Consider the following 121,896-nt stretch of genomic DNA (forward strand, 5'->3'; position numbering starts at 1 on the left):
AGGCACGTATTTTGTATTTTGAAAAGTACATAGAGCACTACAAGATAGGAGTTACACGATGATTGTATATATTACCTTTGTGTATGTTTACTTTTATTTATTACAGTTTAGAAGTGAACTGAGTTTTAAAAGATTCCACATATGACCAAGTTCCTAAAGTCACTTAAGAATTTCAGAAGTCGGGCTGGAGAGATGGCTCAATGGTTAAGAGCACTGACTGCTCTTCCAGAGGTCCTGAGTTCAATTCCCAGCACCCACATGGTGGCTCACAACCGTCTGCAACACAATCTGATTCCCTCTTCTGGTGTGTCTGAAGAGAGTGACAGGCTACTCACTTATATAAAATAAAAATAAAATCTTTTTAAAAAAAAGGATTTCAGAAGTCATAACCTTATTTATTTTCAATATATGCATGCAGGGGTTACTAGAAAAATAGAATGGTAATAAATTTTAAGTGTAAGAATCTTATATTTTGATTTTATAGTATTTTTTTTTAAGATTTATTCATTTATTATATATAAGTACACTGTAGCTGTCTTCAGACACCAGAAGAGGGCATCAGATCTCATTACAGATGGTTGTGAGCCACCATGTGGTTGCTGGGCATAGAACTCAGGACCTCTGGAAGAGCAGTCAGTGCTCTTAACCGCTGAGCCATCTCTCCAGCCCTTGATTTTATAGTATTAAGTCACCAGTCCGGGTTTTGTTTGACAGTGTTTACAAAAGATACCATATATTTCAATAACTAAAAGGAAAAAAGTGGGGTTGGAGAGATGGCTCAGTGACTAAGAGTACAGATTGCTGTTGCAGAGGACCTGAGTTCAATTTCTAACACTGACATTGGGCAGCTCACAAACTCCAGTGGATCTGCTGCCCTCTTCTGACCTCTGCGGCATCTACACACACATACCTTCATACACTCAGGTACACACATGACACACCTTCATACACTCAGGCACACACATGTACATATAAAATAAAAATAAATCTTAAAAAAATTCTAAAGACCAATTTTTATGATTACTTTAAATTCATTTAAACTACTTATATAAGCAGTCTTTATAAAGATTTATTTGAACATATTTATTGGGTAGTTCGCATACGTTTTCAGTCTTTGTGCCTACAGGAGAGCCCTACACAAAGAGCCCTACAGGCTCTAAGAAGGTCAGGAAGAAACTGTAGAAAAACCTTTCTCCTCCTCCCTGCAGTGACAGCGGAGGAAGTAGGCGGTGGTCTACTTAAATCCTTTCAACTATCTCCACTACAGAACATGAAATTCAATGTACAAAGCACACTTGGCCGGAGGGCATGGATAAAATACTACTTTCGGGGTGGAAGGCTTAACGTAATCTAGCCAGAGGAAGGCCTCTCTGAGCTAAATTCCAGAGGTTTTACTCAATCAGGGGAAAGTCTTCAATGTCACACTGATCAAGGAGCTATGGGGTGACTTTCTAATCCCAGGAGATAGACACTAATGTAGCTAGGGGAGGAGGGTGGGCTCAGTGTGGGGAGGTGTTAGGGTCACTCTGAATCTAATGTCTTCTGTATAGCATATCTATACATCAATTTAAATAGTCACGGCTATCTTGGTTTTAGGGAACAAACCCAAAGTTTCATGTAGATAAAAATTTAGTATGTCTATATTTTATTTTCCTCGTACAATAATGATACTATCCCAGAGATGAAATATAGTTTTTTTAGTTTAAATGTAAAAAACTTAGTTTACCAATTTTTTCCCTTATTTCCATTGATAATGATTCCCAAATAAAAATTATAAAAGTTATCAACCTTAAAGACAAGCATCTTACTACTTAATATTAAATTGTCTTAATCTGTGGTTAAGATTCTCTTTTAGTTTAACAGAACTGACAGTTGTGTTAAAGACAGGAACGTCCTTCACGACCTTATTTTAGCCTATAAAGCAGGATCATATGATTATAACCTAACTCTGAAACAAACCATTTCCTTCCAGAGCCTGGGTTTCAGCTACGTTTCCTCTAGGAAGCAAGTGGCCTCTATAAAGTTACTCAGCACACCTTAGGCCGCAATTTACAGTTCTGCAGGGACATTACCTTGATTTCTTAACCTAGGGTTATATTTTAAAATATTAAAAATAATTAAAAAGTGAAAAAAAACAAGTAGTTTAAAACACCTTCACTTATGACATTTGCTATACCAAATAGACCCCATCTTGAAACTAAGTTTACAACCTTTTAACCCTCGCACACTACTTATGCTTGTTTATCTCTGTGTTACTTTATGTCCAGCCAGGGTTATATATAATTTATATTTATTTTTCTAAAAGACATTTCAAAAATTATTTCCTTTTTTAAAAATTAATTTTATTTTTTAAGTTTTGAGACAGGGTCTCTCTACCTACCCTTGGCTGTTCTGGAACTTACTATGTGGGCCAGTCTGGTCTCAAACTCACAGGGTTTGCCTGTCTCTGCCTTCTAACTTTGATCCCAGGACCAAAGGTGTGCACCACCACACTGGGCTTTCTTTTTCTTTTTTCTTTTCTTTCTTTCTTTTTTTTTAAGATTTATTTTATTTATATAAGTGCACTGTAGCTGTTTTCAGACACACCCAAAGAGGGCATCAGATCCCATTACAGATGGTTGTGAACCACCATGTGGTTGACTGAGATTTGAACTCAGGAACTCTGGAAGAGCAGTCAGTACTCTTAACCACTGAGCCATCTCTCCAGCCCCTCTTTTTTGTTTCTTTTTTTAAGATATATAACTTTTACAAAGCTGTAACACAGCGACAAAGACAGGGTTTTTTATTTGTTTGTTTTTGATATTATAATTTAGTTATAGCGTTTCCCCCTTCCTTTTCCTCCCTCCAAACCCTCCCACCTAACCGCCCTCCCCATTCTCTTTCAAATTCATGGCCTTTTTTCTCAAGTGTTATGGCATAGGTACATGTATTCGTATTTGCACTTACATTCCCAGTATAACCTGTTGAGCCCATATCGTGTTACTCGTGTGTTCGCAGGACTTCTTACTTGGCACTGAACAGCCACCTTGGTTTTTGTTTTCTTAAAGAAAAGACTAGGCCCCAGCTTCGAGAGTACTTGAATAGTGACCATCCCGTCCGCAAAGTACCATATATCACTACATACGGTCCCTGTGTGCTTTCCAGAGGAAGTCCGAGTCAGTATGCCACGAGGCACCTACAAGCGCGTGTCTATTCACAGTACATTGTGAACAGCGCTGTACACAATAGCCTGTGTCTTAGCTCAGGTGCTTGTCAGTGAGTGAGTGACAAAAGAAAACGTGGCACATGGTGGGAATCATTCAGCCATGAAGATTAAGGAGATGCCATTTCCAGGAAAATGGAAGCTACAAGAAATGTCACATTAAGCAAAATAGGCCAGCTTCTGAGAGCCAAGTTTTATGCTTTCTCTCATAGGTATGACCTAGATTTGGGAAAAGGATTAGAAGAGGAGGGAAGGTAGGAAAGAAAGGGTCAAAGTCTGTTATGCATTTGTAAACATCACGGGGAATCTGGTGTTTTGTATGATTAAAACATGCTAAAAGTTAAATAAAAACAAGACAATAGCCAAAGGTGCAGTTTTAGGCCCACTTCCTTACGCCGCCTAAGAATGTGACATTTAGAGCTCCATCTTGTGTTTTAGCAAGCCTTGGACCTGAGTCACCAAAGAATGAAGGGAAAGAGATGGCCAGAATCATTCATTTGAAATTAAAATTTCTGTTTTAGAAATAACAACACTGATGTAAGTTGTGTTAAAGGAGAGAAAGTTTTGCTTTACTTCCTTATTTTAGCCTGTAAAAAAGAATCATATAACATAACTAAGGTTGAAACAAAGAAAGACAAAATACTTTCTCACCTTATTTTGAGGCTGGTTCCTGAGAGGAAGAAGGGAGAGAGATGACAGGAGCCATCCATGTCGCTGGACCCATCCTCTTAGCATGTGCAGGCTTAACTTGTCTATCTGTGTCAGTGTCTATAAAATTATGTGCATCAGATAATTCAAACCAAAGGTTTATACACAAGCTGGAGAGGTGTATCAGCAGTTAAGAACACGTTATCTTTCAGAGGACCCGAATTCGATTTCCAGTACCTACCTGTTGGATCACAACCATTTCTAACTCAGTTCCAAGGGATCCAACACTCTCTTCCAACCACCACAGACACAAGACAAGCATATAGTTTACAGACACACGGACATGCAGGCAGAACACTCCTACACATAACAAAAAATAAATCTCGAAGTTTTAAAAAATGTTTACTTAGGGATTCTTTTGTCGTTATAGTATTTTGGTTTTGGGAGACAGGCTTTCTCTGTGTAGCCCTGGCTGTCCTGGAACTCATTCTGTAGACCAGGCTGTCCTCAAACTCAGAGATCCGCCCGCCTCTGCCTCCTCAGTGCTGGGATAAGGTGTGCACTGCCACATTGACTTAAGTGATTCTTTTTATGCCCTCTGATTTCTCCCTGAACTTCACAATAATCGTGTGTGTGTGTGTGTGTGTGTGTGTGTGTGTGTGTGTGTGTGTGTGTGGTATGTGTGTGGTGTGTGGTGTGTGTGCGTGTGTGTGTGTGTGTGTGTGTGTGTGCGCGCACGCGTGTACATGATTTACACCAAAGTCCTTTCAGGTAAGTGATTCATATCCCTTTTCTGTTTCTCCTTTAAGCTCTGTTTATTGCTTTAGATTTTACCTTTATTTTTGTGTGCATATGAGCGTCCTTGAGAGTATATGCTATGTGTGTGTCGGAAGAGGCCAGAAGAGGGTGTCTGGTCCCCGGGAGCTGGAGTCACAGGCAGAGAAACCATCTGATGTGAGTGCTGGGAGCCCCACCCAGTGCCCTGCAAGAGCAGTGCGCACATTTAGGTCCTCTCTCCAGTCGCTCCGTTCAGGTTTAAGTCTTTGCTTTTTGTGTTTTGTGCCTCTGTTAAGTATTGGGTGTTCGTAATGGTTTCACTTTCCAGATGTACTTTAGCATTATGTCCTCTGTCAGTATCTATTTTCTATTTTGTCTTATCTTCAGATAGACGAAATTCCAGCCCCTGACTCTCATTTTCATATTTGTGCAATTTAATCTACAATCTGTTTTTTTTTTTTGATGATACATAGTAGGATATACTTTCCACTCAGTCTGTCTTAATAAGCTTTGTGTTGTTGTTTTAAAAAAATACAAAAGGGCTGGAGAGATGGCTCAGCGGTTAAGAGCACTGCCTGCTCTTCCAGAGGTCCTGAGTTCAATTCCCAGCAACCACATGGTGGCTCACAACCATCTGTAATGGGATCTGATGCCCTCTTCTGGTGGGTCTGAGGACAGCGACAGTGTACTCATATAAAATAAATAAATAAAAATATTTTTTAAAAAATTACAAAAGCACAAACCCACCTAAAATAATAAAAGGGCTGTTCAGCTCGGAGCTGTGGAGACATCAGTGAACCTTTGGCCCTGTGGGATGTGTGTGTATGTATGCATTTGTGGGTATGTGCACACAAGTGCAGGTGCTCTTGGAGGCCAGGACACCGCAGCCAGTGTTTTAGGTAGGAAAAAATAATTCCCTGAGCCCATACGGCTTTCATTTTCTGTCTGTAAATCCGCATGAGTTACAACTGGTTTTCAGCCCTCAGCTCGGGCTTCCTCTGTAAGACTTCTTTTGAATCTCTAGCAGAGATTCAACGCAGAGCCAGCCAGTAACTTTCTGAATGGTCCACCTCTAGACACCACTGGGCCCACAGAGCTGCAGGGCCCCCTCCCTCAGGCCCAGCGAGGGTGCCACTTTGCCTGACAAGCCTGGGTTCTACCTCCCACTTTGGGTGTGAGTCAGCCTTCTCTGGGAGGGAAGCGGCTGGTTTCCACAGCCCGCCTTGTACTGGCAGAACTTCATTTTTGCCAAGATTGTGAGGTGGAGGTGGGAGAGGAAATAAAAAATATCCAGGAAAACAGGTCACAATTCTCATTGTCTTAACCAAAATTTTGGCAAACATTCAGAAATAAATGCTCTCTAACATGCCTTCTTTTGTCTGATTTTTAGGGTTCGGAAATCTGATAGTAGGAAACTTTGTCCTCTCTAGTTTTCTTTAAATATGTCCTTTAAATGTAAATACATACACTTAGGGCATGACAGAAAAAAAAGTATTTTTCCTTCATTCTTCAAGCAGAATTTAAGAAGTTCAAGAGGAAAAATAAAAGCCATCATTCTCCCTTGAATTTCTGGTTATGGTCCCTTTATCCTGATGCTTCTTCCCAAACCCTGAAGTTCCTTTTCTGCTTAGCAAGATCCCATAGCTGTGCTTCAGATCCAGCATTGATGACAGAGTCTGCCACCACTCCATTGGTGCTGTCTTCCTCTATAATTGTTTCTCACAGGGTTCCTCCCGGGTTTTGAGTTCTTGTCTTGAATAGTAGACCTCTGTTCTGAGAACAGATTGCTGTAATACTGCTTTCCTTTGCAGGAAGGATGTCGTTTTTCTACTTTTACACATTCTTTGTCTTTTTTTCTTTTCCTTTCTTTCTTTCTTCTTTCTTTCTTTCTTTCTTTCTTTCTTTTTTTTTTTTTTTTTTTTTTTTTTCTTTTTTTTTTTTTTTTTTTTTTTTTGTTGTTGTTGTTGGGTTTTGTTTTTGTTTTTGTGGCGTGGTCTCTCTACATAGCCCCGGTTGTCCTGGAACTCACTATGCAGATCAGGCTGGCCTCGAACAGAGATCTGCCAGCCTCTGCCACTTGAGTGGCAGATTATAGCTGTGTGCTACCACACCCAACTTGTCTTTAAATTTTAAAAGCATGACTTTCATGTGGTTTTCTTGAGACTGACCTCACTTAGTGTTCATTCAGTTGTTAGGTCCCTGTATTTACAATTAGAGGTGTCGTCCTATATCCTTTAGATATAGACAGTGTTTGATAGATCCTCACGGTGGGTGTCTAATTTACAAGCACCCCTAAGGTTCAGGTCTTGAGAAGTCTTCCCTCCCCCCAGGCTAAAGTTGGCACTGTAAGCACGGGGCTGGCCAGGCAGTGGCTCACTTGTACTTCCAGTCTACAACTTATGATCTAGGAGCTTCCCACAACATAAGAGCTCCTCCCTTCTCCTTTTTCTTCTCCCTCCCTCCCTCCCTCTCTCTCTTTTAAGATTATATTTTTACTTAATTTTGTGTATATATGTGTGGGTTTGTCCAAAGGAATGTTGCTGTTCGCAGAGGCATGAGTAGGTGTTGGATTCCCTAGAACTGGAATTCCAGGCAGCTCTGAGCTTGGCTGTCAAGAGCCAAACTCAGCTTCTCTTCAGGGTGTGTACGTTGAACCACCCTGCTCTTCTAAGCCCCCAAACTCTGAGGTTAACGAGCAGCGTTTCTGCAGTAAATTACACTCCAGCACCGGTTCAGAAATCAATAAAGATCCCATTAGTGCTACACGGTAATACATCTGAGCTCAGTGTGTTCCTAGGCAGTGTCTGAGACTTGTTTGCTAAGATACAGAGCTCTAACATTTGGAAATGGGCTCGCATGTGCTATTCATAGTGTTTCCTAACCTTCGGAGTTGAGCCATGTTTTGGGCATGTGGAGTTGTTCTGTTTATTTGAAGAAAAGGAGAGACTTGTTTAATCATGAGCAGGTCTGTCTTAACAATCCTGGATGATCAATAGAGCAGAGGGTTTCAATCCTAACTGCACTCAGGAAAATGTCTTCTCAGTGACTGAGAGGAGCAGGCAGATCTAGTCTGGAAATGACTCCATGTTCTTACTTGTACTTGAAAATCGGGTAAGAATTCCCTGCATAAAATTTCATAAAGAGTATTTGAATCAGTGCCCACTTTATTCATGGAAGGGATCTTCACCCACCCATCAACCTGTGCATTGCCAGAGTCAGAGTTTAGTGGGAGAGTGTGATTATGCTAACACCTATCTCCTGTTTATTGGCAAAGGCAAGTGCTTATAATCCTCACGATTATAAATATTTATGATTCCTTCAAGTATATGCCTTCTCTTATTTCAGCCCACAAGTATTATTACTACTAGGTGAAGGTTCCCTTCTGTTCTTTTCTTCTGGAGGAAAGAAGAGACACAGTTTACTTGGCAAGACAAGGGAAAGGAAAGCACTCCAGACACACACACACACACACACACACACACACACACACACAACGACACAAACACACACACATGCAAAGACACACACACACAGAGACACACACACACAAACACACACAGACACACACACACACACACACACACACACACACACACACACACACAGGACAGGGTGACCTGAGGAAGGGATGGTAACTCTTTCAGTTCTGCATTATGTATTTTCAAGGTTTTATAAATATTCTCGAGCTGGAGAAATGGCTCAGTGTGGTTAAGAGCACTGACTGTTCTTCCAGAGTTCCTGAGTTCAAATCTCAGTCAACCACTTGGTGGCTCACAACCATCTGTAATGGGATCTGATGCCCTCTTCTGGTGAGTCTGAAGACAGCTACATATACAATATACATATTACTCATATACGATAGATAGATAGATAGATAGATAGATAGATAGATAGATAGATAGATTGATTTTGTAAGTATTCTAGCGGTGGATGGCATATTCATGGTAGTAAGATGACCTTTTTTTGCCCTCAAATCATAGTGCATTGAGGAAATCACTTTTTCAGGTGTCCCCCCACCCCATCCTTGTGAACTGTCCACAGAAGAGGCTGAAAACCACAGCACAAACAGCACAGTAATGAAGCCTGGGGTGTAGCGGGTGCAAACTTTCTCGCTGTTCACGCACGGACATTGGGGCAGTTTGCCAGGGCTTTGCTGACTTAGGGAAGAATCCAGGGAAGAATCCAGCTGCAGCCTCAAGGATGATTAGCCATGGGGGCATCTGCTTATCCGAGGTACAGCTGCATTTTCCTCGGTTACCTCACGTCTAACCCCCTGCCTTCTGCTCTCAATATCTGTTGACATAACTTTTCTCATGGATAATTACAACCAAATGTGAAGCAAAGGCTTCCTCTACAGTTTAAAACAGTTTATTATTGGGCACAGTGGCACACACCTTTAATCCTAGCAGAGGCAGGTGGATCTCTGTTAGTTCAAGGCCAACCTGGTCTGTATAGCAAGTTTTATATGAGACTCTATCTCAAAAAACAAAGAGAGAGAGAGAGAGAGAGAGAGAGAGAGAGAGAGAGAGAGAGAGAGGAAGGAAGAAGAAACAAACAAACAAAAACTTTGCAGAAGATCAAAGTTTGAGTCCCTCCTCCCACTTCCTGCAGTACAATAACCATTCCAGCTTCAGGGGATCTGATGCCCTCTTCTGGACACCATGGGTATTTGCACGCACATGTGTACAGATGCACAGACATAATTAAAAGTGAAATCTTTTTAAAATGTAAGATGTAAACAGGTGAGTAGTAGTATCTTACTTAGGGTTTCATTGCTGCGAACAGTCACTGTGACGAAGGCAACTCTTACAAGGACAACATTTAACTGGGGCTGGCTTACAGGTTCAGAGGTTCAGTCCATTATCATCATAGCAGGAACATGGCAGCATCTAGGCAGGCATGGAACTAGAGGAACTGAGAGTTCTACATCTTGTTCCAAAATCAAACAGGAGAAGACTGACTCCTCAGGCAGCTAGGAGTGACACAGTCTCTCCAACAAGGCCACACCTCCTAATAGTGCCACTCTCTGGGCCAAGCATATTCCGATCACCACATTCCACTTCCTGGCCCCAAAGGCTTATTCAAACACATGAGTCTCTGAGGGCCATACCTAGTCATAGCATAATCCAAAATACATTTAGTTCAAGTTCCCATAGTCTATCATACGCTCAACAATGTTTAAAAGTCCAGAGTTCAAAGTCTCATCCAATTGCTTTACCGTAATAACTTATAAAATGAAAGTCAAAAAAGCAGATCATATACCTGCAAAATCACAGGATATACATTTCCATTCCAAAATGACATAGTGAGGAAAATCAGGACCGAACTTCATGTCTGATGTCAACATGCTCTTCAGATCTCCAACTCCTTTCTGCTTCGTTGACTGCAACATACTTCTTTTTCTTGGGCTGGTTCCACTCCCTGTAGCAGCTTTTCTCTGGAGGTCCATGGTCCTGGCATTTCTAACATCTTGGGGTACCTGAGGCAAGTTCAACTTTATATCTCTTATTCCAAGTCTGGGATCTACACATGATCTTCTGGCCCCTCCAAAGGTCTTGAGTCACATTTCCGGCTCTGCCCTCTGTAGCACTCTGGTTGACTCCAGTCCGCTGCTGCCACTCTCCCTGGTGGTCATCCCATGATACTAGCTAGCATGTCTAGCATGCAGGAGTTTCTTGTTGCAACTAGGCTTCAGCAATAGTCCCTCTATGGTGCCAAGCCTCAGCTTCTTTGCATGACCTCTTCAGTCCTAGGCCGTCAACTGCAGCTGAGGCTGCACCTTCACCAATGGCGTTCCCTGGCCTCTCACAGTGCCAAGCTTCAGCTGCTCTTCATGACCCCTTCATACCTTCAAAACCTGTACCATGTGACTCTTACACATCGCAAGTCCAGCTGTAGCATGAGGTACAACCTTGGCTTATCTCGGGGACACAGCTTCTATGTGCTCTCAGAAAACAACTCCCAGATTTCACCTCAGTGATGCTAATCTCTTTTTTTTTTTTTTTTTTTTATTAGCTTGAGTATTTCTTATGTACATTTGAGTGTTATTCCCTTTCCCAGTTTCGGGCAAACATCCCTTCCTCCCCCCTTCCTTATGGGTGTTCCCCTCCCCACCCCTCCCCCCATTGCCGCCCTCCCCCGACAGTCTAGTTCACTGGGGGTTCAGTCTTAGCAGGACCCAGGGCTTCCCCTTCCACTGGTGCTCTTACTAGGATATTCATTGCTACCTACGAGGTCAGAGTCCAGGGTCAGTCCATGTATAGTCTTTAGGTAGTGGCTTAGTCCCTGGAAGCTCTGGTTGCTTGGCATTGTTGTACATATGGGGTCTCAAGCCCCTTCAAGCTCTTCCAGTTCATTCTCTGATTCCTACAACGGGGGTCCCGTTCTCAGTTCAGTGGTTTGCTGCTGGCATTCGCCTCTGTATTTGCTGTATTCTGGCTGTGTCTCTCAGGATCGATCTACATCCGGCTCCTGTCGGTCTGCACTTCTTTGCTTCATCCATCTTGTCTAATTGGGTGGCTGTATATGTATGGGCCACATGTGGGGCAGGCTCTGAATGGGTGTTCCTTCAGTCTCTGTTTTAATCTTTGCCTCTCTCTTCCCTGCCAAGGGTATTCTTGTTCCCCTTTTAAAGAAGGAGTGTAGCCTTCACATTTTGATCATCCGTCTTGAGTTTCATTTGTTCTAGGCAACTAGGGTAATTCAAGCATTTGGGCTAATAGCCACTTATCAGTGAGTGCATACCATGTATGTCTTTCTGTGATTGGGTTAGCTCACTCGGATGATATTTTCCAGGTCCAACCATTTGCCTCGAATTTCATAAAAGTCGTTGTTTTTTGATAGCTGAGTAATATTCCATTGTGTAGATGTACCACATTTTCTGTATCCATTCCTCTGTTGAAGGGCATCTGGGTTCTTTCCAGCTTCTGGCTATTATAAATAAGGCTGCGATGAACATAGTGGAGCACGTGTCTTTTTTGTATGTTGGGGCATCTTTTGGGTATATGCCCAAGAGAGGTATAGCTGGATCCTCAGGCAGTTCAATGTCCAATTTTCTGAGAAACCTCCAGACTGATTTCCAGAATGGTTGTACCAGTCTGCAACCCCACCAACAATGGAGGAGTGTTCCTCTTTCTCCGCATCCTCGCCAGCATTTGCTGTCACCTGAGTTTTTGATCTTAGCCATTCTCACTGGTGTGAGGTGAAATCTCAGGGTTGTTTTGATTTGCATTTCCCTGATGACTAAAGATGTTGAACATTTCTTTAGGTGTTTCTCAGCCATTCGGCATTCCTCAGCTGTGAATTCTTTGTTTAGCTCTGAACCCCCATTTTTTTAATAGGGTTATTTGTCTCCCAAGGGGTCTAACTTTTGAGTTCTTTTGTATATTTTGGATATAAGGCCTCTATCTGTTTGTAGGATTGGTAAAGATCTTTTCCCAATCTGTTGGTTGCCATTTTGTCCTGACCACAGTATCCTTTGCTTTACAGAAGCTTTGTAGTTTTATGAGATCCCATTTGTCGATTCTTGATCTTAGAGCATAAGCCATTGGTGTTTTGTTCAGGAAATTTTTCCAGTGCCCATGTGTTCCAGATGCTTCCCTAGTTTTTCTTCTATTAGTTTGAGTGTGTCTGGTTTGATGTGGAGGTCCTTGATCCACTTGGACTTAAGCTTTGTACAGGGTGATAAGCATGGATCGATCTGCATTCTTCTACATGTTGACCTCCAGTTGAACCAGCACCATTTGCTGAAAATGCTATCTTTTTCCATTGGATGGTTTGGGCTCCTTTGTCAAAAATCAAGTGACCATAGGTGTGTGGGTTCATTTCTGGGTCTTCAATTCTATTCGCTAATCTCTTCTTAATCATCACTAATTTTGTAGCTCCAGCCGACCAGCATCATCAATTGTCCCAGTAGCCTAGTCTCCTACTCTTGATTCTAAAACTAGAGCCACATGGCAGAAGCTGCCCAGTTCTGCTGCTTGTTGGAGCTAGAACATGGTCTCCTCGTTCTATTATATTATCACTATCTTTCTGTTTTTCAACTCCTTTACTGCCTAAGCTTGGCTGTCCTGGAACTTGTTTTGTAGCTTGACCTTGAACTCTGCATGGCTCTGTCTCCTGAATGTTGGGATTAAAGGCTTGTATCACCATGTCTGGAACTAAGCTTTTCTCTACTTGAAACTGGCTCTGTTCTAGGCTGGCCTTGAACTCAGGGATAGGCTTGTCTCTGTCTCCTGGGATCATGGTGTATATCACCATGCCTAGGCCTAAGCTTTTCATGGCCACTATTCTCAAGATCCAGATCCAAAGCCGTCTCTTCCAGCCACAAGATCTAGAATACAGTTGTGCTCTCTATTTCTGGATTGTAGTTCGTTTCAGACTAAAAGTCCAATGAAAACAATAACCAAGTCCCTTGTTCAACTGCAAAAGCATGAACAATAACCTTAGCAGGGTGGGATCTTGCTTTGAGGTCACCACTCCCTTAATCTGTTTGTCTCCTTGAACACAGGATTTAGCGCCATTCTGTCACCTGCCGCTTTGTACTTTACCTTTTGAACTGTGTTCCTTTTCATGAAAATGCTCTTCATCTGAGTGGACTTTAGTAACCACACAGCAGAATTTATACCAGGCTGTTTTGAGACTTCCTTTGTCAAAGCAACTACTCAAAATTTCTTCGATTTAGCCTGAGGCAGACTCTTCGGACAATGGCAAAGGCAACCATGTTCTTCACCAAAATATCACAAAAACAGTCTAACATTCTTCTCCATTAAAACCTGTCAGGCCAAGTCTGCGCAGGTCAATCATCCTCGGCACCAATGTCTTCCATATTCCTAGTAGAATGTTTTCCATATTCCTACTAGAATGGTCCAGTAGGCCCCACTTAAACCAGTCTACTGCTTCTCAAAGGCAAGGTCCCAAAATCCACATTCCTCCAAACATGATCAAGGTTATCACAGCAATACCCCAATCCCTGGCACCAATGTCTACCTTAGGTTTTACTGCTGTGAACAGATGTTATGACCAAGGCAACTCTTATAAGGACGACATTTAATTGGGGCTGGCTTACAGTTTCAGAGACTCAGTCCATTATCCTCAAGGCAGGAACATGACAGCAGCCAGGCAGGCATGGTGCAGGAGGATTCTGCATCTTGATCTGAAGGCCTCTAGAAGACTGCTTCCTAGGCAACTAGATGGAGGGTCTCAAAGCCCACCCCCCAGAGTGACACACCTACTCCAACAAGGCCATACCCACTTCAACAAGGCCACACCTCTTAATAGTGCCACTCCCTGGGCCAACCATATTCAAACCACCACAGGTAGATTTTCTTAGCAACATTCTAAAAATGATGCTAATACTTATGTGGTTATTCCTAGCAGCCTGATGCTTAAACCATTGCCAAGCTGAAGCTTTCACATTTAAAATGGCAGTTACACAAACACCAGAATATTCAGCTAGACACTCTGTGCTGATTTAAGTTTCTTCAATCCCCTGCCTCCCAAATTAAATCCTTACGTTAGTTAATCTTAGTTTTATGTTTGTGATTTGGAGCAATCCAGTTTTAGAATATAAAACTAATAGTCTTGTAAGGCTTAGTACTGAATTTATCTCATATTACTTGAATTCTCAATCTTTCTCTCGCTTTTAAACATATATTGTAATTGTAGAAAAGATTGTGTTCCTGCTGGCAGTCTACAGAAAAACACACTGTGGATGATGACTTAGCACCTCCTAACTGGAGACGTTTTATAGTGTTTTCCTATACGAAGACCAATATCAATACTATACTATACTAATACCATACTAATATCAAGCAGGTTCAAACTCGTCTCCCTGCCTTACTCCCTCTAAGCTGTGAAGTTCTGCTCTTATTTATTTATTTATTTATTTATTTATTTACTTATTTATTTATTTGGTCTGGTTTTCAGCCAGGGTCTCGTGTGGTCGAGGCTGGCCTGGAACTCCCTAGGTAGCTGGTGACCTCGATGACACTCCTGCCTTCGGTTCCCACATTCTAAGATTACCCACACCTGGCTGGCCTGGAGCCTTTTTAAAAGTAGTTCAACCAGCAGTGTAACCTACCAACCGAATGAGTCTGTGCTTTGCTGGGCTGTCAGGCTGGGGCTGCGGCATCTGCTGGCAGAGTTCAGGAGGCCAGTGTCTGCTTCCTCAAGATGATGTGATAATGTGTCACAGCCTGAAGCAGATATCAGGTCCAGAGCAAAGCCCAGTAGACTTGCTTTACTGAAAAGGGCAGCCCCTTTCCTTCCCCGCATTCTAAGTCTTCCTGCTCCCCTCCCACAGCGGGAGACTTGAAACAATGGGGCCCGCGGTGAGACCGGCACCTTCGCATTCACTCCTAGGAGATTTGTGGTTTGTAACGACACTAACTTTCCACCTTCCTCTACTTTGTCTGGGATGAAAAGAATGGCAAGTGCTTGTTTACCCAAGAGGTGGTCCGTTCACAAGCACTCTCCTTTCCCCACAGCTACTTTCTGAAAAACAAAAAACAAAAACCTGGCAGGTCAGCCGGGCTCCTGACTCCACACTGGGTGTGAGCTAAGACTGCTTCCGGGCATAGTGTATCCTAGTTCTCCATTCATAGGAAAGCAGAACCACTGAAATCACCAGAGAGAAATAGTGGTAATTTTGCTAATTCACTGGCTTAGGTTGTTGAAGCACAGGTGATGTTCTGCGGAGTAGTTCTTACTGTCCTCTAGTGGTGACTCCACTGTGGCCATTAAAAGAGAAGTGAACAGAGGAAGGATCACGGTTAGAGGTGCTGACTATCACTGAACTGTCACTGTTTAGGCCTATGAGGAAGTGGTTGAAAAAACAAAGCTCCCTGCAAGAAATAGAAGGAAACAACGAGAAAAACAACCAATGGCTTTATTAGAAACGGGTCTGGGCAGCCGTGGCTGAGGCAAGCCACCATGTAAAACAGTAAAAGGAAAAAACAATGGGGGATTCTATTAGAAGGCTTTTGTTGTTGTTTTTCTGGTGTGCTCAGTAGAATGCAGGGCCTTGTGAGGGACAGGCAGGCAGGCGGGCAGTGCTTGTCTTAAATGATATTCCCTGCGTGCGGTATAAATAGAATATGGATTCTTTTTTACTGGGGAGGGAGAATTAGTGGAAATAAAGTAATTTTCACCAAATTCTCCTTTGAGAAGGATCTGTGATGGTGAGTATTTATGCAGATCTTTTCCTAAATGGAAGAGACAGTGGGACAACATTGTCCTATTTGTTTCTTGAGTGTATTTCAAATTGGATTTGCTCTGTGTAAAACAGTAAGAGATCACCCATACTGCACCCTGGGCGTTCACAGCTGCTGTGGTTCTTGCAGCCCTTCCCCCATCCCCTTCTTTTGTTTCACTATGTCGTACACGTTGGTCTCAAATCCTTGGCCCTCCTGCCTCAGCGTCTGTGTGCTGGGGTTATAGGCGTGTGTCACCAGATCCGGCTCACAATAGTTCTTTCAGGTCAACAGGACCTGCCCCACCTGCCAAAGAATCGCTAGTGGCCCAAGCCAGAGCTAGAATGCAAATGTCTATGTAGAATTTCTCTTTCAGTTTCTTAGACTGCCAGGTGATACTTCCTAGGTCCTTCCTAGTTTCGCTGGTTTTAGCTAACACACAAATATAACATCTGTGAGGTTTACATGTGGAAACTTCAGAACGCAGCAGCCCTGGGTGTTCTCTGCTCTCTCTGTCTCCCTCCACCTTTTCTGTGTCCTAGTTGACCAGCTAGATGAAAGGCATCAACGGAATGCTGGCCTTGGTGCTACGTGTCTTTAATCCCTGCACTCAGAGACAGAGGAAGGCAGATCTCTGGGAGTTCTAGGCCACCTTGGTCTACAAATCGAGTCCGGGACTGACAGGGCTACATAGAGCAACCCTGTCTTGAAAAAAACAAAAACAAAAACAAACAAAACTCCCTAAAAAGCAAAAAGAGGAAGTGCATCAAAGGGGTCATAGTCAAGGTGAGGGAGAGAGTGGGGTCCGGCACTGGGCACTCATTATTCAGCTCCTGACACACTTTGGTGTCACCAGTCTAACCAAAGGTACAGTTGACCCTGTGGCTCCCTCCCTCACATACCCAACCTCACTGTTCCTTATGCATTGAACCCGTTTTCCTCCCACGGGTTCTTCCCAGCCACAAAAACATGCTGAGCCCACGAGGGTCATAGGCACTTCAGGGACAACCCAGAAAAGGTCCACGTGTTGATGATCTAAGTGAATTGGCAGGCAGGAGTCTCCACTTCTCTCCCCTAGGCTTGGAATGCCAGTAACCTGGTTCTGCAACCTCTCCCTGTGGTCCTTGTCAAGATAACTTCAGCTGCTCTCAGCAAGTTGCCTCTGTGTCTAGCTTCATCCCTAGTGCATTTACCACATGTTTTCCAGCACCTCCTGAAATTGCCATCAAAATACTCAAATCTAAGCCTCAGATTGGCTGCTGAGAGGCCTACCTCAATGCAGAAGCCACAGCTATTGTGAAACAGCTGCCTCTTTATGGCCATGCTGCTGGATTCTGAGAACCTCTTTCTTCCTCCCCTTGGTTCTTCAGGGCCGCGTAGTCATGGCTACATAGTTGCTAACTGGAGAGTGATTCACTACCCTACGGACACAGCCTTGGGACAAAAAGGGGCAGTGGAATCTGTATGTAGCATGAGGCAGTGGAATCTGTATGTAGCATGAGGCAGTGGAATCTGTATGTAGCAAGACCATGCATGCTTTAAGGAAGAGGCTAAGCGGACTGAGCACTTGTTTGTCTCATGGAGGTGCACTTCAAATACTAAAACTAGGGAGGCACTGTGAGCTAATCAAGTGCTTGGAAGCGACATGAGCTAGGGCAGCGATGATTGTAACGCAGTCACAACCATGATGTCAGACGAAGCACTAAGGGAGTGCCTATGGGTTTTCCTCAGGGTGACTGCTGCTAGAGAAAGGCTGCTCTGTAACTATTTGTGCCTTTTTGTGTTCACTGCAGTTCCTCAGTAATGGCATGGAAGCTTGCATTTATTAATAAATGCCTAGGCCTTAAGCTAGGCTTGTTTCCAACTACCTTGTATCTTATCACCCCGCTTATCCTAGTTCTGCCACGTGGCCGGTTACCTCTTCTCGGTCTTAAATGTCAGACTTCCTCTGAGTCTCTCCCAGAGGTCCCGATATCCTGCCTTTTGCTATAGGCCACAGGGTTTTTATTTTAACCAATCAGAAGGTTCCTTAGACAGGCAAGTAAAGACAGACTCATCTTCACACAGTGTACAAAAACATCTTTCCAACACTGCCCTGGCTCTGGCTGTGCCCTTCTTGGAGGCAAAGTGCTACTTTGTCTGTAATGCTTATCTTGTGTGACAGACACAAGCCCTTAGTGCAGCACAGCCCTTCTACCCCAAGCTGCCTGATCTGCTTCATTTGTCATCACTGGTACTGCTGTGACCAGATTTATATCAGAAAAACTACTTTAATGAATTAGTAAAGATGTGGAGGGACTTCTGAGGTTATGAACTCCCAAATGAAGTGTTGAGAGTTCCTGGTGAAGGCATCTTAGAGGATATAACAGAAATACTAAACTAGCCTCTCCATGTGGAACTTCAGGTCTGGTAGCAATAGAAAACTGGTGGGGGAGTGAAGGGAAGTTTGGGTTGAGAGGAAGGGGCCATATAGGCATGAGTCACAGGCTACTTTGAGAAGATGTCGACAGCTATTGGCTCCAAGCATGACCCTGGCTTAGTGCTGAAACTGCAAGGTGCCCTAGAGCAATAAGGTGTGGAGAGGGGGTGAGGTGAAAGGTCAGCAATGAACAGGAATTCTGGGAGAAGGAATCAGAAGTTGGTGAGCCCTAGGGTAGTAGGAGTGGTTCCTGATAACCACATAATCAAGGTAACTTACAGAAGAAAAGTGTATTAACCTTGTGGTTCTTGTCCTTATTTTTTTAACTTTACCTTTAAAATTATATATCACTCTATCTCTATATCTATCTATATTTTTTTCATGTATAAATGGTGCCATGGACCCTTTTCATGTGCTCAGATCAGTCTCCTTCATTATCCAACATCAGTCCTCCCAAGTCCACCCCTGCCTTGTGACCTCCCAGAAAAAAAGAAGAAAACACCAAGGTCAGTTTCTGTTACCCATAAACTCACAAACTCCCAGTAGCCAGCCCCTGAAAGAAAGCTGAGTTGTGCCCCCAACCCCGCCTAAGAAACCGTCAACTGTGAAATGCTATACTTCAGCAACCCTCTCGCAAATCTTACGAGTTCTCTTCAATAGCTTCCTGTCTAAAGTGTTTCTTTGGGGGGTGGGGGGGAAGTGTCATAGAAACCTTCTGTGTCTTTCATTCTCATGGAACTATGAGTCTGCAGTCACTGATAGCTTCCTTGCCCTCTATAGTCAATGGCAGCACAGACCAGGGACCCCAGCATGGTTTCTGGTGACAGCACAGACCAGGGACCCCAGCATGGTTTCTGGTGTCAGTACAGACAGTGGTCATGATCATGGCCATCACCAGCAGCACAGGCTACAGACACCAACATGGCTTCAGGTGGCAGCAAAGACCAAGGGCACCCACACAGCCTTCAAAAATGGACTCCAGATGTAGCATAGATCATGGACCTCAACCTGGCCTCTGGTGGCAGTACAGATCACAGCAACAAGGCCCTTGGTAACAGCATGACCCTCCAGTGGTAGCACAGACCATGGACATCCATAAGGACCTCTGGCATCAACACAGCCTGGGTTGGCAGCATGGACGATGGAAACAAGCACGTCCCTTGGATGTAGCTCAGACCACAGATAGCAACAAGGCCCCTGGTGCTGGGTTCCAGCCTCCTGTTTCCAGGATAGGGCCTGGAAAATGGTGGATATAAGAGCAGCAAAGGGAAGGAAGGATCAGACACAGGACGTCATTCACTTTGTGAGAGACAGGACAGAGAGGAAGCATGTCTCAGTATGGCTTCTCCTACTCTGACTTTTGTCTCTTTCAGGCTTTATTTATACATAACACCGTTTCCTCAGAAATTTTATTCCTTGATTACACAGCTTTTCAAAATACATTTTCCTCTAAAGTCTTCCTTGATTACATAAGAATATTGAAAGAGGAAAAAGGCAAGCAATCAGCAATTTTATAAGGACTAAAAATTAATATTATGATAAAATCAATCTTCTTTAAACGCTATCTTCTTCCATAAGATTGTTGTCATAAAGCCTTGGGGTTACAGAAATGCTACACAGGATGACTCTGCTTGAATTTGTTTCTATTTTAGTTTGGCATAAAATTAATAGATCAAAATTATTTCCTACCATCTATTATATCAAACTTGACTTTCTAAAAGTTCAACCTCTAACCCTTATTTACTTCTTCCTTTCCTTCCTCTACATTTCTTTTATATTTGGCATAAGTCCACCATTCTTTTTCTTGATTCTTAAAATATTGTGCAGCCCCTTTGCTTAAGCAAGGGTGGTCTATCAGTGAAGTTCTGGTCGGAAGCCGGCAGTTCCCTGAGCCAAGATGCCTTCCTCTGTGTCTCTCTGTGTCTTGAACCCTTGTTTCGATATGATTCCTATCTTTATTACAATCCTGGAAAGAATAGAAGAACATCGGGATTCCTAAAACTGCTTACTTTTGCCTTCAGGAAGGCTTGTCATAAACTTACATGATCAAAATCGCCTTCTATTCATGTAAGTTCCTTGTTGCTAAAGTTAAACATTAAAAGCCTAGCAATTCAATTGCAGCTTGTCAGCCTCTAGAATTTCCCTAAGTTTTTCTTCTTTAGTAATTCTTCTCAAATCCTCTATCTCATGCTCACTGACAATACTCATTAATAACCTAAGTGTTTACTTAAGTAATAAGTTCTAGGGAGAGACTCACTCTTCGGCATAACTGTTTTCTAGGGCGCTTTCGTTAATTGTATTCCTGTTTACACTAGCCTTTTGTTATCCCAGCTCCAGCTTTTGGAGAGAGGCCTTTAACAGTGAGAAGCCTGAGTACAGCAAAAGGTGTGCAGCGAATATCCATCAAGGGTGATGAAGGGTCAGTCCAGATGTCCAAGCACCGGAACTTTGTCAAACAGTGCCTTCAGGACGCATGGCATCGCCACTCTGGGGGTAGCGTGGATCATGGAGCTCTTTTGAGGTCCAATTCAAAAAATAAGCCATCGTCCGTCTCATTCATACTGGTGTTGCTCAGAGCTGGGGTGATCGGGGAGCTGGGCAGCCTATTAAAGCTTCAGACGGTGCTGCACACCACCCTGCCATCCCTACTCGGCAATGACATGCCTCCCCACACGCTGCAGCCTCTCCCCCATGACTGTCACCGCCATCACGTCTCTATTTCCACCTCTCAGCACAACATGCACAGCTCTGATCCTCCATCTTTCCCACCTCTATATCCTGCAGGTTCACTCGTAATAGTGGCATTGGAAATGTCCGGTGTGTCACACAATAAATGTTCCTGTGTGTGTGTGTGTGTGTGTGTGTGTGTGTGTGTGTGTGTGTGTGCACGTCCACTTTACTTGTACGTTTCGTTGCAATGAGTCATTGGTCTGGCTCAATGTTCCTGATTTCTGAAGCACCCTAAATACTGGAGCATCAGTGAAACTAGTCTTGGATATTCTGCTATTGCCCAGAGCCGGGGTGATCATCAGCTTGTGGCGAGGCATCCAGGGGCAGGATGGAGTTGAGCTTCAGTCCACACCTCCCCCAACCTCAATGCCTACTGCCCTTGGAGCTCTCCAGGCACAACTGTTGTGTCTGCAACTGTGTGCCTGCGGGCAGCACAGGGGTCTGTGTTCTCTCCCATTAAAGTGAGCTCCATGGGGCAGGCTGGCTCCAGGGCCAATATCTGGTCCCATTCAGTAATGCCCTATTCTTTGTCTGTGAGACCATTCTCCCATATTGCCCCCATACCCTTCTTGCCACATCTGTAGATTTGCCATTGTCCCCAGTGTGCGTCTGCCTCTCAACATCTTTCCTTCCAGTCTAGTGAGTCCACTTTTGATAAGCATCTTCCCATAGACACTGCTTTTGTTTTTGTTTTTGTGTGTGTGTGGTTTTTTTTTTTTTTTTTTTTTAGTTGTTTCTGGTTTACTGTGGGCTCGACAGACTCCTCCTCAACTCGAGTCTCCCCTTGCTGACCCCATGGATCTCTCAGGCTCCTCAGAGCATCTCTGAGGTCCAGTGACGGGTGTCTTGATCACAGCCATGTGTCATGTGCTCCTGGACCTGGTTCTGCAGCATTGGCTCCTCCATGCCCTGTCACGGCTTGTAGATGGAGTAGATAGTGGGGTGGACCAACTCAAAGCATTGGATCTTGAGCCACAAAGTAGCTGGGTTGGCCAGCTACTGCTCATAATTCATCTCTGGGAATTAGGAGGCTCCAGGCCACAACTTTATATATTTTAAGTAAAATTCAGGAAGCTTTATTTAAAATATAGAAGACATGAAATATAGAAGCATTGTGTAACCTTTGATTATTTTAAAACCTACTTTTAATAAGGGTTTTCAAATACTTCAAGCCCACTTCTAGTCCACCATCCAAAGGTAGAGGAGAAAAGATGGTATAAACAGGACAAGGGGATTGGACCTGCTTAGAAGGAGTTCCTTGAGGTGATTCCAATCTCCGTTTGTCAGGACACCAGCAGTCCAGTTCAGTAGCCAGGATACCAAACACGATCAGCAGCGGTGGCACAATCCAGCAAAACCTGCCAAGGATCAGCACCAGTCAGTGGGAGTGACCAGGACCAGTTGAGACATCAGGAGAAGTTCTCTACTGTGCCTCTCTCAACAAAGATCAGTGAAGACAAAGACTCCAGACCAACCAAACACTGCAGAGCTAGATGTGCAGCCATCACTGTACGTTGAGTCCTATTTATACACTCTCCAAACATTGTGTGTCCTCCCATGGGTCTTGCCTCAGCAAAACATGACATGAGTCTGTCTTAGCCAGACACCATGATTTGAATTAACCAGTTAGATTTAAGACCCACGAACTAAAAGGAATTTAAGTAATCTTATATGAGTACTTATTTACTCATAAGTCAATTTGAATTAGGTCATTTAAGGGAATCTATCATAAAAGTATACATTATAACATATCTAAAGGTAGGTGTAAAGAGACAAACATACTCCTATGTTAAGATGATACAACCTGGGGCTGGAGAGATGGCTCAGTGGTTAAGGGCACTGACTGCTCTTCCAGAGGTCCTGCTTTCAAATCCCAGCAACCACATAGTGGCTCACAACCATCTGTAATGGGATCTAATGCCTTCTTCTGGTGTGTCTGAAGACAGCTACAGTGTACTCATATAACTAAAGATTACTTATTTGGTTAAATTCTAAACCTTTTTGTTTCACTTATTAGTCTTAAGTGAACCTCAGTGTTATTTATATTTACAATGACTTTTTGCCTTTTGGTATGGACAAAAGAATTCCAGGCTAGAGACAACAGTGCATGTTAAATGGCTATTAGAAGCCAAGCATGGCGTCGTTTATACACCCCAGCACTTGGGAAGCAGAAGAGGATGTCAGGAGGAGTTTAAGGAGTTTGAGGAGAAACCAGGCTGCATGGGGCTGGGGTTTAAAAACCTGGGTTGAGGTAAGGCTGACTAGTAAGGAGACTAAAGACATGGACGAGAACTTTGGTTGTCCACTTGTGAGCTTCCAACTGTCCACAGTTCCAGTTAGCACGGCTCAGCAAAGCAGCTTGCATGATCTCCAGCACACATCGCTTTCCCAGGGAACTTCAGTTCACAACTTCTTCAAATTTGTGAAGATTACAACGAAAATTCAGCAAAAACTAAACTTTGCTTCTTCATGTGGAAAGTTGCCCATTATGTGCTGAAGGATGAGTTTTAAGACAATGGAGATCGTTGAGTTTTGACCAACTCATGTGCTAAGTAGTCATTTTCTTGAGAACAGTATACTCAACAAAAGGCTGTAGCTTGCCTGTTCTCCTAAATTTTTATTGAGAAATGTTAGTAGACATATCTAAATATGTGTAAAGAAAACTCCTCTTCCCCGCCATTCTTATCCTCAATTGAGCCTTTGGAGGAGGAGTCTTCCTGTTTTCTTCTTGTGCTCATACATACTGTGCAGATATTTGTGGTGGTTTGTTGTTTTTAAGACAGAGTGGCCCTTAAAGCTTGCTGTGAAGGCACATGTGGCTTCAAGCATGTGGCACTTCTCCTTCAAACATCCACACACACAGAGATAGCAAGGATATTATATTAATTAAGAGGCTTCCTGTCACAGACTTGTGTCACACTCGTACTGCCTCAGATAGTCACTGTTTCCATAACCCAATATACGTCCCTGGTGGTGTCTGACTGCCTAGACTTGGTCTTTATCACTTTGTGAGCAAGTGGGCTTCAGGAGGGTAGAATATCCTTTACTTGTGCACACAGGGGTTAGAAGTGTCTACAAATTGATCTTCAACTTTTATTCCTTGGGCAATGACTGATAGGTATAAAATTAGAAAGCCCAGTTCTCCTATCTCTCCCCAGCACATTCATTTCAGGTAATTCTGTGCCTTTGCTGTTTGGAGCTCTAAAAGCAAAATATACAACTTTATATACTAATCCTGTGTAATTACCAAAAGTGATGTTTCTACGTGAAAGACATCCTCCTTGAGTCTACTTGAAGTTGAACTAAGCCTCTCTTCCCAATAGTAAGATAAAGTAGAGGGCCTGGAGATGTGGAAAATGACTTAAAGAAGGAACTAGAAGAAAGGACATGGCTTCCTTCCAGTGAGTACTTACCGCTGTGTTATGATGGGCAGGTTCTTTGTAGGCTTTGGTATTTAGTGATGATCAACATGGCTCTCCTGGGTGATCTAGGAGAGGAGTAAGATGTTAAATAGTGATCTTATGTGTAAGTCTTTTCAAATTAGGTGAGCACCACACAGAACAAACTGAGGGTTGCTGCAAGGGTGCAAGTAGGGGACTAATTCTAAAATTTGACAGTGGTTTTGAAAATAGTTTCATTATTAAATTTAAAATTTTTCTCGGTGTTTCTCAGTGTTAGTAACCCTAAATTCATTGTAATTGCTTTTACATTAACACTTGGAATTGAGTTTTGTTACAAGTAGCAATGACTGTAGTTTTGTTTTGTTTAAGGATGTTATTATTGTTATTGTTTTTGTGATGTTGGGGATGAAACCCAGGTCCTTGCTTGTGTTAGGGAAGAATTCTGTTCCTTAGGCATGACCCTACTAGTCCCAGTTACTTCTCTCCTCCAAGTTTCTTTGTTGTTGTTGTTATTGTTGTTTTTCAAGACAGGGTTTCTTTGTGTAACAGGCCTGGCTGTCCTGGAACTCAGACTAGCCTCAAACTCAGAGATCAGCTTGCCTCTGCCTCTCAAGTTCGGGGATCAAAGGCACGTGCTACCACATCCAGCAATCCCTCTGAGTTTCTCTACGTTGGTGTTTCTTTCTACATCTTATTTTGGTAATATTGTCTAGATGGCACATTTTGGCCTATTAGCCACAATTCCTTTCTGGTTCACATCCAGTGTAGAGCGTTGGAAGGTGGGTTTTTGGTGAGGTGATGCAGTGAGGAGGACCACTGAGATAGGCGTGCATGAGAGGTCGTCACATTAGCGGGAGAAATGCTGGCCTTAGAAACCTGCTTTGCTGTGGGATCTGGAGGCTCTGAGTCTCACCATCCCCATATCTCAAGATGGAAAACCTACAGGAAGTAATTAGCAAGGGCTGAGACTTCTGTTAAGGCAGAGGAAGACAGAGAAAAACAAAGGAGACCCAAGGTCAGAAGTAGATCCTCATGTCAGAAAGGTCTCTGTACATGGTCGGTGTTCAGAAGTGTATTGAATAAATGAATACATGCAAGATGCTCACCAGGGCAAGGCTATACACAGAATAAAGCAAGCACTATTTATGTTAATATCAGACCCTAATTAGACCCCCCCCCATCATTACTTGTGCCTGCCTCGGTTTCCAATTGCTAAGAATTCTGTTAAGAATATGCTCTATCTTTTTCCAAGAGGAGTGTCAGGGTGTCAGTATAAACACGTATGACAATGGGCAAATACATGACCAACAGACATGAAGAAAGCCAGTGTGAATCTAAAGCTATAAGGCAGAGTCCCCTCTGTTCCTCTGCCCAGGAGTCACTTTCCAAAGGCTTTGAAACCACGGCTTCTCTCCACTAAAACCAGAAGCACCATTCAGCTGGGATCTGAGGAGCTGTTCGAAACAGGAGTCAAATTGGGCAAAATTGGACAGAGACATTCATAACCCTGTTGGTGAGAGGGAGCAAACCCATCTCTTCTTACCTCAAACTGAGACTTGTCACAGCTAGGCAGACCATAACCACAATGGCCTCCTGGCTGTTTGAGTGGATAGCCAGAAGAGTAAACTCTGATTAATATATCAAGTAAATAAGTATTTAAGTACTTATTTAAATATAAATGCTATTATAATATATAAATGGTGCCTATTACAAATTTCAGAGAGATCACTATAGCCAAGGAAAGTCAGATATTAAGAGAAGGGCTAACGACCTTGTAGGTGGACTGAGAAACTCTGGATGGGAGAGCTGACTTGACTGATAGCACCTGCAGTTCATCCGGGGACTCCTGATAAACAAGAGATCAGCATGGTAACATGGAGACTTCAGGGGAACAGACCCGCAGATGGAATCCTCCGTGCCCCAAGTTCTCTTTCTGCCCTATAACTGACCCTGGCCCCCTGCATCATGGCGTACAGTCTCCACTTTCGTGAAGAGGTTGCTGCCCTTCATTGTTCCGATTAAACGACGATCTGCTTCTGCAGAGGGGATCTGTACCCTGTATTTTAAAAACACTACAGCCTTTGCTGCATCATCAGCCCCTCCTGGCTCACTTCTGTTCCACTCAGCTTAGCTCCTGGATTAGCCTCCGCTCTACCCACCTCCACTCAGGGAATCTCGACACCAACTCCCACCCAAAACTCCTGAATTTGCAGACAAAAGACACACAGACAGTTCTGTTACTTACAACTTGCCCACTAGGCACAATTGCTGGGTGCAAATAAATATGTCTTGCCTGGAAATACATGCTCTTACCAATTTATTATCTCCGACTCTCCTTTACCCTAAACTTAGTGGCTGGTTCCAATTAGCCCCTGTCAAACATCAGCAGTGTCCGCAGGCCCTAGCCCACTCCCCCCACCCCCCAAGGCCTTACATGATTGCTGTGTCCTCCTTCCTCCAAAGCATGGCAGAAATGCTTCTCTCCTTTCTTTGCGTCTTCTTCTCCTTCTCGGATCTGAAGTCCCACCTGTACCCTGAACCCAGCAATTAACTGCCCTCCCTTCTTTATTGACAAATCAAGAACCAACTGGGGAACAGGATTTTAACCTCAGGACCTCCCTTTACAGGAATCCTTTTCCGTTTATTTCCATGTCACCTCCATCAGCACCAACTTAACATTAAGAACATATACAAAACAGTAGACGGGGGCTATGGGATGCGGGAAGTCTTTAATGAAGACAGAAGAATAATTCGTGTTCAGGTCCTAGAACTTTAAAATGCACTGAGTCTTATGTATAAAAATATTACCTGTGAAAAGCTGCTGAGAAGCTAATTATAATCTTAGAACTGGATGGAGAGGGGGATGCTGGGAGACCTTGAAGGATGAGCTGGAGTAACCCCACAGGCTAAGTGGAGGATCCACAAGTCTGTAAAGAGCCCCAAAAGCCCAAAAATTGTATCATGTCTTTCTGTCCCCCAATTGTCTCCCATTCTGCTGCCCTCGTATAGAGGGAAGCAGGGGGCCTCGTTTTGGCATTGTCTCCGTGTCAACTCTGGCTGATCTCTGCGAAGGTGGAGGCCTTAGCAGTAACAAGGGAGCTTCCTGCAGTGACACAACCTGATGCTATTGTCTTTGGGAGCTGGGTGTGTGACCCCCATCTCACTGCGTGACACTAGGGGCCTTGTGTGCTTCAGAACTTTCCGCTGCCTCCTTGGACCAGGGACTGTGAGAAGACAGAGACTTATGCCCTCTGAGATCCTGAATGGCCCCTAGGGCTGGTGAATGTGGTAAAACTAAGGATCCAGCTTTCCTGCCTCTCAGAAGGTTAAGTTTTCTGGCAATGTTCCCATATAGCTCAGTCTGTCTGGGGAAGCCCAAGCCTTTTCCTTCCTTTCTTTCTTTCTTTTTTTTTTTCCTTCAAGGCTTAGACCAGCAATCTCCTTCCTGTTCTCCCCCAGTGCAAGTTTCTGACGTCTCCCCAGAGACACTCATTTGGAAACTTTTTGAGCCAGTGAAGAATCTACTTAGAGATCTTTCCTTCCCCTGACCAAAGGGAATATTGTGTGCCATGGAATGGAAAGGTTTGACGAGCACTATCACACTGAGGGGAGCGGGCTGCTTGCCGGCCGTGGCTCACATCCCAGGTTTGCTTTGCTGTGCTGAATGTGGACACAATGGGTTCTGTTTGAACAAGAAATCATGTGTAGCAGACGCTTTTGCAAAACCGTGCTCACTTAGCAGTTACTTCAACAGAAATGTACTTCAGCAAGGGGCTTCAGCATAAAGGCTGCATTTGAACTTTTATGCAACGTTGAATTTAATGCACTTGAAAATAAACTTTTAATTTTAGGATAATTTTCAATTTACTGAAAAGTCAACATAGTACAGAAAGTTCTCGTGAACTGCACGCTATGTTTCTCCTAGTATTAACATCTCACATTAGGATAGCGTGACTGTCAATTAATGAAGTAATATTGATATTTGTTTGTTTGAGAAAGGGTTTCCGTTTAGCCCTGGACGTCCTGGCTGTCCTGGGACTAGCTCTATAGACCAGACTGGCCTTGAGCTCAGAGATCCACTAGCCTCTGCTTTTTGAGTTCAGGAATTAATGCTTGTGTTACTATGCTCACCTAATACTGGTTTGTAATTTGTGTGTGGGGGGTGGGGTGGAGCATCTTTGTTTATGTACGGAGGTCAGATGACAACTTGTAGGAGTCAGTTTTCCCCTTCCACCATATAGGTGGATCTCAGGGCTCAAAGTCAGATCGTTAGGCTTGACCGGAAACACTTTCTCGAGCAGAGCTATCTCACTGGCCCTGATAACATTATTGACTAGAGTCTGAGTCTGTGGTGATTTGAATGTGAAACACCCTTCGCAGACTCATTGGCTGAAGGATACTCTTGGCCCCAGGTCCCTTCTATCTCTCCCCTCCCACCCACGCTGTGTGTCACACCTCCACTTTGGTAATGTTCAGAATCAATGGTAGCCTTGGACTGAAAACTCAGGATCCCTAAACCTCTTCTCCTTAGATTGTTTCTCTGAGCTCTTTGGTCACAGAGATAAGAGGAATCCAACACAAAATTTTTATTCATAGTCCTTTAGCTTTTGTTTTTCCTAGATGTCACATATTATTTTTAATTCCCAAATATTTTTATTTCCATGTTCTCCATAGCTGCTAAGAGTTCTCAGACTTTATTTTTGACAGGCTGAAATAATACTGGTCAGGCTGTGTTTGGAGCGGCCCTCAGTTGGGATAGCTGTTCTATTCTAAGTCTTACTCATAGTTAGCTCGAGTCAGTAGCCTGGAGTTAAGGAGGAAGACCACAGAGATAAAGTTCCATTTTGGGGACATCATAGTGATTGTGTGTACTGTCAACAGGGCTCGTTACCATCGCAGCTGACATTCCTTCTTACTTCCCTTCTGTACTGAACTCTTTGGAAAGAAGTTACAAAGTGCACAAGGGGGGGTTTACTTTGTGTCCTGAGTTATTTTGAAGTCTTTTAAGCAGAAAATTTGCTTGTTTTCTCCCATTTATTTACCGATTTAATAATTTACATATTTAGTAAATAGTCTATATTAGTACAGTCTCATGGGTACTCATGTTATAGTTTGGATTATATCAGACTCTGTTTTGCTGTTCAGCTCGTTTCTGGCACATTGGGAGCTCTTTGAACTGACCCCTGCTTTCATTGGTACCTATCTTTGCAAGTTTGAAAAAAAAACAAAAAACACTTTTCAAAAATCACTTTGGGGCTGGAGAGATAGCTAAATGGTTAAAACATTGGCCGCTCCCAGGTTCGATTCCCTGCACCCACATAGTGGCTCACATAGGCTGTAGCCCTTTTCTGGCCTCTGCATAGTCCCACGCAGGCAAAACATCCACACACATATAATAAAAAGAAGCAAAATTCAAACTAAAAGCCCACTTGTGGCACTCTAACATACTTTCAACTCACCCTGTACATTGTCCCAGTCCTAGACTCAGCTGTCTCTCAGAACACTTTTGGTCCTTGGTGTTGGAGAATGGCTTTGGAGGGGAGGGTCCGTGGTTGCTAATCAGGCATCTTTGCTGAAGATGGAGAGAAATATGTATGTGTTCTCCGCCTAGCATTTGTGAGCAATGCAAATGCTGCCGCCTTCGTCCACATGTATTTCTATTCAGCTGAACATGAACTTACATCGACTCTGGTTCCAGTCTGCTCCCTTGTGTATCCCTTGAGTGGATTCTCCTTGTTTAAAACACTCAAGAGCTGCAGCATCAACAGTGAGAGAGAGACCCGCTTCCTGTGCCCAGCGTCCACTTCCTTGTCTGATTCTAGTAGAGTGAGTGGTGGTGGTGGAAAAATGTGCTTCTGTGCGCTTCCTTGTGCCACTCGCTCGCCTTACGGCTGCCACTCAGCTCCAGGCTGACTTAAGCCAGGGCCTTCTCTTTCCCACCATGCATTGCGGTTGTTCCCATACTTCACACACAAGTCAACACTTTTCCCACAGTCTACATTTTATTTTGGGATCCCTTGCAGATACCATTACAGCATCGTATGGAATAGTTTTGAAGCACTAAAAATCTTCTGTCGTTCTCCAAGCTCAATTCCCAGTACTAACAAAACAAGCAGGCCCATCCACACAAATTCAGACTCACCCACCTATTTGAAATCGTCTTCCATTTTCTTTTAAGAGTCTCAGGCCACCACCTATGTGTTTGCTGTCTTGATAGGAATTTAATAGCTAAAAGTTTTAAACTTTAAATATTTTCAGAAGTTCTGGAGCCTGGTCTCGGTTGAGTTGCGCTGAGTGCTTTCTTTGGAACTGAACACAGTTGACCCTAAAGACAGCACAGCAATTATGCTATGAGCTCCAGGCTGGTCTTCTGTGAGGCCACCCTTGGGTCACACAGTTCCCTTTTGGAGGAAGTAACTGGCTCTTCTGCGGTGTCCAATGGCATTTCCTAGCTCTGAGTTTCAGGATTCCTCCCTGATTACCGTGGCGTGAGCTTACTATCATGAGAACAGAAGGACTGCCAGCCCATCTTCTTCTTCATTTTGCTCCCCTTTGTAATGGGGCCCCAGCTCTAGAGCTGCTAACTGAATCTTTAGGATCCCTTGAAATTTGGACAAGGAGAGTGGAGAGACCCTGTGTCCTATACAAATGAAGATTCTGTTCCTAGTCACCTCAGAAACCCTTGTGTTATTTCTGAAAATATACACGAAACATGTAAGTGGGGCAAGAGACATAAGAAAAACAAACCTTTTGGTTCCACACAGATTTAGAGCACAGGTAAAGACCAAGGAGCTCGGTTTTCCGTGTGTGAGCTGTGTCTCATGGCGTCTTCTAGGGTCCCACTTTCTTCATTTACTGCCTCCCACCCCATACTCTGTGATCCTCAGAAGTAGGTTTTAAAGCAAACCCTTCATTAGTCTGTGCTGTTTAAAAAAATACCAAAGCACACAACGTTTTGGACACTGGGATATTGCAGAGTGCTTCAGTATATTAACACATAACAAAGGCTGAATGGATAAATACAGGCTTTCTTGGAACTGGCATAGCCAGCCATTTGTACCATAGTTACCCTGGGCATTTATTTTATGATACATAAAACCCAAGTACCTCTTTTCATGAGTTTTATCAAAGGACTACTGTTTTAATGGAGCCTTAGAAACAATATGGAGACCAGAATGCCCATTGTCCACTCAATTCAAGCAGCTGTCTCCCCTCCCCTCCCCCTGCCCTCGGGATGCAGAAACTGCATCAACAATCAGTCCGACGAGAGTGACTCCTGCCCCATGGCAATTGGGTATGTGGAGAGCGGTGTAAACTGCCAAGCCATGCTGCACGTTGGATGGCGTGTACCTTCCTGACTTCTGTACCTACTGTTAGGTTCCACATCAAAAGGGAAGGAGATGTGATGTTGCCGGCCAGTTTTGTGCTACAGGCAAACTGCACGGTGAATCTGCTGCTCTTGCTTACCTGGCGTTTCTCAGCTATGGTTAGCTTATTGCTCAATCACTTTAATCTTTCTTACAAACGATCTCTTCATCTGGCCATCGTGCAGTGACATGCTTGGCCTGTTCTGTTGTCGTCTTTGTGAGGCATGGCCTCTCTATGTAGTCCTGGCTATTCTGGAGTTCTATGAAGACCAGGCTGGCCTTGAACTCACAGAGATCTCCCTGCCTCTGTCCCTTGAGTGCTGAGATTAAAGGCCTTAGTCACCACACCGAGCTCAGGTTGTTCTGTGCCAATCATCTCACCAGACTACATTTTTTAAAAACCTGACCCTTGCCATAGTTGAACATTACTACCTCTTGACCCCAAGCTACTGTAGCAGACGGAGAAGACTCAGTAAACTCTGAGCTGCGTTATTAAACTCTGCCTCAGTTTCACCCTGCGGCCACTGCATATTATCAAACCAGTCCCCCTCACCGTCTAGAATCCTGTTTAAAGCCTTTTATTGCAGAAAGTTTCAAACGTTTAAATTACAGAAAGAATAGTACTTTGTTCTGTTTTAATAGTCAACTTATCTGTTTGCATTCACCATGTATCTCCAAAAGATAGACTTCAAAACTGTAGCCATAATCATGCTAAAGAATGAAAAAATATAATATAAAAATATAAAAAAGAATGAAAAATATTATATTACAAGATGTAGTCAATCAGTGCTCAAATATTCGATTTTCCTGATTTTTCTTAAAAGACAGAGTCATTCTGTGTACTCTAGGCTGGATTTGAACTTCAGATTTTCTGGCCTCAGCTTCCTGAACGCTGGGGTTCCATGGGTGCGCCATCACACCCAGCTCTCTATAATGTCTTAGTGTATTCCGTTGTTCTGCGCCATGTATTTCCTTCGAAATGGTAGTTAGCTCTCGAAACTCATCCTGTTCTCCCCCCTTCCCCTTACTGCCTGCTTCTTTTACGAAGCAACTTTAGACAGGGCGTTCTACTCTTCTGTCAGAAGGTACATACTGAATGTCTGCCTCCTTTTGTGATGTAAACAGCCATCAATGATTATTACTTAGACACATGGTTTTATTAGTTGTCAGCAAAGCAGTGACAAACAGATGCTGCCAGGGGCATTCCTTTCTTGTCTGTAAGCCTTGAAAGAGAATTTTTCTCATGAGCCATTTGGTCGTCTGGTACAGTTTATGCAACAAAGACGCTGGAGTGTTGATATTCCTCCCATTATAAACACTGGCCATATTGCATATCTGAAGAGTTCCAACCCGTTGTGGTTATTATTTCAATTGTTGCTTCAACTTTTCCTATTTTGACTAATGGTATCTACTTGGGATTGGCCCCAAGTCATTCTGGTGTGGCCCTAGCAGTTTTGGATACCAGCCCTGCTTTCAGACTCACTTCTCATGCACTTTCTGCCTTAGGCTTGGGCTCAGCTCTTTTTCCAAGGAGCCTGGTTTATTTTAGTGGGGAATCATAGTGAAGATCACAGCCTTGGTGGGAGGGTCTATAAAGGAGGATTCCATAAAGAGGCTGTGTCCACAAAGACGGACTTTAAACTGCAGAGAAGTAGAGATGTTGGAACGTTACGGATCCGTAGGCTAGTTACCTTATCCTGGGCTAGCTTTGGCTCCCTCAATAGCCAGTCCTTACCCACTGTGGGTCAGAACTAACAACCTGTGACAAATAGATCATTAAGTCAGCAGACACTAGCTTCTACCAACCTAAAAGCTGAGAATGCCATCAGATAGCATCTTGAGCCCATAGAAAAGCCTCCCCCATCTTGCTGTATCCACCTCTCTGATGTACCTACCGATGTGTTTTAAACTTGTCTTGACTTATGACTTTCTCTGTTTGGTAGAGCTATGACACTTCATGGTATTACTTTTATGTTGGAGGATGGACTTTGGGGCAACCTAAATCTGTGTTCCTGAACCATGGTCACTATAATGGCTCAAAAATAAACTATCTCTTATTCCCCTGGGACGAGAGTTGTAGTCCCCCCAACCCCCCAACGTCCCATCAACAAGTAGAAGGCAGTATTTCATTGAGAACATGCAGGCATGTAGGGAGAAACTCATGAATATTTGTAGAGATGGCACTAGAGACAGGAGGAAGAGCAGAGCACATCCCTGAGGGTAGACCAGAAGGAGCAAGAAGAATACAGTAAAACACCATGCAGGGCTTGGCAGGGGTTTTGTTCTTGTTGTGAGGTGGAGTGATCATAGGATTTCCAGCAGGGGAGTGATAGAATCCTTGGTTTTATCCTGGTACTACGCATGCTGTGTCGAGGCTTGGCTGACTGATGAGCAGAAAGCTGGAGACTTGGTGAAGAGACTGTCACGATCCACCTCACAACTGGTACGGTCTGTATGAGTACAGAGGCCGTGGAGGTAACGAGGAGAGATCAGGTTCTGGATATGTCTTGAAGGAGGAAGCCACAGCACTGGCTGAAGGGTTAGACATGCAGTGAGAAGAAAGAAGGTTGAAATATGACTCTAAAGTTTGTGGGATGAAATATAAACGAGATTATAAAGCAGTGTGAAACCGTGCGCCTTTGACAGGGTGAACACAGTGCGACACCGTGTGCATTTGACGGTGTGAGTGAAAGACCCCCGGAGTGGGGAGACCCTCACTCAAGTCTGGGTTCTTGGGCTCATTATTTCAAGGAGGCTCAGCGAGAACACACATCCTTCTGAAGTCAGGTGACTGGACATGGATTTCCTTACGTGAAGAGACTTCTGATTTCCTTTGTTCCTGACCTGAAAGGGACACCAAGTTGCAGATGTTCAGGCAAAGATGAGGACGAAGCATAATGGCAGAGGCTAGGGAAAAGGGGAGGAGGCAGATTCGAGAATGGCAAGAAAAGAGCGGCAATATTTGGTCACCAGTAAGATATGGGCAGTTGGGAGGGTTCACATTTTTATGAAGTTTTGTGGTTTTACAGAACAAAAAGAGTCATAAGTCCAGGCAAGTTTAAAATACATTGGTGATTACATCAGAGAGGTGGGTATAACAGAAGGAAGCCTTTCTATAGGCCCAAGATGCTATTTGATGACATAGCTAGTGTCTGCTGCTAAATCGATAGGTTTCAAAAGGTTTTTAATCTATTGATCCCAGGTAGTTCTGACACACAAGTGGGCAAGGGAGGGCTATTCATGGAGCCAAAAGCTAGTTCATGCTAAGGTAATTAGCTAAGGTAATCAGCCTCTGGACCTATTACATTCCAGCTTGCAGTCTTTACAGGTCAAGCAGTCCTTGGAGACACAGCCTCTTTCCAGGAGCGTTGGTTCACAGGAATGTGTGAATTAAGAGGGAGTGGCAGAGACTCAGGGAAGGCAAAGTCATGATCTGTGAAAGAGAGAAGAGGCACGGGCTGGTGGCATATTTGTTTTTGAAATCAAAATCAAAACAAAACCAGAACACAACCAAAACTGTGGAAGAAATGCATACAGCATAAAATTGATAGTGTTGACCGTCTTTGGCTATGGTCAGGCCCTGTTGCGTACATTTGCATCGTGAGCAACTAATCTCCAGCTTGTTCTCATCTTGCAGCACTGAGCCCTCTGTGCTCTTTAAGTGCCAGCATTTATCTTTCCCCATAGAAACTCAGCTACTTCAGACGCTAAGGGAGGAACTGACATAATGTAGGAGACTGAAGGTGTAGGAAAAATGAAACTTTTTTTCTAAGAACTTACATTAAAAATACATTTCACCGGTAAAAGAAGGACAGTTTTATTTAGCTCTAGCAACTTTCTTGAGTACCTTTCTTACTTTCTATTGGAGGAAGGAAGCAATAAAATTACAATGATGGATTTTTTTTTTTTTTGTTCAGAAATAAAATGGAATTTTAAGCAGTTTTCAGGCCTTTAAACAGGGACATGTTCCCTTCAGGCCATCTCTTATGTAAACTACTCTCATGTGATTGGACACATGCTCAACCTTAATGTTTTCCTGATACCCAGGAGCTGTGTAGACTGAGCAATGGGATTGAACTGCATCTCGGAGCGCTCCACCACTGAAACCATAACTGTTGTCAGGAGATTTGTGTAGGGTGAGTTAGTTTGGTATGAAAGGCTGCTTCTACAGTAATGTGTTCAATTCAGGTGAACTTCAGTTCTGAGAAACGAATTATGGTTGGGAGGGTGGGAGAAGGGTATGTGTATTTGGGGGACGTGTATTGAGGTCACAGGACAGTTTGTGGGAGTCTGTCCTCTCCTTCCATCCACCAAAGATTCTGAAGATTGAACCCAGGCTTTTATCAACTGAGCCATCTCTCCAGGCCTGAACTTCATATTGTTTATAGAGCACACGTGTAGTCATAAAGCCACAAAGATTGCTGATATTTGCAAAAATTTCACTATGAAATATATTATCATAAGACAATATCCAATCAATATTCATTATTAGAAATACAGTTTAAACTGGCCCTAGGGAAGGCATTTATTAGGTTTCATTTAGTGTAATTATTCTTCTAAATGCAAAATCCTATAGTTATGCGCCATTTAGTAAGATATAGAAAATCTTGCCATACAGTTCTGTATTTGTCAAAGTATCCAGAATTCACTGAGCATGTGCCGTGTGGCAGCCACTGCATTGTGCGAGGCAACAGACATCTAAACTGAAACGTCAGCCCTGTGACTTTACAAATACACTGACAGTGTAGCAGACAATGCATTTCCTTCAATGCTGTCTTCAGTGGTCCCAAAGTAAATGATTTTGGGCAGAACTATGTCTAGCAGTATAATTAGTTCCAGACACGATTTCTCTGCTATAAAGGAAATACAGATTAAAAAAAAAAAACAACAACAACAACAAAACCCCCAAGAACTAGAAATCAGAGGGCTGGGTCGACAGTAGGGCATCGTTGCTGTTCATTCACAAATCCAGCCATTCACTTGACGTTTACCGAGTATCAGCGCTGTAAGGAGAATCTGGTGTTGGAAGTATGGTGGCGAACGAGAGGTCGGCTCCATGCTCTGTGGCATGTGAGTAGGAGCAGTGGCTTAGTTTTCCTGCTGTCATCTTGGCTTGATGGGATGCCTCGGGTCTCCTTCAAACCTCAAAGCTAAATTACAGCAGCCTTATAAGGAAGGGGAAACTGTCCAAGTGGCTTCGGGATTTGAGGACTTACACCTTCCTCGCTGAGGGCCCGCCCTCATTTCAAACCTCTTCATTTCAAAACAAGTTCATAGTTCACCTGCATTTGGGTCACCTTGCAAAGCCTGTGCCTAGGGCTTTGGAGGCAGGAAGTCAACGCTGGAGAAAAGAGGATGACGTTTGTCATTTCATAGCTGACGAGGTTCCCAGTGAGCACTTTACCCTGGGGTCCCATAAGGCTTTCCGGACAACGGTGTGGCTTTGCCTGGAGCTGTCCCCATTGCCTGCATTCTTCTCCAGAGACTGAGAGAGGATTGCTCATCAGGGGCTGGGAGGGGATCAGCTCTCTCCCACAGGTGCTGGGTATCAAGGCCACCAAGGTTGTAACTGTAGCACGAGGAGCTTTCCCTCTTTATTTATTTTATTTATTCATTTATTTTGGTAGTAGTAGAAATGTCTTTTTCAAGGGAGAAAAATAGATTTTGTAACAGAGAGGGTGAGAGATCTATAAAGGAGGAAAAGAGGAAGGAAGGGGAAGGAGAGAGTGAGTTTTGAACACATACTACTTCAAGCCCAGGCAAAAGAAATTACAAACCCTAGTGAGCTTTCGAGTAACTAGGGAAATGAACTGCCCGGCTCCTCTCCCAATCAGTATTTCTAGTCAATGAAAAAGACATCGGGTTTGAGGTTCCTTCCGAAACCGGGCTGGCCAATTTAGCCCCTCCCACAAGCCCTAGGGTCTGTTATATCTCTGAACCGTGAGTACCTCTCTCACAGAAAGCCACCACAGCAAGCAGAGGCAGCAAAAACAAAAACACCCAAGACAGACGAGGGAAGAGGAAGAAAACAAAAAGCTGCCCCTTATGGAAGATATAAAGGGTAAGACCAGAACTGATTTGATCCGAACCCTTCAGGGGGGAAAAAAGCCCAGACCCAAAGCAAGTACTTGAAAGACGCAAAGGCAAAGCGCCTGAATGAACGCCCACTCTCCCGGGCGAGGCGGAGAAGCTTTGGGAAGCAGACAGAGCTCAGGGCTGCAGTGCTCTAGGGTAGGCTGGAGTCGATGAATATTCATAATTAATTGGTATGCAGATGTGTTTTTTTAAAGCGACAAGTAACTGTTTTTCAATCCTCTTGTACCTAAAGAAGCAGCTGCTTCATCTACAGTCCGGAGTCATCTAGTGTCGGTTTGGGTCCCTGGCTTGCAGATGTTGGGTTCTGCGTGTAGATTTGTTTTGTTCGAATTTCCTGCGTTCTTTCCTGCTGGGACATTAGCAAAGACTCTGCTCCTTCTCTGCGGGGAGTTGGACAGGCAAGTTAATGTGGCAAGAGGCTGTCACAACAGGACCCCAGAGTGCGTGTTGTAAAAATGCCGTAAGCTCCTTGAGCTGTGTGGGGGAGTGTGCTTGTCCCCGAGAGGGAGAAAGGGGTGGAGGAAGAAAGGAAGAGTTTCTTTAAAAAGAGCAGGTCAGATCGGACTGACCACGTTAGATTTTGCCTACGAACCACAAGGGCAGACTGGTTTGCACAAATGGTGTGCAGTCTCTGCCTTTTACCTCTTTTGGGCATTTTCTGCCAGGACGGAGAGCCAGTTGCTTGCCAGTCCTTGGGAGCCAGGAACAAAGGGGGAATGTCGGGTCGCGAACCTACTTCATCGTCCGCCAGCTTCTAACAGGCTCACAGATTTCTATCACATAGGGTGCAGGGACTAGAGAACTAGCAAACAGATTTCTTCTTAAGTAAAGCAGACCAAAGCTGTGTGGATTTGCTAAGGCTTTATTTACTGTGTGCTGGGACCTGTGCTCCTTTTCCCATACAGCTTCCCTACGCAGTTTCCCTCACATCATCCATATAAGGTAAGCGTGTCCTTATCACCTCCATTTCCTGGAAGAGTCAGTGCAGGAAGCAAGGGCGGAACTCACCTTAGGATCCTGTACCTAGGAAGTGGCAACTGTAGACGCAGGCAAGGCTACTTAGGAAGTGGGGGAGGAAGCCTGGATCACTGGATTCTAGACTTGTGCATCTCTGAAGCTAGTGGGGAGGAGACTGATGCAATCTCGACTGTGAAGGAGTTTGTATTTTGTAGTGAAGTCTACGCCACCGATCTCAGTTGGTGTTGATGGTCATTCGTTATGGGAGAGAGGCAGACACTGTTATTCCATATGGTCTTTTGCAAAAGGGAGGATCTGAGGCTTGGAGGGGTTAGACCTCATGAATCCAATGTCTAGGTGTCAAAAAGTCTAGGTCTAACCAGAGCTCCTCTACTTCTGGTTTCTCTTCTGAACATGTGTCCCCACCCCCAGCAAGTATTCACCAAGCTACTTTCAGTTCCCCAGGGACCTCAGCCTCCCTCCTGCTCGCTCAGTCAGCTACAAGGCACTTTCCTCCATCTTGGAGGCCTAGCTGACCTCTTCTTTATCCTGGAGCCATCCCACCTCTGTTTGAATTGCAGCTCCATCGTTTTTGACTGTGGGCCCCAACTTTCTCACCTGTGAAATGGAGAGAACAATACTGGCCCCAGAGGGTTGTAAGGACCAAGTAATGATCTACACGAAGTTCCCAATGGAGACTGTGTGCTCAATAAACACAGGCTGCTGCTCGTGCGCCTAGATTTTCCTTCTCTCCCCCTGAAGCTTTCTCTCATCCTTTGGCTTAGCTCAGGACCTGCATTGGTCACTTTAACCTTTACTGTTTAAGGTGTCACTCATCGCTGTGTTTTATAAAAAGAAAGAGAAGCCAGACAGATGTTTGGTGGAGGCACGGTATGGTGTGGGGGAAGGGGGTGCCTCTGCGGGCCCATGCTGAGGCATCCCTTCCCCCTGAGGGACCAGCCACAGGACGGTATAGTGTAGAATAGAGTTTATTCGCGGCACGGAGAGGGGATTGGAGAGAGGGGGGGAAGGAGGAGGAGGAGGAAGAGGAGGAAGAAGAGGAGGAGAGGCTGGCCATGAGCACGTGGAGAGGGGAAAGGGGAATGGAGAGAGAGGGTAAGGAGCAGGAAAGAGCAAAGACCAAAAAAGAGAGGAAGGGGCGAGTAGCCCCTTTTACAGTGAGTCAGGTACACCTGGCTGTTGCCAGGTAACTGTGGGGCGGAGCCTAGCCTAAATGCTAACGCTCATAGTGTTCATTTACCTTCTTTCTATGACATTTTCCAGCCTGTAATGCTAGTTTCTAGTTTCTGGATTCACCTTTGGAAGTATAATATCCAGTGCACTTTTTTTTTTTTAAGTCTTGAAAGGCATAGACACTTTGTTGTCCATGCAGGCAGAGTGGTGGAAAAAGGCCTCAGTCATGACAGCGGGCAGAAGGCAGCTGGGTACTCACAAAGCAGCCTCAGCCGAGAAGAGAATACCTCGCTAGGTTACTGATTTAGTAAGAGCCGCAAAGCAAGTCTGTGGCCTGGGTTGGGCTGGTAGTTTTACCACAGGAGGTCCTCAACTGGTCTTTGATGTCCCTATTATGTATGTGTAGCACATAAGCCACGGGGACAAGTCCTTGAAGTTAATCTCATCACAGCAAATGCTGTGCTCTGCCTACAGGTGCTCCTTAGACGTTTGTCTACGTCCAGAAGGTTCTTATCAGCCATGGGCACCTTGGGCTCCTTAGTAGGAACTCAGTCAGTATCTAATAGACTATTATTATTGTAGTCAATGTTCATTCTGAGTCAGAAGGGCTACAAGGAGCCTTTGAATTAGTCATGGGGTTTCCCCCACATTGATGCAAATAACTCCTAAGCAGTCCACAGACATTGTTCTCTCTAGATATACTGAAAAGTGTGTGTGTGTGTGTGTGTGTGTGTGTGTGCGCGCGCGTGTGTGTGCACTCACGTGTGTGTACACGTATGTGCGTATGTGTGTTCTGTCTTCAGACACACCAGAAGAGGGCATCAGATCCCATTACAGATGGTTGTGAGCCACCATGTGGTTGCTGGGAACTGAACTCAGGACCTCTGGAAGAGCAGTGAGTGCTGATCCATCTCTTGAGACCCTAGGTTGATGGTCTTAATTATGTGACTTCATGCTAAGACACCCAGTTTGTCCCATCCAGCTCTGGATGAACTTCAACCTCTAGTCCCCTCAGTCAGGGACCAAACTGGATATTTTTAGATGTGTCCTAGCATACCTTTGCTGTCTCTGAACAAAACATTTATTTTGATAAATAGCACCTCTCTAGTCCTACGTTATAGAAATTTTGCTGTCTGAAGCAGTGTATTGTGGTAACAAAAGAGAATCAAACACTGCCGAGTCTGGCCCTGGGTAAAATCATATTGTACATTGTTGGTTCCCAGTGCCCTCCTCCCCCTTCCTCTTCCTGGCATACCTTCAAAGCAATTTGACAAATATTGTTTGTCTGCCAGTTGTAAGTACCTTTGCCAGCTCCTTGGGATATAAACAGTGTGCACATGATGTAGTAGGGAAAGGAGACATATGAAACCAATTCTAATAGAAGCCAGAGTCTGTCAAGTGCTAATAATAGCTAACATCAATAATCATGTGCCTGACTCTGTAGTGGTTCATATATGTTGTCTCATATAATCTCCACAACAGCTCTTGGGTATGGATTTATGCATGTCACAGTTATAGAAGGAAGTCACTTAGCCAAAGTCACACAACTGGTAAGAGGCAGAGGGGACATTTTTGACCATGTAGTCAGTCTGTAAAGTTTGAACTAACAAATGAGTCCTTCCTCCTGAGAGCCACAAGACCAGTCCAAAGACAGGGCCATGAGGAACACAACTCAGAAATGAGTTCTCAGAACATGTCTTAAAGAAAGGGCTGCTTTCAGCTGGACTTAGAAAGATAAATGAAGTTCAGTGCCCACAGAAAGCCCCTTCCTTCCCCAGTCACCAGCGCCAAAGGAACTTTTCTTTTTGCTAGGCTGCAGCCTGGACTGAAGCTCTATTCCACGTTCTGAGCAGGACCTATTTGCCTCTCATCCTGTAGATTTAAAGGCAGAATTGCAGACCTGAGTCTTGACCTTGAGTTTAGGATTACCAGTCATGCAATTAAATAAACATTTACAGAGTGATCAGCGGCACATTAGATGATTTCCTTAATCATGATTTCCCTGCACACTGATAGAGTAAGCGGTGAGGTCTCTCTGGCAGCATGAACTTGTACTGCTTGTCATTGGCTAAAACACCTTTTCAGAGTCTTTCTCTCCCTCTGAGGCGTTACAGTTGCTTCTCTGTAATCAGTATTTGTGACCAAGGGATGAGTGTTTAATTCAGGTCAGCTTGTCTAGGGTGATGGCAAGGCCTGTGGAAAATTATGTAGACTTTATTCCTTCAATTATTTTGGGGAGAGGCCAAAACCAAGAGTAGCGATTGTGGTGAAGAGTCATCAGACATTTTGAAGATTCGACAGAAGAGGGGGTGCATGAGCTTCGTTTTTGTCATGTGTGCATGTGTGTATGTGTGCATGTGTGTGTATGTGTGTGTGTGTGGTGTGCACGCATGTGAGTGTCTCTGTCTTCATCTATATGTGTCTGTGTGTGCATGCATGCGAGTGTGTCTCTCTCTGTGTGTATTTCTGGGTCTGTGTTTCTCAGACGTTAGACACGTGCATCATTGAAGACCTTAATATTCAGAGTCTCCTCAGAAGCTCTGGGGTGAGGCTGAGGTCCTGCATTCCTTCCACCGGCCAGGTGGCGATGGCCTCGTTGACCACCCTGACTGGCAGTTCTACAAGGTCAAGCATGTCTTAGTCTCTGTTTACTTTGGCACCGGTAGATGAACCCCTCCCCTTCTTTACCCTCTACTCCCTGAGCTGCCCTGTGGAGCCAGTAACTCGCTATGCCGTTGCAGGATAACAGGAAGCCTACTTCATCTTTCGGTGCAGAAAAACACATGCCCTACAACCAGAGTTTCTGGCCTCGAGTTTGCCATGATCTAGGAACAAGCATGTACCTTCAGCACACAACCTACTGCAGAACAGAAAGGCCTTCTGTTAGAGTTTTTAAATATGTTCAGCTTTGGGGGTTGGGGATTTAGCTCAGTGGTAGAGTGCTTGCCTAGGAAGCGCAAGGCCCTGGGTTCGGTCCCCAGCTCCGAAAAAAAAAATATGTTCAGCTTTAAAAAGCTTTATTACGTCTAAGTATGTACATGTGTGGGTTTTGTGTGGGTGTATGCAAGTGAGCATAGGTGCCCATAGAGGCCAGAGGCCTTGGATCACCTGGAGCTGAAAGTCCAGGCACCTGTGAGCCACTGTCACAGGTGCTGGAGTGGAACTCAGGTCCTCTCCAAAAACAGCTCCTAAGAGTTCCGCTATCTCTCCAGTCCCTGTTTTCAACTTTTCTGTTTCCCCACAGTTCCCAGGTTCACTAAGCTTCTCTCATTCTCCCCTTTCAGCTTGAGCAGGGCTGGAAGCTCATGTGTGGCTGCCTGCAGAATCCTGTGTTGAATCTAGGATGTGCGGGGAGCTGGGGGTTGCAGGGACTCGGGCTCTGAGCGTGGGCACAGCATGCCGGGTACAGTGTCTGCACTGCACACATAGGGTGGGAACGATCCTAGTTGCAAAGATAGGAAAGTGGGTGCGGAGAGGAATGCTGAGGTTCCCTCAGGTTTGGAGAAATGAAGCTGTGAAAGAGGGCGTCTGACCTGCACACAATCTGCCTTCTGTCCGGTGGTATCAAAGGGGTTAGAGACCAAATTATAGAATCTGCCCAACACAAAGAGGTGTTTCCTTTGAGTTAAAAACATTTTTATGTAAAAAATTTTTGACCTAGACAAAAATCAACACACACACACACACACACACACACACACACACACACACACACACACACACACACCCTGACCCCAGACAAGGCTTGTGATCCTTTTGCCTCAGTCTCTTGGTGTTGGAATTATAGGCGTGTATCACCAAACCCGGCCACACACATGCTTTACAAAAGGAGACAGTGAGTAACAATGACATTTCAAAACAAAATGGGGGGAAATAGACTAATGCCTTTGAAGTAGAATACGAGAAAGTAGAAGACATGAAGGAATGTAAGGAATTATTTTTTTGTGGTCAAAATTCAAGGAGTGATTTCAGAGATGTTTCTTTTGGCCTCATACAGAGCACGGGTACAGAGTTGCTCAGTGTCCACATGGGTGCCGTGTAGTACTGCATGCAGTGAGGACTCCATGTAACCCGGTTAGGGTGAGGAGAGGCCCTTGAGAAAGCTGACTGGGCCACCCCTCTCATCTCACCTCTACTTGGTGCTGCCTTAAAACTCGTGAGAGCGTCGTGATCATCCGGCTGTCTACAGTTTTGAACTCTGGCTTTTAGTGAGCGTGTGAACCACAAGTGTTTTCCATTAGGTAGCACAGCCTGGGTTAGCACACTTTTTAGTTACGTAGCTGATTTAACAAGTTCCGTCTTTTGCAACATCCTCTATAAACATCAGCCCAGGGACTTCTTCCCTAAGTAAAGGTGCACCTTATGAGGCTGGAATCCCAGAAGTAAGAGTTCTAGTTTAAAACCTGTAAACGTTTTCTGAAACTCTCCATAGCCATCGCTAAGTTGCCCTCCCAAAGCCAAGTTGGTTCCCAAGGCGTGGGCCCTTTGTGCCACAGCTGCTTCCTGTTCTCCAGCATCCTTGACAGCATTAGTGACTGATTAAAAAATTAATTGCATCTACTTTAAGAGTCTTCATAATTCTTCTTTAAAGATTCTAGAAATCTTTTTTTAAAAAAGATTTATTTATTTTATGTATGTGAGTACACTGTCGCTGCCTTCAGACACACCAGAAGAGGGCATCAGATCCCATTACAGATGGCTGTGAGCCACCATGTGGTTGCTGGGATTTGAACTCAGGACCTCTGGAAGAGCAGTCAGTGCTCTTAACCGCGGAGCCATCTCTCCAGGCCTCTAGAATCCTTATGGTACTTTTCACACCATGTGCTCAGTCTTTGCATAATGTCCACAGTCTCTGCTCACCTATTACTACCTTGCATTTTATGTTTATAATTTAATTTCTGTGAGTGATCCATCACTGAAGACATTTAACTTGTGCAGCACTTGCAGGAGTTCTGTGGAATCTGTCCCTAGTGTCTTCATAACGTTTTATAGTGTTTTTGTGACGAGATCCAACATATTTTTGTACACAGCTTAGTAGTTTATGAGTAGTTTGATACTGTATTTTAAATGCCTTTTAAACCTATATAATGGTTCAAGTTCTAAAAAATTCTTATTTTGTTTAGATTATTCTTAATTTATCAATTGCTTCTTAGTGTTTAGAGAATATGGCTTTATAATATCTGAAATATCCTTGTAAATGGACAGATGGTGAATTTTTAAAAACCTATGAATATGCATGGATATATTACTTTTAAAACATAAAATTGATATTAATCAGTTTTAATCTTTTAAATTGTGTTGGAATTCATCTCCAATTATATTTTTCTCCTAAGTGAAATTACAGTGTATGGGTATTCACTGTTGTGTGTGTGTGTGTGAGTGTGTGAGTGTGTGTGTGTGTGTGTGTGTGAGTGTGCGTGTTTGCACTTGTAGGCGAAGGCCCAAAAGTCATGTTGATGTCTTCCTTAAAAATTGTCAACCTTATATATTAAAGGATGAACCAGGAACTTGCTGTCTGACTGGCAAGTCAGCTCCCAGTACTCACCTACCTTTGTAGCTGAAGGCAGGCATTCCCAGCTATGCGTGGCCTTTTACATGGGTTCTGGGGATTTGAACTTAGGTTCCCAAGCTTTCCCAGCAAGCACTCTTACCTACTGAGCCATCTCCCTAAGCCCCGACTCCAAGTACTTTGAGAGAATAAATTGTGCTAATTTGTGTCAGCAGCCGTTATTAGGACACTAATATTTAATAAGTGGGAGTGAAATTGCCTTAGTTACCGTATAGATGGATGTGGGTCACAGACTGTTCTATCACTTTACAGATGTTAGTTCAGTTTTGAAACACCACAGAGATTGGTGCCATTCTGTTTGGCTCCTTCACTGATAGCTGAGCGGAGAGCAGTGAGCTACTTAACCAATGCCTCTCAGTTGGGAAGCGTGGAGTTCAGACTCAGATCCTGCATGTTGGTCTTGTCATTTGGAGATATGGTTTCCGTACCATGAGACTCATGCACTTGAGATCTATGGTTCAGTTGGTGCTAGAATATTTACACAATTGTGGATGATTGTCACAATCAGTTTCAACACATTTTATTATTTGAAAGCCCCTATATCCATTAATAATCACCCCAATTTCCCATCTATTCGTCCACCCTTGCCCTCTTCCAAGCCCTAGGCTCACACGGTCTAGTTTTTATCGTAGGTCTGCCTATACCAGCTAGGTCCTGTCTGTTACAGCCCATGGTGTATCTCATGTTAGCTATCTGTCCATCACTCACCTGATTGGCAGGCTGTTTCACATCCTGTTTTTTGTTGTGAAGGACGGTACCTGAACAACCTTTTGTGTAGACAATACCTTTAATTCCCGTAGGGCTAAAGCTGGAGTGGAATTGTCCAGTAGTGTCTGTGTCTATTTACTTGAGGCACAGAGAGACTGTTTACCGAAGTAGGTGTGCCATTTTACCCCCAGAGTGTGATTTCTAGAGTGTCCGCACCATTGTCCGTACTCGTCATTGTCTGTCATTGGTTAGAGCCTTCCTAACAGGCGGTGTGGCGTCTATGTGCCGCAGGGCTTGTTTCCAGTGGTTGATGTTGTTCTTCGTGAGACCTCTGGGCAGTTGTGCATCTTCTGAAGAAATGTCCATTTGGACTGTCTATTTTTAAAAGTGACTTTATTATTGAGTTGCAATGATTCTTTACAAATTCCTCTTGTTCAAATGTATGACTTTCAATATTCTTCTGTATTGTGGTTTTTCTTTCCATTAAAAAAAAAACTTTGCTACACAAAATTTTTTACATCTTAATGATATGCAGTTCCTATTTTCTTTGGTATCTCATGTTTTTGGTGTCATATCTAAGAACTTGGCACCTAATCCAAATCCACGAAGTCACTTATGCTTGTGATTTTATTTATTTTATTTCGTATGTTTATTTTGCCTGCATAGCTGTGTACCACATGCACGCGGTGTGCAAGGCGGCCACAAAAGGCCATTGGATCCCCTGGAACTAGAGTTGCAGATGATTTGATCTCCCATGTGTGGGCTGGGAATCAAACCTGGATCCCCTGAAAGAGTAGCAAGTGTCCTTAACTTCTGAGACATCTCTGCCCCTCCTATATTTTGTCAGCATTTTTAATGGTTTTTATCCCTATATGTAGGTTTCCAATTCTTTCTGGTTTTCTCTTCCTCTCTCCACCCTTCTTCTGGAATATCCAGTTGCCCAGCATTGTTTGTTGAGAAGACTGTTGTTTTCCTCGGTGAAGTGTCTTGGCATACACGAGAGTCTGTTTCTGGAGTCTCAGTTCTGGCTACTGATCCTCCCTCCCACCTTTGCTCCAGACCGTCTTGGTCACTATAACATTATAGGGAACTTCACAATCAGAAGTGCGAATTTTCCAGCTTTGTTTTTCCTTCTCAAGGTTGTTTTGCTACTCTGTGTCTCCTGCATTTTCCAATGAACGTTAGAACCATCTTGTTAATTTCTGTGAAGAAGCTGTTTGAGTGTTTGATAAGGATTGCATTGAGCATAAGTGTATTTGGAGAAGACTGCCATTTTAACGCTAGCAAAGACTGGGGCTGCAGCTCAGCGATACATAGAGGTCCTGTAAGCTGAAGGCAGTCTCCAGGACTACGATTTAAAGAGACGAACAAATCATGGCTTCTTATCCATGAGCAGGTGGTAGCTCTTATTTTATTTGCATCTTTAACTTTCTCAGGAACATTGATTGTTTTCAGGCCACTGGGTTTAGGTTCCTTTGTCAAACTTATTGTTTCTCCTGTCATTTTGATGTCTTTGTAAGTCTAACTGGAGCCAGGCACAAACTCTAACCTCAGCCCTTCTGAGGCAGGTGGGCAGATCTCTGTGAGTCTTTTGGTCATATGTACTGTCCATCTTTTTTCCAGTGCATTTATTCCCCATTTAAACCACTGGCCTTTGACGTGAATTTGCACTGTTGTTTTGGTGGAAGGATTGAAGTAGTCTATGCTCGTTTTTACTTCCCTTTCTCTTTTGACACAAACTTTGCTTGTTCATCATCATGTATACAGCTTCACAGACGTGGGTGATGGATGTCTTACTTTTAAATCTGTGGAACTTTGAAAAGATAAGCACCCCGCTTTCAGTTGTACCTCAGAATTGAAGCACAAGTGAGCAGCTATGAAGATAGGACTTAAGAGCACCTGCTTCCTGTGTCTTTCTATTTTATCTTAAATGTTTAATCTGTGCATGTTGTCAACATCAGTACTGGGAGCATAGTTACCATCCACAGTGGCCATCAGTACTGGGAGCATAGTCACCATCCACAGTGGTCATCAGTACTGGGAGCATAGTCACCATCCACAGTGGCCATCAGTACTGGGAGCATAGTCACCATCCACAGTGGCCATCAGTACTGGGAGCATAGTCACCATCCACAGTGGCCATCAGTACTGGGAGCATAGTCACCATCCACAGTGGTCATCAGTACTGGGAGCATAGTCACCATCCACAGTGGCCATCAGTACTGGGAGCATAGTCACCATCCACAGTGGCCATCAGTACTGGGAGCATAGTCACCATCCACAGTGGCCATCAGTACTGGGAGCATAGTCACCATCCACAGTGGCCATCAGTACTGGGAGCATAGTCACCATCCACAGTGGCCATCAGTACTGGGAGCATAGTCACCATCCACAGTGGCCATCAGTACTGGGAGCATAGTCACCATCCACAGTGGTCATCAGTACTGGGAACACAGTCACCATCCACAGTGGTCATCAGTACTGGGAACATAGTCACCATGCACAGTGGCCATCAGTACTAGGAACACAGTCACCATCCACAGTGGTCATCAGTACTGGGAACACAGTCACCATCCACAGTGGCCATCAGTACTGGGAACACAGTCACCATGCACAGTGGTCATCAGTACTGGGAACACAGTCACCATCCACAGTGGTCATCAGTACTGGGAACACAGTCACCATCCACAGTGGTCTTCCTCTTTAGCTGTTACTAATCAGACTCCTCTCTGAAGGAATGTGCTGGTGTTCAGCGTGATTCTTTTCTCAGAATGCTGACTGCATCCTTGAGTTCCTAATCTGCATCTCTTCATGAAGATCTATCCTCTCAGCATAACACATTAACTTCCCAGGAAGATGATGATTGTGCAGAACAGCAGCATGCTGTCTTCAGAACAGAAGTCTTCATTGCCACGTCACTGGGGCGGGCCCTCCACTGTCTGGGAAGCTGATGCTGTAGAGAGGCTGAGGACAAGGTTGTCTGCAGTGAACTCTATCTCAGTGTTACTACTTTTGTGGCAAAGTAGCTGATTGGCCTTATTTAGATTGGCCTAGGATAACCCCCGCTGTTTTCCAAACGCAGGTGTTCTTGGGGATGAGGAAATCCTCCCATCATCTCTCTGGTCACTGCCCTCTCCTTTTATTTTAACTCCAAGAGCGTATTATTTGGATGTCTTTGAATTTCATCTTTTTTTTTATTTCTTCCTTATGCTTTCTTTTTCCCCTTCATTTATTTTCCACCCTATTTCAGTAGTATTTTCCTGAGATTTTCCTCTACACCAGTCAATTTCCCTAACTAGTGCCAACATCAAATTTGATTCAGCTGCAGTGATTTTGGCTTCCATGGAAACTTTGGCTTGTTTTTTCTCATAGCAAGATCCTCTCCTATCCAGTAGAAATTAAAGATTTCCCTTTCTGTCCTCCTTTATATCAGTCTATCAATGGAGGTGACATTCTCCTCCATCTGTCACCTTTACTGGAAAGTATTTATTTATTTATTTATTTATTTATTTATTTATTTATTTATTTATTGTATGTGGGCTCTTTGCCTGTATGCATGTCTTTGTTCCATGTGCATAGCCCATAGAGGTCAGAAGAGAGCGTTGGATACCCTGGGACTGGAGTTACAGATGACTTTGAATTACCATGTGAGGGCTGGGAGTTGAACTCAAATGTTTAAGGTGCTCTTAACCACTGAGCCATCTCTTCAGCCACATTTCTTTTTTAAAATATAAGGTTTGTTTTAATATATAAGGTTTGACCATATGAGTTTGATTTTTGGGGACTCACATGGTTAAAGAGAGAAAGCCAATTACCCTGTAATTTGCTCTTTGACCTCCACATGTCTGCTGTGGAGTGCACATAGCCCTCAACAGATAGATAAATAAATGTAAAGGGGAAAAACCCAACGAACCTTCTAATAGTGCGTTCCCAATGGAGAAAATACAGTGACGTGATTGTGGGATTTGGAACTTAACAACTGTTGTTGGTATAGACAGAGTTCACAGAGTATTTATCCATAGTAAGAGATTAAGGTACAAAAATCAATAAAGTAGGAATGGAGGGCTTCATGTAAGAAGGGAGGTGTTAGAGCGAAATTAGTTAGACCAAACAAAGAGTAAATTTGGTCACATTTGGATCATAAAAGCCGGCAGATGGAAGATGGCCCAGTATTCACTCATCAGACTGCAGTTACTGAACAAAGTGCGGGCCAAACACGGGTTTAGATGCAGAGGCTACCCCAGGAGACAAATAAAAACCCTTCACTTTGGGGGCTTATCTTCTAGGGTTGCAGGAGGCAGACAGTAAACAATAGAGCGTACGTGTGTTCAGTGAGCTGTGCCCAGAAGAAAACATAGACAAGGCATGGCAGAGGTGACGTCCTGTGGCAGGTTCTGGGTCACACGTTCTAGGCAGAGGGACCAGGAGCTACAAAGTCCTAAAGAGAAGTGAGAAGTGTAAGAAACAAGGACTGCAGCATAGCTCAGGAGGAGTCAGAGCCCAGGGATAGACTCTAGGTCCTCGGGGGCCTATGATAGGCCCTGGCTCGTATTCACAGAGAAACAAACATCCCAGCAGATGCTGAGCACAGAAGGGGTTTGGCCCAGTCTGTGTTTTAATAGGATCACTCTGGAGAGAGCCTGGCTAGTGAAGCAGGGCAGAGATGAGGGGAGGTCCCCAGCAGTAGGTGGCCACAGGAGAAATCTCGAGAAACAAATGCATTGTATCTATTTTGAAGACGGAGGCTGTAAAACTTCCCAATTGGATTTGAACCACAAAGAGAGACAGAAGCTTGACTTGGAGGATTTGGCATATTCTGAGAAACTGGAAGGATAGAGTTGCTTTGAGACTATAATAGGAAGGAGTTTGGGCGGGAAGACGAAATGCTGTTTTCGATATGTTTAGTCCAGGCTACTGTCTTTCCACGTGGATGTGATAAAATTCCTGACAGGAGCAACTTCAGGCAAAAAGCATTTCTTTGAGCTCACTCACAGTTGAGATGTAGACTGTCTTGATGGGAAAGCAATGGTGGAGGGGCCTGCATGGTCTAGGAGGCTTGTGGCATAGCTTCCTCAGCTCTCCCCAAGTCAGGAAGCAGAGGGCAGTTAACCAGGCCCCTCATCCGCTTACCACTTGCAGTTAGGCCCTACTTCTTAAAAGTCCTCCCACCTCCCAACATGATACCACCAACTGGAATCCAAGTCTTCAAACCCATGAAGGAACTCATGGGGGAAGTTTTAGTCAAACCACAGCAGACATCAATTTTAATATGAAGATAGCAGAGACAGCACGAAGATATATGCAGAAATCTGGAGCAGGTGGGAAAACACTGAACTAGAGATAATAATTTGGGTAATGTGGAAACATTTAAGTTCAGTGAACCTGGATTATCTGCAATGAAACTAGTTGAGAAAAACCAAGGAAGTAGGTATAGATAAAAAAGCAGAGAGGTTTGGGGCATTGAGCCTTGGAATATTCCAAAAGGTCAGCCCTAACCCCATATGTATGTATTGGGAGTGTGGAGGGGAGGATAAACTAAGGGAGTATGTTGTGTCCTAGGGTGCCAAGCAGAGTGCTAGGAGGAGGGGAATGGGGGAGGTGGAGGAGAAGGAGGAGGAGGAGGAGGAGGAGGAGGAGGAAGAGGAAGAGGAAGAAGAGAAGAAGAAGAAGAAGAAGAAGAAGAAGAAGAAGAAGAAGAAGAAGAAGAAGAAGAAGAAGAAGAAGAAGAAGAAGAAGAGAAGAAATAATGATGTAATGATGGTGGGGTCTGGCTTTTCTGATGCTGATGGATCAAAATTAGGTGAAACTGGGGGATTAGTATGGCATCTAGAACCGTAGAGGTCACTAGGTTAGTATGGCATTTAGAACTGTGGCAGTCACTAAGTGGCCTTTGTAAGACACTTGGTGGAGATTCTCTATGGAGATGGTCCTGTTGCTCTATTTCCCTCATTTCTGCCAAAAAAAATTTCCTTTGTCCAAGAACTAAGAATTTTTGACATTTCAAAAACTTGGTTAAGACATGGTTCCTCAAAGGAAGTTTCAAAATCTGGTGTCAGAAGAAGAGGAAATGAGCTCTGGGCATTCAGTACCAACCGATGTCCACTTTGGTGCAGATAGTCTGTTGTGCTATCTGTCAGAACCTATCTGTGCTCCTGCCATCAACTACGTGTGAAATCATTTAGGATGGAAGCTCTTACAGGAAGGTTTACAGTTCTATGATGTTCATGGGCACCAGATTATACCATTTTCTGTGAAAGCAGTATATCAGCCTTCAGGACAAGCCAGTCCAGTTTATCCATGACCATGGCATGCCCTGTGATCAACTGAGGTTCTCTTTTCCCACAGAGAAAATGGTTCTCAGATATCCTTAGGGTTATAGATGTTCTCCCCCTAGTCAAAAGTCATCCCTCACAGGCCATTCTTTGATTCACCTGTTGGGATTTCCCTGATTTTTTTTTTTTTTAAAAAGTGTGTGCATGCACAATAAGCTACAGTACATGTGTGAAGGGTAGAGGACCACTTCCTGGAGTTGATGCTCTCCTTCCGCCTTGCTGAAACAGGATTCTCTTGAAGTTTCTGCAGAACTTTGTACTCCAGTCCCACTGGTCCCTGAGCTCCTAGGCATTCTCCTGTCTCTGTTTCCTGTCTTGCATAGGGATGCTGGGGTTACAGATGCACATATGCCGTCAAGACTTTTAATGTTGGTTTTGGAAATCAAACGCAGGCCATCAGGTCTGCACAGAAGACCTGGAAAATAATATAGTTTTAGGTTGGTCCACTTTAAGTAGACAAGTTTGTATGTCAAAATTAAATGATTGGCATTTCTTATGAGTTGTCCTATTAACATACAGATTTTCAAGGTATCAAGGCAAATATTGCAGTTTTCTCCCCAGGTATAGTCTGGAAGTACTTCCTGTGACTCCCAAGCACTCAAACAGAGCAGTTGCTGTGTGGGTTAGCGTCAGGGTGCGTGGGTTAGCATCAGGGTGCGTGGATGGTCCGTGCTGTGAGCAGCACCTCTTGAGCTATGCAGCACGCAACCTGCAGCAGGCCCTTTACTTTTTCTGTGAGGCTAAAATCTGCTGTTAAATCAAAACCTACCAATTAATGCTTTGGATACCATCCTGATCGCTGGGTATTGACCCGTGTTACAGAGCTGTTCCAGAGCTGAGGGAGAGGAAGTCTCAGTGGCTAAAGACTGTGGGAAGAATTTGAATGTCCCCATCATATGGCAGCCCAGTCAGTTGCAACAGTGAGCCACTGTGTTCACGTGTCACAGGGAAGCATGTCACAGGGAAGCATGTCACAGGGAAGCGTTTCTGCTGTTCTTTTTCTTTTCGTTTCTTAACGATCAGCACCACTGAAGAGACAGGAAAATGAACTTTCTCAAGTTGGCAAAAGTGTAAGTTGAACTTTTCTGAATGGTAGTTTGTCTGTAATTATCTAAGGCATGAAGATTGTTATTATCCTGACCCTGACCCTACAAAAATTGTCCAAGAAAGCTCTCCAGAGTGCGTGCATAAATGTTCCCTGGGGACATGTGCTGGCACGCTGTCTGCAAGAGTGACAGAGGGAAATAACCTAGCATATTCGGAGGAGATCAGGAGAAAGCGATGTGAGCCTAAAGGAAAGCACTGTAATGAGGACCAGGTAAAAGTGAGCAGTCAAGACCTTGGCTAGAAAATAATTTCCTTGACATAAAATATGCACAGAAAGAAGACCAAAAGGACGAAAATACCGAAACAGATTGCTTATATAGATTTTATTTTTCTCTTTGATATTTTTTGCACCTTCTGAATTTTAACAAGCATATATTATTTTTTTCTGCTAAAAGAAATACTAAGTGCCACTTAGAAATAGCTTTCATTTAGGGTAATCAGAAAGTACTAATTTACTAGTAAAAATTAATCAGAGTTAAAAGGATTATAGAAGGGGTCAGGGATTTAGCTCAGTGGTAGAGCGCTTGCCTAGCAAGCACAAGGCCCTGGGTTCAATCCTCAGCTCCGGAAAAATAAAAAAAAAGGATTATAGAAAACTTGATGACTTGCTTATTAGCCTGACCTTCAAGTATTTGTGTAACTTTTCTACCAGCCCACAAACATGCAAAGTCTCTCCCTGCGAGTTAATATCATCATAGAATATCAAGAGCTTAGCTGTGAACCATTCAGAAAATTATTCTAGAAACGAGAAGCAAATACATCTGGATTTGAATGAAGACAAAAAGCATTAAAGGAACCGAAATGATGGAATCAAAGAGGTTGGCTCAGAAAGTCTTGTGTTTTGATGCAGTGCATCTGTGAGAAGGGCGGGGCTGTCCAGAAGCGGGTTTCTAATTCTTTTACCATCAAGGCTGTGGACTATTGGGAAAAGTCACATATTTAAAACCACCACAACAAAAATAACTGGCAAAGTCATAGTCAGATTGGCAGCAGCCACCTGGAGTCTCCTGCCCAGAGCAGCGGCTCCACCGAAGGACACAGGGATCGAGTGACTGTTTAGGGCAGAGCAGACCTTGGCATCACTTAATTCAGAGTCTCCAGGAAGTTTAATTTGATAGATGGTTGGGATATTTTTCCTTAAAAAAAAATCAGTATCTCATGTCAGAGCAATGCAAGTGTATAGCTTAGACTCGAGTGGACAGAGTGGACAGTGAGCTGCAGTTTCCCCTCCTACCTCTGCCTCCCGACCAGGGCTGCCTTTAGCCTTTGCACAGGGTCGTCTGACGTGTGCGTCTGTTCAGCATCAGCTGAGGTAGCTGCTGCTTTCCTGTCACGAGAGCCAAACCTTTCACCCTCCAAGCCATCTCCCGGCAGGCAGTGATGGACAGGTCTGAGGTAGGCTAGCATTCCCTGCCTACGTCAGCACCTGAGTAAGTCTTCCTTCCCCTTAGGTTTCCCTTCCTGTGCTTCCTTTATCCTGCTGCCTTTATCCCTCTGCCGCCAGTAAGGCCAGCTTCTCTGCGTGCCTAGTTGGCTCTTCTGTTTGGAACTGGTTTTTTTTTTCCCCTCCTAAGCCAAGTTAAATCCACATTTAGTTTAATTTCGATGGTCAGTAACGTAACAGGTGTCTTATCCTCCCTCTGTGGCTTTGGTTTTGTTCTATGTTTTACTTTTCCCATTCTCTCCTTGTCTGTTCACTTTTGGAATCTCCCTCTGAGTCTTTGTCCTGTTCAGTGTCAGCTGGCTGCTCTTTTGTCATTCCCTGTCCGCTGGCCTCTAGCCCATGTTGACTCTCGCACCAAACATCTCTTCCTCTTTCTAGGTTCCCAGCCTCATCTGGGTGGAGCCCCCTTCAGCAACTGCTGAAAGCGGGCGAGCACGGGAGGGAAGATGCGGTGAAGCGCCTGCATCTCTTAGGGTCTCCTGTCCCAGCGCTCCCACCCACCCTCTGCTTCCGGAAAGGATGTAGAAGGCTTGGTGGTTTGTGTTGATTTCTAGTCTTTTATGTGCTAGAAGTTTACGGTGATGTGTTTTGGCCCAAGTTAGCTCCTGTCCCCTGTGATCCACCCATTTTGTGATTTGTGTATTGTGTGGGAGCATTTGTTCCCTCCTGATCAGAAATTCCCATCTTTCAGTTCTGGAAATTTCTCTCATCTCTGATTTCTTCCCTTCGCTTTCTGTGTTCACAAAGCCTTCTGAGTCACTGCAGTGCTCTGTTTCATTGTGGTGCTCACACACAGCAGTGCTCTGTTTTGTCATGGCGCTCACACACATGTGTTTACCTTCCAGGATATTTCCTTGACTTTATGATCAATGTTTTTTTTGCTAACTTTTTTTCTTTTATTGAAAATAGATTTTTTTTATTCACTTTGCATCCCGACCTCTGACCCCTCCCCTCCCCAGGCCTGTCCCTCCTCACCTCCGAGTTCCACCTTCACAAATCCCAACCCCCATTACTCCGTCTCCTACTCCTCAGACAAGGGGGAAGGCCCCCTTGGGTGCTACCCTATCTTGGGACATCCTCTCTGTAGGCCTAACAGCATGCTCTCCTACTGAGGCCCAACCAGGTAGTTCAGTAAGGGGGGAGGGATCCAGTGGCAGGCAACTGAGTCAGAGCTAGTCTTCACTGCACTTGTTAGGGGACACACATGAAGACAAGCTGAACATCTGCCCCAAATCTGTAGGCCTAGGTCCAGCCACTGTGTGTTCTTGGGTTGGTGGTTCAGTCTCTGGGAGTGCCCTCATGGGCCCAGGTTAGTTGACTCTGTAGGTCTTCTTGTGGTATCCTTGACCCCCCCCCCTCGCTCAATTCTATACCTTACTACTTCACAAGAAACCCTGTGGGTCTCTGCATCTGTTTCCATCAGCTGTGAATGGAGCCTCTCAGCAGACAGTTCTGCTAGGCTCCTGTCTGCAAGCACAGCAGAGCATCATTAACAGTGTCCGGGGTTGGCTGTCTCACAGGGGATGGGGCTCAAGTTGGGGCAGTTGCTGGTTGGCCATTCCCTCAGCCTCTGCTCCATTTTTATCCCTGTGCATCTTATAGGCAGAACAAAGTGTGGGTTGAAGGTTTTGTGAGTGGCTTGATGTCCCCCTTTCTCCACTGGAAGTCCTATCTGGGTAGAAGAGATGGCCACTTCAGTCTCTACATCCCCCACTGGTAGCAGTCTCAGCTAGGGTCACCCCCACAGACTCCCTGTAGCCTTCCCCATCCTAGAACTCCAGCTTGTCTCAGAGATCCCCCATCCCCCCACCCATCTCCATTCTCACTCCCAGTCCTCTCTCAGATCCGTATTTTGGTTATTTTGGATACATTTTTAAAAGCCTGGCTTTATTTTCTGAGGCCTTAAACAACACCACACTCTTTCTGCTCTCACAGACTCAACAACCCTGGTATAGCATAGTGACTGTGACTGACTTCTTTCTTTGCTTGCTTTGTTTCTAAGTGTGTTTTCTTCCTGTAGATTTCTGCTTTTGACTTTGAAGACTTTTCCTCATTCTTCTTTAGTCTTTGTGCAATATATTGGATGTACCACCACCCATGATTTATATGCACCGTAGAGAATGTATCGGTTTTTACATTAGTTTTCTTATCACCGTGACCAAACACCCAACAGAAAGGCAGCTCAGGGGAGGAGGAGCTCATTTTGGGTCACAGTTCAGAGGAATGGGTTGTGGGAAAGCATGGGAGGCACAGCTTGGTCTTTGGTCCGGGCCAGCAAGCAGAGGAAGGAGAACACCAGGGCTCAGACTTTCCCTTATTCACCCTGAGCTCGGAGCCGAGAAGCTGGAATCATCCATGCTCGGGGTGGGTCTCTGGAAATGACCCCACAGAGCCCTCAGATCTGTGGCCCCGGTCAAGTTGGCCATGAAAATTAACCTTTACCGTGCCTAACCGTCAAACACACAGTTCAGTTTCTTTTTCTGGTTGGTTTTTCTACTGAATTCTTAAAAAGCTTTCCTCACTCTGCCCGGTTATCTCACAAAGCTAGAAAAATTCTGTCTTTTCCAAGTTACATTCCCTTCCTGTTGTCAGAGTTAGTTTTTCCCTCTGTACTACAGAGAGCCTCCGCCATATGTAAATCCCTTTCCCAAGGCTGGGGCCCTCAGATACTTGGAGTGATGCTGTCTTGGCTCTTCCTTGTGTGCCATTTCCTAACCTCAAGACACCTAAAACTAACTCTTTCCCTGAGCACTTTGTTGCGTTTTTTTTTCTTTCTTTCTTTTTTTTTTTTTTTTTTTTTTTTTTTGGAGCTGGGGACCGAACCCAGGGCCTTGCGCTTGCTAGGCAAGCACTCTACCACTGAGCTAAATCCCCAACCCACTTTGTTGCGTTTTAAATATGAAATGTCCCCCTTGGCTTCAGGTGAGGGGCATTGGCTTCCAGCTTAGGAGCTTTGGGAAGTAACTGAGTTCTAATCAAATGGCTACTCTCTTGTTGGACATCTGATATGGTAGCACTATAGGGAGGCAGTGAAAGTAGGTGGTGGGAGCCTTGTTGTAAGATTAGCTCACTGTGGCCATGCCCTTGGGTGCTCTATCTTGTCCTGTTCCTCCTCTTATGTTCTTCTATTTCTACCCCCTGCCCGCCATACGGTGGGAACCTCCCTACATGTCCTGTTGCCAGGATGTTCTGCCCCAGCTCCTGGAGCCAAATAGTCATGTGATTCCTCTGAAACCGAACCAGAAACAAGTCTCCCTTCTCTTAAGTTGTGTTCGACTTGGTCACCATGGGGTATCTGACTAACACAGCCGCTCTAAGTGACTGGACACCTCTGGAGAGCTTCAGACCATCTCCTGGCTGCAAAGGTCTCACTTGGTGTGTGTCTACATCTTATTATGGCTTTGCTTTGAAAGAAAGCCTTGAACAAGTCTCTCTAAGTGTTCTCTGCTTTTGGCCAGCCTAGGAACTTTCACATATCTGCGTTCCTGGCTTCAGTGCATTCCTCACACATTCTAATTGCTGGAACTCTTATTTCACATGCTCTCCAAATTAGGGGTGTGTGTGTGTGTGTGTGTGTGTGTGTGTGTGTGTGTGTGTGATCCTTGTTGGCTATTGCTTTTGTTCTTTTGGGTTTTGTTCTTTTCTTTTGAGTCTCTTTTCTAATTAATCACAAGTGAAAGTGTCAAGTCTATTTGAAAAATGGAAAAAAAATCTTGTTAATGTAAAGTGAATAAATAAAACTATCAGATGAATATTTGAGAATAAAACCACAACATAAACAGGCACTTCCCAGACATCATATTACACACTCAGTTTAATATGTTATTAATTTGCCCTCTACAACAACCTTTTGACATGAGAGCTATCGTTATACCCATTTCATAGATGAGGAATTAAGGCCAGTGTTGTACAACTAGGAGGATGGAGGGTGTGATGCAGACCTAGTACCACAGCCCACTTTGTGCTATAACCTGGAAAAGCCAAGCTCTCCCCTTACATGTTTTGCTAATGATAGCTGACACGTCTGATCCATCTTGCCCAGTGAGACGTTCTCTATGTTTCCCTTCAGAACATGATAAAGGTAAAAGCATTTATTTTACAGATCCACATTGACATCTTAGTGTTAATTTGTATAGCCCTTTATATGTCAACAAATGCATGGCCCAATGCCTGATACTGAGTACAGGTCAAGCAATCAGATATCTTCAGGTCAGAGCGAACACAGTATGGATGAGGACGTGAGTGATCTGGGAAAGTTCTCTGACTTCAATACCTTTTAGAACTCTTTATCCCCATACTAAACTCTCCATAGGCTTTTTGTGTTTGTGGGTTTGCTCTCTGTATTTTTTCCCTTCTTTGTTGTTAGTGTTCTCAATAGAATATTTAGAGACATGAATTGTGCCTGAAACTCTTTGCATATGGGGCAGAGTAAGAAGAAGTTGCCTCGGGCATTTCCAAGGGACAGGAACAAAGCCCTGCTTGATCCAGGCCATGACTGCATGTATTTGAAGACTTTTGAGCCAAGGTGTGGGGTCCAGCTGCAGGGTCATCTGGGAATTACAGCCTTGGTTTGTGTCCAAGTTACTGGGGCAGAGGAATTGTTCCCAGGGATTCTGGAAAAGAATTCAGACTCTTGGGGAATGTAGTGAAGAGAAACCGGTGGGAGAAGTCTCCCTACCAATTTCATCTGAATTTAAAGTTAAGCTCTGGATCTGAGGGTGGAATTGAAAGATGGGCAGGGACCTGGGTACCAGACAGGATGTTGGTTGTACACCCCATTATATACTGGGCAATGGATTTGGAGCCTCCCAAAGGAGAGATAAATCCCAGACATCGAGCACATGTGAGCAGCCAGTGTCAGATGCCTTGTGGCTAATGGAAGAAAACGATCATATATATTCCAGGAATTAGATGAGACTGATCCTTAAAGGACAAACTTACCATCTTCTGTAGGACAGGGTAGAGCTGGCTAAGACCAAATGAAGGACAGATGGCTGATGGGAATTCTGGGAGTTGCAGCTGCTTGCATTCTTGGGGTCTTGGTCCCTCCTGTGTTTTCAGTCACTTGATTTAGAATATGCTGGTCTGCCCTGACGACCACCCTGAAGCTCTAGAGAGCTATGGAGGATGAATGCTAACTGGTGGCCTCCTCTCTCTCTCCCGCTAATCCCAAAGAAGGTTGTCCATATGGAGTATTCCATCACGCAGGAGCATCCTCATAGCCAGGCGGTGTCTCCTGCCTAGAGTCCCAGTACCTAAGATGCTGAGGCAGGAGGCTGGTGAGGCCAAGACCAGCCAGGAGAGGGAAGAGTAGGATGACACTGAGCCTACAGCCCGAGGTCATTCCCTGGGATCCTCGTGGTGGAAGGAGAAAATCAACTTTGCAAAAGTTATCTCCACGCTAATGCCAACATACAACACATAAAACACAAACTAATTAACTAGATGAATACAATAAAAAACACCAAAAAGTCTAGACTGGGCTACACAATGAGGTCCCGCCACAGGCAAGGGAAGAGCCCTTGTGATGTAGGGTCTGTTAATTCCTTTGCACGATTTTCTGAGAGCAGAACTGAACCCTCCTCGGTTCCTGCACTGTCTTCTTTCTGTTTCTACTTTATTTTGTAGACTATCTCCTTTTTGTTTCACTTTCAAAGTCAGATATTGACAAACTGTGTGGGTCTTGCAGGGTGTGGCAAGACCCAGAGACCATGTCATAGAAGGAGGAACTTGTCAAAAGAGGTAGTAAAAAATGGATGTGGCTGCTGTTAACAAGGAAGCGCTAAGCAAACATTGCCAACTTGTTCCTGGTCATTCAGAAAGTGTTAACTATTTCAAGAGCTGCTCACGTGAACTTGGCAAAAAAAAACAAAAAACAAAAAAACAACAAAAAACAACAAAACAAAGCAAAACAAAACAAAAAAACAATCTAATGCTGGAGGGCCAGTGAAGAAAGTTCTTTATTGGTGACAGGAGGGTAGGTATGGTGGGCTAGGAAGATGTGAAGGAAAGTGGCCACACCCACGTCTCCTCAGTGACTCTGCCCTTCTGTTCATCTCACCTCTGTGTTCTCCTCCTTTGCTGTCTCTCCATTTCCCAACAGCCTTTCCGTTCTTTTACCAAGTTCTGGATTGATTAGCTAGAATTCTAAGGCTGCTTTTCAACTTCTGGTCTCCAGGACCACAAATGTCCCCAGTTTTAAAATTCTTCAGAGATAGAGCTCCTTGGGGACAAAGGCTCTAGGCAGATGTCTGGGATAAGCACACGGGGATGCAACTACACATTTGGTTGAATTGATACTCAGCCCCACATGGGCTGGGCTCATTCCTCTGCTTTAGCATCAGGATTTGCGTGTGTGCGTGTGCGTGTGCGTGTGTGTGTGTGTGTGTGTGTGTGTGTGTGTGTGTGTAAATACTGTGTCTTACGGAGTTTATTTGAAAAATCCAAGAAGAAAGCAAACACACACACATTTTTTGAGGTAGTCAGGACAATCAAAATGTGACATTTTATGAATATTTCTGCTCTCGTACCACATTTTCACTCCCTGGACCTGGTTTCACCTTGAAAATGTGCTGATTCACAATGATTTGTATAATGGGGGGGGGTGGTCATCATTTACTGTGGGGGAACCATAAACAGAGACTTTGTCTGTGATTTCCCAAGGTCATCCTCGCTGGATTCACGTGAGACTCCAGCAGTGTCTCTGGCCAGCACATCAAAGAAAACAGGCAAAACTGTCCCTGGAGTTGAGAGCTAACACGCAAGCAGTCTTGGCTACTTCCTTTCTGTAGGCTGCCGCCTCCCTTGTGTCTGGCGTGAGTGACACGCGTGTTGCAGCTTGCTGCAATCCTTTTTTTTCCCAGGCTCTCTTTTGCACGCTCCCATATTAACTATAGAACAATCAAACAGTCCAGTTTGTATATTATATCTTCTATTTCAGGACTTGACATTGGCCTAGAAAATTCAGCTAAGTATTGTTGAACTTCTTAGTTCATAGGTATTCAGAAAAAAAAAAAAAAAAAACAATACCCATTTATATTTTTCCTGGCATTTTGGTGGTAGGAAAAAAAGTTTGAATTTATTTTAAGGACAAATCACATGGCAAAAAAAAACCCCAAAAAACAAATATTTGTGGTTGCCTTGGGAACTTAGTTTCTTAGATATTCCCGATTGTGGAAGGGAAGGAACAGATGTGGAGATCTTTGCAAAAATAATGGTTTCTAGTAAACTGTTGTTATCTGATTCTGACGACTATATCCTGCCTTCCTGAGGGAGGAATGGACTTGGATGCTTTAGATAACAAATTCTTGTTTATTTTTCAGAAAGCAAAAAGGAGGTAATCTGATGGTTTGATGTCATAGACGAAAGGAAAATGGAGACAGGAGATCCTGTGTCTTATAGTCCTGGGTGCTTCTTGAAACTGCCTGCCACTTAGTGATACGGCCCTGCTGCTCACAAGCACGGCTGGCGTGGGGCATACATACTTTATGGAGCTATGAAAAGCCACTGGTTGTCAGTACGCTTAGCACCAGTTCTCTCCCGCAGCTCTTCGCCCTTGCCAACCTCAGAGCCCTGGAGACTCCTATGAGCGCTGTGCTTTTGTGTAGAGTGCTACCAGCAGGGTTCGATGACCTGGAAAGGACACTCTGACTGTCCCTCAGTCCTTGAGGGTCCCAGGAAGTGGCAGTTCTGGAGGGCAATAGCAGTGTGATCTTCCAAATTACACAGTGCCTGCGTCTTGCTTTTCCCTCAGCACACATTTAGTGTAGAGCTGGACCGCTTAGACAGTTAGGAGGCACCACTGGCCCCAGCATCCTTTGCCCCACTAAGTCAGAAAACAATGAATAAAGAGAGGAACAGGTTACCTGCTGGGAGAGGAAGTTGGACTGGCAGCTGGCAGGGTAGGTAGCAGCAGGGTGTAAGCTTAGTGTCTGCAAAGTTTCAGGGTTCAACCCACCGCATGCACTCCAGCAGACCCAGATGATAATGGAGGAGTATGAACGTGAGGAGAAGGCATGGGGATGACGGGGATGACCGACCCATGCAGAGTCAGCAGCACAGGTAAAGACTGAAGAAGAGCTACCATTTAATGAGGGCACAGCAGCAGCAGCAGCAGCAGCAGCAGCAGTGCACAGGACCGGGCAGCTACTGCCCATCCCCTTCATCTTCCCATGGTCCTGAGAACTAAGCTCCTCTGAGAATGTTTTTCTCTCTCTGTCCCTTGCTGCCACCACTAGACAACCTCTCACTAGCATTCAACAAGGTCCGTGCTTCTGGGCTAACTCCACTAACTTCTGTGGGGGAAACAAAAGAATAGGAAAGAAGGAAAGAAGCAAGGAAAGAAGGAAGGAAAGAAGTCAAACAGGGAGCCAGGCGTTCAGATGAACCTCCTTCAGAGCCTGGGCTTGTTTCTTACTAGACAGGCAGTGTCAGTGTCAGGCAGGTAACTTGCCTCCTCTAAGCCAAGTGACTTAATTTCACTGAGTATTGGGTTTTTGTTGTTGTTTTACCTGCAAAATAACTTTGTTATCTGTCCCTAGCTTAAAGCTTTAGTGATGTCATGGACACAGGCCTGGCCCATAGTTATCCTTGACTCTAGCAGCACTTTCTAGACTAGTCTATTTTGGCCAAGATATAAGGTCACAGGAAGTAAGATTGAGCCCAAAGCCAAACCCGCCACTTCTGAAGCAGAAACCACTAGTTGGGGTTTCTCAGAAGATGCCTGTGTAAACCGGTTATACGTGACCAAAGGAAGCTGTAGGTAGATGTGCAGACTGGAAAAGAGAAGAGTTAAAAGTGCGTCAGTTTCGCCTAGTAACAAAAGCATAGAATCCCAGAGTACACCAAGCTTGGGCGCCATTTCCCACTCTCTACTCAGCATCACTGAGTGCCTTTGTGGACCTTCTGATCTTAGGAGTGCCTAAGAGAGGCAGCCGCTGCAGTGCTGAGGTTTCCCTGAACAAGCCTAGTGAGCAGCAAGCACACAGGACACTGAGGCAGGAGGATGGCAAATATTACACAGTGTGATGCTGCACACATTGCCTAGGGAGACAGGAGAGTACTTAAGGCTGGATGCTGGAGAAGCAGCTGGATTTCTCTGAGGGCCCGAGCCTGTCTTCTGCCCCATGCCCTCCTACACTCCTTCCCAGGCGCTGCTTCAGTCTCTGCTCTCACTTCCCTTGGGCCGATCTGTGCCCCCACCCCCTTCCCATGGTGACTCCAAACTTTGTTCTCCCTGTTCACCTCAGCCGTAGCCAGGTTTTGGTAGGAGACTGGCAGAATTAGTTTTTATTGTAAAATCTCCAGGGATCTTTTCCTCTAACTTTGCCAATTGACTATGAAAAGAGCAAGAAATAATGGAGGGTGGGGATCATAGCCCAGGACACAATATCGGCTTGAAAAGGGTCCGAAGGACAAGCATAGAGGAGAAGGGAGCAGGAGGGAAGGTCTGCATGTCCCCGCCCTCCCTGCTGTGTCCTCTGTCTCCGTCTGGGAAAGTAAACCTTGGTTTTTAGAACCTGGTACTAATGTTCTCCAAGAAAATGCAGCTCAGGACTGGGACTCACCAAGCCCAGGTCTGTTGAGTTCTGGCCCCTGAAGCTTTCTGTCAAAAGGAAAAGCTTAGTTCTGTAAGCACCAAATCCAGTGAGGAAAAGCACCAGACATTTGATGTCTGTTCCCTGTGTGTCTGTGTAGTGTAAGTGTAAGTGTAAGTGCATATGTGTGTGCATGTGTGTGTACAGAGGACAGACATTGACATTAGGGTTATTTTCTTTATTATTACCCTGTTATTTACCATTTTAAAAACAGGTTAACACCTCTTTTTGACTCCAGAGCACAAGTGATTGGCTAGACTGGCTAGCTGTTAGGTTTTGGGGTTCCCCATCTCCCTCACATCTCCCCAGTAGTAGGGTTATAGATGAGTCCCACCAAGCCCAACACGGTCCCTGGGGATCCAGATTCAGGTCCTCAGCCCTCCTCAAAGGTAGATATATTAAAGAGAGAGAGCGAGAGAGAGAGAGAGAGAGAGTGTGTCAGTCAAGGTAATGTTTATCTGAGTGAAAACCTGGAGGAATGAGGTTGGCAGTTCTTGACAGGGCTTTGGTGAGACTACAGAGGAAGAAGGAGAAGGACACGGTGTGTAGATGATCCATGCCAGGCAAGAAGGTGCTGGGGTCACAGAGCTTCTTCATGAGTTACAAAGCTGAGACAAGCAGACAGGCTGCCCCCAGGTTTTGCTCATTAGATACACTATTACTACAAAGATCTTTTCATATTAGTGTTATTTCTAAAGCTACTTATTTGTAATGGAATAAAACATTGTTTGCCTCATAGGAATTTGAAAATATTAAATAAAATTTTAAAGATGTCACAAATGTTGCAAATCACACAAAAGGCTTCACTTTCTCATTGTCTTTTGAGACTGCTGTCAGTCATGAAGATTCTGAAACACAGTAACTTCATCTGGTTACTAATGAGAAATCCAATATTAAACATGGGGAAATTTCTTAATTGTCCTTGCAGATCTCTTTTGTAAGGCAAGGGAAGATGTTAGTGGCCTCCTTCTCTAACTTAATTTTAATTCAGAAGAAAGATATATCCAAGGAGGTAGAAGAAATGACTAGGTCATTTAGACATTAGGAAACATAAGGTGTCCAAACACATGGCCTCAACTATGTGTGTCTGTGTGTGGTACATGCACATGTGTGTGCATGTGTGGAGGCCACATCCCTACCAGGTTTCTTCTTCTGTCATTCTTCATCTTTAAAGATTTATTTTAATTTGATGTATATGGAGGTCATGTGCACTCAAGTGTGGGTGTCTATAGAGGCCATTAGAAGGCATGGGCCCTCTGAAGCTGGAGTTACAGGAGGTTGTGAGCCCCCTGAGTTGTGGGGGCTGGGAATTAAACTTAGGTCTTCTGCAAGAGCAGTGAATGCTCTTAACTCCTAAGTTATCTCTCCAGGCCCAGACGCTACCTTAGTTTTTGAGACAAGGCCTTTTACTAAACAAAGAGGCTTGAGGCTAGAGTGACTGGGCTGGCAGCACCTAGGATCTGCCTGTTTTCAGTGCTAGCATTACAGGTATATGCCACTAGACCCAGGCGAATTGCAAGTTCATATTCATCTTAGGCTTCACAATGAGTTCAAGGCCAGTCTGGGTACCCCAATACTCTGTCCCAAGACCCTTCACCTGTAAAATAAGGAAAGAACAAACACATGATGCCTGCATGTACTCAGTTCTTATGAGGATCCTTTCACACATGCCACATCATGGTGGACATCGATGGCATGAACATATGTGGGAGCGGGCCACTGAGTTCAGGGCCAGCCTGGTCTTTAGAGGGAGTTCCAAGAAGGCCAAGGCTATACAGAGAAACCCTGCATCAAAACAAAACAAACAAAAAGATCAACAACAACAACAACAATAACAAAAACCACAGGGAATCTGTGGTCCAAGTTCAGGCTCCTTATAACAATGCTATCATGAGGACTGTGGAGGTCCATGTGAGACCTACCCTAATTCCTTCTAAGAACAGGGTGTCCATGGCTTGATCTCCCAGTAGGTCTCACCTGTTAAAGGTTCTGACAGCTCTCGTGTCGTCACGCCGGGGACCACACTCCCAACACTGGATGACCAGCTGAAGCCAAACCATAGCAGTAACTGTGACATTTAAAAATAGGGTCTGTGTGGTAAGGAAAGGAGATAGAGAGTGGTTGATCAGAATGTTTGAAAGCTAGGAGGATTCTTTCCAGCATCACTTGGGCTATGTATTTGCGGAAGATGAGGCATCTCTGGATGGTGAGTTGCTTTGGTCCGGTAGACGCATGAGCAGGAGAAGGACACAGAGTGAGGATAAAGGCTGCAGAGGAAGTGGAGCTTCCGGATGGTCTCACTTTGATCTAGGAAGAAGCATTCCTCTCAGCACAGTGTTAGCATGCATCATTGTTCTACAGTGCTTTCTGTTGCCATGATAAACACCTTACCACAAGCAACTTGGAGCGGAAAGGGTTTATTTCCCTTCCCTTCCAGGTCACAGTCTGTCACTGAGGAAAGTTAGTCAGGGACTCAAGGCAGAAACCATGGAGTAACCAAGGCTGCTTCCTGGTTTGCTCCTTAGCTCATTCTGGTTTGCTCATGCTCAGTTAGCAGTTAGCCTTCTTCCACAGCCTAGAACCTCCTGCTTACATATTGTACAGTGGGATGGGCCCTCCTGCATCAACCAACAGTCAAGACCATGCCCCACAGACATAGGGTCTGATCTAGGTAGCTCTTCAGTCTAGGTTCCCTCTTCTTGCATGACTTTTTTTTTTTTTTTTTATTAACTTATATTTCTTATATACATTTCGAGTGTTATTCCCTTTCCCGGTTTCCGGGCAAACATCCCCCTCCCCCCTCCCCTTCCTTATGGGTGTTCCCCTCCCCACCCTCCCCCCATTGCCGCCCTCCCCCCAACAGTCTAGTTCACTGGGGGTTCAGTCTTAGCAGGACCCAGGGCTTCCCCTTCCACTGGTTCTTGCATGACTTTTAACCAGCACAATAGTTAAGTGCGGGGGGAAGGGCACTAGTGGGAAGGCCAGAGGACAACCTTTTTCTCAGGGCTTATTCTCTCCTTCACCATGGGTTGTGGGATCACCCTCAGGCCTTCAGTGTGCAGATGTGCATTGACAGGCTGCACCCCCTCAGCAGCCCAGTGGTTGATGGTTCTAAACAAATGTTCAGGGATTATGTATGCTCTTTAAATTCTAAGAATGTGTGATGTACATCACAGAAATGGAAGAGAATAGATTCAGAAGGCCTCCCCATGAGCTTGATATTTGGAAAAATATGGAAATGAATAGAGAAGACCCATTACCATGTGGAAAAGAAACATCTAATCCTTGGAAACTGGTCTGTGTTCCATCAAATCGGCTTGTAACAAATTACCATAATATGGGGGACCTGCAAGAAGGTGATTAATAAATTTGGCTGTCTCTCATAGAAACAGTATATTTCATTTCAACAGGAAATGGAAAAGGTTTTTAGTTATAAGAATTTCAAACAGAAACCAGGGCGGTAAACAGACTCGTGGGCGGTTACTCATGGCCAGCGCTTGTCAGTATTGGAGGGCTTCCTTTCTCCTTGCAGTCTTTCCTGGCAACGTTGTCGCTGTTGGGACTGGAAGGAGCAAACCTATAGAGTCTGGAATGTTTCTGTCAGTACTTCAGTCTGAGGAAGGCCTACTGCAGGTTCCTTCTTGATGTGCTTTAAAGTGAGGTGGAGAAATATGGATTGGAGAAGGAGCCACAGGACTTCCCAGTTAGCTCATGCTGACTAAAGGATTGAAGTCCACAACGTTCTGTCTTTTTCCTGCGTGGTTCATTTATCAATGATTGGGATAAAAGCCTAGAAAGCACAGGTAGCAAATTGGCCAACAACATGAAGCTTTCAGTGAGACTGCAATATATCACAGGAAGAAATGGGATACCTGTAGGTTGGAGAGTTGGGCTAAGGAGAGAAGCTGACATTTAAGTGAGTACACGAGGTGAGAATCCTGAGTTGATTACTTGTCTGAGGGGGAAAGATCTGAAGGTTATTACAGATTCAAATATCTGAAATGCATAGTCACATTGGTGGTAATTTTCAGTTTATAGATAATAAGGTGTAAAAACCACAACTAAATGACCTTTAGTCACAGAAGCCAGATGGTTAACAGGTGGTTAACAAATTGGAGAGCACACACCAGAGTGTCATTAAGGTGGCATATAATCTGAAAGTCATGATTCATGAACTGGGCTTTTTTTTTTTTTTTTTTTTTTTGGTTTGGAGGACAGGACACTTGAGGCTACCTTTGAAGTCTTGAAACGATGATGTAAAATGAACACACTCTTAAGTTGTTTGATGGTCTAGTGCTGGGTCAGTTTGGTGGAAGTTAGAAGGAAACTAAACTTGGGCCAAGACCAGAGCTTCCTAACAGTTACAGGTGTCTACTGTTGGCCTGGCTGACTATGAAATATTGTGTGTCCCATGAGGAAGAAGTTACTATAGAGGTTGAAACCGTCTCTCGGGAATTCTGCAGCAGCAGTTGGACCAGGTCCCACTAGCGTTCATTAGAATCACCTGGGGAGGTTAAGCATGACCATAGCCTGACCTCTGCACCGAGAGCCCAGTGTGATTGCTCGGGAAAGGACCGGGACAATCCCTGGATGATTCTTCTCTGCAGTCAGTGCTGGGAATCTGCTGGAGGGAGGGGAGTCAACTCCAAGGATCCTTTCAACGTCAAAGGAGATAACTGTCATTCGTAAGCTATTCTTAAAGTCTAAATGGGGGAAAGCCTCCCCATGACAGTAAAGCCAGGCAACACTTGAGCTCAGGGGAGAACAGAAGAGGCTAAAAGAGCCAGAGCCTAACAGAGAGAACCCAGAAAGGGTACCTACCAGTTTGACTAACTACTAGAGTGAAGCTGGGTTTGCTGGTACAGAACGAGCTTAACAGAAGATGTGCATGTCGTCCTGGGAATTTCATTGGATGTGAGCCTTGCAGTTTTACAACCAGGACAGTGCTGGGGAAACGGAGCCCTCCATGAGAGGGCCCCATAGGCTCAGAAGAGGGCAGTGCAGAGAGCTTCCCTGTCCTAGTGACTTCCCTTGCAGAATGAACATGTGTTATGTAGCTGTCTGAGAGCATCACTCTGGTGTGATATGCTGCCCCAAGGCCGAGACACCATGTTCCTTGCAGCTGTTTATGCCAATCCAGGAGCCTTGAGTACTGCTTGGACCAGCTCACTTCCTGCCAGCAGGCTGCTTGTGGTTCACAGGCTTCAGCCGATGCCTTTCACACTGCTCCCTCCCAACCACAGATGAAGACCCCAAGGTGATTTGAAGCTCTTTGCTTTGAAGAGCTTCTTGTACCTCCTCACCCAATACTTCAGCCTTTCCGCCACTTTGAGGAACAATACTCGAAGTGACTTCAGTAAGCTAGCTGGCTTTGGGGAAGGGAATGGCTGCATTTTAAAAGTAAGCTAGTGATGTCTGAGGAAATTACCTAATAAGGAACTGATTTAGAGGCATGCTGCCCTTACAAACCCTCACAATTTCTTCTTCTAAAAGGAGAAGTATGAGAGCGGGTTGGGACTGCTTACAAAAATAGGGTAGAGAAAACCCTTTCTGAAACCACAGGAGAGGACCCGTGCTGTGCTTCAAAACAGAGTGTGAATTCAGCAGTTTTTACCAACTGCACTTCTGAAGGGTTTCAGAAGCCCTCCCCACCTTTCTTCGTGCGCCCTCTCTCTCCCTCTCGTCCCTCTCCTTCTCCCTCTTCCTCTCTCCCTCTCCCTCCCTCTTCCCACCTGTCTCTGTCTAGGTTTATGCAGCTCTTTCTAGGTAGTACCTTTCCACAGCATACAGGCATTAACTTGGGGTGGCTATGATGTACTATAAACCAGATAGTTTTCAAAGTATGGTCTCTAGAGCAGTGTCACCATCATCACCTGGAAACTTGTCAGAAATGTGGCTTCTTTGACTTCACCTCAGACTTGTTGAATAGAAAACCCCAAGGATCTGGCAGCCACTGCTTGCCCAAGCCTTTTGATGTGCCTGGTGCAGGGTGATGGCTGAGAGCTGCATTTTATGACTTCGACTTCGTCTTCAGAGGGCTCTTTAGAAGCTCTCCATCTCACATAGATCTGAACCAGGTAGACTATAAGCAAAAGACCATTCCATCCTGATCTCTGAGCTGGGTTAGAGAGCGGAGTTCACATTTGCTTGATAAAGGAGCTCAAGAGATCAGAGATGGGGGAAATATAGGAAGAGTGGAATCAGAAGAACAAAGTGGTGACCAATCCAGTTAATTCACCTTCTTACAAAATTAGAACGCTAGTACCAAAGTCTCTGAAATGACTAACACAGAGCTGGTTGCAGAGGGATTTGACATGGTATGAACTGGAGTTTTAAATACATTGTATTCTTTTCACCTCAGCTCTGTGCTGACAGGACAACAGAAATGTTGAATTTTAAGGAAGTGATTTGAGAGGCTGGCAGTTAGGAACACTTGTTGCTCTTCCCGAGGACCTGGGTTCCGTTCCCAGCACCCACATGACTGTTCACAATTTTCTGTAACTACAGTTCCAGGGGATCTGGATCACCCCTTGCTGTCCTCTGGGTCAAGGTACATGACATGTGGTACACAGATGCACATGCAGGCAAAACACCCATACACATAAAATAAAAATAAATCTAAAATAGGAAGGGATTTGGTTGCTGCCATGTTAACCACTTTGAGTTTCATAGTAAGGAGTTGCAGAGGTGGAAATGGACAAAGGAAGCCATCAGGCGTGCTGATCTTAGTAATAACCACATCAGCGATAACAGCAACAGCAAACACAGTGGCTCCAAGCAGTACGCGTGTGCTTGGCCCTGGGATAGAGCAGGGTAAGCGGTCACGATTCTCTAAGCAGTGAGGATGAAACTCAGCACCGTGCACATGCCGATCAAGAACTCTAAAGACGGGGCTGGAGAGATGGCTCAGCGGTTAAGAGCATTGTCTGCTCTTCCAGAGGTCCTGAGTTCAATTCCCAGCAACCACATGGTGGCTCACAACCATCTGTAATGGGATGCTCTCTTCTGAAGAGAACTACAGTGTAATAACATATAAATAAAATAAATAAATCTTTAAAAAAAAAAAAAAAAAGAACTCTAAAGACTATACATTGACTGACCCTGGACTCTGACCTCATAGGTAGCAATGAATATCCTAGTAAGAGCACCAGTGGAAGGGGAAGCCCTGGGTCCTGCTAAGACTGAACCCCAGTGAACTAGACTGTGGGGGGGAGGGCGGCAATGGGGGGAGGGTTGGGAGGGGAACACCCATAAGGAAGGGGAGGGGGGAGGGAGATGTTTGCCCGGAAACCGGGAAAGGGAATAACACTCGAAATGTATATAAGAAATACTCAAGTTAATAAAAAAAAAAGAACTTCAGTTCTGACCTCCATCCCCGGTCATCCCCTTGACCGGTTTCCTGTTTCCTCAGTTTCCCATTTTCCTTGACAAGTAACTCTCAGTTGTGGTTGCAAGTTCGATACCCCAGGGAGTCATTAAAATATGCCAAGGTCGAGGCCCTAGCCTCAATCTAATTCAGTTATTTTGGGTGGGACCCCAGAGTTGGTGTTTTCCTAAAGTTCTTGCATGAACCTATTGTACATCAGAATGGGGAAAGATTGCTTCAGAGACACATCTACCCACGAAAGTACAGAATTGCCTATGTGCTGTGAAGAAGTTTAGAGTGCTGTGCAGGGTTTGGAGGTGGAACAACTGAAGAATGTTTGAGGAGGCAATTTTCAGTTTGAATCTCGAGGGAAGAGTAGACAACAGTTAAGTAAAGAGGGGGGAGGGATGATGTTCCAGGCACATTGGCAGGGGCAACTTGGTGATTCGAGGCCTGAGAGGCGACAGTGAAGGAATCATGGTAACAATGACAGAGGCTAGAGCCTGGGGTGGCTAAGCATAGACCCGTGGCTGCATCAAGCTCCTTGTTCTGTTTTTCCAAGAGCAGTGGGGAGCTATGAGGTGTTCTGAGAAACTGATGTATTATGTGTGTGAAGTAACCCTTGAAAAAGGTTACTTCATCTACAACTGGAAATCAGGCTGTTGAGAGGCAAGAGTGGACGTAGGGAATCAGGAGCTCACTCTGGGAGGGGGCTGTGGTTGGAAAAGAGAGCAGTGGAATGGTGAGGAGGGGTCCACAGCACTGGCGTCTTTGGCTACAAGAACCCTGGGATGTGGCAAAGGATGATGCAGTATCTACTGAAAGACCAACTTGTGTGGCTGTGAAGAGAGAAGGGGGGACAGACAGACAGGGGATGGATGACTGCCCTCCTTGGTCTCTGGATGAGGGGTGGGAGTGTTCATGGAGCTGTGAATGCTCAGGGAGGAGCAAACTTGGTAGGAACAAGCCTGAATTTTTGTGTGAGGCCATGCTTGAGGTGCTTGTGGGGATTCCAAGTTGAAAGGACAAGGGAGCAGCACAGAGGCCACATCGTATCTAGACTGTAGACAGAATATCTCCTGAACAGAGGGTGACAGTCAGCAGGACTGCACAGGTTCACTGTAATCACCCCTTTCATATAAAGCCTCCTCTGTCTTCATATCAACCGATCAAAAAGTAAGTAATGGCTTTAACTTTTTAGTATAAAAATAGAGACTTGGAAAGATTAAGTAACTTGTTGGTAAGAGACAGGGATTGAGAGCACATTGTGTAGTCATACATAGGAGATGGCACATTGCTACAAACACAGTCTTCAACCAGATGACTGGTCAGAAGCGAAGCAGAATTAACCATGCTTGCTACGGGGGCACTCCCCTCATTACACATGGCATTTGAGTCTATTGTTGGTAATTCACTGAACAACATATCCGGTGGAGTAGATGACTAAGCCTTGGGATCCAGGTTTGGGATTTACTGCCCAAACATCTGTCCCCCTGCGTCCAATAAAACACGCAAACGAAAATCTGGCTTGCATGGCAGCTCACTAAAAATAGAACCTCGGAGCGGACAAGTTAAAATACGTTCGGGATGCTCAAAACAGCCTCTCGCCCTTTTCTATGGTAAACGTTGCACACTAAAATCCAAATCAACCTTATCCCTTCATTTATCCTACTGACAATGGAACATTGATGGTGGCCAGACCCTTTTTTGGGTACTGGAAAGGTTCTCAAGGTGTCCAGCCTCAAGGAGAGACTGACACTGGTTAGAGGTGGTTGTAGCACTGTGGGAGGGGTGCTCTGAGAGACCAGCAAGTAAGGCCTCTTGGAACTGTTACCCACAAGTGATTTTCCCAGTCTCACTATCCTCACTGAGACAGACTTTAAAAAGAGAGGGTGGGGAGAGAATGCTCCAGACAGAAGACAGAAGTAGGATTTTTTTTTTTTTACAATATATATGGAAAAAAGAGCCTAGTTTCAGAGCCTAATATGTTAAATTACTTCACTTCTATAGCTAGATGGTCAGAATAGCCTTAAAATTATTATTAAAGAATCTGGATTTAGTAAGGTGTGATCGCTCATGCTTTCAATCCAACAATCAGGAGGCAGAGAGGTGGATCTCGGTGAGTTCAAGTTCAACCTGGTCTACATAGTGAGTTCCAGGCCAGCCAGGACTACAGGTGAGAATCTGTCTCAGAAAAAGAAAGTTTGGATTTTATTTTGAAGCTTTGCCGTTTTAAATTGCCATGCTGGCTTTAAGAAGAAAAAAAAAAGAGAATGATTTGAGGGCCGGAGAGATGGCTTAGTGGTTAAGAGCACTGACGATTCTTCCAAAGGTCCTGAGTTCAATTCCCAGCAACCACATGGTGACTCACAACCATTGGTAATGGGAAATGATGGCCTCTTCTGGTGTGTCTGAAGACAGCTACAGTGTACTCATATACATAAAATAAATCTTAAAGTGAAAATAGAAATGGAAGCACCCCTACAGAAGTTGCTATAGGAGTCCAGGGAAGAAATAAAAATAAATGGACTTAAGAAATATTTAGTGGACAAAATTTAAAAAGAAGAAGAGTTGGAATTTTGAGGAAGAAGATAGACTCTAGAAAGATGTAGGGGTAATAGATTTTAGTGAATAGATTCTATAAGAAAGATTAAGTTAAAGGGATTCAGATGTAGTAAGTTAGCCTGAAGAACACTGAAGCGTGTTTGAGTGTGTTTGTGTGGTGGGGGTGGTGGTGGGGGTGGTGGGTGGTGGTGGTGGTGGTGGTGGTGGTGGTGGTGGTGGTGGTAATAGAGTTAGTGTTATGAATCCAGAGCTCAGGAAACTAGCCTGGGCTAATAGAGCAGACCAGGGATCACGCCATTGAGACTAGGGAGACTTAATCGTGGAGATTAAGAAGTTACCCCATAGGGATTGAGCAGCCATCCCCACTCAGTCTGGGTCATATTTATGCAATAGGATGAACCAGGGTCCCAACGCGGAATGCTGTAGGGCTGCCATTAATGGTATCAGACAGAGAACCAGCAAGCAGAGGCTGGAGAGGAAGGACGCCTGTCAGAAGAGTCTGGTATCATGGGAGCCAGCCAAGAAAGAAGGTTTAAGAATAAGGAGTCAATGGTATACAATTCTACCGGGAATGTAAGTGCCGAAATGTACCCACTGGATTTGGCAGCACAAGCTGGTGGGTGATATTTGTGTGAGCAACTTCAGCTCGAATAGAAGCTGGTGACGTGAGCTGCGCGGGGAGTGGCCTGAGGGAATATGGAGTTTAGAAATGCATAGTTGGAAGAGGTAAAGCTAAAGCCCGGTAGTCCGGGGAGTTATGAGCACTGCCAGTGTTGGAACAGTACCATATATAGCTCTGAGGGACAGGGACCCCACCCGACTCCGTCTGGAGAGAATGGGAAAGGGTGGGTCCAGTTCTGCCTTTGACATCCAAGTATTGTTTTTGCTCACTGTCCCAGCCTTAAGGGTGGCACTCCCGGTTTGTCATCCTAAAGGTCAGTTCTAGGTGACAGATTCCCAGAAGGTGCAATAAATTTTCCCTCTTCTGCTCATGCATGTTTCTTATAGTTGTTGGCCCTTTAGGAGTCTCTATAAAGAATCCCAATTATTTTGGCACTAATTTCTGATTAGCAGAATCTGTGTTTCCCTTAGACAGGGTATCTTAAGTCTTTGCTAAGGTGGAGACTCATTTCTTTCCAGTGAGAACATTATCATAGTTCCAACGGAAAGAAAAAAAAGGAGAAATCATTCTTGTCTCTGTTGGCCCTCCCAAGTGGACTTCCTGGTCTGGAACCTTTCCTCCCTCTGTGGGCCCAAATAAATGAAGACACAGGCACTCCAGCATGAGCAGGAAGCACAGAGGTCGAGCTCCCCTATCATTCATGTCGTCCCTGTGTTGTCATTTCTTCACGGTGGGACTTTAGAGGAACAGACAATCTGCTGCCCTTTGTGGGACAGAAAGAAAGAGAATTCTCCAAAGCCCACATTTGAAAGATGGCCACACAAGTTGTAGTGTTCATTTATAATTAACAATCACCAGCTCATTATCAGCCTTACAGAAACATTGATGTGGTCAGGGATGGAGAGGAGACTTTGCACTTGAGAGCATGGCTGCTCTTGCAGAGGATTTAGGGTTGACTCCCAGAAGCTCCCATGGGTTACATTGGAGATGCACTACAAGTCCTTTTCATTGTCCTTTCATTCCATGCAGTTGGCCCCATCCCCACCATGTTCATACAGTTTCCCTTCTCTAGGCGGTAGAGAGCAGCAGCAGGGTACCACTTTCTTAGCCATAGTCTAGATTAGGTAAAGTCTCTAGGACATAGGACTGATCACACCTTCTCTTCTCAGGTGTGGATAGATGTGGTAGAAGACGTTCTCATCTGTCCTCGTGGTTTAACTGTTGCTTTCAGAGGACATTTCTAGGGGTTCAGAGTGTAACTCGGTTGACTGCCTGCCTAGCATGCCCTGGGCTCAGACCTCAAAACTTCAAGTGGGTGTGGGGGTATACGCCTGTCATCCCAGCAAGGGAGGTGGAAGAGGGATAACCAGAAATTCAGTGTTATTCTTGACCTCATGTGGGGTGTAAGGACAGCCTGGCTTAGAGATTCTGTTTCAAAAAAGCAGAACAAAGCAAGATGACCATCAACGAGAGCACACACCCTGCCTCTAAGGTCCAGGGACTGTCCTCTAACCCCCTTTGCCTCCCTTTCAACCAAATGGATATAGGAAATATACTCAAAATATGTATATGCTCAAAATAGGGACTCTTACATTAGCCTTCTCAGTTATCAGTTATAGCTATCACACTCTTGAGAAGAAGTTAATTCTAACTGAGCTCTTGTTTACCTAAACACGCCAATGCTCTGGCTGAAAGGTGAAAAAAGTCAGCTGTTTAAATATGGCCACCCATGATGAATTACCAAGGACAGCTAGAGCTGTGACCATGCCTTACTAGAGGATCATTCCTTTTTACTCTGAATCTCAACACCAAAGATACGCAAGGGGACAGTACCAATGCCCTTTTAAAGCTTGGAATCCATCCAAAGTGAGGTCTGACAGTTCTGCCTGACAGTATAGAAGGCATGACATCACTCTGGAAAGCCTGAATGAGTGGAAATCAGATGTGGCTGTTTGGGTTCATCCAACTGGCCAGTGACTGGCAGGACACTAGAGTAGGCAGCCAGCAAAGTCCACACCAGACCCCTAAAACACGGCTTCCCGTTCGGCCATTGGTCACTTGCCTTGTTGATTGGCACTTGACTCTCACAGGCAGCCCTCTGAATCTTCCTCAACATTTCAAAAATCTTTGGACTTTTCAGAAATTTCTACTAAAGCATTTTAAATAGCTTAGGTAATTAAGGAAGGAAGGAAAAGGACAAAGGGAAAATAAGGAAGAGAAAGGCATGCATAAGCATTGGTTGGTCTGTGTAGACAGAAGACGATGAGACCAGAGACTGCTATCCTCAGATGAGCCTTCTCACTACACAGGTAAGCTTTGGCTAGTGCCCCCGAGGTTGGACTTCAGAATGGGGATGGCTTACCATACCTGGATTGAGTGTTGAGTCTGTTTGTTTTGGATGCCTACATTCCTTGTGGGAGCCTGGCATGTGCTGGCTGGACAGCCCCAGGGAAAGCCCTGGGTGTTGGGTTGAGAGTGAGTTTACCTGGTAGATGTTTTACATGCACGGTTACAGATGTTTGCCAGGGGAACCATGCGCCTGGTTTCCGTCAGGCTTAGTTTAGTGGATTTTACTTCATATCTTTTTGCTGTAGCAAATTATAGCTGTGTGCATAACCATATGCCGAATCCTGTGAGCCCCTTTGGTGAATGGTCAAGCCTGGGGTGCTCCTGGGAACCCTGGCACATTCCCATTATGACTCCAGGACCATTTCTCAAGAGCTACTCCTGGCAGGTGCTAGTCTTGTATACCTGTCCGTGGATGTCCGTGTCTTACCAATACAAACACTGTGCATTTCTTGTTCCCATTCATCTTCCATATACTGAAGTACTCTGAAGACAGCTTATGATGATATTCAAGGCATAATTCAGTCTGTTCATGCCTCATAGTTTTATGGATATATATATATATATATATATATATATATATATCTCGTAGGATTTATATGTCCAGAGCCAGAAGGTGGACCTTTAGTTATTTTTAGCCTGTTGTACTGAACACCCTATCACAACCTTTTCCTGTCCTCACAAGCATATCCAGAGGTTTCTACTCTAAACTTCCTTGATAGATAGCACCTCTTACTATCATCAGAATTGACAGATTTTTACTCCCATTAATGTATAAGAAGTGTCCTTGTCAATATAATTTCTTTTTTTTTCCAGTCTGATTTTTTTTCTTTGAAACAAAGTCTCACTCTTTAGCTGTGGCTGGTCTGAAACTTGTTATCTAGAGCAAGTTAACTTCAAACTTGGAGTGGTCTTTCTCCCTCTGCACTCGGTTGTTGGGATTATACCATTGTGATCAGAGCTCAGATTCCATAATTTTCCATATCATTTCTTTACTGAACTTGTACTTTTAAATGTACAGCTATCACCACAATCAGGATAGGAATATTTCTGCCATCTCCAAAAGTCCTTTGTGGCTCCTCCTTGTCAGTCTCCAACCCCCGTGCTCTGATTCATGCTCCTAGTATTGCCCTTTTGAGAATAAAGTCATTCAGTTGGGGCCTTTAGAGTCTGGCTTCTTTCCCTTTGCACAGTGCTTTTGAGATGTTTCTATGCTATTGATTTATCCCTAGAGTATTCCTTTTGTATTGCTGAGGACAATTTCATTGTATGATTGTAAAACAATCGTATATAGTCACCAGCTGGTAGACATTTGGATTGTTCGCTTCTTTAATTGATATAAATAAAGCTGTTCGACACACTTAGATACCGGTTTTTGTATGGACAGCATCTGCACACTTGGGGCTAAACACTTAAGAGTGTAACTGCTTGGTCATAATCCTAATTCATTTCTCATGTTGCTAATATGCATTTCCTTTTCTTTTAATTACCTATTCATGTTTTTATTTTTACTTTTTTATTAGGTGGGTTGGTGATTTTCTTAATTACTTTAATGACTAATATATTAGGAAATAGACTATTTGATTGTGTCAAACACATTTGCCCTGATTCATCACTTTAACTTTGTTACGGTATTTTTTTTTCCACATTAATATTTTTGTGCAGGCTCTCAGTTTGCATCGTGTGGCTACAAAAAAATGAGGCAATAATAGTAGAGAATTTACACACATTAGATAGAAAACAAGAGCCCACCAGAGCAACATAATCTATGTAGCGCTCTCTCTCTCTCTCTCTCTCTCTCTCTCTCTCTCTCTCTCTCTCTCTCTCTCTCTCTCTCTGTCCTCTCTGTTGGCAAATAACCACAGCTTTGTTGACATTTGCAGCGGCTTCTGGGAAAGAGTTGAGTCCCCAGGGCACACTCGTTTGAGCTCAGATGTGGAGAAGATTCGTTTAGTAGAAGCCATGTGCAGAGACTGTTATGCCTTCTGGCTAGGACACAGGGAATTCCAATGTGCAGACTCGGTGACATCACTTTGCCGGAAACAGCGCTACTCCCTGCCAACCCTCACCCTTAAACATGGGGATTCCGTGCTAATCACAAAGGCCTTTTATGTTCAGTGTAATCTGTGGGCAAATGGGTTCGGGTAAGCCAGGAGAGTGGGTGAAGAGCGTGGGCGGTGTGGTGAGAGGAAGTGAGGAAAAGAACGAGGAAATGGAACGACTTTGCTTCCTTGCTTCCCCCACAGACCTTTGTCAGCGTCTGAGTTTTGCAGTCATTAGCAGTTTTGGAGTCAGGTGCACAGAGTCAGGGACAGTGGCCAACTGGAGAAGAGCAGCACACCCCACAGGAGTAGGCAGACTAGAGTCCGCTGAGCCTGCTCTGCACCCCACGCCCCACCCCACTCACTGCCTGATTGTCCCTAGATGGCCTCTGCAGCCACAGCTGATACTCAGAGCATCTGCCATGCTTAGCTGAGATAAATATGCTTCTCTTCCAACTAAAGAACTGGTGAGTTGAGAAGAATCAGATAATTAGAACTCAAACATATACCAGTGGTTCCTTCTCTAAGGGTTGGGGTTCAAGAGATCAGTAGTTTCCAGGACAACCAGAGCGATATAGACCTTGTCTCAAAAAGAAAGATTAAAAAGAAACACAGGCCAATGGTTGATGCAATAAGCCAATGTAATTAGAGAAAATCCAGAAGTGTGATGGGAAAATGCACAGAAGAAAGGCAATGTGGGAGCTAGGCAGGGCTTTGAGTGATGCATCTGCAGGCCAAAGAATGCCAAGAGTCAGGGGGAGCTGGGGGACAGAAGCATCTCCAGAGCCCTGAGGGGACTAAGACCCTGCTAACACCCTGCTTGTGGACTCTGTCCTCAAAACCGAAACAACTTTTTGTTGTTTGAAGCCACCAAGCTTGTGGTCATTTGTTGGGGCAGGCTTAGGAAATGTATTATCAGATTATAATCTACCAGATAATAAAAGTGTATCTTCTTACAGGATTAAATGAATTCATTTAAGGTAAAGAGATAAGACCCGTATCTAGACCTCAGAGTTCTTTTTTCTTCCTTCCTTCCTTCCTTCCTTCCTTCCTTCCTTCCTTCCTTCCTTCCTTCCTTTCATGTATATGAGTACTCTATCTGCATACAGAGCTTTCATGCCAGAAGAGAGCATCAGATCCCATTACAGATGGTTGTGAGCCACCAAGTGGTTGCTGGGAATTGAACTCAGGACCTCTGGAAGAACAGCCAGTGCTCTTAACCGCTGAGCCACCTCTTTGTGAGCTCACTGCATTTCACATAGCAACCATGTGAAGCAGGTGTCATATCAGTGCCTATGTTGCACACGAGGAGCTGGAAGCTCGGACGAGCCACATGGGCAAGCACTAGCCTGAGCGTCTCTGAAGTCTGTGGAGTTGGTTTGTTGCTGGCGACTTCTGGTGACTTTGGCTCCATCTCCTCCCAAGGACTTGGTCTTAGCGAGGTGCAGAAGGCGTTAAGACTTTCCCAGCATGGGGTTTACTCCTGGATGTACCTGACTTTTTGGAACAGGCTGTATCTGACAGATCCTGGTCTGTCCACACTTGGCTGTGTAGTTGTCGTATGACCTAGCCTACTGGGGTAGGCTTACACCTATCAAGACAAGAAGCAGAGAAACGTACCCTCCATGACTATATCCACATGCTATATCCCCAGGCTCCAAGGCCTTCAGTGAGTCCGTTTACACCTAAACTATTGAGAATATGTTGCGATAAAAATAAAAAGTGGACCTACCAGTTCCCGTGCTTTCTCTCCTGGGTTCCCTCTAACCCAGGCGGTCCTCGAGCCATTCTAGCGTGACACCTTGCCACGATGCTTTGCTTTCGCTCGCAGTCCCCTTGGTGGGTTGTTACCGTGCCGGCCATACACATCCCAATTCTGTAGTGGGCTTGGGGCAGCCCTACCACCACACTTTCTCTTGAACTCAGTTAAGTCGCCACATGAAAGAACACACCACACAGTAACCTCTGATCCAATTGATGAGACATAATTTGCCCATCTAGACAGTACAAAATCCTGTACAGACCCATCCCTTAAACATAGTCATAACAACCTGTATCTTTGCGCAGAGAAGACTCTTAACATCTGCCGCCATGTTCTCCCAGCTCCTCTCCTCACTCCGGCTCCCGCTCTCCTGCTTCTCCCTCCCTTCTACAATCTCTGTTCCCACCTCCCTTCCCTCTCATCCAATCACAGGCCTTGTTTTATCCTCTCTGCCTTCACCTGCATAATGACATCAACCTACAAGAATACCTGTCTTTCAGGGTAGGACGACGGCCCCATGGGCCCTCCGAGGTCTAGTGAGCAAAGCTCTACATCACCCCCTGCTATCTCTACCCTTTCTCCTCTCATCGCTCTTCCTGCCACACTGTGCTCCTGTCCAGGCACTGGCCTGCCTCGGGGGTATTTCGTACACAGCTTGGTTGCTGCCCATGTTCCTGCCTCAGAGGTGTGCATGTTGTCTCATGGTCCTCTTCACTCACTCAGGATCATCCCGAAGGCCATCCTTGGTTGTCCCATACCTCTCTTTGTATCTTTGTAACACTCACAATTACATAATTAGCCTCCAAATATTACTGTTTTGTCTTTTTTTTTCTTCCAAAGTAGAATATAAGTCCCATGAATGTGGGGACATTTATGTGTTCACTGCTATAACTCAAAGCTACGGGCAAGTCTAGCTGCATAGTGCAATGTATTCAATAATTATTGAACACATAATTGAAAGACTGTCAAGACACAGCCTCCAATTTAACAGCTGTTGAACTCGGAAATAAAAATGGTGTAGCTAGAAGTAGCACATGAGAACAGAGGACCACTGGGTCCAGTGAGTTGGACCAGCAGGGAAATACACCTGCAACCAATCCCAAAGACCTGAGTTCAATCCCCAGAACCTACATAAGGAACTGACTTATGCAAGTTGTCCTCTGACCACGGCACTTGTGGACCAATAAACACACACACACACACACACACACACACACACACACACACACTAAACAGATGTGATTTATATATTTTATGTACATGAGTACACTGTCAGTCCTCTCAGACACTCCAGAAGAGGGCATCAGATCCCATTACAGGTGGTTGTGAGCCACCATGTAGTTGCTAGGAATTGAACTCAGGACCTCTGGAAGAGCACTCAACTCTTAACAACTGAGCCGTCTCTCCAACCCCAACAAATGTGATTTTTAAAAAAATTTAAAGAAGGGAAAAAAGTATGGAGAGGAGTTTAACTTCCTCGTGAGCCTAATATTGGCAACAAGGAAGAAGACTTGGTGAAGAATGAGGAGAATACAATTCGCAGATGAAGGAAATGTTGCATTGAAAAAAAAAATCTGAGAATTCAAAATTCACTCATCGCTTTACTGTGGGACACATCTGTGGAGAGCCAGAGCGGTCCCAGCCCTCAGGGAGTAGGGCTGATGACAGGGACAAGAGTAGCAGCTCTTCTGATCTTGGCCACAGTGGGCAACAGGAAGTTCAATTCTCCCTCAGGAAGAGCCTGGGTTATAGACCATCTCCACAACCACCCGAAGGTAGATTCTGACCAGGAAGGGAACCAGGAAGTGTGGGAGGCCCTGGAAAGGGCTCGCGGATCAGATACCGGATCGGGGCTGTCGGGAGCAAGGAAGTGGCTATGTCTAAGGAACCCAGAACAAAGCCCCCAGACATGATTGTGGCTTAAGTGTGTACTGTATCCTCTGACAGACAGCAGGAGAGTGACAGCGACAGTGAGGGGGTCTAATTCAGGAAGGAGGGACTGAGACCTCGGTGAGCCTGCTGTCCCTGACTAGAAACACAGGCCGCCACGGTTGGTGTGTCTGTCCCTTGTCTGCTTTCTCCCTTTGACAAGCCAGGGTTACTCCAGCGAATAGGATGCGATACTCTTAGTCATTAGGGATCCACAGAGGAAACTTGTGGTCACCTTTGCCCGAGCCTCACCACATCTGTCAACATGAAAAAGCTTTTTATCAATGGATAAATGTTTGACAGATTGTTTTTGGTATCATGTAACAGAGATCCCAAGACTCTTCTTTACAGGGACATTTTGATAAACTGATTTTTCACTAAATAAGATTCTGACTGGGCAACTTTCTGAGTTGAGTTGAAGTAGGGATATTTTGCTTTTTGGTTTTTTTTTCCCCTCTGTGGCCCATTGGCTTGGCATTAGTCCATATTTTACTAAAAATTGGGCTCTTTCAGCTCTTTCTGTAAAGTGAAGGTGGACGTTATTACTTGGTACTTGGCTCTCTAAGATTAAACAGAAAAGCCTGTTGACCTATCACACGAAAGGGATAAAGATGTGAAGAAGGTACAGCTTTGAATCCTCCAGTATAATCAACGATCAACTCCAAGAACAAAGCACCCACTGGAATTTCCGACCCTGCTAAGCCCACATAAAACCACGCAGTCCCGTTATTACGATCATAAGCTTTATGTCTAGACCGGGCAGATCTCACACTCTACTAACTCGTTCCCCAGCTATGAGATCCTTTGTTACTTGTGGTTTCTCCTGACACATGGTTCTGCTCTATCATGGCTTCCTCCTCTTCTCTTCCATCCTCTCTCCTTCCCTTCTCTTTCTCTCCACCTGCCCCCATTCTCAAGGACTTCTTGTCCCACCTTTCCCCTCCACTGCCCAATCACAGGCTGTAGCCTTTACTGACCGGTTAGAGCAGGGAGAAGATTCACATGAGATCACCTGAGTACAGTGACCTCCTGCTAGTCAGAGGGCTGCCTTTCCTGAGGAAGCAGAATTAACATCAGAATGCAAACAGCGTCAGGACAAGCCACAACAGCAACACTCTGTGCTTTGATAATCTTGGTAAAATCACTCCTTGGACTTTTATGGGCTGGGGATGTAGCTCAATTGGTAGTGTTTGCCTAGCATGTATAAGGCCCTGGGTCTGGTCCCTAGAACCATATAAAACCTGTGAATGTCAAATGCTTGTAAGCCTAACTCTCAGGCGGTAAAAGAGAATGGCCAGGTCGTGTTCAGCTATGCAGCAAGTTCAAGGCCAGCATGGGCTACGTGAGACCCTGTCTCAATATATATATATATATATATATATATATATATATATATATATATATATATATATATATATATATCCAAAACATAAAGATAAATGCCACTTTATGTCGAGTGATGGAAATTGCCTCTCGGTTACATGAGTCAAGTGAAGCTTTCTAAGCAGAAGAGAGTCGGTATGAATCTTCATAATAAACCTGACTGTTTTAGTAAAACTGGATCTGAAAGATCTGGCCAATGGCGACAGTGGTGAAGGTGGTTCCCCAAACCCTTTTCCCCTTTTCACTCTTAGAAATGGGAGCAGGGGTACCCCTGCAGCCTGTGCTTCCCTTTTCTGCCAGCCTGGACCTCCACATGTAGCAGCACTTCCTGTGAAGTGTCTGGTTTCCTGCCTGCCGTCAGGGCTTTTGAGAAGTCTGTGAAAGTCAGTTTTGTTTACTCCTATCTGGGTAATCCCAGGAAAAACTACCAGCCATAATTTTGGCAGTGAAGATTTTGAAAGTTACACGTAGAACATTTACGTACTTAGGTTCTCTGGCTTATCTTTAGTAAGTAAAAATATGGCGAGGGACTTGAATATATGGTAGACATGGATACCGTTATGTGAAAAGCAGGTCAGCCGTTCAGAGATGAGGAGGATTAGCAAATACTTGCATCAGAAAAGGAAAAAAAATCACCACCTGGGAGCTTCTGCAGTTCTGTGCCTTCTTCCTGGGAATGCTCCATGTCCTCTCGTAGCTGGTGTTTCACCATCACCGAGTTCCTAGAAGCATCAGGGAGGCCTTCTTAAGCTGTGATCTAACACTGTCAACCTCAAGGCCACCTCTGCAGCTATCAACTGACCAGACTCCTTGTTTCAGTTTCTTCTTAGCACTTCTCACGAGCAAAAATTGTTTATTCAGGTAATCTCTTTTTTGATTTTTCTGTCTTTCTCTCAGGGAATGGCTGGCTAATTCCACAGTAGATTTGGCGTTAACCTCTTCCATTGCAGTAGTTTGGATGCTAAGGATAATGCCTGCATAGATACGGTAGAAAAATGCATCGGCAAAAATTGTCATTTATGGAAAGGAAATCACTAGATAGGATGGGTGGTCCTTTCTCAGCAGCCTTGGGAGTGGGGAAAAAAAGCATTTAAAATTCTATTACTGATGACACATAGCTACAAGATGTTACCAGTCCACATCATAAGCTATCATGCAGAGTCCATGCTTGATGCACGGTTTCAGATTCAGGACTTTGGAAATGAAGGACGACTCACAGAAATGTCTGTCCTGACTCCCAGACTCTGGCATTTTGACATTTCTTCTGCCACAGCAGCTGTACCTGGATGTGTAAGCTTCAGGTAACTAAGACCCTGGCATTGAGTCAAGGGTTAATCCTATGGGAAGATGAGCTCAGGGTTGGTCAACTTAGCATCTCAAAGTGACCTTGAGGACTCAGGTTCCCTTCTCTCAGCTCTGCCATCGGTGTCTGACGTTTCATCCAGGCAGGACAGTGACAAGAAAGACTTTCACCTTTTCACTAGTCGTGTTCAGCAGACATCAGGTTGTCAGGAGCCGTGATCAGATATCGATCCATCATAGAAACCTTTCCTAGTCGGGGCGTGAGATCACACAAACTGAGCAGGTCCATCCCTTAGCTTGGGGGAGGCAGGTGTCTAAGTAAGGTGTGGCATAGGAGTGGGCATAGGAGCGCTGTGGCTTTCACTTGCTGTTCCTTCTTGAGAAGTAAGAAGTAATGGTTTGCTCGCATTTTGTCCTGGGTTTTGTACCATTTGGCTTGACGGGTAGAGACTACTTGAGCACTCTGGGGTTTGGTGCAGACTAGGCACCCATGTGGTGGAGTCTTTTGGGAAAAAATCCAAATTTCTGCTCAAGCCCATAAGAAAGATTTCCCATGTCAGCGCCCAGCCTGCTGCTGCTGACCAAGAGGGAAATGGGACAGTGGAAACACTTGGGCCTCTCTCTTTCCCCTTGATCTCACCCTGTTCTCAAAGAAGTGTGAAAAAAAAGAGAGAGAGAACCCATCTCACTTCCAGACAATTCTGTAGCATGTGCCCTGGAAGCCAAGAAAAAGTCTGAAGTTAGTTCAAGAAGTTGACTGAAGAACAGGGAGTGTCATCAAGATGGATGTCCCATCCCTGTTCTCTCCATGATCTATTTAAGTCCAGTTGAAGTAGCTTTATGTAATTCTTCTAGTGGAGCTTTTAAAATGTTCTTTGTCAAGTAAGACTAAAACCAGAATAGATTAGCTAATAGACTGACAGCCGAAAGCGTTCAGAACTCCCCAGGGTTGAGGTGACTGTCAGTTAAGGTGATTGTCGGTTTCCCATGTAAAGGTGTTAGGACGAGGAAGGCATATCAAGCCGGAGAGGGTTATGCAGTGCTGGGATTTGATGTTTGATGTTTTTAGCAAATTAAATGCTTTGTGTTTATTTTAAAAACACAGAGGTCTGTCTGTCTTTTGTTAGTTGTTTCTTGTCTTTTGATTGACACATCTGACCTATTAGATAAGACACCCACGTGGTTCTCCTCATTCTCTCACGTAAGTGGCCTGGTTTTGTCCATTGTTTTTTGCACACCACCAACTTAACCTTGGCCTTCATGGTACAGATGAACCTTTTTATTCTTAAATTATTTCCAATGATTTACAAGTGTCTTGTGGATACAGATAGGCTTCTTAATTAACATCTCTGGTATTTCTGGATAGCCATCATAAAACCAGACAAAAGGTCAAGAAAAAAAATCATCGTTTGCTGATTTCTTATTCATGTTTTGTTTTTGGCTTTAGATTCTAAGGTGAAGAGATTTTGCTCCAAAAATATTCTGATCATCCTTGGTTTCTCCTCTGTCTTGGCTGTGATAGCTCTGATTGCTGTGGGACTGACCCAGAACAAACCATTGCCAGAAAATGTTAAGGCAAGTAAAATCACAAATGTTTGCAATACAGTTATTATCTTGTTTCATCATTTAATTTAAAAATGTGATAAATTTATATATAAATATATAAGTAAAACAAATATAGAAGTAATATAAATAAATTTAAAAATATACTTTACATTTAAACTGTAAAGACAATAAATATATCTATTTGGGGTCCACCTCACACGAGTAGGCCAGTGAGCACACTGTTACATATGTCTTGTGGGCAGTGACATATGCAGAAGGTGACATATGCAGAAGGGGCAGGTCCTGGAACACACATTTTGAAGTATATCCTACTTGCTGAGAAGACGATGGCCTATGAGCCTGGAATCAGATCATGTCCTGTTTCTGAAACCGTTGCCACCCACCCACATCACTTGCCGTGTAGACAAGGCGTGGGTGTTCCCTTGGCGTCTGTTTGTCACACAAATTCATCCCAGTTGTGCTGTGTACAGCGGCCACTTTGTCAGGGCAGAAACTGGCTGGCTGTGGCTCAGTGATGGTGGTCTCTTGCCTCTTAGTGCTTAGTGGCAGTGGCGTTCTGGCAAGACATCACTCGCACTTGAAGTCTCATGACATCTTGGTTTTGCTATTTGTTTACCAGCTCCAGAAGCAAGTGACGGCCTTACTGGGTGACATTTTTGCATGTTCAGTATTGCATCACTGGGGAGAAGGGCCATTGAGGAGGCACACTTGAGCTCTGTGTCGCCAGTGTTTGCTGTGGTCGGTCGGGGCTGGCTCCTCTAGGCACAGTGGTCTGCAAGTGTCCTGAGCTTCTGTTTTGTTGTGTTGTTTGGTGAAAGGGAGCCAGATCTTTGACCTTCATTAAATAAAAGAATCCCGAGAGCAGCCACTGCCATTGAAGTGAGTGTGGTAATATTGCTGATTTATTTTGCACAAAGATAGTTCTACAACAAAAAGCTGGCCATTTGTTGAAGTCACTGATTTCAGTAGATTTCTATCACATATTGAGAACGGAACGCCGGACAGTATGCACAGATGCCCACCACCAGAGAGGGTCTACTGGACATCGCTGCTTTCCAGTTTACTCTTAGAAGACATCTCTGAAACGGTTCACATCTCAGTTGAATGAATATGGTGTATGAGACAGTGTGTTATAAAATCTAAACTAGGAAAGAAAAGCAGGATCATGTTTATCGTGTGGATGATCCATCACAGCCTGCTAAACTACGTTAAGAAGTTTATTGGTAGAAAGCACAGTCGGCCTTCAGAGTCTGTGGGGATTTGTCCAGGACACCCACCTTGAAATACCAGACTCTGTGGCTGGTCGAGCCTCTGATGATACCCAGTGGGCACCATTGGCATATAACCTATATGGGGTCCTGAGATATAATTCCTATATATTTTAAACCACCTCTGGATTTCCCATAAAATCCAATACAAGATGAAGTCTGTGTAAATAGTGGCCATGCGATGTAGTTTAGGGAACAATGGGAAGAAGAAATTGTACAGGGTTAGCATGAACACATTTTAGAAAACGTATTTTTGCTCTTCATGTTCTGGTCTGCTGTTCCCCCGTGAGTGCAGAACCCACAGACAATCAGAGCGGAGTGTATTCTCTTCTCAGATGACCTTATAAAAGACAGCCCTCATCCAGCCGTTTGTACACGGACTCTCTGCTTTGTGAGGACTCTCTAGCCTTGTTTTATCTCTGGTTACCATGGTTTGAGTTCAGTCTTGTTGAGGAGGTGGTAGCCTCGTGCCTGGGGCACTTTATTGTGCTCACGTACTTTCCTGGCCATTCAGTTCTAAACATAAGGGACTGGGGTTCGCGTGTCTTTGCATACATTGTACGTACTCATTCATTTACTAGATAGCCATTGAACATTTACTCTAAGGCTCTGGAGATGTACCAGTGAGCAACACTGGAACGTGTATGCATTTCCGCTGGGGTAGGGGAGAGAATCACAGTGCAGGAGTTAGCTCACAGCCGGTCCAGCCCCTGACCTGAGTGCCCATGCTATAGACGTGTGCTGACTCAGCAGAGCAAACAGGATCTCAACAGAAAGGACTGCACCCTTCTCGGACACAGGCCTCTCAGTGTAGGAGGCAGACCATCAGCCCAGGACGCTCCAGACATCCTGTTTACCCTGAGTGTGAGTGTTCAGAATGAAGGTTCAAGAATCTGTCTTTAACAGATATCCCAAGGCATTCTCTTGCCACAGAAGTCAGAATTACTGAGTATTGGTACTAGGTCATCTCTTTTAGATGACCGGTTCACGCTTCTGAAAACAAAGGCTTCTTCAGTGAAGTGGACAGGCAATAGCGATGTCTAATTTTGTCCTTAGAAGAGTGCTTTTGTCTCCATGGGTCCGGTGGGGGAAATGCTTTGAGTTTTGCTCTGTCCGCCACTCCTCACCTCCCTGCTCATAACGGGACACCGGCTGTTGGTATGACTCTTAACGTGAACATGCTACATTTTGACTTGCAAACTGGCCCCATACCAACCAGCAGTCTGCATTCAGAAGTAGGCTCAAGGGGCGGGGCACTTTCATTCCAACCACAGCAACAGTGAGTGAGCAAATACATTTCTTCCTCTAAGCCTGAGTTTCCCTGCATGCCGAGTGGAAATAGTAAGAACACCTACTTGATGGAGCAAAGCAAGCAGTGGCTTGTCAGGGGATGTAGCACAGCAGAAGCCACGTGCATGGGCCGCTGTGAACGTCTCTTTCCGGAGGATGTACTCCACAGAAGGCCCTTTCCCCGTAGCATGTTAGGGTTTCCCAGCCAACTCTGCAGGATTTCTCACTGCCGCTGAGGTGGTGGCCTTCCTAAAATCAGGCTAAAATGATACTCTGGAATTAGCATTTTTGATTCTCTTTTTATGGAGAAATTGAAAGAATTGCTTTGACTTGCACTCTTAAGTGTGCTTGAAAGTATCTTTTGTTATTTTTAACTTTTCCGTATTTTAACGTTTTCCACTGTGAAAGCGGCCTGTCGAGATGGACGGTGATAACATCTGTACAGGAATGAGGGTGTAATTAACAAACGGTCCACTTTAAAACAGCTCACGTAGTGCATTTCATGTTATGCACATTTTACCATAGGTCTAAAAACAACAAAGTAAGAGTCTATATTCAGGAACTAGTGACTGTAACTAAGGAAAAAAGAGAAGAATAAATAGTTTCTAGATGTTTATCGTCCCCACTGGCATTTCTGTGGCTAGCCGAGCCTGTTTATAGGGTATTGGAAACACATTGTAAAGATAAACTTTGTTTATAAGCTCAGGCTCCCTGAGCCAGACCAACAGGGCTGCTGAAGTTACCGTTAAAGCTACAAGCACTTGGGGGAAGGGGGAGGGTTTAAGAGATCCAGGTTTTCCAAAGCGGCCCTGTGAGGTAGCCCCAGTAGTTAGAGTCATTATCCCTTTTGGACTGCTACAACAGACTGCTACTAAAGCATATTTGTAAAGACCAAGAAGCCCAAGGTTCATGAATTTGTTATAGGTGTACTTCAGGTCTGACAAGGGCCTAATCTCTGTTTCCAAACTGACATCCTGGATGCCGCATTGTGGCAGGGGGACACCACTCCTCGTACGGGGAGTGGGTTAAAGGCCGGCATCGTCCCAAAGCCCACTTCATTGGGTGATCATGAATTTACTTATGAAAGTAGCATTTTTCACGTCCTGAACACTCCCGTGAGGCCCCACCTCCCAGCGTGCACACACGGGACTCAGTTCCAAACATGTTCACATTGGAGAGGAAAGCATTGAGCAAAGCACCTGGCTGTGCCATTTGGGGTGGAGTGTGTAAGCCAGCCCCCGGGGTCACTGCTTTAGATCGTGAGACTGTAGGTGGCTTAGAGCTAGCTGGTTTGTACAGAAAGACCACTACTTTATGGAAAATGCACACTTAAAAAGACTGGAAGCAAGCAAAGATTTGGTGATAAAATGTCAATAAAAACACCTAGATGGAATTTTAAATGTCTTTCCCCTTCATTTTCTAGGTGATAATAAGTTCTATTACTCAAAATAGAAAGTACTATTGAAATAATAACAACAACAATAATAATAATAATAATGAAAATAATAATAATAACAAAATGAATATTTCTTCCTTACCATTGGAATCTTATTTTCTTTAACATGGAAGGGATACTTATGGAATTTTAGAACTGCTTTACATATGTGCTACAGGAAAACATTGTTTCTTCCCATAGTCAAATTTCCCTAGAGTCACTCACTAAGGGGACGATGAGTCCAGGAAGGAGGAAGAGGGACATTCCTCAAACTTCCGGCAATGTTGATTTGCTGATATCCTGTGACCCAGTGTGCCCTGGAGCATGCTCTGCAGAGTGCTGTGGTGGTGGTGGACAGAGCACAAGATGGCACTATTGGGACACTTGGGGACATTGGAGCCACAAGAGGCAACCTCCCCAAGTGTGGAGACTTAGCTAAACTGTCCAGTTTTAGCTGTTTTCAAAATATCAACTGTTTGTTCTATGAAACACTTTAGGAGGTAACCCAAAGCAGCCCTCAGCAGGCATGGTTCACAAGTTAGCCTTCCAGTGCCATGCACAGGGGTGTTGTCCTCTGTTCTTGTGGAATGTCCCATGCCACTTTCTTAAATTCTTGCAAACAGATGTGGTAATGTTTCCCTCTCTCCACTGTCTCACTGTGTAGGGTCTTAGAGATACAGGCTGACAGAAGCAAGGCCAGCTTTTTGGCTCTCCTGGAGAGGAGGCTTCCATGCTAACAAAAATAGAAAGAATGGGCCGTCCTGATTCCAGATAAAGTCTGCTTGCTGCAGTCTCTGTAGCTCTTATCACGAGCCACTGTGGCTGGAGCGTTTTCTGGTAGGGAGAACTCAGGGCCTCTGCTAGGGAACATGGAAAATTTCACCGTGTAACCCAAGAGCCTTTACTCAAACCCTGGGAGGGTCTAAAGGCCTTGGACCCCAACCAGCATTCCTTGCCACCCACCATGATCACCTAAGGCAGTTCCTGGATTCTCGTGATTCAGAGGGGCCTGCCCTGTTGCTTCTTGGTTGTGCTCAGGGCATGTATTCAGATCTTTTTCTTTTTGAGCACATAAAGCTAATTACTAAAGAGATCCCCACTGCCTGCACTGTGCATAAGGAGGCAGAGAACCCTGAGGAGGTATTGGCGGGTGAAGGATCCCCAGGAGGTCTGTACAGAGCTGCCCTCTAGTGAAATGGAATGACTTTAGGTCCCAAGAGGCTCTGTCCTTAGTTATACTTAGTAGCCCAGGGAGATGTCTTAAATTCTCACCCCTGTCTTTTCTTCCAGTAAGCTCTTAGGTATTATTAGATGAGACAATATGAACTTATAATATAAATTCATATTACAAATATACAGTCTTTTTCCAGGTGGAAGGCCCCATTTTGAACTACACAGCCCAAAAGGCACCATTGCTCTGCTTTTCATCCTTTCGCTTTCCCACTAGAGAGGATTAAGGAACGAATGTGGAAGGGCTGGAGAGATGGGTCTGATACAGCACTTGTAAAATGAGAACCAGAGTTCTGATTCCCAGAGCACATTCATGCTGGAGGCCCTGGCAGCCTGACTATAGTCCTACCCTTCAGAAGGTGGAGATGGGGGATCCCAGGAGCAAACTGGCCAGACAGACCAGACCAGCTGTATTGGCAACCCTGCCTCAGTGAACAAGATGGAGAGGAATTGAAGGAGACTCCTGGTGTCAGCCTCAGGCCTCCACACACACTCACTTTCATGCGGCCACATGCATGTGAGCATACATACTCACAGGTCACCACTTACGTTTATGCAAAAACAAACAAACCACATGTGCCATCATGTTAGTCCTGTAGAGCCCATGGAAGGCATCACTAATCATCATATTAGCCGTGTAGAGCCCATGGAAGGCATCACTAGTCAATAAGAGATTTATCCCCAATTTAGTGAATATTAATTGACCAATATGGACATTTGACTGTCTACTCCATGGGAGACAGTCAAAAATTATTAAAAAATGCTTAAAAAAGAAAAAAAAAGGAAAGCTTTTATTTCAGAAAAGTGAAAGCTCACAAATATTCAAAGTAGCTATATTCCTAATAGTTTCAATTAGAAATAATCCAAATGTCTTTCAACATTACCGTGAATAAAACCACAGTGTATGCACACAGTGGAATACTCTACAGCACTGGAAAAGCATGAATAAAGAATGGTATTCAGATGCATTTTGTAGTGTAGAGTGAATGAGACTACCCTTTGGTGACAAAGGTCAGAGCAGTGATTGCTCCTCGGGTAAACTGACTAAAAGGAGCTTCAGGAGGCCTGCTGGGCTGGCAAGTGTTCAGTATCTTGATCCTGCTAACGTTGGGTGGGTGTGCACCGTGCAGAAGCTCACTGGGTGCAACCTCTCGCCTGTACACTGTTAGTGTTGTCCTTACAATGTCTCTAGAAGGAACCATCTCCACGAAGCCCGACGCTCAGCCCTTGCTCCGTGTTCCACGGACAAGCTCTTGATTCTGAGCCTAAATCAGACTAGACTTATTAACTACCTTCTGGTAGTTTCTCATCTGTATAAAAAGGATAAAAATAGCCTATACTTCTTGGCATTGTTCTGAGTTCAAATAAAATAATTCATGTCTAAAAGGCTTCACACGATTGATCCCTGCTTGGCACATCATCCACACGCTTGTGACACCCAGTGTGGAGCCTTTGCTCCTGCCCCCTTCCCTCTAACCACCTACCTCATATTTATGCCGCCTTTTCTTGTTTTCTGTGCATCGGGTACACATGCATGTATGGACATACCTGCACATTTGTGCACATTCACGTAGAGACCAGAAGATAGCCTCAGGCATTCCTCCACAGGCACCATCCACCTTATTCTCTGAAACGGAGCCCTCCCTGGGGCTTGGGCCTTGCTGTTCAGGAGAAGCCAGCTTACTCGTGAGCCTCCGACCCACCCGGGGCCTCAGGCTGCCAGGACTGCAGGCCCAGCACCATGCCCGGCTTTTGACGTGTGCGCTGGGGCGCAAAGGCCTTTGCTGCTTGAGCTGCCTCCCTATGCTCCATTTCCCCGATTTCATTGACTCCTGTGAGTTTCTCCTCCTTTTAAAGAGCTGCAGACATGAAGTATATATGTTCTGATACACACAGCTTTACAGTTTCCTGAATTAAAATATAACTCCGCACCCACTGAACCCAAATCGGTTGAACACATTTATTCGTCTCTGCAGCCTCTGTGGGTCAGCTTAGTGGTCGCCATCTTGTCCGCACCCACAGGGTCTCCTGAGGCTGCTGACGAGTGGTCCATGCTAAACCAGTGTCTGAGACGGGACGGGGCATCAACCCCTGGAGCTCCAGCTGATGCCAGGGTGTGGACAAGTTTGAGAAGCCCTGGGTTCGTTTTCTGTTTCTTTCATGGTGTCTTAGCTTCAGCATGTGGGGCTGATCCCTACTTCACACTAGAGTAACTGGGCATTTTCTGAGTAGCCCCATGTCTCAGGCCTGCCCTGGGTAAGGCCCGGAAGTTTGTGAGGTGCAGCCAGCACTGGGGACAGCCGCTCTAGTTCTCATACCAAATTCTCCAGTTAGCTTAGAGAGAGTACTTTCTCTCTATGGTTTGGAAATTCCTGTCTCTCTCCACTTCCTTTGCAAGCTAAATGGGGAGCAGTGTGGTGCCAGGCTGATAAGTGTTTTGAACTTGTTTCGCCCTCAGTATGGGATTGTGCTGGATGCCGGGTCGTCTCACACCAACCTGTACATCTACAAGTGGCCGGCTGAGAAGGAGAATGATACAGGAGTGGTGCAGCAGTTAGAAGAATGCCAAGTGAAAGGTAAGACGGGGACCAGGGGCTGGGGAGAGCGGGCACGAGAGCCAACCGAGGAACATGGCGGGTCTGTCGTTGGTTTTTTATTATCACTATAGAGTGACGTTGAGCCAGGCCTAGTAGCACAGGCTGGTAAGCAGGTGGATCATCAGCTTCAGGCCAGCCTGGACCACAGAATGAGTTCACGGCTGGACAACCTAGTAAGACTCCGCCCTAAACAAGACATGGATGTAGCCCCGCAGTTGACATATGCTCACACGCACGGGGCCCTGTGTTCAGTCCTTATTACTTCCAATAATGACAGCAATATTGAAATCAACCCTGGAAAAATGAGCAATTTTTAAAATATCTGGAAGTGTAGCTTAGTGTACTGTGCAGGCTTAATATTCATGATTATTCATGATTCGAGGATAGGGTCTCAGCAAAGCACAAATGCACGCACACACACATGCATGCACAAGAGCTGAGCGATTCTAGCTCTTGTCAGTAGAGCTACATCCCTGTATCATGCATGCAGGATGAATCCTGCATCCCGTATCCATGAACTCAGCACCCATGTTCACTCTCCAGGTCTGTTGGGTGAGCAGCAGCAGCCCTGTTTTAAAAACGAGGGCAGCAAGGTTAAGACAGTTCCCGCCACTTGTTTAACGTTACTTAAGCTGGCAGCTGATGGAGCTGGCTGTCAGATCCACGTCCAAGCCAGTGGTTCTCAGACTTGCAATGGCCCAGAACTACCCAGGGTGAGGGTGGGTGCTCTCCTAAGCCACAGGTCTGGGCGGGAGCCTGGGGGTTTGCATTTTTACCAAGTTTCCTGGTGCTTCTGTGGGGATGCTCACCTGCCCTTCTTATTTTTAGACTCAGACTGCAACTTGGAGGAAAATCTCAGCAACTTTGGTTCTCTTCAGATGTGGGGAAGAGCAGATCACAGGCCTTTAGGGCTAGGGTCATTTAAATCTTCTTTTCCAGGGAAGGAAGCAAAAGCCTGTTGGACTAGTCCCCTGTAACTGGCAAGAGTCCAGCTGGTGGTCCAGGCCCCTAACTGCACTAGAAGCTCCCACAGAAGCACTGCTTTATATGCTGATAACTCGACCCCCCCCAGCCTCCCGATCCCCACCCGGAGGATGGCTGACCGCTCAGCTCCCCTGACTTGCTTTGTCCTGCTCTCTGACATGCACCCCTGTGATCTTTGTCTCCATTGGCCTTTTGAGCCAAGAACACACTGTTTCTTTTCAATCAGGTAATCTGGATCCCAGAAGAGAAGTGACTTTTAATCTGATGGCCAATAGCTTCCACGGATTTTAATACTTTGCCAAGGAACCAGGCAGGGATAGAGAGAAAAAGCCACTTTTCCTGGGGCCTGGTGTGCCAACACTTAGGCCTTGCTGCTATGGAGGCAGTGCTCCCTGAGTTCCCAAAGGTTCCACAGATGTCTTTCTTTTGAGGTTCATCTCATGAATGTGTGTGTTTGGACTAACAAATACAGTTAGCGAGACACCAAGAACAGACTTCCTGAATCAGAAGTGAGCTGCGATCAGAGCATGGGCTTCTCATTCTGTCACACAAACAGGCTGTTTAGAAGCCCATTTCAGTAATCACCTTGAAGGCAAATTCTCAGTAGGAAGCACTGTGGAATTCACCTCAGAGTAAGATGGAAACTTAGGAGTCTTGGCTCCAGTCCTCTCCATAGCAACCGTTAGTTTGCTCTAAAATTGAAATAACAGTCTTCGGAGGAAGGCAGGGTACTGGAGCAGGAAAGACTCTCAGGACTTGCAGATTCTGTTCTGTTTATTCTAACAAAAAAAGAAACTCCATAAATTTTAAGGGCATACTCTATGACATAGCTAGTTAACGGCCATTCTGCCTTTTCAGGAAAAGCCAGTGTGTCGGGTGCTTTAACTTTTGCGCTAAATGTCATCTTAACCTAGGGCCTCTAGGAACTAATGTTGCTCACTACAACTCTGTGGAAGGAGCTTTCAAAAGAGCTAACAGAGAAGCTACTCTAAGAGCTGCATTGGTGTCAGAGGATGTGAAATAGCACCACCTTGTGGCCAAATTGATGAACACCCCGTTTTACCAGCAAAAATTTAAAATGACAAGATTTAAAAAATTACAATACTGTACATTTATTAGGTACTTTTTTTCATGACTATAATGAAATACGTGAGAGAGAAACTTAAGGGAAGAAGGGCTTACATTAGCTTTTGGTTCTAAGGGAAACAGTCTGTCATGGTGGGGAAACCATGGCAACAGGAGCTTTTCACATCTGGGCAGATCAGGAAGCCGAAGAAGGGTCTCACCAGCTTTCTCCTCCCCCATTTTTCGTTCAGTCTAGAACCCCATCCCCAGGATGCTGCAGTCTGCATTCTTCTTCTCCAGGTAAACCTCTCGGCAAACAGCCTCACAGATATACCCAAAGGGTGTCTCGCTCATCACCAGGTGCTTCTGACTGCAACCTCTCTTCCCTCTAAGAAATACAACCCAGAGTACCTCATGTCAAGAAGTGTCTCTTCCATTTTCTTAGCAAACGCTTTTTAAAAGATTTGGTCAAGACACGTGCCCCACACTTTCTCTTTTAAACGTTTTCATTTTCTGTTTTTTTCCTCAGGTCCCGGAATCTCAAAATACGCTCAGAAAACAGATGAAATAGCTGCATATCTGGCTGAATGCATGAAAATGTCCACTGAGCGGATACCAGCGTCCAAACACCACCAGACACCCGTGTACCTGGGAGCCACCGCGGGCATGCGCTTGCTCAGGTAGAGCGATGTGTAGAGACCAGTGTGCTGGGCCTGAGGCAGTGCTGACACTAGGGGCCTTGTAGCTGCCTCACATGCCAAATCCTGTGCTAGAAAATAAGTTCTATTAAGTTTATATAATGATAAGTTTTAAGTATCTAAAAGAGTCTGCCTGTCTCCCTTGGGGAAGCCTTAGAAAGATTAAGGCCATGCCCTCCAAAATTTGGGGTTGAAGATAGACTCAATATCTGGGAGGAAGAAGGTAAAAGAAGACCCACCCATGTCCCAAGACAAGTAACTACAGCTAGCAAAGCTTGGTTGGTTCCCCATTAATATCCCTGTGTGTTGTGTACATCACAGTACATGAGAGGAAAACTCAGCCCTCAGGAAATTAGACTTCTATCTAGGGCGATCTGTTGGCTAACAGGAGTGTGCAAAGCTGCCCAGGGAGCTTGTGGGATTGCTCAGGATGGAAGGCGGGAGGAAGGGCCTGCCACATCAGGGCTGCCTGAGTGGAGGAGGGGGTGAAGGGGAGGGGAGGCCAGCTCTGGCAAAGCTCAGCGTCCATCTAGTCAGACATCTGTTCAGTGCTGTTATGTGCCACAGATGGTCTTAGGTGCTGGGGACAAAAGCTCCTGGCATCATGGGTTTGTGCTCCAGTGGATGTATAAAGGTAGGGAGGTGAGAAGCCACGGCAGAGTGAGGATTGTAAAAGGGTCCACAGAGAAAGGAGACGGGGGTGGAGGTGGGGTGGGGAGGGTGAGGTGGGAGTGGGTTTAGAAATGCTAAGTTGCTGACCAGAAGCCACATGGCTGGGAAGTGGCAGAGCTTGAGCCGTGGGTGGCAGGATGGAGACCAGAAAGTACCTCATGCATTGTGCCCAGAAGGTTGGAGACGTGAGAAACCTTGTAAGAATGCAACTCGGTTATCAGTACTGAGGGTAGGTGGAGCAGGAAGGCCAGGGGAACTGTGTCTGTGAGACGCCCCAGCTGCTGCTTCATTCCACTGAGAGCCTCTCTGGGCTTCAGACTGGGCTTTGGGACAGTCACATTTCATCTTCATATGCTAACCCTGAAGACCCCTTTCATGTCTCCAAGTTTCAAACAGACCCAAGACTTGGACGATAGTAAGAGTAATATTTTCCCAGGCTGGCTTCAGGGGAACTTGGGCATCTGGCACGCATCTCTACTGCCCTAAGTGATGTTACTCAGAGACTAAGATGTAAAGAAGCAGGGGCACAGTGGTAGCTAAAACCTCACCTCCCAGTGCCCAGTATGGCCAGATAACGCTGATCTACCTCCACTGCCATTTAAAAGGACCCATGATCCGTTTTGAGCGTGGGAACAAAGCCAAATTGGTACTTTAAAAACATACTTCTCAAATCCAACTGCAGGATTTGCACTTGGAGACAGAGCCGTGCACAGGGTCCTCCTGCCTTCCAGTCTGGTGTGTTAGGTTCTCTAGTTTAATGGGCAGGCATAACTACGAAGACAAAACACAAAAACAAACAGAAAACAAACAAAACAAAGGGCAAGCCCGAAAGATCACATCATCATCTCTTCCCCTGCGTAGAATGGAAAGCGAGCAATCGGCAGACGAAGTCCTGGCTGCAGTGTCGAGAAGCCTGAAGAGCTACCCCTTTGACTTCCAGGGCGCCAAGATCATCACTGGGCAGGAGGAAGGGGCCTATGGGTGGATTACTATTAACTATCTGCTGGGCAGATTCACTCAGGTAAGCGCCTCGTACCACGGAGGACGGTCAGTGCCATTACTGTCTTGGGCCTTAGTATCTGGGTCCTTAGCAAGGGGAATGATGGATAAATGAACGAATTCCATACTCCTACATTCGTAGCCATTACTAGAAGTACATTTACCTAGGTGTGATTACTGGAGAATATCAAAGCCATTGTCTTCATCTCAGGCAGACACAGAGGAAAAGAAAATCTACTTTAAAGAATCTATCTTTAAAAGTTATGTATGTGTGAGCATCTGTGTGTGTGCCCGCACATGAGTATCTCCAGAGACCAGGAGAGGCTGTCGGATCTCCTGGAACTGGAGTCGCACGCAGTCGTGAGCCTCCCAGTGTTAGGAATCAAACCCAGTCCTCTGCACGGGCAGCCTGGGCTCTTAACCACCGAGTTCTCTCCAGCTCCCTAATATATTTCATTTGATAGCATCTTAATCCAATTAAAAAAAAAAAAGACTAACTGGGCAGAGACTCGCGTGAGACTGGGGCAGGAGAATTACAATTTGGAGCCCAGCCTGAACAACACAGTAAGACTAGGTTTAAAGCAAAGTAAAACGAAACGGTATTTGGGCGGCGAGGCGTGTTTAGCGGTCTGCCCGTGGTGTGACGTTCCCCAGGTGGCACATCACCACCCATACCAGCAGAGCCCCCGTAACGATGCTTAAAGATAGAGTCTCCTCTGGCCCAGGGCACTGAGCTGGTGACTGAGTGGGGGGTGGTTCTCGTTTGTGAAACCATCGTTTTCCTGGCCCCGCTCTGCTGTTTTCTGAGCTATGGCCTGAGAGTCCTCTTGCTGGCCATTGATCTGGAACTGATTTGGGAACCCACAGTAGGCCTTGCCTGACCCTCTGCCCCTGGTTCTGCATCTCGGGAAGCAGGACGTCCAGAGACTTCTAGCACTGCTCTTTCTTTCTTTCAGGAACAGAGTTGGCTAAACTTCATCTCAGACAGCCAGAAACAGGCAACCTTTGGCGCTTTGGATCTTGGCGGAGCCTCCACACAGATCACCTTCGTGCCCCTGAACAGCACTCTAGAGGCCCCAGAAACCTCCCTGCAGTTCCGTCTCTACGGCACGGACTACACCGTGTACACACACAGCTTCCTGTGCTATGGGAAGGATCAGGCACTCTGGCAGAAACTGGCCCAGGACATTCAGGCAAGTGCAACTGAATTCAGTTGTGCTCTCCCCACATCTGGTCCTCGGCCCCCACATCCTGTTATTTCCCCTTCGTCATTCAGTAACTGCTCCAAAGCTGGCCACTGCACTCCGCAGGCCTTCTCAGGCAGGACACCAAGCTACATCTGGTGGACCCCTGCGAGTCGGTCCACCCAGACAGCCCTCCCATGTTTGTTTACTGTGCTATCTCCAAGGACACCACTCAGACCTTTCCTTGGGAATTAATTTCTTGTCCCAGTGGTGATGATAATTCAGATTCCACGCTAGACCATTGCTGAGGGGAGGAGTGGTCATTTATAAGTTTGTCTGCACCATTCTTTTGTAATCAGAGAGGGAAAAGAAAAACACTGTGGGGAAAGTACAGAATCCGTCAATCAATACTTTATTGTCCCCAGATGCCTTCTGCATTTTGGATGCAAGAATAAATGCTTGATGTAATGAGATTACCAGACACTCCCTGGCAAATAAACACAGAGGGAAGTTGTCACATCCAGCTGTCCCGTCTCTAGGGAAGGACAATCAGTTCTCTCTCCTCCATGAACTCTGTTGTTCTTAAAACCATCAAGGCTGCCACCTAGGAGCGAGTGTAGCTGAGCGGTGCCTTGGACTCCAAAGTCCACAGGGCTCTGATGCAAAGCCTCCTTTTATCCTCGGGATTTAAGATCTTTTATTCATTTATTTTTTCGTTACTGGGATAAAAGACCTAAGGCATCATCCCACTCCTGAAGCTCCCAGTCTGGTTGGGGAGGAAGAAAGGGGATAACATGCAGACACAGGTACACCTAGGCTTGAGTCTTCTGGGGATTCTTGCTTGTAAACCTACTGTGTGCCCAGCACTGAGAGGCCAGAGACATTCCCAGCTCAGAGCATTTCTGGGTTCAGGTTTTACAAGGGCATTGAGGGCAGGCCAGGGATATGGTGGCACCCTTTGAGTATGATCAGTTAGCATTCAAGTGCTTCTTCTTCCATCCAGGTTTCAAGTGGTGGGATTCTCAAGGACCCGTGCTTTTACCCAGGATATAAGAAGGTTGTGAATGTAAGCGAACTCTATGGCACTCCCTGCACCAAGAGATTTGAGAAGAAGCTACCGTTTAATCAGTTTCAAGTCCAGGGCACTGGAGACTACGAACAGTGCCACCAGAGCATCCTCAAGCTCTTCAACAACAGCCACTGCCCTTACTCCCAGTGTGCCTTCAACGGTGTCTTCTTACCACCTCTCCAGGGGAGTTTTGGGGTAAGTTTGTGCAATGGTGACACATATTGGTGAGAGCGTTTGGTGTTACAGGTTGTACAAGACATGCCTATAACGTATTTAAATAGTGTAAACAAACCTACGCACAGTCATGTCTGGATAAAACTAAGCCTGTGCTATTTGGCCCAACAACGTCAGTGCTTGGGATCACCTTCTCCTTTATCTTCTTGAGTTTCTTCATGGTGCAAAAAGTATGGCTGCTGCTCCAAGCATCACGTCCCCCACCCCCAAGCCAACTCAAGGTAGGAAAGAGGTTTCTCTTCACGCAACTCTCTCACGCACCAGAGACAACACGTACCTTTTCCACGTCTGTCAGCCAGACCATGGTGAAATGCACATCCTGAAGCTGTCTGATAAAAATACCATGTTTGGCTTAGGTTAATTATTGTTTGATCTATCTACCTGGATAAAATGAGGGTTCCATAAACAAGGAAGAAGGCTAGCTGCAGGATATGCCCACATCAGAGTCTGCTAAAAGCAACACCCTACATGTCAGAAGTAGCACCAGGCATGGGATGAGCACACCGAGGGATTTCTTCTCTAAGAAGCGTCTGGGAAGCAGATCATTGGGAAACTATGAAGGGAGAACTTAAACAAGCATCCGTTCATTACGGTTTGGAGGGCTGCATGATCATTGGATCCCGACTCCTAATTCCTTTTTTCCTAATCTGTTCAACATAAGATGAGGTGTTGGTGCTAAGGAGGAAAGATGCCCCTTGCTCTATTAATTATCCAGACTGCCTGTTTGTTTCCTGAGACCAGACACTATTGTAATCACAGTTAAGAAGTATATTGCAAGAGTTGCCTAACTTCCAGCAAATGCCAATTACAAAGCCACAGTTACAGATGCATACATTGGTCACCCATAATACCAATCAAAGAATCGGGGCCTTTGTCTACCTTTCTCTCTCTTCAGGAAAAAGATCAGATGAGAGGAGATTTGGTTCTGCCCCTGGAGCCCAGAATGAGAGGTGTTTGTTTGTTTGTTTGTTTGTATGTATGTATGGCCTGTATGCCCAACCTAATGTCACATAAAAAGCCTGAGGGGTCTGTTGTCATCAGACCTGACTGAACTCCTGTGCTGTGAACTACAGGTGCTCTCAGTGCTCTTGGCCTCTGAGAAACAGTGGGGAGGGTGGTGGATCCAGGCTCTCAGGCTCCTGGGAGAGGGGTAGCAGCAGCAGTGGCTATAGTGTAGCTGGTCAGCTGTTAGCATCAATCCAAACCAGAACATGGCTTCCGTGCCCTGTGACTGGCCTGGTACTAGTGTCCTGCTATGGGACTGTGGGGGGACCAAGGTCCTTCCCTGACAAGTGAAACTTTTTGAAGACGAAGGAAGCAAGCACAAGAGAGAGGCACATGGATAAGGTTGCTGCAGACAGCTAAGGGCTTTTTCACTGTAGTTGGAACCAGGAAGGATAAACCTAAGTGGACTCCTGTCGTTCCCGATGCCGGTTAATCTGAGGCTGTGAGGCCCAGAGCTGTGCAGAAGCAAGCTTTGCTACAACTGTGGTCAGCCCTGATGCTCTACAGCCACTCTGCAAATGCAATAGTCAAATCAGCCTGTGTCCTCCAGTCTGGCTACGTTGTGCCCTCGGCATCTAGATTGAATCCAGTGTCAGAGCAAATTAGAAACACCAACAGGAAGGAGAGAACATCTGTTGAGAATTATTTATGAGGTAATTTAGAAATCATTTCTTAGAACGCATTGTACCACTTACATAAACAAGAGCAAAGATAGTGAAGTATAATTAAAACTCATTCAAAATGCTTGACTATGTGTGCGCCCTGCTGGCCAACAGAAAACACTATTAAAAACCCAATACAACTATTTCACATTTACTGAAGATTTATTAATATTTTATGAAGATTTTATATTCTGAGTCAGGAATTCGTTAAGTTGTCCAGGCTGGCCTTGAACTTGCATCCTCTTGCCTCCAACTCCCACGTACTTAGTTGGGATGATAGACATGTGCCACCAGCTGTCCCTTTTTCCCCCTCCTCTTCCTCCCCACACTGTCTTCTTCTCCTTTGAAAGAAATCAGGTTTGGAAACATTTATTACAAGTTAAACGTGAAGTTCTCAAAGAATCTCAACAGACCAGACAGGAAACAACCTAAAATCTTTAAAGGTACAATGAGAAAATCTAGGTTCTTAGCCACGAGAGGCATCCTGAGGAAATGCCCAAAGTTCCGTGCTGCCTAGCTAATGCCAACCTCATTACCTGGCCAAGGGGTGAAATCCAACACCTGAGCTCTCAACTTCAGTCTCCCTTTGCCCTTTTTTGCCGAGGCTTCATGCTCACGGCTGTGGTCGGACTGCTGGCTGGTATAGACTGGCCGTTACCCGTGCCCAGCTGCAGGATGCACGGATTCTCAGCTGTTGGATCAGCTGCTTTTGCCTCTTTGTCCTTTTGTGGTTCTGAGTTTTCCGTGGTAGTAGTTGAGGTGAGGTGACACTAACCTGGAGGGGGCATGCTGGCCTCAGGAGGGGCATGCTGGCCTCAGGAGGGGCATGCTGGCCTCAGGAGGGACATGCTGGCCTCAGGAGGGGAGGGACATGCTGGCCTCAGGAGGGGCATGCTGGCCTCAGGAGGGACATGCTGGCCTCAGGAGGGGGCATGCTGGCCTCAGGAGGGGGCATGCTGGCCTCAGGAGGGGACATGCTGGCCTCAGGAGGGGCATGATGGCCTCGGGGCTCATTTTGATTTTTCTTCTCATTTTTATGGCTCCCCATTCTGCTTACTTCTGGCGGGAAGGCTCCTGCAGAGTCGTGGTCTGTAACTACCTACCCCATACAGAGTCTGCTGCACTGGGCTCCTCTGCTGTCCCACACCCAGACAGACTGTCAACACTCACATGTACTCCACACAGGAGGGCTGGACTCCTGTAAGCAGAACCGCACGCTGCGGGGTTAGCTAGCACTGTGGGGCCTGGTCTCCTGCAGAGCACTTTCTGATGCGTGTTTCCCTTGCTCCTTCCCTGCAGTTCTGGGATCAGTGTGCAGGAGATCTCTTATGTGGTTGTTAATGACTGCATATTCACTCTGTCCAGCAAAACCTGTCACAGATGTTGCCTGTGTGCCCTCTTCTCCTCTGGAAGCATAAAACCCCACTGTCTGTCTGTCTGTCTGTCCATCTGTCTGAACACTGACAAGTTGCTCAATGGGGTTGTCATCTTTGGTGGCACCTGGTGTCACCAAAGCACACCCTCCTTGTTGTCACTCACCCCTGCTTACGAAGTCACATCCATTTCTTCCTTAGCACCATTTACTGTCACCAAGTCTTCCATAATGACCATTTCTGGTCACCCGCTGCTACCGTCACAGCTGTGAAGCAGTGTGGGCCAGAACACTTTGTGTGCTGATTTGGAGGGCAATGGTGGCTATTGGGTCTTTGCCTCATAGCTCATGGTGGCAGTAATGACAAGACAGTCAGGGGCCTCTGAAGTGTATTCTCTGCCATTGCTACTGCCTAGACTTTAGGTTCCCTCAAAAACTTAGCTGCTAGTAATCTATTGATTAGAAGCCTTGCCAGTGACTGGGACAGTTAAATAGAACATATTTTATATGTTGTGCATATTGCATGAAGTGGAAATATGCAGGCACCGTAAGAGATATCTGTTTTCCTATAGTATAACTATGCTAGAAAGACAACTGTTCATGGGAAGAACAGAAGTACAATGTGGCATGTCAACCAGAGGTTTGCAACACCTCAGCCTTACCATAAAGCATTACAGAGGGGGTCATACCTATATTACCATTGTACAATGTGGTCTACCATGATTCATTTATCTCGCTTTGATACTGCAACATTTAAGTGTCCCTTGACTGTTAGTGGCACACTTTGTATTTTATTTTATTTTTATTCATTTATTATATATAAGTACACTGTAGCTGTCTTCAGATACACCAGAAGAGGGCACCGGATCTCTTTACAGATGGTTGTGAGCCACCATGTGGTTGCTGGGAATTGAACTCATGACCTCTGGAAGAGCAGTCAGGTGCTCTTAACCGCTGAGCCATCTCTCCAGCCTAGTGGCACACTTTTAACACATCCGTGTTGGTTGCATGGTGTTAATTATGTAATAGTGTTACCTGTACACTATCACATACCAGTGTTGGTGCGCATACATTTTGATCTTTTCTCTCAGGTTTACCTTTTGGTTTTGTGATAGCAAGTGATGAAATGTCTTCAAAATCCAAAATGTCCCACAGCCTGAAACACTCTGGGATCTGAGATTTGATTTCAGAGCTCTGTCATGTTGAACACTCTCCAAAGGTCGTGGGTGGTCTTTGAGAGGATGCTCAGACCCTGTATCTCTTCCCTCTCTTCATTCCTATGATAGCACCCACAACACCCCGCCCAGGCTATGCCGGACGCCATCATCCCAGCAGAATCAAATGCTATTTGTTTTTTGTGACTGGCTTCTTTCATTTAACATAATGTCTTCTACAATCCAGTCTTGTTTAATCCCTCAGGGGACCACACAATTCTGGAGAATTTGAGGAAAGCTAATGATCTTCCAATCAGAAAAATGGACATCAAGATGTAAACTGAAAAGTCTGCATAAAATTTATTTGACAATCCTTTGTGGTAGATCTGTGGTGTGACCCCCAATTTATGAACCTTTATCCCACATTAAAATGTACATGGAAAACAGAGACTAAAGTCTGAACAGGAGCCTGGCAGTGTCTGGGAGTGAACACCCCTCAGGAACCAGGGGCTGAATCCACATAAACGTTTGGACACAAATGCTGAGAAAAGTGGCCCCAGTGACACCACCCCTGTCTCTACAAAGCTTCCTGTCAGGGCAGAGCCAAACTAAACCCCAGAGCTTGCTAAGCAGACAAACAAGTTGGAACAGACAAACAGAACAACACAGAAGGGGGGATAGGGACCAGTCAGGGGGTCAGTTTGGGGGCAGGATCCTGATCCCGTGTGAGCCTGTTTCTGTTTCCGCAAATGTGCTTACCTTGGCTTCGTCTAAACAGTGCCACCATCCCCTCAGTGTATTTTGGTCACACCTCTTTATTCCTTTGTAGATAAATTTGGCGTTAACATTCTTCGTTGTTTTCTTAGAAAGGGGATGATGAAAGCAGAATGCCCGCTATATGACCAGACAACTGCTTAGACTGGAAGTACTGGAAACGTCAAGGTTAAACCAAACAAAACAAAACTGTGTGTCACACAAACGGACTGTGAGTCACACAAACGGACTGCGAGTCACACAAATGCACACAGTTACTTATTTTTGCTAAGTTAGATATGAGTTCTATATAAAAAATGTAAATTGTGTATCTTTCAGGAAACTTTCACTGGGTTTATTTTTAGCTGAACTTGGAGTGGACGGCTTATTTGCAGCACAGGGTTGCCAGCAGAGGGCTCCCTTATTGTTAGAGCCAGGGCTGAGCTCTGGAAGGCTTTGCGTCCTCACCCCTTGGATGCAGCCTGAAACTCTGTTCTCTGCCCCCACAGGCATTTTCTGCTTTCTACTTTGTGATGGACTTTTTTAAGAAGATGGCGAACGACAGTGTCTCCTCTCAGGAGAAAATGACTGAGATAACAAAAAACTTTTGCTCAAAGCCTTGGGAGGAGGTAAGTGACCAGAAGCCACCTCTGTGAAATTGGTCTGGTATCCTCAGTGTCATGGAGGATGTGAATCTGCACTCGACCTCATGCTGGTCGGACAAGGGTCCAGCCAGTGTGATAGAGGAGGCCAGAGGGTGGGCCCAGGAACGCCTTTATCACTGCTCCTCGATGATGTATAATGGCTTAAGCCACATCCTGCATTTCTCACTTAACACAGCTTTGCAACAAACAGCTGCTCACCTGAGGTTACTGGCTTCTTTCTAACTCAGCATTGCTTCTTCCTTTCTGTTGTCATGGATACAAAGTGGCTACCATGGCCAGTTAAGATTCAAAGAAAGAAGAAGCAGATACACCTATCTTTTATACCAGATAAAAAAGATTATCCCCAAAGCCCACCACCCGTCTTTCCTTTATTTTAAAAAGGTGATTTTTTTCTATCGTTTTGTTTTATTTTTGGTGGATATATTTTTAAGGTATATAATATATTTCAATGTTATGTTTGCACCATGCTCATTTATCAGAATAATGGTCATAAATTTTATCTTAATCGTGTACCATTTATTTGTGGTGAGAGCATTCAACATTTTTAAATTTTGTTATTTTGTTATTGCTAATTATAGTAAACCGGCCATGCAAGAAAAAAACAGAACTTAATACTGTCTGGGGATGACCTTTCACCCCCTGACCAACCTCCTACTGTTCCTTGTACCATTGTTTTTCCTGTTCTCAGATAACCACTGCTTCTTGTCTCAATGCCATGAAATCTTTTTGAGTCTCTTGATTACATAATGATGAGTTTCTTTATGAATGATTAACTTTTTAGTATTCCATATGAGAAAGGTCGTTCAGTATTTGCCTTTTTGTGTCTGGTTTCTTTGACTTAACAAAATAATCTCTAGGTTCACCTGTATTGTACCAAAGGGAGATTCCATGCTTTGTGTGTGGTGTGTGTGGTGTGGTGTGTGTGTGTGTGTGTGTGTGTGTGTGTGTGTGTGTGTGTGTATGCACGTGTGTTGTATGTAGGGCTAACAGCATTTTATTTTGTATATAGCCTCATTTTCTCTGAACATAGGTTAATTGCCTCTCTGCACTGCTTCAGACAGTGCTGTCACACACTAGTGACTTGCTGGGCCATGCAGTACTATTTGATAGATTTTGAGGAACCTTTGTACTGTCTTCTCATCATGACAACACTGATTTCCGCTCTGCCAGGGATCCTTTGACAGCAAAAATTGTGCTGATCCACGTGGTGGGAGGCCTTCCTATCCAGTGTCTTCCTCAGACTGAACATTTTTATTGCTGTTTCACTCAGCTTTCTGATCAGGTTTATTCCTAGGCTGGTTTTTTTGTTTGTTTGTTTGTTTGTTTTGTTTTGTTTATTTGAGGCCACTGGGAGTGGGGATTATTTTCTTGATTTTTTTTTTGTCTGTAAGGTCATTTTTTGAAAGAATTAGTTATTTATTTTATGTATATGAGCACAATGTAGCTGTCTTCAGACACACCAGAAGAGGGCATCGGATCCCATTACAGATGGTTGTGAGCCACCATGTGGTGGCTGGGAATTGAACACAGGACCTCTGGAAGAGCAGTCAGTGCTCTTAACCGCCGAGCCATTTCTCCAGCCCCTGTAAGATAATTTTTAATATATAGCAAAGCCACTGACTTTTTTGTGTGCTTATTTTCGTATCCTACTACTTTGACTAAATTGTAACATGGATGTGTTTTCTGGTAGCATTGCTCTGGTGAGTATCAGATCAAAAGAATGGGGCATGATGGACGTGTCTGCAATAGGAATGGGTTGACTTCTTTCTCTTCCTTCTGTCTCTCATTGTCACTTTACTGAGAACCTCGTGCTGCACTGATGCCCAGTGGAGAGAGTGGACAGAGGAAATGCCTTTAGTTTTCCCCGTATATACCATGTTGGCTATTGCTTTGTGGTGGGCAGCCTTCCTGTGCTCTTTCTATTCCTTCAGGGCTCTTATCAGAAGGGAAGGTCTGCTGGGTTTCATAAAAGAGTTTTTCCGTACCTATTTAGATGACTATATGGTGTTTTATATGCTATGTCGTGTTCACTGATTTCTATTAGGTGAACCATTTTCACATCTTTTGGTACCTGAAACCAAACATGATCATGGTGCATGACTTTTATAATGTATTACTGGTTTGATTTGCAAGGAAAGTGTGATGAATTTGTACTTAACCTTTAATGAAGAACCAGCAGCAGGTACTCCATACAGCAAGCAGGAAGTGATCCCCCAGACTGCCGCTGCAAGTTAAACATTACCCTAATACCAAAACCAGACAGAGAAGACAGGAGGGAAGGAGAGGGAGGCCAACTTTCTTGATGAACATAGATGGTATGAGAGAGGGAGGGGGAAGAAACAGACAAACAGAGGCAGAGTCATCAAGTGAGAATGCAGATTCCGAGTTGGTAACCTGGGTTGAAGATTGGGGCCTTCCAAAGGGATGCTGGTGCTATTCTCTGAGCTAACCTGAGTGACAGGATTTCGTTGGACATTATTTTCTTAAGATGCCCTTAGAAGCTCTGACTAACGACTCTGTGAATGTCATGTGAGAGACTGCTTGAACACAGACCCATGGACTTCCCTCAGATGATGCTTTTTATACGCCAACGTGATTGTTGAGTAAGGCATGGGGTGAGGTGCTGAAGCTGTTTCTGAAACTCCTAGACCACAGGAACTTCCTTTCCCCTAGCACACTCACTCCTCTCACAGAGAGCCTTGAGGAATAAAAGCTTCCTTAGGAGACCTAAACTTAAAACCCTGAGGCCTCTGAAGGAGTAACGCACCATCCCCACAGCCTGTGGTAGGACCTGAGCCTCAGACCCATGGGAGCTGGGGACTTTCTTGTCTCTTCACTGGGTCTCGTAGTTAGAAGGAGCCAGAGCGAGTTGCCCACTGTAGAGGTTTGATATTTCTTTCATTTCTCGTTTAGGTAAAGGCATCTTATCCTACAGTAAAGGAGAAGTACCTGAGTGAATACTGTTTCTCGGGGACCTACATCCTGTCCCTCCTTCTGCAAGGCTATAACTTCACGGGAACCTCCTGGGACCAGATTCATTTTATGGGCAAGGTAACTTGGGAATCTGTTGGGGGTGTGGAAGTTGGTGACAAAGTAGTTTTGAACTTAGAAAATGTGGGAGCCCACCCAATTAGTTTTGATTAGTCTTGATGCCTGCTCCACCAGTCCACCAGCTGGCATTTGTGTCAAGCCCTTCTGGGAACAGCAGGCAGCCATAGGCTGTCTCTAATGATGGGGATTCGCTGTTCTGTACATAGAACTTTAACTGGTTCTCAAAGAGTCAATTCATTCATGTAATAGTGCTTCATTAGCCACTGTCCTGACTTCAGAATCCTCCCAAAGGCCTCCTTTGTGATCCAGGAAATGAAGAACTCGGTTTCTTATCAGCCTAGCTGCTGGGGTTGTTGCTTGGCAACCTGGCCTAGAGACCTAGGACAGAACCTCCTGGCTGTGCTCTGCCACAGTGCCACCTGCAGGCATCCAGGAGTAAAGAAGCAAACAGCTTTATGACCCCTGCTTGCTGGGAAGCAAAATGGTCTTCTTTGTGTTGCTAGCTTGGAGCCTGCTAAAGCCTAAAATAGGTTTATCAGCTTTTAAAACACAGCAATCTCAGACAAATCAAAGCGTAGAATCAGGACTGTAGCAGCTTCGTGCATTCTCTCATGGTAAGACTGACTTCCTTGCACACGTTGCTCATCTAAAGGAACCTGTTCCTTATTTTAACATCCCTGACCCCTTCCACTCCGGCAGTCAATTCCTTGTGTTAGAAGAATCTCTCTTAGATTTGGCTGACATGCAGGGTAGTGTTGACTTATATTCTTGGGATAAATGCCACTGCGTGATCTGTTGTCTCTAAGTCCAGATAAGGACTCCCCTAAATCTGAACACTTAAAGGTTTCCACCTCATAGTGAGAGGAAAAGACAGAGTCCTTCTGTGTATTATTATCAGTATGGGTCAGGGTTTGGAAGAAAGGAGCATTGTAAGTTGGCACAGTGTGTGTTGAAAGCCGTAAAAACATACACATCATTTCGTCTCTTCATCATGTTCCTTAGATACCAAGTAATTGGTTAAAATGGCTAAAGGGCAGTCTACACTGGCATGTGTTTTAAAAGATGGAAAAAATATTTCAGTAATGGTCCAAAAATATATTAAGGGGTTAATGTATACCAAGTATTCCTAAGTGAATTATCCAGATACAATTTAACATTTACTTATTTGTTTTGTAAAAATAACAGCAGCACACTCACAGAGGACTGGAAGGAAGTATCACAAAGGACACCAGAAGCCCTGAGTGGCACTGTGTGCAGAGTTTCTTTAGGCTTGTCTGTGTTTGCTAACTTCTCTACGTCATCATGAACAGATTTTGTAATAAAACCTTCCCAAAATTGTTACTCAAATACCACTCACATTTCTGTAAGTTCTGAGGGACTGGAAATTCTTTTCTAAAGGTGAGAGGGTCAGAGGTTGCTTTATAATTTAATAGGGATTCTTTCCCAGAGAGGTGCATAACCGTCCAACTTTATAAAGGTGATTTGCTAGAATTAGCTCTCCAAACTTTCCCTCATGAAGCCCTGGTTCTATGTGGCTTCTCTGGCCTGGGAAGGATGTAAAAGACTAGAGCCAATCATTGTTCCTTCATCTTTTTACCTACTTCCCGTTGCCTTTCACTTAACCCCTCAACTCATGAACTAGAAAGTGTCCTGACCTTCTGTGGTCTGTTTGAATCAAGTACTTCCAGCTGGGTGAACTGGATGGCCGGTCACCAAACTTTCTGACATTCTAGACTATAACAGCAAGGCTCTAACTGCTCTTTTTTTTAAAGATTTATTTATTTATTGTATATGAGTACACTGTAGCTGTCTTCAGATACACTAGAAGAAGGCACTGGATCCATTACAGATGGTTGTGAGCCACCATGTGGTTGCTGGAAATTGAACTCAGGACCTCTGGAAGAGCAGTCAGTGCTCTTAACCACTGAGTCATCTCTCCAGCCCCCCAAACCTCTCTTTTAATCATTTACTTTGATTCCCCCCCCACACTCCCAATGTAGCATATACAGTTATCTAGTGTGTGAGCTATACAAAGTGTTCTCTTCTTATTGGTTACTCAGTGTTATGTGAGTGGGGTTATATGAATGCTGCAAATTATCATTTTGGGTCATGAACAACAAGATTTTCCCCTTCCGTTTACAGATCAAAGACAGCAACGCAGGGTGGACTTTGGGCTACATGCTGAACTTGACCAACATGATCCCAGCTGAACAGCCATTATCCCCGCCTCTCCCTCACTCCACCTACATCAGCCTCATGGTTCTCTTCTCCCTGGTCTTGGTCGCCATGGTCATCACAGGGCTGTTCATCTTTAGCAAGCCTTCGTATTTCTGGAAAGAGGCGGTATAGCAGGAGCAGTTGAAACTTGCTGGCTGGAGAGAGAAAACAGCCTGCCCAGGGAGCGGATTCCTCCCTGCAAGGGGGGCCTGAGTCACCCTTCCCTGCTCACCTGGGACAGTCTAGGCCAGCGTGAAGCTTCTGAGGCTTCCTGAGGCCTTTCCTTGGGGACACTCAACACCCTCTTCCTCGAGGACTTCCTGGTGAGCCTCTCTCGCCTTCTCCAGTTAACCCTCTTTCTTCTTTGTCCCCTGCGCTTGGGATCACAACTTTCATGATCTGTGCTTCATAAAAGAACAGTGTCAACTTTGTCTCCAAGAACTAAGAGTTCTGAGTGTCACCCTGCCCAAGCTGAGCTGGCTGAAAGACGAAACTCAGAAACTGTCTCAGCCATAGCTGTGGGACACCCCCTCCTCCCCATATCTCCTAATAAAGCCATGCAGTGCCTTCAGAGAGAGGAGACACACACCCATCCAAGCCTGCCCTCTGCATAGGAGGATTTTCTGAAGCAGATAAGTATGTGCTAACGTAAGAGTCTTCGCAGAGGCGCTTACGTGCAGCTAATGTGGCTCTCCATCCACTGAAAATAAGAACGGAAGCAAGCAATTGCCTGTTCCTGCGTGATGCCAAAATGCTACCATGTAGAACACAAAGGCCAGAGATCTTTGAAGAGCAGATGCGCATATCGGCATTCAGGGGATAGACTGTGACAATAGTATACACAACTAGGAAGAAAGCCACAGCCACCACCCAGGACTGGGGAAATATATCCTCTAATGCATCTTTTAGAGTTTTGTGGGTTTTTTTAATGTTAAAATACATATAACATAAATCTTGCCACATTTACATTCAGCCCAGCACCACTGAATAGAATTTAGTACATTTACAATGTTATACAGCAGTCACTATTTTGCCTTCAGTTATGTGTGTATGCGTGGGTCTGTGCACATGAGTACAGGGAACATGGTGGCCAGAAGGGGGCATCAGTCTTTCAGAGCTAGTGTTTTAAGCAACCAGGTGTGAACTGGCCAGTTGTGGGGGCTGGAAATCAACCTGGGGCCCTCTGCTCTTAACCGCTGAGTTAAGAGGTTAAGTTAACCTCTCAGCCTCTATTCCACTGTTACATAACATTCGATAACCAAGAAGTTGGCTGGGGACAAGACCATACACTGGTTTTCTCAAACCACAAACCTGTCCACTGATGTCCAAATAGACTCTGCAACACAGAGATTGCTCACGGGGTTTGAAAGCCATGCCACATCTTATGGTCCCGAGACTTTGTTTAGTGAGGGGAGGCAGGCTTTTGCTCTGCGTTGGTATTTATACATCAGGTGTTGCTGCTTCTCCTCAGGAGTTAAGAAAGTGCACACCTTATTTCCCCATTTGATGGAGTGTTTTATGGGTAGTGAATAAGTGACTGTCGACGTATGCTATGGGAATTTAAAGAGACCTTGTGAGTATTGACTCAAGAAGTAACTGTCTGGCAGAATCGAGCACTATTGTGTTCTCGCCCCGACTCAAACTGTCTCTCCGTCTCTGATCTGGAGACTGACTACTTAGAAAGGGGAGTTTCCCGCAAGCTAAAGCTAAGTGTCCTGAATCTCGTGGGCAGTCGAGCCATTTTTCCGTTTTATACGTCTCTTCTGCTAGTCACAGCTGGACACGCTGGCTAAATCGCTGGGGCTGCCATTGACTGAGCATCTGTGGTCATGCTCTCCGTGCTTAGGTGCATGGTGTCTTCTCCTTCTGTTGTCACCGAAGTCTTCTGAAGAAGGTGGTCCTTACCGCCCCCAGTGCCCGTGGTAGAGCTGCGTTCAAACTCACACCTGCCTCGAGTCTTCTTTTTCTTTTGTTTTTCATTTTTGTTATTGTTCTTTTCAAGACAGGGTTTCCCTGTGAAGCTCTGGCCGTCCTGGAACTCACTATATAGACCAGGCTGGCCTCAAACTCACAGAGATCCACCGGCCTCTGCCCTATGCTGAGGATTAAAGGTGTCACCACCACATCTGGCCATTTTTTTTTTCTTTTTTAAACACCCTTCCACCACCACTGCTGCCAATATGCTGGAATTCAAAATTACAAGTTTCTTCAGAGAACAATAATATTTTTAATTACATATTCATCTTGTTGCCCAAGTTTTTAACCAACCAACCAAGCACAACATCCAACTCAATGGAGACAATTAGGTGCCACCTAATCTCAATTCCATTAGACTGAAGGTTAATCCCGGGGTCATCTTTGGGTCCTCTGGGTGGGGCAGGCCAAATAAAATGAGTCACTACCAATATTTCAATGTTGGTTTGCCCACTGGTTATAGTTAATTATTACTCATCTCTAGCCTTTCATTCAGGACTCAGAATCTGGTTCTGCTAGCCTTGTTCCTTCAAAAGTTGATGATTTTTTTTTTCTACGAACCCGATCAGGCAACCAATCAGCAGAAGTGGCTTCATTTGCATATAAAAATGAAACTTTGTGTATGCACATGGATGTGTAAGAGAGAGAAATGTTTCAATTCATCTAAATAAACGAGTAAGAAATGTAACGTGATATAAACGGAAGTCTCAAAAGTACATTTCATTTTAGTGTTCTGTTAGCCAAGAGCCCTATGGGAAACAGGTGGTCTACTCCACAGTGGGAAACAAGCAGACCTTAAAAAGAGACTAAATTCAGAATATTCTCGTTTCAATAACCGATCAAGCTTCCAAAATCTGTTGTGTGAAGACTAGCCACATTTCCAACACCGGCTACATGTTGGCATGTTGGCATTTTGGCAGGTTTGGAAAACTGGCATGTTCTGAGGTTTCCAAGGTAGGTAAGAGGTAAGCTCTTGGTGCCCTTTTCCTGGGGAACATTACACAGGTAGGCTAGGTAGACTGTAGCACCCCACTGTTCTCCATTACACACAGACATGAATGTCACCCCTAGAAAAGCTGCTTAGGTCCCAGCAGAGCATTTCACAAGGACCCTATCTACGGCTTTGCTACCTTTAAGTGACAACTGGGCCGAGACAGGTGAGGTGAGCTTCCTAAGATTCCACCTGGGTTCCAAGATATGTCTTCATGTTTGCGTTTTCCAAAATGTAAATTGGAATGTCAATAAAAATCAATGATCGTCTTTAAAACTTTTTTAAAACAAGTTTTATGTGTATCCGTATTTTGTCTGCAGATTATATGGGTGTACCAGATGCACACAATGCCCAAGGTCAGAAAAGGGCATCGGATTCCATGATGTGGTGTTGGAGGTGGTTTTTAGCCACTATGTTGGTGCCACAAATCCAATCAGGGTCGTCTAGAAGAACAGCCAGTGCTAATAACCACCATGCCACCTCTCCAGCCACAAACCTTTTTAAAAAGTAGAAACGGCTGTGCCTGGTGGCGTATGCCTTTGATCCCAGCATTGGGGAAGCGGAATCAGGGGGGTTTTTATGAGTTTGAGGCCAGTGTGATCTAAATAGTTGGTTTTAGGACAGCCAGAACTATGTAGAGAAACCCTGGTTAAAAAAAAAAAAAAAAAAAAAAAGTAGAAATTATGTAAGTACAGTACTCATGAATGAATATCTCAAGAATAAAAAGTTTAAATTTAAATTTAAAAAAGCAACCTTAGTCACATTATCCCTGATTGATGTCAAAGATGGCTTCCTGGTGCCTGCAAGGAAGGTCAGGAGTCCCCAGCAGCATCGGAGGCTCAGTCGCTCGCCCTTAGCCCTCTCCAGGCACACATCCCAGTCCACCCCCTTGTTGGTCCTTGCGTCCTGTCCAGGGAGACTGGTTCAGATTCAGCTACCTTTGCCTCCACCTTACCTTCAAGGTTCCACTGGATGTTCTTCCTACTGTCTTCTCATCTTCAAGCCCACTTCCGGGGCTACCACAGCTCCCTGAAGTTTCATTGGAAAACTCAAACCCTTCTGTCCAGACCATGCTCCTTGGGACAAAATATATGACCTGTTCTGTTTTTGTCTTTCGAAAAGTAGGGCTCAGAGATATTTTAGTGGAACCGGAAGAAGTAATTCTAGCCAACCTGCCTTCCAACTGCCAGGCCGCCAATAAAGCTTCCTTCCTGGAGTTCTCTTTTGACTACATTTCTCCACCGCTCAGCTGACTGAGCAGTGAAGCCTCTTCAGTTCTTCCAGACACATGGAGAATTTCCTACTTGGAATATGCATTGAGTACCTGTGTAGTTCACCATGCAGCACTTGACCGAGGATGTCTAAGTGGAACTGCAAAGCTGGAAATGAACCTGAGAGGCCACACTTACCAACATTTAATCCTATGCAAGCCACCTGAGATCACACTGAAATAAAAACCCCTTAATTATAAGGCCAGACATGGTGGTGCACCCCTTCGATCCCAGCAACCACCAGACAGAGGCACGTCATGTTCTGAATTTGATGACAGCTTGGCCTACATAGTCCCAGGGCAAACAGGGCCTACATAGTAAGACCCTGTCTCTAAAAATGAAAATTCAGTATATCTAGAATGAGACTCAAGTTTCTACATTTAAAAGATGTCAAAACATCTGATGGTTGTCCAGTGACCATAACATAACTGCTCCTTTCAGAGATGCTGACCTCTTTATCATCCCATAAAGGCTCTCGTCCTGGCTTTTGGATAACCACCATCTACCAAATGACACATAGTGGACTAGCTCAAGTGTCACTTTTTTTTTTTTTAAGATTTATTTATTTTATGTATGAGCACACTGTCGCTGGGCATCAGATCTCATTACAGATGGTTGTGAGCCACCATGTGGTTGCTGGGAATTGAACTCAGGACCTCTGGAAGAGCAGTCAGTGCTCTTAACCGCTGAGCCATCTCTCCAGCCCCTCAAGTGCCACTTAAGCGTACTCTTCCTCCATAGCCATCCAAGGGTTGACTGGCTTTCTACAGGGAGAAACCGTGTCTCAAAGGAGTAAGACAGTGAAAAAGAAGGCCACTTCTGGAGAGGGTCAGAATTGGTGCTCAGAGGTTAAGAACACTTGATAGCTCTTCCAGAGGACCTGGTTTAATTCTCTGCACCCACATAGAAGCTCATAACTCCAGTTCCAGGGGACCCAATGCCCCCTCCTGGCCTCTGCAAGCACCAGGCACATATTTAATGAAAGACATACCTGCAGGCAAAAGGCTATAAACAGAAATAATTTTTTTAAGAATTAAAAAATACTGGAGAAAAAGCCCAGAGTGACACTGAAAGTGTAAAGGAATTTAAGAGGTGAGGGAAGGATAGACATTTATTAGAGGAAACACAGAAGCAAATGGGGAAGGTCGAACAAGACTTAGACGTGGTCTTCTATGCCAAGATCAGATCAGAGGCCCAAGAAACACTGGCACTGACAATCAGAAAGTGCTTGAGTTCACAAGATGGTTCAGCAGCTAAGGGCCATTGCCACTAACCATTGCTAAGGGCGGTTGTCACTAACCATTACGACCTTAGTGCCATCCCTGGGGCCCACTTGGTGGAAAGAGAACCAATTCCCATAAGTTGTTCTCTGACCTGCACGTGCACACCATGGCATGTGTACACCCACACAATAAATAAGCACATAGATATAATAAGAAGGAAGTCCTTGGGGACATAATAATGATGGAGGTCAGATATTGTGGGTGGGACAGTAACAGGTTAGGAGAGCAAAAAGATTACTTTTTTCCTACAGGTTTGGATGTAATGAAAGAAATCTGAGAATTATTTTGTTGTTGTTGGGAAGAGGGAGACAGAACTGGTGCTGTGAGATGAGGCAGGGGTGAACGGTAATTAAGACCAGTAACAACACAAGGCCCACAGGATGGATGGGACCCAGGACAGCAGCTGTGGATGGGACCAGCATATGCATTCTCTAAGAGCAGGAGAGACAGCTGTCTGTCCTGGTGGCCTGGTGGTCAACATCCGTGTCTGACTCTCCATTGCTCTCAAAAGCAAAGCCAGCTGCTGAACCTCCAAGGCCGACTGTGGGGTAGGCTTGGGAAATGACAGGATTAAAACACCAGCTGTGGGCAGGAGCGGAAACAGTGGCTGCACCGGGGGCCACGCCGCGTGCACTCGGTAACAACTGCTTGTGTGCTTTAAAAAAACAAGCAAGCAAGCAAACAAACAACAACAACAACAGATGACTTAGTGACTTTCTCATGGGCCTGGAATGATAGCCCAGCAGTTAAGGGTACCTGCTACTCTCACAGAAGACTGGGGTTAGTTCCCCGCTCCCACATCAGGCTCTAACTCCAGCTCCAGGGCACCTGACACGCGCATATACACACACATTTAAAAAAATTTTAAACTTAGTTGCCTTCCAGTAAGAGGAAAAAGCAAGCGGCTGGACTGAAGGGCAGTAAGGAACCTGGTGGACAAAGGAAAAGCCTTTGGGGTGGCCAAGAGCTTTGCTCCCGGTAATGGAACCAAGTAGGATATCACAGAAGGAAGACATTCAGTCCAGCGGACACGGAGGGTGGCAAGCGGTAGGCAGGGCCATGGGTTTGGTGGGGTCAGAGATTAAAATAAAAAGGGACAGAGGGGCTAGCCGTTAAGAGCACTGGCTGTGCTTGTGACAGGACCCAGGTTCGATTCCAGCACCCACAGGTATATCATGAATTTTGGTGATCCAACACTCTCTTCTGACCTCTATGGATACTGTACGTACGTGTTGCACACATGTTTATGCAGATAAACACATGTACACTTTTTAAGAGCATATGTTCTTCCGGAGGATCTAGATTCGGTTTCTGGGAACTCACACGGTCACTCACAGCCACCCATGACTCCTGTTCTAAGGGATCCAAGGCTCTTTTCTGACCTCTGAGGGCACCAAGCACACTCAAGTGATGCACAGACCAAGTACATGCAAGGAAAAATACGCTTACAGAATTAAGTAAAGTTTTAAGAGGCAAAGACCGAAGAAACAAAGATGAGAAGAAAGTATTAGAGTTTTAGCCATAGCAATTAGGGGAACTCAGGCTTCAGGACTAGCGCATGTAAGTGACTATTTTAATCCTCTTCAACTGCAGGATCCTGCGGTTAAGGGAAACATGTAGGGGACTCTGTTTGGTGCTAAAGACTGACCAGAAGACCCATAAATGACAATGTTGAGCAAGGAGAGGTAAGACGCATAGGAAACTTGGCACGGAGGTGTCCCTGTGATACCAGTGTTCTGGTGGCTGAGGCAGGAGTGTCAAAGCTTCGAAGCCAACCTAGGGTACACAGTGGCAGCTTGTCCGAAAACAAAACAAACAAAAAAGAAACAGGGACAGGCGCCTGTGTTTTAGGAGGGCCTGGGAATAGTCGAGCAGAGACAGAAAATACAGATGCTGCTTCCAGGCACCACTGAGAATGGGCATGGCTCTCATGTAGGGACTCCGGGGGCTAGGGACTAGGAAACTGTGTCCTTAAGCAAAAGCCAGGCCCCAAAATCTGCAAGGAGTGTCTCATGAGAGAAAGGTATTCAGGAGGTCGAACAGAAAGCGAGACAGGGGCAGAAGTGTGGAGATGAGGCCACGTAGGAGTTGGTCATCTGGGAGGGTACAGAAGCCAGAGGCAGGATGGCATTCCGCCAAGCTTAAACGAAAAAGGGCCCCTGTTTAAAAAGGAAAATAATTATAAGAAAACTCAGATGTAACTGTCAGAATGAAAAAATTAAGACTGTTTCTATTCTTTTAGCATCATACGTATATTCAGACAGTAAAATCAAAGCTGAGAAACAGGCTCATACAAGATGACTGAAAAAAATGGAGGGCTCTATAAATAAGTTTTGAATCTTTAGAGTTAAGGAAGAGCCCCCAGCTTCAATTCACTCCATGCCTGCTAAGGACCCATAAGTGCATTCTGCTTTGTTACAGGAAGCGAGATCTTTGCTGTGACATCACCCTGTGTGCCTCAGCTGTCCCTGTCATTGCAAAACTCTGACTCTATAACAGAGAAGCTTTAAGAAGTGGACAGATGGACAGGGGGCCAGGACAGGCCTGCAGAGGCTTGACAAGCTGGCTGTGCTGGACATGATATAATGTAAAGAGGGGACAAATCTTCCATGTGGTATGTTGCTGTAAAATTAAATAATAACAAAAATGCTGTCTTTTACCCCGCACTATGTCCGGCACCGCAGTGCCCCAAGATATCTGTTAGATATTTTCATCTCAGTCAACAAAGCCTCTCACCTGCTCTGCTCCATCCCATATCACACTGCTGATGGCTTCTCTCTGAGCCTGGCATCAATCTCTCTACCCACTTAGTTCCCAAGGCAGGCTGCCACCATGCCGGACACACACATCCCAATTCTGTGGCAGGCCCAGTGACCTGCCACTACAACTACAACTCTCTTAACCTCAATTAAATTGCCACAAGAAAGAACACACAACACAATAACCTCTGATCCGATTGATAAGATATAATTGCCCACCTAGACACACAAAGCCCTGTATATGTCCATTCCTTAAGAATACTCATAACAACCTGTAAGTGTGCAGAGAGGAATCTTAGTATCCGCCTCCATGTTCTCTCAGCAGCTCTCCTCCTCCTCTCTAAAACTTTTCTCCTGCCCATCCTTCCTTCTCATGCAAAGACAGGCCTTGT

The 121,896-nt window shown here is 44.9% G+C and overlaps 1 protein-coding gene across 3 annotated transcripts; it reads left to right on the forward strand.

Moving 5' to 3' along the window:
• The first annotated feature begins 37,659 nt into the window (after positions 1-37,659).
• On the forward strand, positions 37,660-116,481 carry Entpd1 (ectonucleoside triphosphate diphosphohydrolase 1). Of its 3 annotated transcripts, none has more exons than XM_032891940.1 (10): positions 37,660-37,797; positions 87,504-87,631; positions 95,304-95,421; positions 98,021-98,171; positions 99,723-99,882; positions 100,817-101,053; positions 102,048-102,308; positions 107,803-107,922; positions 110,872-111,009; positions 113,152-116,481. In XM_032891940.1, exons 1-10 carry the CDS (start codon positions 37,782-37,784, stop codon positions 113,356-113,358), a joined length of 1,536 nt encoding a protein of 511 aa, XP_032747831.1. In that variant the 5' UTR covers positions 37,660-37,781; the 3' UTR covers positions 113,359-116,481. The 3 variants fall into 3 exon arrangements, with proteins under 3 accessions (XP_032747831.1, XP_032747833.1, XP_032747832.1); XM_032891942.1 differs by lacking the exon at positions 37,660-37,797 and adding an exon at positions 37,837-38,292 and having other exon boundaries at positions 113,152-114,240; XM_032891941.1 differs by lacking the exon at positions 37,660-37,797 and adding an exon at positions 38,317-38,774 and having other exon boundaries at positions 113,152-114,240.
• Positions 116,482-121,896: the final 5,415 nt, after the last annotated feature.

Source organism: Rattus rattus, chromosome 2 (assembly GCF_011064425.1).
Source record: "Rattus rattus isolate New Zealand chromosome 2, Rrattus_CSIRO_v1, whole genome shotgun sequence".
Lineage (NCBI taxonomy): Eukaryota > Metazoa > Chordata > Mammalia > Rodentia > Muridae > Rattus > Rattus rattus.

What these genes read in the sequence shown, in the direction of transcription:
- Entpd1 (XM_032891940.1), top strand. An exon ending in GCTCAAAGCCTTGGGAGGAG is followed by an intron (nt 107,923 to 110,871) that starts GTAAGTGACCAG and finishes TTTCTCGTTTAG; the next exon opens with GTAAAGGCATCTTATCCTAC. An exon ending in AGATTCATTTTATGGGCAAG is followed by an intron (nt 111,010 to 113,151) that starts GTAACTTGGGAA and finishes TTCCGTTTACAG; the next exon opens with ATCAAAGACAGCAACGCAGG.